The following is a 144,179-nucleotide window of genomic DNA, read 5'->3' on the forward strand; positions in this document are numbered from 1 at the left end:
AGCATTCGAAGGTTCTGAAAGATGTCAGTTCAGTGCAGATGAAGCTGCCTATTCAGAAAAAATTTCAAAAGTGAGGATACATATTGAGCGGGCAATACAGCGAATAAAAACATATCACATTCTTGATGGAGATCAGAAATTATCCATGAAAGATATTGAAGAGCAAGTTTTCACTGTTTGCGCATATCTTGTAAATTTCCAAAATCCAATAGTAAGGTGAGAAGTGAATATTTTTGTCCCTTCTGGTCAACTAGGTAGCTTTTGAGAGTTAAGATTGCCATCAGTCTCAGATGCCATCAGTCTCAGATGAAGAACAGTATTTGTATCGTAAGAATTAGTACTACTGACAAACTATTATGATTTCATGTACAGGCTGTGATATGAAATATACAATCAATGAAAAAAAAACTCATATTAATATAATTCTATTAAACAGCCAGATGCCTTCTGAAGTTGAGTCTGCAGGTGTGAAATTTTTTTCTTTTTTTTGTAGGCTCAAAAATCAGTGTGTGCCCATATTCCAGGCTGTGTGAGTCAAAGTTCTGGTCAAGCTACAGCTCAGATAACCAAATAACATACAGATTGTTGGGATAGATCATATTGTACTTTGCTGTGTATCCTTGAAATACTTCAGTATAAAACCAAAGCTTGTCATATTTCAACTATTTATGGTAGATTCACATGTAACGGACACAATGTCAATCATTATACTTATTTATTTACTTTATATACTAGCTCTGAAGAATATGTACACAACAAGGACAAGTAGTCTATGCACTTTGCATGCATAGACCAATGAACTGTGCCACAATATACAGCAATAATATATATCCAGCTTGCCACAAGCACATTTTGTGGGTTCTTATTTCAAAGTGATGCATGTATTCACAGATGAATGTGACTGGATGATCTATAATAAAATATCTTTGAAGATCTTATAGTTTGTGTTATTGTGAATAAATTGATATATTTCAATCTAGAAATACATCTTGGATGTATGTTGACATGAGTACAGCATTATTCGCACATTTAAGACTCAGTTAATACAGATATAATAATTTCATTTTAAAATACTTGCTAAAAAGAGCAATGATGTGATAGTTGCACAGACTGGCAGAGTGAAGACTCCATTAAAGGGACACAAGCTGTAACTTTTGACTATTCTGTCAGTATTCTGGTTCTGTGTATCAATTACAGTTTCTTGTTTGAATCCCTAAAGCTTGATGAAATCTAAAATACTAACCTCTTTGAGTGCCAAAGTCTATTTTTGTCACCTTTACAAAATATACCCTGGTCAATTTTGTCAAATTTTTGCCTAAATTTTGATAAAATACTGTAGCCAATGAAATGTGATGTACACTTGGTCCAAAATTATCAAACAATTTCCAGAAAAATTAATAAAAATTAGTAAAATGCTGCATTAAAATTTTGGCGGGACAAATTACAGCACTTAAAACGTTAAGCTTTTCAGCACGGTCTATATGTGTACAGTCGGTGTTGTTATCATCAAAAGTTGAATTCAAGTCCGGACTAGAATTCATTTGTCAATAATAACATTGGTCATTACACATATACAGGCTGTGTTGACAATCAGAATACTGGGCATTCTAGCATCCTATAAAGAGTAGATTAAGAAACTGCAGTTGATACAAAGAACCTGAATACTGACAAAATAGTTAAAAGTTACAGTTTATGTCCCTTTAATTTAGATACAATAATTTCATTTTAAAATGCTATACTATGAAAAGAAATATGATGACTGCAAGTGGTTTCACACAAAATTACTGATTTAGTGAAAAAAAAATCAGTGTATCCCCACACAAAATTTGGATTCTGGAAGGAACAGTTGTGGTTTCTTTGAACAGTTACACTGTTCAAAGTACATGTGTATTATTAAACAATGCTTTTCACAATGTTTCCAACTTTCCAGATCAGAATTTAAGAGCCATAGAAAGGAAAAATCGCATCAAAGATTACAGGAATAAAATTGGAAATATACAGAGTCAGTCAATCAAGTCACTATCTTTATCTTTACATATCTTTATGCATTTTTTTTCATATAAATATATTATTTACATGTCTCATATATCATTTCAATATACCCTATAAAGCCATGCTTCTTGGTGACAGAGTTGACATGCTTTGTCTTATTTCATTCACAAACAAAACTGAATTTTGATCATGTTCAGTCCACTGTATCATACTTCTTGTTACATAATTATTCAGAATATACAATTTAATCAAATTAATGTAAATCAAGATTTGCCTTGAATGGGAAACTGAGGGATACATGATGCTAAGCAATGGTATATTTAGCTGCAATTTAACTTCATGTATAACAGTACAGAAGTCTTAGAATTCATATGAAAAAAAAAACAAAACAAGGATATACCTCTCATTGAACAAGTACACTTGTTAAGTCATAGACAATGAAAATTGACACAGCAAAGATTATACTAGTTCAGCTTTGCTTGCATTACTCTCTGGAAAATCTTAGTAGTGATTTTATTTATTCATAGAATCCATCATTTGCATCCAACAATATTTTCTCAGGATGTTGTTCCCTGCACTTTGTACATATATATTTCATTTTAAGACTCTTTGGTAAATGTCTGAAGCCTTCACAAAAAAAATGATACCTAGTATATGGATCACAAACGAGATTAGAATTACAAGCTATAAGCTGATCTCTCACACGGGAAAATCTAGGTGCTCTGTCATTCCTGCAATTATTCTGACAACCAAGTTTCCAATCCTCCCTCTCTCTATCTTTGTTCTCTTCTAATACAGAAAGACTGGTACTAGAATAGTTTTTCTCATGAGATTCACTTTGATTGATATCATTATTACTAATACTACTAGTGTTTTCATGTGTGAATTCCTTGTTATTACCAATGTCAACTTCATTCAGGGAACCATGCTCATGTTTTAATTCTAATGGACAGTCAGAAAAAGGTGTAAACCACGATGAATTCTGCCAGTTAAAATTTCAGATGACACATATTTGGTGTAGAAATCAATAAGAGATGGCAAGACTTTCTGTTCCCAGAATTCTTTCACTAACTTTAGATGAATAGTTATGTGACCAACTTTTGTCCATACAACTAGATCAGCTGTAAATGTTGCACTTAATACCATTTGCATTGTAACTTGTTCATAGTAACCCCGTGAATGATTTTGTTTTAATATCATTTCTCCATCACAGTTTAAAATGAAATCTAATTGTTTTTGTGCCACCCCAGTTGCTGGATGTATGTTTCGACAAGAATATGGGCATTTCACTTCAACAACTCTCTTACCATGACATGAGCAAGATACTAATGCATCTGGGCTTACTCGTAGAAATGGATAATTGTTATGCACAAGAAGTCCAGGCCTATGAATGTCAACATTTAAATGTGTTCTTTTTAGCTCAGTTATATAGCTATCAACTGCTTTCTGTTCATGTTTTCTGCCCCATTGAATAGCAGTGGTGTTCAATTCCTGAAAGTTGTATTGCATAATGTCTTTCACTATATTTTCTGGTTTCGCCTTACCATGTTCATAGAAAGACAGTATTCTATGAATTTTTGTCCCAGTTATGGTAGCCTTTCTTTGATCCATCCATGTATCATTGGAATGACTTGCAGATTGACCTCGAGTTATTCTTTCAATATTTTCAATATCATCTGATGAATAAACAATTGACTGGAGTAACTTTTCTTTAGCTTTCTCAAACCCATTATCATATACTGAGTTAAAGGTAGGATGTGGTATTCTATACACTGGTATTGGATAGGTTGTTGTTGTGATTTCAGTACTTACTGGAATATCAAAATCAAAACATTTATCTGGTAATTCAGATGGTAATGTTAAAGATGGCAATGGTACTGTACGGAATGTTGAAATATCAACTATGTTAACAATGGCTGGCATACAGCTATTTGAATTGGCATTTCGTACATCAGAAAGAAGCTGGAGGATACGTTGATAGTTATCGTCAGGAGAGAGTTCTGGTGCAACTTGAGAAGTATAGTTGTCAATGGTTGGACCTTGTTTGTCTGTACTGCGGACAATTACATCTTCAGCTTTCACAGGATGAACTTGGCACCTGTAATTAATAAAATTACACAGTTGTCTTATTTCAGCACAAACCTAGTCTCATTCAGACTCTGTTACATCCTCTTACTGGCAACACAATGTTTTTCAGTATTGCTGTAGAATTAGCATGAATAATAGATGCAGGTACAGTGAGATACAACATACTGATCTTAAGCGGTAGTTTTCTGAACTTCAAATAGCATTACCTTTTTCAGATTCCTCTCGTATTTATGATATTTTTTAAACTTGCACTCTCAGTGAGGGATGACAGAAAGCCAAACCATCGTATTTAAATATTCACTTTCTCTTACAAAATTCTGAAATTTTGCAAGCCACTTGATCCAGCTAACTTTTCTTGGTACATGTATTTAATGTTTATATGTACTGTACATTCACCTAGATATACAGGTGCATGTACCAGATCAACAACAGTTACAGCAGGTAATAAATTTGAGTAAAGGCCTATCTCATCATTGTGACATTAAAAGAAAAACATATTTTGTTGATCAAACTGAAAAACAACATTGAACTTCGGCTACACTGTCTCTAGTCATGCTTTTGCAACAGTGATTAGTGAAGAGAAAACAAAGTACTGTGATGAATTAAAGTGACTAAATTGAAGTAAACCTATTCTATCATACACAAATTCTGTATTCCTGTGAAAAATCCTGATCAAGCAATATGATTTGAGTCCATTATATTATAAACTTTCAAAGTTTTGAGATTTTACACCAAAATTTCCTTGGTAACATTCATACGAAGTAAAAAATCATGAATCAGAATAGGTTTTATGAAACACATTGTGTGATGATTTTCTTGAATTATAGAAAATGCAAAGTTTGATAAGAGTATTAGAATCATATTCAGGACAGCATGTACTGTATTCATTCCAGTATGAACTCCTACTTTTCCAATGAAAGAGAGAATAAATCATAGGGGAGGGGTTTCATACTTGAATGACGAGTGAATATTTGATAGCAGTAATATGTAATGTTCAATGTATGCAAATTTATCACATTCTTGCATGGCGTAAGTCTAATGCTTGGTTTTCATATTGTTCCACTAACAATAGCAAAAGGAAAGCATTATTGCTTATTGATATGCAACTAATCATATATTGTTTGTCAAAGTAATCATGTCACAACTAAGACGACTAATAAGCTGGGATGTAAGCTTTTTTAAACGCAACAAAAAATTGGGGAGGGGCTTATACTTAAGCATGGCCTTATACTCAAATGAATACAGTAATATTTGAATGTGTTAAAGAGATCTTGAAATTGTGTTTTGACAGATGTTTTCCTTGAGAAATGTTGGATTTAATCCTCCTGTCACTCTAGGAAAAACAATGCTAGTTCTTTTAGTGATACATACAAAATAATTCTTTGTACCTTTGGGTAAACTCCAAGGACACAGAACATCAGTGACTGATTCATCATCAGGAAGATTCTCAGCCCCACTGGCAACAATCTCACACAGGAGGAACAAAAGTGCTCCAACATGGGAGCAAGCTTGTCCTTTGCTAGGGGAAAAAAGAAAACAAGAGCAAATAGCAATATATTATCCTAACAAAACATGCAAGTTACAACTTTAGCAGGTACTTTTCTAACAAATAATACTTCTGTCCAAGGATCACAAACATTATTACCTGAATTGTTTAATGGCACAAATGTACCAGCTGTATGTGTATGATGACACACTTAAATTTCAAGATTTTTGAAAGTGGTACACTATAAAAATGTGTTCTGTTGAATGGTAAACAAATTTCAACAACTGGAACACTTGATCAGTGTACAGTATTCAAAGTCATGTTATGTGTTTTTTCTGCTTTGTTAACAAACTTTAATTTAATGATGAAAATTCAACTTCCCATCATTTCACTGACTCTTTTCAAACCCATATTGTTTTTAAAATGTTTTTGAAACATAAATCACTTCTAAATTTGCAAGACTAAAGAAGTACGGATACAAACTACATGCACAAGGAACAGTCCAGGTTTTTCTTCGACGTCAAGGTATTTTATTTTCACAGTAAATCTTGCAGGTACTTGTCAGAGATCATTGACCTGTATGTTCAGTTTTATTAATTGAGACTTAATTGTAATTGTGGATGCACTGCAGAATACTATATGTGTAGTCAGTAGAAGGATTACCAAGTATTAGTAAGCAAACAGCTGGACAGGTTTGTATGGATTTTTTATTGTATATTATATTGTAAAGATCCTGATGTTCCAACTCTTCTCTGTACTAAATGTTTGATAAATCATGAAGACAGTGTGACAGAGATATCCTAGTGTCTGTCACGTGGTAGAATACAAATCCTTATCACTATTGATACATCACCTTTATGTTAATAATTGTATTAAGGGATGAAATCTTATCAGATGGGAGCTTTACCTTTTCATTTCTCTGCTATATTAATTAAAATTCAAAATGTTTGGCGAGTGATCAGAGAATCCAAGACAAGAGGCAACATATCTTTTTCCTGTCTTCAGATTTCTTTCTGTCATTTGCATTGTGTACAGTATGATAAAAAGACAAAAACCTTGTGAGACACCCAAACTTACTAGACAATTATCTAGAGAGGAATATCTATGACCTGACTATCACAGTTCTATCAGAGTCTGGAGTGTTCAGTATCTACCAGTTTTGTTAGACTGAACCACAATAGAGTAAAATTTACACATTCCCTTACAATTCAACCTGATTGCCTGATTGAGATTATTAGCATTACTTACCCAACTGCACAAACACAGAATGCACCGTAAGGCTCTCCGGTCATCTTGTCAAGGACAACATGTTAGCATTTTACACGAGCACTGTCACCACTCTGGGATGGGTTGCACTGGGCTTTCACAAGACAGAAAGTTTTGCTCTCTGTTAGAGGATTATACATCACACTCAGCTTGTATCTCTTCAGACTGTCCTTTGTGAAATCTGGATCTTGTGACGGAGATGCTAACAAATATTTTTTTCACTGTTCCAACATAAATTTCAGGAATATTTCAAATGTTATTTGTCCAACCTTGTAGTGATTGTACGTAAGTTGGGGTAAAGCGTTCGAACTCTTTCGTTTCGGTTGCATCCAAACAGTGATCTTCCAGTTTTGGTCCAAACACAACATCGTGTCCGCCCGTAGTTGACAAGTGAAGCTTGTGACACAGCAACACTTCGAGGGCATGTCGACTGATACCTTTTGTGATTATATTAGCTGCTCTACAGTGACTGAGTAAATTGCTATATGAAAGGCTGCGCACATCTTTAAATGAGCGTGGGCGCTTTACAGGACGATCTGCTACTTTGAACGAAATCTCCTTATCGATATCACCAGCAGACGACATATTGTACCTTCAGTAGCGACGGTAACCGGAACTACGCCGGTGCGTGTTGCATTATGGGAGACCATGAAAGAGAGCATATGTCAGAGTTTGGCGAGTAAAAATATATGCCACTGGGTATGTCAAGGGCCGAAAGATATTTTTTGTACAACTGCGTTGCGAATTGAAATGGAGGAGTTTCATTCGTAAATCTTGTCAATTTACAGACGTTACGCAAAGACCATAAAATTCATAGGAAACGCTTATTATCATTGTGATTCTGTGACGTGTGCTAGCCAAGAATGCCCGGATGTGGTCACAGGGTTGCGGGATCCAATCAACGCTCTGCGTGCTCTCGATTCAGCATGCAATTATTGGCTATAAGTTTAAGTAAACAAAAAATAATTTAATATCCAAATTCTTGGTCTGGGTTAACTTTATCAAATTTTCTGCAAGGTCATTGTCGCTTTGTACACTATGAAATTCTTGTAATATCTAGCAAGGAAACCATGATTAGTCGACTGAGGAAATCAGTAACCAGAACCTAATTTCTTGTCAGTGAATGAGGAGTCCCTGGGTCGTGGATTTTAAGAAATTGCCGATCCATGAACTTTAGGTCGCAATGGATGTGACCATATGTGTAGAATCTTCAGACAGGATGAAATAGATGAGTAGACCACGATTTTTTACTGAGTCGATTGTTCAATGCTAATCGAAAATGGTACGCATATCATAAATTTGAACGAACGATGCATCTGTGATAGAAATGAATATTTCAAAAAATTTCATTTGTATTGATGTAGATCAACGAAGAGTATGGCGCAATGCGATCGTAGGAATATTAAAACTGATGATCGACCATATTTAATTGTGACGTGACCGGGTAGTGACGATCACTTGGTGGCGTGCCGGGGCCGGCAAAACCGGTATTCCGATGTTGAAGCGGCATAAGAAAGACTGGGGGCAGCGAGTAGTATAAAACTAAAATGCTCCTTTATTCCACTTTATACTATGCTACAGTGCATTGGCTAATGACTAGCTGGAGGTGAGCTAAAGAGACTGACTAGTACAGGTGATGCCCAGACAGACATACATGGCCTCATAAATAGTAATGACAGCTCATGAATAATAAATGACATAGCATTATGTCATTATTATTCATCCGGCGCGGTATGATTGGAACTGAAGGTTCCGAGAACAATTTAAAGACCTAAATATACTTACTTTGCGTCTTTCTTTCAGCACACAAGGAAAAATGTATGACCAATTCAGTTTATTTCATAAAAAACTCGATGAAACGGGATTAAGCCGACAAATAGTCGGTTAATAAGCTTAGTTTGCCCTGCAAAAAGCGTCGACCCAGTTGTTGCGGATTTTGGTTTCTCTCTTTCATTATACTTACGTACAATATTAATATATGTAAAAATTGTATTAATGTTTCGAATATACGGTTGCTGACGTCATGAATAGCGTCACCTGTTGTTACAAGGCAAGAATTATTTACTCTTTATATTCATATTTATGTACTCTTCTGTATCTAATAATTACGGACTCTTATTAGTTATAGTTATAGGTCAATCACCTTGAACCTAAACGGACTTCAGTATGAGCAGAGTTCAAGGAGTATCAATGATTCAACAAACTTTACTCTTACAAGAGATATCTTGCTTTAAATAGAAAGTATATCTTAAGGAACAATCAAGGACTGTTACCAAACCTGCTTTAATTATAAAGTGCGAACCAATCACTCGATGTAATTTTGAGACCTTAACATTGTATGGAAATATATTTCAATCTGTGCCCAATGGACGACCATTTTAGTAAATCAATATGATTAGATTGTAGTTTCGCAAGGGAGAATTTTATGAGAGAGAGCAGAACACGATCCTGCTGGGCACGTTACAGTATGGTGAATTCAAGCCAATAAACCCTTCTCATACCAGTCTAACTCCTTGTGAGTCTCTGCTTTGTTGATCGTCGAATACCTCATCGCGCAAGTCCCCCAAGTAGATACGTCAGTATCACTGTACTGCGCACGACTTCCTGGTAACTGTGGTAACTTGTGTGCGGTCCAGGGAACATGGCGCGACCGTACTCATGTAGTCCCCTCTCTAGACATGCCCCAAGTCTGTTGGGCATACTAACAGTCTGAGAGTACACAAGTAAGTCGAAAGAATAAATTTACGCAGACTGTCGCGTTGGTGGTGAGCTGGAAATGAAGCAACCAACCCTCACAGTCCGTGAAGCAACGTACGGTGGCAGGCTGCTGCGTATGGATCGTTGGATGAACGCGATGGCAAAACAACTCAGCAGCCGAGAAAACCAAGCATTTACGGCCAGTCCACTCCCTCGCCGTTGTCAGTATGAATTCAGTACAACCACGGGAATGCGCTGCTTGTAGATTCATTTCGTAGCACTGGGATTAAACAACACTTTTCTTGTCTGTTTTTATGAAAATAATTCAAAGCTCCACCATCAGTAACTTTTAACGCGTTTTCCAGATTTTCTAATTATAAAATACAGGTTCTTGTTAGGGTATTATACACCTCAAACTTTCCTAAATGAAGCTTTCGACCTTTATTCTCTTGTCAGATCAAAAAAATCAGGGGTCACCGTACAAAATTTGGTACCAGAGAGAGACAGATTACCTGAGATTTTCCGATATTTGAAATTCAAAATGGCCGCCATTCTGTCTTAACGCTATGAGGGAAAAATAAAATTTTCGATTTCCGCAAAACTAAGACGGTGAAATGTTTTCTTACACCTAGAGCTTGAAAATGAGCGCCACAATTAGAAAGTCAGAAAAAAAATAGGAAAAGTTGAAGAGTCTGAATGTCTGTCCCCGCGGCGTGTTCTACCCTTAACTCCCCGGCAAAATGGTGTCGATATACCCAATGTACAACTTTACAACTATCAACACGGCCTGTGTCGGCGCGGTCTAAGGAACAGTGTTACTGTTCACAACTGATTTCTCGATCGGAACTTACATCTATCAACAATGATCTTGCACATTGTGATGTGTTTGCAAGGCCAATTCTTAGTATTTCTACATACATAAAGGGTAAAGAGTAAATGTGCTTAATTTATGGAAATTTATCAAGTGACAGCCCAAGTTCTTCTGGTATTCCTCATAGATACAGTCACCTGTAATCTAAATATGCCCATATATGGTCAAAGGGGCGTTCCTTGGTATCTGTTTTTAAAAAGCGGCCACCCGCAATAAAATCTGTGATTGGTTAGATCACGGTTTTGTGGAGGGACCGTGGTTAGATTTTCTCTTTCCATGGTAACTGTAGCAAAATTGGAACAGGTGACAGTATACCTTTAACAAAGGGCACTGGAGGCCATTTTGAATTTCGAATAATTCTAAAACTCCGCACGGTGATCAATGCTGTATATTATCGGTTATGAAAGAGAATAGTTAAAATTCAATTTGAGCAAAACTTTTATGTTTTGTTTTCTAGCTCTTCATACACAGTGTTCTTGTGCATGTACCCACAATAACAACGTTATCGTAAAAAAAAAACACCAACAACATAAACAACAAGGAGTCGGTATCCTTCATTTTTAGAGATCATAAACAGCATAATTGAACGATTTTCTACATATTGTGATTTCTGTAATTTCCCATATCAGCAGTGGTATAAGAACAAGAGCCAGCTCAAGCATCAAATTGGCAATCAAGTTGTCATAACTTCGTAGACTGCCGACATCCCTTGTGCCTTTTTCTCTCTATTGATGTAGTCTCCCAGCTCGCGCCTTTAGCGCTACGCTTGCGAATGCCATATACATCGACAATAGACAGAACAGAAACGAGGGACTGTCGACAGTCTATAACTTGGCAATGCAGTGTTTAAGCTTTGGATGATAGTAAATGATGCTTCTATGTGAACTTTGTGAAAATTGACTAGAAATAGGAAGCTTCGAAGGATGTTGATATTGCTTTTTGATGTTGTTGTTGTTGTTGTTAATGCAAAATAACGTGAACTAAACCACAATAACATCATTTTAACAGGATGCCACACAGCCTAAGCTTACTATGTCGGCTCCCGTGACTGTACTCGTCGGGAAGAGATACATGTAAAAAGACCAGACTACTTTGACGTCACGTACGTATTACTTGTATGTAAATCATGTAATTAAGAACCAATAGGAACTGTTACAATATTTATCATTTGAATCTCCTCAGTCGATACTAATTGTTTACAAAATGTATATTAAAAATATATTTCAATGATACGAGCAACGCGTGGGACATCAACGTCTGACTGATATGGAGCCTGAGTTCCAAATGGTATCACCGATATTTTTAACATTTTTCCTGACTCGTAATGTGGCTATCCTATCTCTTTAACCTGAACTATCTGCGCTAACTCCAATAAACTTTGAAAAGAAGTGACACAGACATACAGAAGCCGTCGGCAAATTTACTGGGAATTTAAGAGAGAGCAAACAAATTCGAACCGGGGGATGTAATTTCTGGTAAATGTTACCCTCTGTAATCGCTCAATCTAATTTTTTAGTCAAACAAATTAAAGCGCGCCAAGTATCCCAGCATGTGCCTAATCGCGTTATTTATGGCTCTATAATCTGCACATTATCTGCGAAGACTTTAATTTTATGATATCCTGTCAGCAGTTGGAAATCCGCAATTTTGAAATACCTATTACTTCATTTTTTGTGCTTTGCACTCAGTTAATATGCGATCGTGCACCTTCATTGTTGAACTGAGAAAATAAAAATTTTATCGTACGTTTACAACTATATCATACCTCTTTATCGATCAAAATGAAATACTATCACAAAATCTCCAAGCATATTTTCCGTTCAGAACTCTAAATATAATTCACAGGTCTTTGGTAGTGTATAGATGTTGTAGGCTCCTGTTAAACTTGCACAGTGCATTGAATCATTTTACAAAGGAAATGGTACTCATTTTACCGATACATTTATGATGGCTGTTCCTCTAATCTAAACTTTTAGAGTGTAGCCATTGATTTTTCGTTCTTGATGATGAAAGAAAATAAAACCATCTTCCTGTGTTTTGTGTAGTATTTGTGTTTAAGTTGTAAGCCTAATTTTGAAAAAGGATGTCGAGTTAGAACGATGTAAAACGCTGTTAAGAAAGGCAAAATTTGTTTCGGGATACGTTGTACGTGCTTTTCTCGATCTGTATCAATCGATGTCCATAATTTGCTCAAAAGTTTGAGACAGACGGAAAACATTCCAAATCCTACAGTAAATATTGTCCCAAAAGTTTTCAAAATAACAACTGTTGCTCCCAGATGAGAGTCAATATCTGGTTAATTCCCCCTGTTTGCCAGAAACTATTAACCGCTGAATTTGAACAGCCCAGCACCGTGATTCTGCGCTAGCCAAGGTTGCCCGGATGTGGTCACAGGGTTGTGGGATCCAATCAGCGCGCGGCAACCGGCGGCTGTGCTCTCAATTCAGCCTGCAATTCACGCAATTAGTGGCTATAAAGTCTAAGTAAACACAAACAAAACAAAAACAAATTGCATGATAGCTTTTATTTAACGTGGCCCGTAGGAGACAGAACGGCAGATTAATTGGGAATCAGCCACGGTTCTCTCTTTTGGTAGTCCCTTTGGTTGTAAAGTGAACTTCGTTCACCATGGCAAAGTGGCGGATTCCAACTGTGGTCTTCGTTGTGTTACTACAATGCTCCGTAGTGGCCATGCAAGAGCAAGTAAGTTTTGACTTTCTTAACCCTTTAAGCGCTGCAATTTTTCCCACCAAAATTTTAGTGGAACATTTTACCAAATTTTATGAATTTTTCTGCAATTTTTTGGATAAATTTTGACCAAATGTATATTGCATTTCATTGGCTACACTTTTTTATCAAAATTTTAGCAAAAATCTCAAAAAAATTGACAAGGATATATTTTATAAAGGTAATTTTTCTCCCTCCATAGAGTTTACTAAGGGGTGACAGCCACTTTGAATTTCAAATATCGGTAAATGTTGAGTAATTTGTTTCTCTGGTTAGAAAACTTGCACGTCGCGACCGACTTCTCTCAGTTGGTGAAAGTGGAAGTGTCGAGTCGCGTACCATACCCTAAAATGCGAACGGTGCTTTGTATTGTCTCGACGCACAAACATGGAAGACAAAAGTGCTAGAAGTATTTTCTGCTTTCATGTATTCGTGAAACCGCTGTTCCGATGTGAAGTTATTCTCCCACCAAAAAAAACTCCATATCAGAGCAGGAAAAGTTACCAGGAACAAACTGTTCAGGGAAAGAACTCGCGAGGCGTTGACATTGCATTATACTGTCCCACGTCATGTCTGGAAAACGTCGGGAAAAGTGACGCGTATGGGTTTAATTAATCGCACAATTACAAGTGATTTTGATGATGTCTTGGCAACTTGCCCAGTCATCATGATAGCGACGATAAGTATTCGATGAACGTATGGGTTACATACAGATAGAATATTGTCATCAAAAGGAAAAAATATCATCCAAAATACAGCACGGGAACAATTTGTGATAACACCGTGACTAGTTCGGTTTCTGTGTTATCTAATTTTCATATGTGTTTGATTACCGTACACCTTCGTACATACAATTTTGACTGGGCCAAGCTTTTTCTATCGCACCGTTTTCATGAAAATTACTCCTTTCTTAAATTAAAGATGGCAACATAAAATGATACGGTGAGTAGATTTCGAGATACAAATCGCTGCAAATACTTGTAAGGTTTGTAGTCAATTTACACTGCAATGGGACAAATCTACTAATTGGAATTCGCATACTGGTATGGTGTGGAAAGATATTTCCATGGAAAAATAAAACTAAGGGACCTTTTGATAAGACGTACATCGAAACAAAAAGTTTTAAACTTTTCCTAAAACTTTCGAATTTCCTTGAGGAGACTCCAAAACTCTTCTCCTTCATAATCAAGGATATAAATCGGGGCTCATCACACACAGTTTCAGACAAGAGAAGCAAATTGCTCACATTAAAATTTGCCGATTCAGTTTCAACATTAAAATTGCCGCTCTACCCTTTGTTAACTACATTTATTTGGCCGAGCGGTTCTGTCTGTTGCTTCTCCGCTTGGTGACTGGATGCCGTATGTTGTGAAACCCAATTGAAAACATCGTTATTGGGGATTGATTTCTTGCAAAAACAAGACGATAGGAAAGTCTACTTATTCAACAGGTTTCAAAATGAGTTCGAATTAGCAGCACCATAGTGTTGTAATTATCCCCGCGTCTGAAAATCTATTTCCGAGGCGCATTCTGCCTTCAACCTTGAACGTAACCTTCACGATTTTTTCCTCAGCCCACCGATATGTCTCCCGGCGTACGCTGCCTCATGTCTCAAGACAAATCAGAGCCTCAGGGTGAATCGGTTTTCTAATCTCTTTTGTATTTTAAGCTTTTCTACGGGACTTGTTTTCACCATGCGATTTTGCGATATGTCGCGCATTGCGAACACGTATAAAGTTGGTGGCTCATTAAGGTAGTCCGTGTGCTCACGTGATTACATCGTGTACATCGTAATGCGATCAGCCGTTGACGATGCCTTAAACTTTGCTCTACTGATGTTACAAAACTAAAACTGATTCCCTTATTTTCCCTATTTTGTATTAAATTAATATAAAAACTTGGTACGTGTGTTTTTTTTCCTCTAGAACCAAGCTTTGCTAAGTTTGCTAACCATGTCAAAACTTGAAAAATATTAACGAGTCCAAAGAATTAAGTCAGTTAAGAAATTAAAAAATCTATCTTTGTCATTGTGTCAATTGAAAGACCCCCTCCTCAGATTATTTTTTTATTTCAGTTCTTGATGGCGGTACAATCTAGCCATTTTTAAACAAAGAAAGCTATAGTTTCGTTCAGAAGTAACAAAAATAGATCTGGCAGATGGACGATGAAAACAAGGCAAAACTGCGCATGCGTACAAGTTTCGCCCTCAAAACGCGTCAAAAAGGGAAAGAAGCAAACTGCACGTTTACCAGCCTATCCCTAACTCTAACCTAGTTCAGACTGATACCCTTGGGAGTTTGAATTGACACAATTAAATTTATGGCAATTTTTTTACTTGAAGGATGCATAACTGTAACTCACTACGTGTACAAACGGCAAGGCCAAATGAAAATTGTGAGTTTCGGCACAGAGTAACATACACAGAGTGGCAACACTTGCATGCCTTTTGTTCCATGGTCGTCTCGGTAGACTATTGGCTTTTCATATTAAAATGAGCTTCAAAGGTGTTAAACTTTTTGGAGGCTTTGTTTGTAGTTGATAATTACACGAGATTATGCGAAACATACGACGAGATGGCATCGTACTGCCAGTCGCGTAGCAACCATAGTTACTTTGTGAGCTCTCAGGCCAGAAACACTGCTTCACGCCAATCAAAACATAACACGCCAGCAGTTTCATAAACATGTCCTTTCTTGACGCACGTGTAAAAGACGGTATGACTGACCGTAACCATTGAGTAAAACCAGACAGTATCGATAAAAGACTTCAAATTTGGTTCAAACACACTCATTATATATTCATAAAATATGAGAGGAATTTTTAAAACGGTAAAACCCACTTTCCTGAAGCTCAAAACACTCCCGTTTTTGCCAGCACATCAATTCCGATCAGCACCACACGACAACAACAACACAAACTTTGTCGAACATACTTTCGCTTAACAATTGGTGAAATCCGAAAATTACCGAAGGTTGCATGGTCGGCACTCTTCGAAAAGAGAGCCAAGAGCTTCGTGAGGCGAGGCAAACGTGGATTGCTTACGTAACCGCTTCACGCCTTAAACAATAGGTGTTGCCACTCTGTCTATGATACTCTGTGAGTTTCGGGTAACATGCCCCGAAAATTAGATTGGGTAGGTCGCAGGGATTTTTTTTTTTATTTTTGTTGGCTAAGACTTATAAAATATGGTAAAATTTAAAGAATTTAAATTGTTTTAAAACGCGAAAAAGTGTCTCCGGTTGACTGGTTTTATTGGGGTCGATCGGTATATTGGAAATACAGATGTTATTTTTCTTCCATGGCCCAATTACAATATTTACGTTGAGATCTGATCTAGATGTCGAACAAAATAATCTAAGATATCTAAACTTGAGTGAGTATGCTGAACTAAATTTGTATTTTGAAGGCAAAAAGCATTTTCCACACGTTCTTGATCAAGCAAACGGTTGATTTTTACATATTTTAACAAATGTGAACAAATGTGGAAATAAACAAATGCTGAATTAATTGAGGAAACGAAGCAATCATCCTTACGAAAGCAGTGATATTTGGTAAGGGTTACTGCTTTACTGCTGACTTAGCAGATAAATCAACTCAAAGTTCAAAACCGTAACTTTCGGAAATGTGCAAATTAATGATCATTCTGTCACTCGTACGGCTATGCGGTAGAATAAGAATGCGCCACTGGGACAGATGATATTTTAGACTCTCAGTTTTTTACACCTCTGATCTACCACTTGTGGTGGCTCATTTTGAAATTCCTGCGGTAAGAAACATTTTCACCGTCTTATTTTTTGAAAATCGAAAAAAAATATTCCCTATAGATTAACACAAGGATGGCGGTTGAATTTCAATATCGGTATATATGCGGAAATCGGTTTCTTAGTCCTAAACTTTGCGCGGTAACCCCTGACTTTTACTCTTCCTTTGGTAAGAGAAAGTTTCATTGAGGAAAGTTTGAGTAAGGGGCCGTCGATAATAAAAGCTGACGCACGACAAACGTAATTCTTTCTTTTAGGGGGGGGAGGGGGTCAAAGCTCATTTCGTTTTGTGTGCGTCAAAATCGCATAAGGAGTTTTGGCTATTGTTTTCGAAGTGCGACTTTGCAGCGAGAACGCAATACTACCTTCGCGTTCATCAAGAACAGAATGACCACAAAATACGGAAACAGAAAAGACAAAAAAAGACATAAATATAAAATAAAACGTGCATGCTTTTTCAACGTGAAACATTGTAAGTAAAACATTTTCCTACGTGCGACATACATTAAAATGTTCCGTGACTTATAAAGTGATACGCGTAAAGTGGAGGGTTATTAATTAATGTGCACTTCCGGTATTTTTTCATGGGCGTGCGGATAGAAGAGGTGCGAGTGGGTTTGTCAGAAACGGCATCATAATACGAAATTGATTTCGCATAAGAACTTTCGTTTTGAGGGGGGAGGGAGGGGGAATAACGTTTCTTGTGCGTCAGCTTTTATTATCGACGGCCCCTAAAAGTTTAAGTCTTTCATTACCGAGGCGCATACTACCTTAACGGAGTCTGCGCAGTTCACCTCGATATTTTTGCGCACGCGCAGAAAATAATATATATCCCCGTGCGGTTTTCAAATCCGATCAAATTATTAATTTGTGTACATTACCAATGAAAAAATGATCCACTCTAGGAGTGTATATATAGCTGAAACAGATGTGTTCAGTATAATTGTGTAAGTAAACTAAAGCATAAGCTTATTATTATGACAGAATGTAAATAAAAACAGCGCTAAACCCTTTGCAAAGTCTGTGCACACCAGAAAATGGCAACACGACCAGGCGAAAGTGAAAACTTTCATAACCAAGCAAGCTAGAGGTTTAGCAATTACAATGCATCCAGTTTATCGCTCCCACTCCGTACTAGTTCTTCATCATCACTATTACACTCGTGAAACTTCTATTCGACCTCCGTTGTCGTACTGAAAAGTGGTTTTCCCTGTATCTGGCTAAAGCGATGTATTAAAACCAAAGCCTGATGAGTGGACCTTTTTACCAAGTGATGTTCCATCCACCAACAACGCGTTCCACTCTCCTTCTTCTCCTCCATCCAAAAGAATCGTGTGATCCACGTCACATGAAAGAGTTCGGAAGCAACAATAAGAATGCCCACCTCTGATTTGGAGCCCTCTCAGAGACCAGTTAACTTTTTTGTGGACTCAGTCTGCTGGCCTTATTCGTAGGATGATATCCAATGATGACATTCCGTATAGCATAGATAGGCAATTTCGTATCAAGACGATGATTGTGCAAAACATTTCGAAAAAAAGAAAACAAATAAGTCTGTCGAAGAAAGACAATCCCTGTTCACTCAAATATCTTACCAGACGGAGAAACATCTATACATCTATACTACATGTAAAATTGATATTTTCGTTTATGCAGTTAGCATGGACATAGGAACTTGTGTTCATTATTCAAGTTAGGCGCTTCAAATAAAGTTGTTAGTTTGCCGCCCGCGTGTTGGTAGGTTTTCAGAGAAAATTAAGAAAACAAACACAATGTTAACACTATTTCAAATAAAAATATTACTTTTCGTACTTGTGACCAAACAAAAATGAGCTTATGTTAATACATGTGATTCTTTGTCTGTGTTTGTACATTTCCCTGGCGGGCTGGTAGGTTTTTCGAAAATCCAAGGACGGCAAACAAAGAATTTTCTTTAAATGGCGTCACTCATCACCTTCTTGTTCCTCGTGCATATTTTGCGTCCATCTGCCAACCATAAACATCTACTCAACAATTTTATTCATATGCAGATGGTAGGGAAAGCAAGGCTGAAAAATACATACCCCATGACCTTTGCTATTAACAGATTTTTTCAATACTTTTCATTTATGAACCGACAACATCACTTAACATCACTCTCTGTACCATGGTTAGTTAACACAGTACGTATCATACAATTCAAGTCCCTACAGAAATCTATTTTTTACAGCCCCCATTAGCTGTCTTTTGGCTCCATAAGATGGTTTGAAATCAAATGCCACTGATATGAAAATACTCTCCGAAGTGTGACCACAGAACGCTGTTCAAACATCGGCGAGGGAGAACATCATTGCTTAACTTGATAAATTTTGCCATCCTGTTTTACATATAGGTTCTCCTTAGTGGACTCTCGGATCGTTACCGACGCGATGCAGGTAAGGGAATTATGACGAAGTTAAATTACTTTTAAACAGTAAAATAATATAATATGGTATAATATATATATATATATATATATATATATATATATATATATATATATATATATATATATATATATATATATATATATATATATATATACACGTCGATGACGTCGCAAAAACCGCATAGTCACCATTGGACTGAAAGTTAACCGGAACTGGAGTTATTTTCAACTTGACAACTTATGGATGAAACAATGTCGAAATTTCTTGTTTTGCATAGGAAATCCGAATTCTAGGAAAATTTCGCATAAAAAATTGATAAACCGCTTAACAGTAGTTTAAACATATCAATGCGCCATTCGATGATGAAAATCGTTTCAATTTTAACGGTTTTTCGTCTAAGATGGAAATAGAAGATTTGATTATCATTTGTCAATAAACGTAAATATTTTGAATGAAAACTGTGTAAGAGAGGCATGTAATAAAAAATTATAGCCCAAACAAGGGAATATGTACCCTCGGGGCAGAAGATAATTTGCGCTCCTTACGTTGAGCAAATGCTCACCTACTCTCGGGCACATAGTCCCATGTTTTGGATATATATATATATATATATATATATATATATATATATATATATATATATATATATATATATATATATACATACATTGATTGATACATACATACATACATACATACATTGTATATATATACATATCATACATACATACATACATAAACACATTTTAAGCAAGTTGACATGGCAAAAGTATATGTTGTTTTTTTTATTTTCGACATTTCTTCACAAACTGTCTCCTTGACGAAATAGTAGAAGTGTTACAACAAGATTTTGTCCCTTGCTTTTGTTTCTCTGCCTGCCTGTCGAGTTGTCTACATGACTGTTCTGCCTCGGTCTGTCTGCCATTTTCATCTCTTCCCTTTCTTCCCCTTGTCTGTTTACCTGTCTGTCTGTCTGTCTGTCTGTCTGTCTGTCTCTCTCTCTCTCTCTCTCTCTCTCTCTCCTCTCTCTCTCTCTCTCTCTCTCTCTCTCTCTCTCTCTCTCTCTCTCTCTCTCTCTCTCTCTCTCTCTCTCTTCCTACCTCCCTGCGGATATTCAGAATATTGTGATAAATACAAATGCCCAGTTTTCCCAAGTCTTGGTTACCCAGACTGCTCTACGGTGCTCTCATCCAGATGAGAGCCCCGCAAAGAAGTCTGGGTAACCGACACTATTTTTTCCCATTATCGCACCATCCATCCTCCATATAGGGTTTGAATCATCTGTCATTATCGCTCTATTTTCATTGTCCACGAACAAATAGCTTGAAATTGTATTTTATTGCTTCTCTTTGTTCCGGCTTGGTTTTTAAAAAACAGTCCAAACTGCTTTTTAATGGTCCACAGATGTCGATGGTAACAAATTACATGTAAGAAAGCATTACGGAAGCATACTCTGTCAGATGTTTTCGAATATTGACCATACGTCTCCCTCTGTTTTTCATTTCGCAATCAACATAAATGTCTCTGTTCGTGTCTCTACTCTAGTTGTTTTACTTGTATTTTCGCTCATATTACATAGCAGACAACAGTCGCTCTAAACATCCAGCGGCTCCTAATTTTCATCCCACAATGTGACGATGAAGTCGTGATATCAGAGACACGCAAACTCATTACACTTTGTCGAAGGTCATTGTGCGATCTGGTGTGGAAACGACGTATAGTCGCTGGACCCAGCGGCCACCTGCAGAATAAAGACCAACGTTTCAACAAATTTCAGAAGGGGGACGAGAAAAAAATGCATGTGCAGGGTAACCGTCTATTGAAAATGTCAGGAATATGTTTGATGCATTTAGGGATCTAAAACGTGAAGTCCACCAAAAGACTGTTAGGTCCTCCTCATCTCAGCTTGTGCACATCTTTGGTCCTATGTCTCCGCCTTCCGCTATTTTCTCTGTCTCCGTGTCTTTTTGCTCTGCCATTGCAAAGCTTATAAACCATCAAACTATTAATCTTTATATCATTCTCGTGTGGTCCCCTTTGGTAACCGTTGCTCTCTCTCTCTCTCTCTCTCTCTCTCTCTCTCTCTCTCTCTCTCTCTCTCTCTCTCTCTCTCTCTCTCTCTCTCTCTCTCTCTCTCTCTCACACACACACACACACACGCACTAATAACTGTGAAAAGTACATAAACCATCAAATTTGAAAGTTTACCTCATCATTACGTGTTTTTGAAGCTATAAACAGACAGCTGCGCAGAACGAGTCAATCAATCAGACACATCAGATGGATTTGCTATCAAAGCACCTTACAAATGTTTTAAAATGTTCAGCAATTTTCATGTCGTCAGAAGGGGATGAAAATAAACACAATTTTAAGCTCGGTTTGTTCTCGAGTCCATGCACCTATAGTATGCATGTGACTGGGATTGACCATGTGACTGCGAAGTGACCGACACTGCGAATTTGTTCAACATATTATCGCTGGAATGCCGTTGCTCTCAGACACATAATTTTCGCATTTTTTATATCACACTTACAGCCTGGATGTTAGTGCAGCGCACTTCTCATCACAAAATTTTATTGTCCGCAAAATTGACCTTTAAACGACACTTTCACGTGTCCAACTAGTGAATAAAAAGAACGGGGTAGAGAACAATAATTTTCACGAGCAATTTGATTACAACGCGTCCATCTTTCATCAAATATCGGCATTAGTAATAATGGAAGGGTCCCATTTGTAAGCTTAAGATTGATTTCGCGTCGCTTCTTTTACTAGAGCACACAATACATGATTTCTAATAATCTTCGTCATGTCAAACGTTATACATTATTGAATTGTCCCAATACTTTTCTTTTCAATTCTGGATTAATAAATACCCTTGGTGAAAATAATTTTTATAAAAATTCCTATCAACCTAAATAAACCTAATCAAAATTTTCCCTTTTTCCCCTTTCAAAGTGATAGGGAGTTGTGAAAATGCTGGGTTTTTTTCGAAAAAGAAACACAAATTTCGTGAACACATGAATCTGTGCGTAGTTCTATGATTGTATCTCTCTCTCTTCTCTCTCTCTCTCTCTCTCTCTTCCTCTCTCTCTCTCTCTCTCTCTCTCTCTCTCTCTCTCTCTCTCTCTCTCTCTCTCTCTCATATTCATATAAACCTGCAGGACTACGGGTCTTTATGGTTAGTGTAGCCGCAAAATTACAAATATTTGAACTCAATATCGGAAGGCAACGTTTGCTGTCGTTCAAATCGACCGCGTCTTCATATGCTCAGTGCTACCGTAACATGATTATGATGGCGTCTAATGTTGACTGCGGTGCACTCCCAAGAAACATGTATTTGAACGTACAGCACAGCTGTTCTCGTCGTCGGCGCGATGTGTCATTTATCAACCTTCTTTACCAGGTTTTCTTTTCTGCTTTACACAGAAGCGTTGCACGTGGACTTGGAAATCACACACCAAGAGAACTGCACTATACTGGTACAGTTCAGTCGGGTGAACGTGAGCGACCCAAGAGGCCTACTGTTGAACTACTCGATCATGGCGTCTGGCGAGGACCCTGTTGGGGCTCACAACGGTAGCGGAAGCCTTGACCCCGGGATAACGACCATCGGCGCCTTGTTTGTGCCCGACCCTCCTGTCATTGTCGATACTGCCTTCATACTGTTAACGTACGTGGTCAACGATGACAAAGTCCAGATGCAGGTTATAAACGAATCGTTCAGTGAGTAGGATAATAATAATAATCATAAGTTCCATTTCGGCATGCGAAAAAAAAAATGATTTTGTACACATTGACAGCCAAGAGGTGCACCTGTAAAAGTTGAGAGTCGTGTGTCGAAATGAGGTGGGCGAGTCTGAAGAGCAGAATTAGTGAAGTTTTCACCCAGGCTGCTCTGTTAAAAATATTTCTCTGGCCGGAAAGCTTAAAAGTGTCGACTTCTGCAAAGGTAATGTGATGGTTTACCTACGCCGGATAATAATCTAAAGCTTGGAAGGCAAAAACGAAGTCTTACCCTCAAACACAGTACCTCTGCCAAGATCACCCCCAAATAAAATAGTACATCCCAAAAAGAGAACAGTTGGGTATAGTGGGCGAGCACATGGTGTACGTTTGCAGATGACAGTGTAGTATATCGATCTAAATATTGACGTGTGGAAGACAAGGCTGTCAGTAAAAATCTTCCATGTACGAACGTATCTGACTTTAAAAAACTTGTTAAACCTAAACAACAACCAAGTAAAAATGTTAAAAATGGTTAAAAATGACTGTATCGGCGTTCAGATGTTTTTACCCGAAGATCCTCGTCGCCAAACGATATCTTTTTAAGCTTAAACGCGCAAATTTTTACCGCCTTTATGAGAGAACACATTTAAAGAATTACACGAGGAAAGTGAAAGTTATGCTAGCTGCATGTTTACGAGTACCTTGTGTCAAGAATTTGTTCAGATTGACCACAGACAAATATAGAAACAGACTAGCAACGGGTATTGTTCAAGGCGTGAAGCGGTTACGTAACCCATCCATGTTCGCCTCACCTCAGGTTGCTCTCGCCTCTCTTTTCCGAAGAGTGCCGAACATGCAACCTTCGGTAATTTTCGGATTTTCGCCAATTGTTAAGCGAAAGTATGTTCGGCAAAGTTTGTGTTGTTGTTGTCGTGTGGTGCTGAGCGGAATTGGCGTGCTGGCGAAAATGGGAGTGTTTTGAGCTTCAGGAAAGTGAATTTTACCGTTTTAAAAATTCCTCCCATATTTTTATGAATTTATAATGAGTGTGTTTGAACCAAATTTGAAAGTCTTTTATCAATACTGTCTGGTTTTACTCAATGGTTTACGATCAGTCAAACCATCTTTTACATGTTCGTCGAGGAAGGACATGTTTATGAAACTGCTGGCGTGTTATGTTTTAATCGGCGTGAAGCAGTGTTTCTGCCCTGAGAGCTCACAAAGTAACTATGGTTGCTATGCGACTGGCAGCACGATGCCTTCTCGTCGTATTTTTCGCATAATCTCGTGCAATTATCAACAACAAACAAAGTCTCAAAAAAGTTTAACACCTTTTGAAGCTCATTTACGACCATGGAACAAAAGGCATGCCGCGTTGCTAGTCTGTTTCTATATTTGTCTGTGGATTGACAGAAAACCAAATTGTGCTGAAGTTTTTGACTGACTGACGATTGTGAATGGGAACGAGGTCTTCTATTTTTAAAGTATTTAAACTTTGCAAGAGATAAATTCGCAAGAAGACCCGAAAGTCAAGTCCATTAAAATGTTAATTTCAATGAATCGTTTGCTCACAGAGACAACAGATATTCGTTAACATTAAAAGGTAAACAGTCACCTGTAATCTAATTATGCCCATATATGGTCGAAGGGGCGTTCCTTGGTATTCAAAAACTCTGATACGTGATTACGTTTTATGTTACAGCTGTACCACGTTGCTTATCCGCCTCGGCTAAGAGGGACCCGCACTTGACAACCTTCGATGGTCGCCATTTTAGCTACCACGGTCTCTGTTGGCACACCCTGGTGAAGGACTGCCGGAACGTGAACCCGAGATTTGAAGTTATGGGCAAGTTCGAACCGAGGGAAATGGAAGGCCCTGAACTCAGGAGCAGGACCACCCAAGTGAATGTGAACGTGGACGATCATCTTATAAGTCTGACCAGAGACAACCACGTTATGGTAAGTTCAGCTGTGAATTCGAAGAGGGGATACGTTTTCACAGTATTTGTTTGCACACCTGTCTGCACACTGCTTCTTCACGATAAGCGCCACCATCGATGTGTTGTTAAAATTCTATCGCTGGATCTATTCTATTAAATTTCGAGGCGCATACTACCTTGATGAAGACTCTCAGGTGCTATGACCTTGACCTTCCAGACATTAAGAATTTCATCACAGCATCAACATCAAACACCTGTCATTTTAACGCTGTCACAGGTTAATGGTCGTGCAGTTTACACGCCGAAGTTCCGCATTGGTGATGACAATATAAAGGTGTATCGGCAAGATGACCATGTGACATTCAAACTTAGCGAGGCCGAATTGGTACTGCAATGGTATGGCCGAGACCATATTCTGTACGCCACGCTCACCAGCGCCGACTACATTGGTAAAGTGTGTGGTCTCCTCGGCAACGCCGATGGCGACGACCGCAACGACTTCACAAAACGCGATGGCGAGCTCACTTCGGATGTTGTCGAGTTCGGAGAAAGTTGGCGAATTTCAGAGCTAGGGTACTTACTTCTTCGTATTGTTATCAAACTTTGTACCTATAATTTTCGCACGATCCACATTTTCCTCTAATTTTTAAGGGTCTGCAGGAGCATATGAAGGCAGAGCAACGCCACCGTCACACACAAAAAATACAAATACATTGTGTCCAAAAATGATGAGATCATTTATTTGGAGTGCGCTATATATGATTAGCACAAACCATACTGGCAAAAGGTTGCATTAATTTATTCAAGGTGGCACGATTTGGTGCGTTTCCTGAGTTATTAGCTGATAACCATCTGCATGATCTACGGGAAAACACAGGCTAGCCCTTGTCGAGCAAATTTTGTAGCGTTCGAAAGGGAAAATATCTGTCATGCCATTTGTTGAAATCGGTTATTTCTGTTGCTATGCAGTTGTTTTCAGGTCACGAATTTTTTATTTATTCAACTTGTGTTTCAGATGCTAATGATGATGTCGGCATGAAAAACGTCATCGCCAGTACAATCGGATGTGCAGAAGAAAGGACCAAATACTCAAACAATTCTCTCTCTCTCTCTCTCTCTCTCTCTCTCTCTCTCTCTCTCTCTCATATATCACGATATCTCATTTCAAATTTGAATCCAACAGAAGTCTACGTTCCTCGCCAACAGCGTGATAACTATAACCTTTGACCTGGAGTTCCGGTACATGTGCACTGCGCTTAACTTTACGGTTGCTGGGTATTTTTATGAAAATTGAACTAATTATGTCGGGGTCATGAATGGAATTATACCTAGTCAAACCAAGTTGTCAGAAAAGAGACTATCTATGCGGGTTGTTCTCTTGAGCTCTTTTGACTAGTTTCAAATTTTTAACACCAACTTTGATGTCAGTTTTTTCAAGGGCAGATCAGATATGTCTTCCTCATAACGTACTTAAATTCGGACAACTAGCCAAAACGTCCAACGCTTTAACCCTTTGAACCCCGACCCCCTGGTACTCTATGACGTCATCGGATATTTATGTCCCAGCCGGGTTCAAAGGGTTAAACAAGTGAATGACTTTGCAGTAGAAAACATTCTACTCGTTTACGTGTTCATTAAGTCTTATGCATATTCGCAACGTCCAACGACGGACTTTAGTGCTCATATAGGTGTACTGTTCAAGAATATATGATATATGGTTTAGTAGGACACCAAGACTATGCCTTCGTTTTTAGCAATAATGGAATTTAATGAGCAAAAAATTAAAAAATTCAACATCAAATACGTCTTAGAATATGTGGTGTGTATTTCAACAGAGATTGAAGCGCGGCGTGGATAACCTACAGCTAGGGAGTCTGAGTAATAGCCACACTAATGTCTGCTGCAGGCAAATTCAAATATTCCGGACTAGGTTTTCTTCCAGTCCTGCACGTGCCCAGTTAGCTCAGTAAACATTGCGGACTTCTCAGATTTTGAGAGGAGCTGTCCGGCGAGAGATCACACTTTCTGTACACCAGTATAAAAAATTCATAATCTACCATAACTTTGACAATCGCGTCTGCAAGGCTGACAGCCGTAGGGGCGGCCATCTTGAATCGTCGCTTCACATCATATCTAGTAACTTAGAGCAAGATCTATGTTATGCAAGTGTTCACGGATTCGAGGATCGATATTAAAACTGATATCTTTTTTATTTATCATATTTTTGTTCGAAAAATCAAATATAAAAACTACAGAAAAATGTACACTACAGAAAACACTCAACACCCAAACAGTGGGTGTAAAATGTCGCCTTCCGCTGAGATTACTGATTAGTAGGGGCGCGCGGTGAACGACTCAGAGACTCTCTAGCTAGGTTAAAATTATCCATGCAATCTGTCTGGAGATTGCCTTTGAAAGAAACCGATTTCCTCTGTCGTATTGGTCGAGGAGGACGGCGAAGTAGTTCTTTTTCTGGGAAAATATGCCGATTGATGGCGATATCCTTCTCCGGACAAACAGTTCATTCCAAAGTACTGGTATGTTGTCTGATTGTAAAATCGTGCGTGTGCGGGGTCCATGTTCCAAAAGTTAAAGTAGGTGATGATTTCAATAATATTAGCCTACTTCCATGGCTGCCGATCTTGATTGCTTCTCCCAAAGTGCCACAAAATCGGCAACAACATTCCCAAATTAATATATATCTATGGTGTCCAATCCATGCCAAAATTACTACTTTGATTTTACAACACAACATGCCATTCCGAATTCTATTTTACAATTCAACATGCTATTTCACAACACAACATGCCATTCCGAATTCTATTTTACAATTCAACATGCTATTTCACAACACATCATGCCATTCCAAATCCTATTTTACAACTCAACATGCTCTTCCCAATTTCATTTGACAACACATCATGCACTTCCAAATCCTATTTTACAACTCAACATGCTCTTCCCAATTTCATTTGACAACACATCATGCACTTCCAAATCCTATTTTACAACTCAACATGCTCTTCCCAATTTCATTTGACAACACATCATGCACTTCCAAATCCTATTTTACAACTCAACATGCTCTTCCCAATTTCATTTGACAACAATTCATCATGCACTTCCAAATCCTATTTTACAACTCAACATGCTCTTCCCAATTTCATTTGACAACACATCATGCACTTCCAAATCCTATTTCACAATTCAACATCCCATTCTAAAGCTAGCTCTGCGGAGCAGGGCAGTGTTACTGGCTATCGAACAAGATTCAAAATGGCGGACGCGAAATGGTCCCCTCGCACAGAGAGAGAAATGCGAACTTTGCACAAGTCTAAAAACGCAGCTTAGCACATTGTGTATCTAAACAAGATGAGCGTGCTCGAAAACTAGGATCGATCACGATTTTAAATCAAAAATTGGCTGTTTTTGGAAAAGAAACTGCCCGTTAAAATCAGCAGTTTTGTCTATTGTGCACCGTGCGTGGGAGGCTTATCGTGAAAGACCGAGATTTACTATATGGCGCATCTGATACGGATATGGTCCCATCGCATAGAGAGATGAAAGTGGGCTTTGTGTAAGTTCAAAAGCACAGCTTAGCTCATCGTGCATCTAGACAAGTTGAGCGTGCTCAAATAGGAGATCGATCACAATTTTGTGTGAAAAAAACCGATTGTTTTCGGTGGAGTAACCGCGTTGCAACCAGTGGTTTTGCCCACAGGCTCTCGACTCATTGCAGGCGAACCGCACAGACGTCACTGATAGAGTTCTGAGTTTATTGTTGATGCAACGGACTGACATAGATTTGAAATTTCTTTACATGGTCGGGATTGTTACCTTGGTGCGGTTTGCTCCCAGCTGAGACATTTTATAATTTCTGTACTATACATAGCGTGTCAGATATTGCAGATGGCTTCAAACTATTGACTTTTCGTATGTATGGACTGTAGATACAGTTTTGAGTTTATTGTAGATGCAACAGACTGCGATTTGAAATTTGTTTTCATTGTCGGAGTTTTAACCTTGGCGCAGTTTGCTCTGAGCTGAGACATTATTTTATTTTGTACTATACAAAACTTGTCAGATATTGCAGATGGCTGCAAAGTGATTGACTTTTCATATCTGTGGACTTTGATCCCAGAGTCCTAAGTGTATCGGAGAATGCTACGGCCTGAGATAGATCAGTAATTTCTCATCCTTGACGGAGTTTAACGTCAGTGCAGTTTACTCCGAGCTGAGACTAATAATTTTTGTACCTTTGCAGATAGCTGCAAAGTGATTGACTTTTCTTATGTGTGGACTTTCATAGAGTCCTGAGTGTATTGGAGGATGCTGCAGACTGAGACGGATTGGTAATTTTTTTAGCCTAGACGGAGTTTTAACGTTAGTGAAGGTTACTCGGAGCCGAGTCATAGATTGTCGGATATTGCAGATTGTATAGCTGTGATATCGCAGCGGTATGGCGTGTATCGAACGCGCTCGGGTCATTGAGGTCATCGCCACAGTGGCGATGACCTCAATGACGCGAGCGCGTTCGACACACGCCACAAGTACCGCTGCGATATCACAGCTATGCAGATTGCAGCAAAGTGAAACTGAAGACAATAGATAGCCGTGAGCATATTGAAGAATGCTTGGAATTGAGATGATTTCGTCGTTTCTTAACAAAATAGGAGTTTAACGCTATAGTGCAGGTTACTCAGTTCTGAGATAATTAAATAATTTTGTTACACGCATAGCTGGTGGCGGTCAGATAGTACAGATTGCTGCAAACTATTTTCGTGTCACAACTACACGCTACTTTAATCTTTTCAAGGTATTCTTGTGTCAACTTTTTTATCTCATAATTCGACGAGCAGCATCGAAAAGTTGGTATCTATTTGCGTCACAATGTATGTTGTACAATGGAGAGAATGAAATGAAAGCCGTGGAGGAGTTTTCTTTAATCTTCGAACACTTCCTTGACAAGTGTTCACAAAATAACTTTGGAAATTGCGAAAGTGACCTCTATTCGCAAATACTGTTAACTTTTAGAAATCTCGTGATGTTTTCGTTGTAAATATTTGCTTAATTGCCATTGAGATAATTTTGACCCCCTTATCAAAATTCAAAATTAAGCTTGTGAACTTCATAAAGTGTCTGTCTGCCGAGCTTTAATAAAATATTAAAACTTTTTGCAGCGGAAAATTTGTGTTGTGCAACACCTTTTATATGGCTTTCAGCTGGCGTTTCCGGTCCTGTCAAAATGTTAGTCTTTTTCGTTTTATGTAAGCTTTGGAAACCACAAAATAATAATAATAATAATAATAATAATAATAATAATAATAATAATAATGCAGGAAATCAGTACGGAAGAATTTCTCTCTACTTTTTGACCGTAACGTACAACTTTTAAAATTATATCACTGATTAGGTATTTGGTTGTAGGAAAATAAATAAATTCCTTTCAGGGGAAAGTTTTCTATTTGGCGACAGGGTTTTTCCTCAGCTTCCAAGGGTTGGTAAAGTAAAACAGAATTACAGTCAACTCGCACTTTTTCCAACCCGCCCAGAACCAACTCGCCCGATTCAAACTCGCCCGATACCAACTCGCCCGTTGTTTTGAGATAGGGTGTTGTAGATTCCATGTACGCTAACCCGATGGCCCGAGGCCAGCTATTTTCATGTCATGCCAGGCCAGTAACTCGTGAAAGACGGTCCTGCTATTCCTAAAGAAGTGAGCCAGTACGCAGTAACTATCCCTATACGTAAAGAAGCCGAACGAAATTTATTCTTTCAAGAGATTTGCAAAACATGAAATTCGCAAATAAAAAGTTTTCCGTGTTGGCACATATATATTTCAAGCCGCACCTGTGGTTCTCTATGTTAGAAATATTTGTTGTTAGAAATAAAACATTTTATGCTCGCCAGTTGCTGCGAAAACGAGCCCTGCCACTCTTTGATATGTTCTTCCACTCCAATGACCAAGCTACCCGAGTGGCAAAGGCTACCGATTCGCAGCAAGTGTACCAGTAGCTCTGCATGGCAGGGCTGTGTGTTTACCGGCGTTATACGGCCTCCGTATAAACGCCGGTAAACACACAGCCCTGCCATGCAGACCTAGCGTACCAGGTACTCATAAAATTGCAAAATAATATCGGGCGAGTTGGTATCGGGCGAGTTGGAATCGGGCGAGTTGGTATCGGGCGAGTTGGAATCGGGCGAGTTGGTTCTGGGCGGGTTGGAAAAAGTGCGAGTTGACTGGTACCCGTAAAACAAGGTTCTTTTACAATGTAAGGCGAAAAAATCTTGTAGATTATATTGGCAATGTCTACTTAGCATGCGCAATGAACTATGAAAATTGTACGACCTGCTCCGTCACAGAACGGAGATAATGTCTGAGCCCGGAGGGAGGTCAGCGGATACTTATGATTGAGGGTGAATCTTGCCTGGTCTTTCACATGAGCCGCGCACACGATAAGCCTCCCACGCACGGTGCACAATAGACAAAACTGCTGATTTTAACGCGCATTTCTTTTCCAAAAACAGCCAATTTTGATTTAAAATCGTGATCGATCCTAGTTTTCGAGCACGCTCATCTTGTTTAGATACACAATGTGCTAAGCTGCGTTTTTAGACTTGTACAAAGTTCGCATTTCTCTCTCTGTGCGAGGGGACCATTTCGCGTCCGCCATTTTGAATCTTGTTCGATAGCCAGTAACACTGCCCTGCTCCGCAGAGCTAGCTTTAGAATGGGATGTTGAATTGTGAAATAGGATTTGGAAGTGCATGATGTGTTGTCAAATGAAATTGGGAAGAGCATGTTGAGTTGTAAAATAGGATTTGGAAGTGCATGATGTGTTGTCAAATGAAATTGGGAAGAGCATGTTGAGTTGTAAAATAGGATTTGGAAGTGCATGATGTGTTGTCAAATGAAATTGGAAGAGCATGTTGAGTTGTAAAATAGGATTTGGAAGTGCATGATGTGTTGTCAAATGAAATTGGGAAGAGCATGTTGAGTTGTAAAATAGGATTTGGAAGTGCATGATGTGTTGTCAAATGAAATTGGGAAGAGCATGTTGAGTTGTAAAATAGGATTGGAAGTGCATGATGTGTTGTCAAATGAAATTGGGAAGAGCATGTTGAGTTGTAAAATAGGATTTGGAAGTGCATGTTGTTGTGAAATAGCATGTTGAATTGTAAAATAGAATTCGGAATGGCATGTTGTGTTGTGAAATAGCATGTTGAATTGTAAAATAGAATTCGGAATGGCATGTTGTGTTGTGAAATAGCATGTTGAATTGTAAAATAGAATTCGGAATGGCATGTTGTGTTGTGAAATAGCATGTTGAATTGTAAAATAGAATTCGGAATGGCATGTTGGTTGTAAAATCAAAGTAGTAATTTTGGCATGGATTGGACACCATAATATATCCTTGAGTTTATAACAAAAGTAATGCTATTTATTCTTCTTAATTGTCTCCTCATTACATCTAGCTTCGTTTCTATTCTCTAGGGTACATTTCCAGCGATCAGACATGAGGAAGGCCATAGAGTTGTTTGAGAAATGTACCAGTTTAAAATTTTCAGAAAACTATTTATAAATTTGTGTTTGATACAACACTTGGCCCTGCTTTCGTCTTTAATGTGTCTCTCTTATGACCAATCATTCAAGACCTTGACCAGGAGAGAGTGATAAAAACAACCATAGATCCCGACCTGTCTATCTCCAGAAGGCCAGTGATAGTCATGGAAGTTTAACCCGAGTCTGTCCCTTCCTTTTCAAATTCCTATCAAACAGAAATACATGTCGATCACAATCCATGGCTGTGACACTGATTGGAAATATATCGCAGACAAATCAAGAAACGGAGGTGAGAGTGATGAAATGCACAGCAATCGGTTGTATTTTGAGGAGAAAGCTATCGTTGTCTCACATTTGATCATTAACTTATCTCTTGACATCATGTGTTTCTTCGGTAATAAGGTTTGTAGTGAACTGACGAGCAGTGTAATTACTATAGAAGAGTAGCATTTGTCCCAGTGGTATAGTATAGTAGAGTAGAGTAGAGTAGAGTAGAGTAGAGTAGAGTAGAGTAGAGTAGAGTAGAGTATAGTTAGTATAGTATAGTATAGTATAGTATAGTATAGTATAGTATAGTATAGTATAGTATAGTATAGTATAGTATAGTATAGTATAGTATAGTATAGTATAGTATAGCATAGTTAGTATAGTATAGTATACTAGTCTAAAGTATAGTATAGTATAGTATACTTGTCTAAAGTATAGTATAGTAGAGTAGAGTAGAGTAGAGTAGAGTAGAGTTAGTATAGTATAGTATACTAGTCTAAAGTATAGTATAGTATACTGGTCTAAAGTATAGTATAGCATAGTATAGTATAGTATAGTATAGTATAGTATAGTATAGTATAGTATAGAATAGGACAAGTTTGACAGACGTCTGTTTTATCCAATGCTTTACAGTTGTAACTTGTGTTTGGCTGCTTAGAGGAATTCAACTATTTTGTCTTTGCATTTTGGTATGCTTGTGGCAGCCCTGCGATCTCATTTGAAATCAATTCCACGGACCTGATTTAGTTCCCAACTGAAAAAAAAATCATGACACTGACGCCCTGTACTCTGTGAATATCCGAAACTTTCGTCTTCTGATGATCCCCGTCAACAAGCGCGTCGAAACAACGTGTTCGTTGTTTTATTCGTACAACGAGAAGTGTGGCGCTCATCATAAGAGGGCTCACTATTTCCCAATTAATTTTTAGCGTATCTTGATTTGTTCGTGACCTGCGCAAATAATAAACGAGATCCTCTTTGGGAAGCATTCGCCACCAACTTTGTCCTTGTGTCACCTTGTAAACACTCCTGTGGAATTCGTGCTAATCCTCGGCATATAGCTAAAATAAAAATTTGCACCATTAAAGCGCAGTCATGCTGGAACTTTAAGTATCGCGCCCCCATCAGTCGTTTTTTTGTTAAGAAAGTGTGGGAAATCGTCAAGCTCAACAAAGGCTAGATGTGAAGTGACGTACAAAACGGCGTTGCTCCATGAAATTGTCCTTCCTCGATGTCTGTGTTGTCTCTGTGGAGATAACCCGTATGTCTTTTCTGAAACTTTTATTAACAGAAAAATATTTCCTCTCCATATGGACACCTCATTTTCACACCCAAACACACAATACCGAGCTTAATTATAGAATGTACAAACCCCGCCCTCTGTGTTTGGAAAGCAATTTTTTTGTTTTTGAAAGCGGATTTGTTTAAAAGTTATTAAAACTCTATAACAATTTGATAACAACGCGGTGATTTCACATTACCTTACACATAAAAATGCAAGTCACTGAACAAACGAATTCTACCACAAAATCGGGGTTTTTTTTGCATTGTACTTTATTTGTGAGGTGTGTGTTCACTAAATCAGCAATGCTGTAAGTAATGAGAAAAGGCGAATATTTAAATAGTCGCAAAGTACTTGGCAAGATTCAAACAACTTGATGCTAATGTGACCTGATAGTGAATTTACACCAAGACAAACAAAACAATTCGGGTTTAAAGGGGAAGTTCACCAAGGATGATTTTTACATATGTGCTGGCTTTGTGGTCACTTACCCCGGGAAAGCTATTTTCGCCATTTATAACTCGAGAAGGCGTTAAGTGTATTTTGTTCGCGCTATGTAAACTTCAGAGGCTCTAGAAATAGCAGAGTGGCAAAATGTCTCTTATGTTAAAATGCATTGAGAGAAATTGTCATTGTGTTATATCCTCTCGCCAGACCTACACCATACAACATGCGAATCCATATTTATCGGTATCTTCGTTTGTTCGTCTTAAGTGTGACCTACTACATGCACACATCTTCTTAACGCTAGTCGCACCTGGACAAAGTGAAAAAACCAAACAAAACAATTTGAAGTTTTTCAGATCATACCAGTAGAAATTGATTTCGTTGCTTGACAACCTTAATGGTTGAAGTCAAGATTCAACCTTTGACCCGACATGAACAGCTATGCAGCACGTGTTTTTTTCTTGTTTTTTTCAGCTTCTTTTCTGATCACATGTAATTTGTCTAATTGTTTTCAAATGGCAACAATAAATACATAGCTTTTGAATAATTGAGATCTCGTCTTTTCAGTGACATTCCTTTTCTGATACGTTTTGCCGTTTAAGTTGAAACAATACTGAACTAGCTGGATAAATTTGGAAAATGTTTCTGAAGCCTTATCTGTGTAAAAAGGCACTGATGTGGAGCGTATACGAGACCGGTCATGAGAAAGTAATACAACAACAGCGGAGGAACAAACACGTGACATTGAACTCTATAGCTTTACCTTAGCTCATCAATTTTCCAGCTTTTGCCGAATTCGTTAACATCCGTGGTGACGAGCCCATTGCGCATGGTCAGATCATTGGAAGGGTCGCCATTGGCATCGCCAAGCATTCCACACAGCGTTACGTTGTTACCCCCCTTCGACGGCAGTATTAAGCCCATGCTCCGCACCGTTCCACGTGACTGCTATGGTGTCCTTGACACTGACGACAGTGTACCGGTCTTTGGTGTTGTCCACAGCAACATGCATCTTTCCCCCAACCAGTTCGAAAGTTGATTCGGCCGGTCGCCCATTCACCTGAAAGAAGTAGACGGTTTTAGACACAACCCTTTGGAGTATTCGTTTTCTCTTTATGTAAAGCTGTATGGTTGTGGCGAACGAAATAAAGCGGTTAGCACTTCGAATCCAACAACCTGACAACCTGCGTCACGTTGTAGCCTTTTGATGGCACGACGTTGGCCATACTAAATTGGAAAACACTGAAAACACCACTGTCCAGTAATAGGGCTCCGTCATAGACTAAATGTTCATAAACATTTTCAATCAAACATTTTGCACATAGTAATCCACTTTTTTAAGTACTTTTACTGACTTATGCTAAGTCTACAGGTTGTCCCTGTATTGAGTTTGGTAAGCTCCAGTCCTACAAAAAAACCACACACGTGTTACCTACTTTCATACAGCGCACTTATAAATCTTTTTGTCCCCAGCCGGCTTGTTTGACATAAAATGAACGACTTCGAAATTGTTGGCTGTAAAAAATTGCGACTGATTTTGAATTTGTGACATTGGTACCTCACCCGTCGAAATGTTTACACTTCTGCAGTAGTATCCACTATCCTATCGCTATGAGTACAACCTAGAAGTGTCTGTTCACAAGGCTATTTGTGGCCTGTCCCCTCCATACACCCGTGATATGTTAACAGAGTACGATACAAAAAGATCTTTAAGATCTGTCAGTAATAAAGCTCTACAAGCACCATTTGCTAGAAAGTCATTACTCCTAGCCTATACAACGAGTTGCCTAGAGTAATAAGAAGTTGTACAAGTGTTAGAGTTTTTAAGCATGCCCGTTATAAATTTTATCGACAATGAAAGCTGTACCGACACTTTTAATTGATAATCTGTTTGTGTTCTGATGTTGTTATCTCTGTATATTTTGTCTAGTTTGTAAATAAGTTTTCTTTGTGCTCACCCCTTTTGAAAAGAGGCGTAAGCTTATACCTATCAAGAATTTTTAAAAGTTTATATTATTATTATTATTATTGTTGTTGTTGTTATTGTTGTTGCTGTTGTTGTTGTTGTTAGGGATGGACCATTAGACCTTGGGAGGGGGGGTGGTCACAATGAAATTGTGAAAATTTTTTTTTTACTATTGTAAATTTCTGAAATTTTTTTTTTCCAATTGAGATTAGCTGTGCAAATTTTTTTTTTCAGAGTAAATTTTCAGATTTATAATTTTTTTTTAGTTCGTCGCTGTCTGAAGATAAAGAGGGCAAAGATGTGGTGCCAAGCACCACAAGCGGCCACGCAAGCGGTCACGGGGGGGGGAGAGGTCAGGAGAGGGGTGTCCCCCTCCTGCTGTTGGAGCTTTTGAAAAATAGAGATAAAAATGGTGTTATTTGGTGGCACTTTGGGAGCATTTTTTTCGGATTACACATCTTCCTCTGAAACATGGTCTTCTTGCTCCTCAGTAGCTTCCTATGGTTTTGAAAATTGACTATTTTGGTTTCCTGGCTTCCCTTTCTACTGCGTGGTGAAATGCCTACATTCACCCCACCAAACATCATGCATATCTCATGATTTACAATTGATTTTGACAAGCTGAGAAGCTAAAATAAGCTAAATAATATAGTTAAATTTGCATATTTGTGTTTTTTGAGCAATTGTTGCCCTTCTTTGATCAAAACATCTATTTCTCTGTAGCAGCATGTCCAAATTGATTGGATGTGTATAGATGTGTTGAAATTTCAATATTTGTCTTTTTAGGGCAATTTATGCCATTCATGGTCAAAAAATCAGTATTCTCTGAAAGGGCTTGTCCAATTTCTTTGAAATTTGCTACACAAAAACGATTATTCATGCAGATTTATTCAGTATTCGCTATCGAGAAACTTTCAAAGTTCAACCCTTTTGTGTGTTTTTGTGTTGGGATTTGTTGGATAGATGGCATTCTACGTAGTGTATATTGTTGAATGTTAAAACATGTGTTGCTGTTGTTTCTTGAGGCTGTTTTTTGAGAAAAAAGAATTGAAAATGCCTTTTTAAAAGCAAAATAATACATAATGACTTGATATGTTGTTTTATCATTATTGACGTGTTTCTACTTGTTCACCCATTCTTGCATTCATCATTGCAATAAAATGCTGTGAAAAAAATGAAACTGATGTGGCCTGCATCTGTTTACCTTGATCTTAAAAGGCAAATACAACTTTCTGTCTTGACAACCATACCATAGTTTCAATGTTTTACCTAGTGTACCTGCTTGGTTTGTACGCAGAAACAAGTAGAAAACAGGCTCTATAATTTCATAATTTTCAAGTGATCAGAATACAAAAGTCCTGAAAAGATAAGATAATCACAACTTCCAGTATAAGGGATACAGTCACTCTAAATGTATAAATTAAATTAAAATGTGCCGGAGGATATACTAAAATACAGAAAAGTTGCTTTCTGTCGGTAAAATCTAAAAAAAATTCAAAATTCTAAAGACTTTTGCAGATTTTTTTTTACGCCTTTGTCTTCTTATTTATTAGTTCCAGAGACCAGCTCTGGAACTGTTAGTTTTTGCTCACTTTCCTTCTTTCTTTCTTTCTTTCTTTCTTTCTTTCTTTCTTTCTTGCTTTCTTTCTTTCTTTCTTTCTTTCTCTATTTCCGGTATTACTATCATAGAACATGCTATACACAAATTTTACCTTAATTACCCAGAATGCATTGCGACACGCTTATGACGTCATCGCTCAACTCGGACGGGTTTTACGGGCATTTCTTGTGTGTTTATTTATTTATTTTTTATTCTGCATTGCTCGACTATCATATTGCGTTCAGCTATTAATAATTCTAGCTTTTTTTCGCTTTGTTTTTTGTTGCTTTTTGATTTTATTTTTCTCTAAATACTCGCCGTACGTGGCGCTATACTGTTTCGCCCGAATGTAACAATGGCGGCACATAAGATGGCTTCGCTCGCATAGACAGAGAAAATTAAGCTTTCCCTAAATTTACAAGCGCGGCTGGGTACATCGTGTACCTAGGCGAGGTGGGTGTGCTCGAAAACGAAGGTCAATGCAAAATTTGGATTCAAAATCGGCTGTTTTGGCGGAGAAACTGCCCGCCGTATTTCTGAGGAGCCACCAGCGTTTTTTCCCGGTTTTTCCTATGACAGTCTGCGAGGCCGTTAACACACAGCCGTCACCGCACCGGCGCTGGCACCGCGTTGGCTGCACGTTAAAGCAGCTCAACTTTCCAAGATCAAACGGTCAGTATCTCGTGAAAACAGCGACATTGCAATGAAATTGTTTTAGTCTGTGCTTTTAATCAAATGAAAATGCATGTGGCCTCGGTTTTCAATTTCAACGGCCTAGGTCCGATGTTTCCTCTCGTCTGATCATCGTCGTAAACCACGCACCTCTTTACGGCAACAACTCAGCGCTACCCGTCAAGCGATTGATTTTTGCGTAGATCAGCGGAGCGAAAATTATTGCTCTGGCTCGCGAGAATGTCGTCTGATATACATTTCCGTGCGTTGTCGCCCCCGTATGTATCTGTTTCGTTTTTACCGTACATGTAGGCATTTGTAATCTGTGGACTGCCTTGCTTTTAGTTGTATATCATTGTGTTTACTGCTAGCAGCCCTATAGGTACGTGCTTGAATATTAAAATCCAAAGCACTCTTTCATTCTGCACCTATCTTTGTCACACATTCTCTTGTTTCTTCCGCTGCTCTGGTCTCTGGAACTTCGCTTTTGCTTGCAAATGCTTTCTAGTTTTTTTTTTTATTTGCAAACTAGTTTGAAAAATTTTTTTTCCCTAACTTTCTGCTCTGAAATTTTTTTTTTTTCTGTTTTTGACCACCCCCCCTCCCAAGATCTAATGGTCCATCCCTTACCTTAACGTTGTTGTGTGTGTCCATTTCGATAACCTGTCCTCCGACGATTACAGTCACGTCAGTTGTCCTGCTCCTGATCTCTCGATCGAGTGGGTCACGTGGTTCAAACTTTCCCAACACTTCAAAACGAGGCGGTTTGCCCGAGCAATCCTTCACGATTGTATGCCAGCAGAGCCCTTGGTAGGTGTAGCGGCGTCCGTCGAAAGTCAAGATGTGGGGATCATGGGTCACATCAGCGCACCTTGGAATATCTGGGAATTAAAAGTGCACTTCAAGTTTTGTTTCAGGTAGAATGCTCCTCAGGCAAATATATTCAGACTGTCAATTTTTTCACAATTCTTTTCTAAGCTACCACTTGATGTGGGCTCATTAAAACTCTTGAAGTAATAAGTGTTTATTGATATCGAAAATTGAACACCCCCCTTCCCCACAGAATTAACACAGGGGTGTCGATCATTTTGAATATCTCATGTCAGGTAGTTTGTTCTCTTGTACCAAACTTTGCAAAATGACACCTGATTTTTATTCTTGATTTGGTAAGGGAATGGTTGAAAGTTTAAAGAGGAAATTTCAGAAAAGATTTCAATCTTTCACTCACGAAGCGCATACTGCCTTATAGTGCGATTAAATTGTCATTGCATGAAGTGAGCTAGCAACCAAAACAACGCACCAGGGGGGAAATAACCGGAAAAATAGAAAACTTTGACACTCTACAACATTGATTTGACCCCAAATGATAACTCTAGTAATATTTTACCAAATGTGTTGATATGACGACGAAACAACCCAATAAACTATGTCTGACGCTACACGTGAAAGGTAAGAACGGAATATTTTCGCGTATTTGAGGATTGATGGGCAAAATCAGGAATATTTTCCAAATTAAAACAAGTGAATTGGGCTTCAAATGCCGTACAATGCTTTCTTGTTCTTGTTCATTTAATGGTTATAAACATGTTAATGCTGTATGTAACAACGAGTGCAACAACTTTAAATGGAACGCATTCTTCTAGTATTTTAATGGACAGTAGGGCCAGACATGATGGAAATTATCGTTTTAATTAACAGATAGGGATTTTATTAGCCCTGTTATGGAAATCATTTACTCATAGACTTGACAATGTCCAACAAGACCAAAGCAAGAACAAACCTCATAACGATTATCTTACACACCATTTTGTGCAATGCTTACAAACTGTAACTTCAGAATATATCACGTTTTTGCGGAACTGAATGAAAACTTTAAATAAGAGTCGTGTCTTAAATGTAAAATTATAGACAACATTCTTTCTAGAGCTTATCCTTAATTTAAAGATTATGTTAACAAATGTGTAAGATATTTGTGTGATGACGTAAGAAAACAAACAACCAACACATAGTATGAGCTAAAGTTAAGGCTCTTGACTTTTGTTGCGTGGTAAAGAATACAACCAACAAACGTTAAATTTGCTTCACTGCGATTAAATTGCATAAAAACACAAATTAGTTTAGTGTTTGGAAAACGACTTAACTTTACTAGTAGCCAAAGCATAGTACCTAGATCGCAAGCGCTTGACATCACCATCAAAATTGAACCTTGACGTGTTTCTACATCTAGGCATGCTATTAATGTACTTTGAACGAGTAGAAAATAACAGCTTATGTAAATGTTGCGTCTTCCAACTACGAATTGATTATGAAATGTCCTGTTTCTCCACTCTCTCCAACGAAATCTTCCCGTTTCCCCCTTTTTTCCCTTACTGTCCCAACTGTTTGCTCATTAGCATATATATAATTTTTCTTCCCAAGGCGGCAAAGTGACGAAAGTAGGATAATAACACTCCCTGTCCGCCGATTTGATCTTTGGAGTTTGTCAGTATGCATGATAACGAAATTTCTGCGCCCTCTGACGATGAAATATTAAAGGTATACAGTCACCTGTAATCTAAATATGCCCATATATGGTAAGGGAGCGTTCCTTGGTATTCAAAATGCACATGTGAGGGCGCTGTTTTTAAAAAGCGGCCACCCGCTTAAAATCTGTGATTGGTTAGATTTTCTCTTTCCATGGTAACTGTGGCAAAATTGGAACAGGTGACAGTATACTTTTAATACCAGAAAAAATTGCCCGCCAATTCGCCTACCATTAAATCGTCTGCAATTTCTTTTGGGTTATCCCTGACTGTGGTAATAGACAAGATTGAGCATATTTGCTTAAGGTATGAAAGCTTTTAATAAAGGGCGGATTTCTTGTTTTTCAAGTTTCAGATTCATATTTTTAAAACTATATTAAATAGTCACTACTGAGCAAGTTTGCGCCAAAGTAAAACAAACTTACGTCGAAGACATCATCGATGTATCGCTGACTCCAAGAATCCGATCAAGGTCAATTTCGAAGAAATTTGTAAAGCGAATTCTTAATAACAACTTTGGAAAACTTAAAATACAAGAGTGAAATGAACAGCTCACTCATGCAGAGGATTTAAAAAGAAATTTTTCTAGTGAGAGTTTCTTTTTATAGCCGATTACAAAGTTTTGAATTAGAGAAAAACTATATCAAAGCGATGAATACATCGCTTAACTTGGCGAAAGACAGCCCTCGTGACGTGGACAATTTTGTCCATTAGCAGAGCTATCAGTCCAAGGTAGGAAATACAAAAAATGCAGGTGTGCGAACTTCTCACATCTGGCATCAATTTTGTCTCTAGGAATATTTATGCAAGGACTCAAAAAACCTGACTTGTTTCTTTTGAATAAAAGTTGCAAAACGTACCAATCTCTTGGGTTTCTGTTTTTCTTCCGCTCGCCGTTGCCATCACCATATCCACTTTTAGCGTTGTTGGGACTGTTACAGCTGCTTGGTAATCAACTTCTTCGAACGTTACGCTGGGTAACATCAACACCGAGCCTCTGTAGCCAACCCCGTCTCCACTTATTACGAAGTTTATTCTCTGAGTGGTATCGACATTAACACGCCGGTTGAAGGACAGTGTCACCAAACATCCTGTATTAACAAGCTCGACGTCAATTCCTAGATATTTGAGAGAATATTCGTAGAAAAAAGTTCAAAAGTGTGGATTAGTTAAAACTGGCAAGGTGATTTTCCATTGAAAGGTATATCTGTTACTGGTGAGGTCCAAAACTATTGCAGGAGCCAACAGCAAAACGTCACATACAAATCGCAGAACCATCACGTTAAAGAAGAACAGTCGAAACAGAAATTCTGTCATTGAAACTCAATTCGAAACTTAAAAAGTCTTAAAGAACTACAGAATGTCGTATTTTTGTTAAGTTCTATTTAGCAGCGTTTCTAACCATCTCAGTGTTTCAATACGCTGACAGTAATTAACCCTTTGGGTGCTGTAATTTTTCCCACCGAAATCGTGTGCAACATTTTACCAATTTTTATTAATTTTTCTGTAATTTTTGTGATAATTATGGACTAAGTGGACCACATTTCATTGAATACTGTTTTGTATAAAAATTTTGGCAAAAATCTGAAAAAAATTGACTGGCGTATATTTTATAAAAGGGACAAAAATCGACGTTGGCGCTCAGAGGTTAAATTAACACCCACGGCACTCAATCAAGGCTGATTCAGCCAATCACAAATAAGCCGAACAGAAGTCGTCTAGCTTTCGTCATTTAGCCAGGTCCTTCGATTGTACACTGAATTAAATATGGCATCGCCTTCGGCTTCTCTGTCGCCATATCTCGACAGAAAAACTTCGTCATCAATGCTGTCTGACGTAGTGCCAGAAACCACACGGTGAAGGGACAGAGACCTACCTGGCAAAAACGCATTTGTCGTCCCAATCTACAGGAGAAAAGAAATACCAACTATAAAACTTTCCAGAAGTATCAATTTCTATAGGTTACATCGATGTTGATGCAATTGTTGAGCAGTTGAACCCTTTATTTCATTTCCACAACGTGTAACAATATCGTTCTATTGACTGTATGTCACATATCTGTCAGTTTTAAGGTAGTTGCGTTCGCGCCTCGAAATTGAAATATTTAAACTTTTTGCTAAAACTTCCTTCAAGCAAGTTTTCAACCATTCTCTTGCAAAATCAAGAATAAAAATGGGAGTTCAAATTTTGGTGCCAAAGAAACAAACTACCCTCTACTTACCGATATTTGATATTCAAAACGGCCACCATTCGTGTGTTATTTTTGTGGAGGGAAATAAAGTTCCTGATTTTCACTAAAAGCTAAGCTAGTAAAAATTTATTCACTAACAATGAACCCTCGTAAGTGGTCGGCCAAAAGAATACTGTTAGAGTGTCAGAGTCCGAAGATGGCCCCGAGGCACATTCTACCCCAATCGTGTATACTGCGTGTGGTGTTACCGGATGCTGATTGGTGAGATCGGTGCTTTGCAAAACATCTCGTCGATTGACGACTTGCGAAGGCAACATGTAAAGCAGTGAGAAAATCGATTGATTTTTTACACCCTGCCTTTATAACCTTGCTATGAGCACGGAAGACAGATCCATTATGCGTGTACATGAGCAACATTTTCGAGTCGGTAAGTTGGAAAAGAGACGACGCTGAAAGAATCGAGAAAGTTAAAAAAACCAAGAGGTGTTGTGTAGGATTGTAAGCCTTCAAATGAAACATCGACAATAACCCGATAGAATTATCTAGACTAAATATTACTCTGTTTGGGATTTTCTCATTGCTGTGGAAAAGCAAGTGATGGAGATATTTCCATCAAATATTATCAGAAAATTTATGAAACTAAGTAAGATACTCACCATAGAAATCGCAACGGCGAACAGAGACAGGACAAGGATCCTCATCTTCAGGCTTCGTACGTCGATGACAGACTCAGACAAAAGATAGAATATTCACCAACTGGCGATTCTTTTGATTGGCTGCAGACTTATATCTCCTATACCCTAAGGCGTCACGGGACTGCGACAGCTGTAGATGTATGTTTTCCCAAAATGCAAATTCTAGCCGACTTGCGGCGCATGGTGTGTTTATTTTAAAACCACAAAAGAGTGGATAGGATAATTTCGTTGTTTCCGGCATACCTGTCAATCAATTCGAGTTGTTATTGCGTAATGATTGCAAAATAAACGATTTTCTGTATACCTTCATAAACAATATTTTCACATATACTGCACGCTGACAGACGGTCAGGCAGACATATCCGTGGGTGGCTGAAACTCAAACAAGAAGCTTCGCCAAAAGCATGCATGGCCCCTAGGGTAGGATGCGTCTTGGGGACTGGCATTCGGACTTTCAAATTTTTTCCATTACTTTTCTGGTCTACAACTTGTTGTGGCTGATTTTAAAGCTTCTGGACTAAAAAGAATTTTACCGTCTCAGATTTAGAAAATCCCTCAGAGTAAACGCAGGAATGGCAACCATTTTGAATTTCAAATATCGAACGGTAAACGTATAGGTAGTTGCAAGGTGACCCCGGATTTTTATTCCTGATTTGTTGGGAGGATGGCGGAATGTTTCATTGAAGAAGGTTTGAGCAAAAGTTTAAGTCTTTCACTTTCGAAGGCACAAGATCTTACTGGAACTTTTCTGAGAAAGAGCTTTGTCGGTGTTTGTAAATGCAAATGACGTTCTTAAAGTCATTCCCTCGATCAGCCCAAAATTTGTCTTCAAAGCGCCCATCTTTTAATTAAAATAAAACGAAAGAGAATCATTACTTGTCAACTCGCTTTCCGTTGAATCAGGCCTGGCCCTTCCACAGAATGAAATTAAGTCATACAGCTTTATGATAAAATAATTTTCATCTGCTCATAAATATCAAAGGGGAATACAGGGCTCACACGCTGTGTAGGTTAGTTGGACAATTTTAATCTCTGTAAACTAACCCCCTGATAAAACCAACCTAAATAAAATATATTACATCAGCAAAAGTGTAAATGCGATGCGACCCGTCATTCATACTTATCTGCACTGCTGGAAAGGATTTCTCGTAGTTTTCATTGCGTAAATATTTCATAATAAAGTGTTTAATGTGTACGTACATGATTGGATATATATACAGGCTGATGGGGGTCCGGTAGACAGATCCACAGTAGTTAAAAAAGCCAAAAAAATGCACGCGTCGCCTCGTTGACAGGTATTCGGACTTTCAAACTTTTCCATTATATTTCTGGTGTACCGTTTATAGCGTCTCATTGTAAAACTCTTGGACTACGAAAAATTATTACCGTCTTAGTTATTTTGGGAAAACTGGATTCTTTTTATTTGCCCATAGAGTTTAACTAAGGGATGGCGGCCATTGTGACTTTCAAACCTCGGTAAATGTTAGGTAATTTGTTTCTTCAGTTCCTAGGCTTTGCACGCTGATCCCCGATTTTTATTCTTGAGTTTGTAAGAAAATGGTTGAAAGTTTCATTGAGGAAAGTCGCAGCAAAAGTTTAAGTCTTTCAATTTCGAAGGCACAATACATTTTGGAACCACTTGTCAGATAAAAGTTTGTTGTCAGATAAAGGTTTGTTTGTGCTTATGAATTCTATTCGCGTACTGAAATTCACCTCCCTCGATCAACCACAAAAAAGTGCTGTTAAGCATCCGTCTTTTAATTAAAATAGAACCAGTTCATTACCCGTCAAGACACTTTCCCATCCCTAGCCATTCCACAGTAAGAAATGAAGTCGAATTAATTTTTTTTATTATACAAGAGTTTTCACGTGCTCATCAGAGGAGGGATGTATGGCTCACGTGTTGTTGTTATATTTCGCATCTAGTTTAGATTTAGTCGGGCGATTTCAGTCTCTGTAAGCTGAGGTCGAATAAAACCAACCTAAATAAAATATCATATATCAACAAAAGTGTGAATGCGGTGCCATTTTCCCGAATACGAATACGAAAACGAAGAGCCGAGATTATTGTCTTTGTTTCTCTGTTCACTTTAGGCTGTGCCTGCTTGCCTGTTTGCTGGAGTCTGTCTTTGTGAAAGCTGTCGTACGCAAATTTAATAAAAATACGTATGGAATACATACCAAGCGTTCTTAGAGTACTTTCTATCATTCGTATTGCTGAACAGGTGTGCCAAAAATTACAATGAACCTCCTAAATGTAGAGAATGTTTGGCGTGATAGTGCTGGACAACGTGCAGAATTTTCATTGCTCTTTTCATATTGAGTGACAGACTTTGCTCAGTTCTTTGTTAAACAACTTATCTTTTCTACCAAAGATTAAGGAAACTCATATCGGACAACTTTAAATTTTGCTGAAACTTTTCATGCGGGAACTTTCGAAATCAAGAATATAAATCAGGGGTCACTGTGCAAAATCTGGTACTTGAGAAATTAACATGCGTTTCCAAAAATTTACCCATATTTGAAAATCAAAATGGCCTCTATCAATGTGCTAGCCCTGTGGGGAAAAATAAGTTTTTCAATTTTCACAAAATGAGGCGGTGAAAGCTTTTATTACACATGACCTTTAAAATGAGCCCGCACAGTGGTAGACTAAGTTTTTGAGTTGGAATAAATAAATAAATAAGTATTTATAAATACACACACACAAACACACACACACACACACACACACACACACACACCTATACATACATACACACACACACACACACACATATATATATATAAATATATATACATATATATATAAATATATTATATATATATGTATATAGATATATCATGCGAGCATAGCATATATATATATATAATATATATATATATATATATATATATATATATATATATATATATATAATATATATATATATATATATATTATAATATCTCCGCGGAGCATATCATTCTACTTCAAACATGATCAATCGTTTTTGTTAAGCATGTCATGATATTGAGTACATTTCCAGGACTAGTCGAGGTAGGAGACTCCAGACGTCGGGTAAATGGACACCTATACCCATGGGCACATAGCCTTGTTTGGGCCATAATGCATAATACTGTGATTCGTTATTAACGGTTACTTGGTAAGCGTCATTTTGGCGCAGATACAATCCGCGAGCCAGTGACTGGTCAAAATTCCCCAACACTGACAATTGGCTGACCTTCGAATGCGCCCCAGGGACAGATAGACTTTCTAACTGTCACAATACATTTTGGTCAACCACTTGGGGAGGGGGCTCATGTCGAAGCTTGCTGAGTATGTTTAATAAGTTTATGCAAATCGAAAATTGTATTTTTCCCAATGGGAATAACACAGGAATTGTGGTCAATTTGAATTACAAGAGTCGGTAAATATCGGGTAATTTATTTCTCTGGTACCAAATTTTGGTCGTGACCCCTGATTTCATTCTTGATTTCATAAAAGAAATGATTTAAAGATTCCTTAAGGAAAGTTGTGGCAAAAGTTTAGGTATCTTAATTTTGAGCTGCGAACGACCTTAATAGCTCGAATTACTCTTGAAAGCGCCATCTTAACATGCGAGCTGGAACATGGATATGTCGTTGTCGTCTGCGACAGAGGTGAGTGATGGCAGCGGAACATCTCGATGTGTCCATGATAAAATTGGATGAGGTGGGTTCAAAACACATATTAACTCGCAGTGTCCACGTAACATCATATAATGTTGGCTATCCATCGGGCCTGAGAATAGCTCGCCTCAAAAGAGTTTGTTTCCCTCGGTCTATGGCCTCAGCACATGCTGTAAATGACCCTTATGAGCAGTCAATATGAGTGGTTTATTCGTCCGAGCAGCATCGATACTTCTACAGTGAGTTTTCATGCCTGTTTGGCATCACATTATTATGACACCTGTGTTAGACGGCAGTTCCTTCGTTATTGTCCGCATGCAATCTTACTTTCCTGCAGAATAAACGTGTCATTCGTTCGTCCCCAACTCTACGGTAAGATTGCTCTCCAAAACGTTCAGCAGCGATGCCGATGTTTTATCGCACAAATGTGTGTATGTACTCCGGTATTTTCTGCCGTATGAAAATTAGGGCGCTCAAAAAATTGAAATTTACAAATTTACATCCTTGCTGATGCTTATGGTTGCTTCCCATACTTAGTATTTTTACAAGTTTACTGACCTGAATAGTTATCGCCTTCTTCAGTTTAATCAAACGTTTTGAAGTGTGTTTTTGCTAAAAATGGGGCGCGGTTCATAGTTGCTAGGTGTAATTTGCCTTATGTGATTACTATTATACCTAGGTTTAGTGTTATTACATATTGGGTTAAGTGTTATTACACCTAGGTTTAGTGTTATTACATATTGGGTTAAGTGTTATTACATATTGGGTTAGTATTACATATTGAGTCAGCATTGCATATTCGGTTAAGTGATATGAAATTTTACATATTGGGTTAGTATTACATATTGGGTTGATCATTACATATTTGGGTGATAAAAGGTTTAATGTAATGATTTTTATTTGGCTAGCGCGTGTTTCAAATACCTATGGCACCTAAAGGAGTGGGTCCTTGAACTTTTCATACACCAAAATATTTCAACCTTCCTAATCGTGGATGCCAAATCACTGCAATGAGATTGAAAGACACCTTGACATAATCAGCATTTCAAAAAACATATTTTTATTCAACGTGGCAATGGGAGCACAGTGAAACGGGAACTGAATGTTTTTGAATGGATAGTGTATTGTCTGATGCAGACAGCTTGTCTAGACAATGTTCGACAGTGTTTTGGTTATTATGTTGATGGTACACATCTTCGACTAAAATAAAGACATCTAATGGCTTAATATGAGCCTCAAACAAAAACGACACGAGAGAGAGAGAGAGAGAGAGAGAGAGAGAGAGAGAGAGAGAGAGAGAGAGAAGAGAGAGAGAGAGTCAGAATATGGGAAAGAAGGTGGAATGTACATGCCACATTAAATTTGGCAAGACCTTGTATTCAGTTTTAGCAATCACCTGCAGGTAATCAGTCCCAGTATTATCACGTTTGATACTTCCACACCACTAGTCTTAAAATGCAGCATTCATCTTCCTTCGAGGATTATAATTTCAGCAGATTGACAACTCAGGCAGTAGGTGGCTTTAACGTATTTCACTTAACAAGTAAATCGTACACAATAATTCACCGCCTTTAAGGCCCTATCGATGCAAGTGTATATTACAGGATAAGAATTATCTAGACATTTTCAGCAAGTTTAGTTCGTAGACACGAAGAGTACATTTTCAGAATTGTTTGGGTCGTATTTGAACAGCAAGTGTCCGGTGCGACGGAAACAGCTTGTACGGCCAGTTGGCAGACGGCTTCCGAGCATTGGTGTTTTGATTGTATATTCCTCTTTCTCTTTCTCTACTAAAATAAACACGTCTAATGGCTGGATGTTAGTCGATAACAAATACGAGAGAGAGAGAGAGAGAGAGAGAGAGAGAGAGAGAGAGAGAGAGAGAGAGAGAGAGAGAGAGAGAGAGAGAGAGAGAGAGAGAGAGTGTGTGTGTGTGTGAGTGTGAGTGGAGAGACAGATGGGAAAAATCAGAATACTTAAATCACCTCAAATTTTGTTGTTTTGGCAGCTTTTGGCGTATTTGCACTGTATTTGTAGTTCACCTTCAAAAGCTCGATGACCTTTTTGATCGTAGCATATCATCATTAGCTTTTACAGTCCAAGTTATGCCGTATACTCCAGAAAAAGTTTCACTTCCCCGTGGTGAGAATATCGGCACAGAATAATGGGTATTTTATCAAACATTTCAATAGGAATTCTACTGTGTACACGTGACCAAACGTAGGAAAATGATAGGTGTTCCTTGCAGTCATTTCTCTGATCATCGTTTCTTAGTTTGTCTGCATTGACATTCGAATCAGTGTTACGGCCATCTTTTCCGATCACTAAGTGTGTATGTTTGAGGGTGCTTTTATGAAAGCTTGTAATGCTCAGGTTAAATTTCCGCGATTTTCACCGGACCTCTATGGACTATGGAGGATCTATGGTTGATTTTTACCTCTTGATGACCCGAAGGTTTTCCCAGTTACCTTGTATAGCTACTTTATGGACCAAATGTTTCCCAGCTACCTCGCATAGCTATTCAAAACAAGCAAAGCTATCGAAATAAGTAAACAAAATCTCGGTGCGGCTTTCAACACAAGTGTCTTTTTCATCCGTAAGACACCAACAATGTTGTGATGGCGTTACAGCAATCGTATTGTACGACAGAGTGTATGATGTGATGGACACAGCTTGTCTTGACATCTACATGGCACGAGTGTTAATTTGATATATCTGTCATTTTTCTTCGTCTAAACTAAACACGGGTGTGACTGAATGTGAGCATTAAATAATAGTGAGAAGAGACAGAGACAGACAGACAGACAGGCAGACAGACAGACAGACAGACAGACAGAGACAGAAAAAGAGGCAGACAGAGGATAGAGATGGAATGAGGCGAAAGAAATACTTGAAATGTCTTGAAATGTATGTCACTTCAAAGCATTTTTCTAAATTGCACTTTATATTCATTATCTGAGAAAACTAGTGCAAAAATAATTATCGAGTAATAATTATAACTGCATACATATCCTGCATAGGTTCGTGTTGTTTGAAAAGTCACTCATTTAAATATGTAAAATATTCATATTCGCCTGCAAGGCCAGTATTTTGTGAATTTGTACCGACTTTGTACTTTACCTTCAAAAGTTCGATGACGATTTTGTTCCTCCCTAGCTATTCAGTCAAGACTTTGTATACACTGTTGTTTCCCATGACAAAGGTATTGACACAGAATAACGAATATTTTCATCACACACGTCAATAGGAATTACACTACGTCAATTCACCATGGACCTTATTACCGAAGAAACACATGATGTCAAGAGATAACTTTGTGATCAAATGTGAAACGACGATAGGTTTCTCCTCAAATACAACCGATTACTGTGTATTTTATTACTCTCACCTCCGTTTCTTGATTTGTTTTGTGTTATCTTTCCAATCAGTGTCACTCACAGCCATGGATTTTGATCGACATGTATGTCTGTTTGATAGGAATTTGAAAAGGACAGGACAGGCGCCGGTAAATTTCCACGATTATCACCGGCCATGTGGAGATAGACAGTGGTTGCTCTTTATCACTTTCCCCGGTTATTTCATGGTCGTGAATGACTAGTCACAAAAGACTCACATTAATAGACGAAAGCAGGGACCATGTGTAGTATCCAACACAAATTTTTTTTCTACGCAATGAGACTGAAAACCTTGTGTGATGATTCACTAATTGGCAGTGTGTAATCTTTGTTAGCTAGGTAGTGTATGATGTAATGGGCACAGCTGGTCTTGACATCTGCACGAGTGTTTTGTTTGATGTACCTGCCATTTTTCGTCGTGTTAAAACTAAACATAGCTGTGACTAAATGTGGACCTTTCACACACAAAATACATGTTTGGAGAGAGAGAGAGAGAGAGAGAGAGAGAGAGAGAGAGAGAGAGAGAGAGAGAGAGAGAGAGATCTGTTCCTCAGGCAGATATCTGATTATGATATTTTCTTTTCGTATTTTTTCTTAGATTTTCCATATAAGACATACAGCTGCGACGGTAAGTAGTGTTCTTAGAATTTCAAACTGGTGCATTTCATAAACAACTCTGTGGCCCTTCTCAAGGCTGATCACTGAAATGTTGAAATGAAATTAAGCTAGATTTTCATGTTATGACAAAAGTAGACAAAAGAATACCATATCCATATCAAGACGAGGAACTACATGAATTCTGTAGTATTGTTGCTAATTTTGTGGTACTTTAGAAAAGGCAATCAAAATCGGCAGCCAATGGCTGTGAAATAATGGCTTTTGAAATTATCACCTCCGTTTGTCGTTTGGACCGCGCATGCCCATGATTTTACAATACAGCAAACGTACTAGCTAGGGAACGGTGATTCAAATTACATACTTAGCCAGAAAAGAACTACTATGCCATCTTTCTCGACAAACAAAGAGGAAGTCGGATTCTTTCAAAGCCAATCCCCAAACAGAGATGGTAGCGACCCGTGGATAATTCTTACCAAGCTGGAGTCTTTGAGTCGTTCATAGCGCGCCCCTAACAGTCTCTTCTCCAGACGACATTTCACCTTCTTTTTGGGTGTCGTGCGTTTTCTATAATATACATCTTCTTTAGTTTTTAAATTAATATTTCGAACAAAAATTGACAAATAAAAAATATGCCAGTTTCACCATCAATCCTCGAATCCGTGAACACTGGCAAAACATAGCCCTTTCTCTAGGTTACATAGACGTGATGTGACGATTCAAGATGGCCGCCGTATAGCTATCAGCTTTGCAGACTTGACGCGATTATCAAATTTATGACTGCCGCAGATTATGAGTTTTTAGTGATGTATTGAAAATGATATTCCTCGGCGGACAGCTCTTCTTACAATATGAAAAGTACTCCACCATGTTTATTGAGCCGACTGGGCACTTGCAGGACTGAAAGAAGACCCAGACGGAATATTCAAATGTACCTGCAGCAGACTTGTGTGGCTATTGGTCAGACCCTCTATCTAGGTATAATTATTCACGCTGCACTTCAATGTCTGTTATGGTTTGAAAGCTGTAATTTTATGACATCTAATATTCAAATATCATACGGAGGAAATAAACGTTGCTTTCCGCAAATGTATCCATTGCGTATTAATTTATTGGACACGGTGAATGCGTCTACTGTTGAAAATGTTTAAAAGGTACGGAGTTTTTGTCTACATACAACTTTCAAAAGACAACACACCCCGGACTACTGGCAAGAATAGGTAAGGCAAGTGCTGATAGTTGGGAACCAATGGCCGTTCGTATAAACAATTGGAAACTTCAGCGAGCCGTTCAGCTCGGCTTTAATCGACACCCATTTTACGCATGATCAACATCGTGTTAATACAAGGTTGCTTTTCAGCAACTACTTCACACAGTTAATACAAGGTTGCTTTTCAGCAACTACTTCACACAGACTTAAAACATCAACCTTTTTAATACTTCAGCATTCAAAATAATTTGAATGATTAATGTCCCATCCTGTAGCTATTAGTGTAAGATACGGGCAGATTAGTATTAATTTATGAAAAGTATATTAATGAGAATTGTTTCGGTATTAAAATTTTATGCTAATGATTTTTTATCAAAGTGAACATTCATCTGCCCCGCACTGTGCATTAGATATCCTGTAGCCACCGAAGTCTTTACGTTGGTCGTTAATAAAACCGTGGGTTCATGGTCCGTGGCTTACAACGGCCAAGTGAAATTCTTGTTCATTTTGAGACTGCTTGATTCGCTTTTTGCCATTATTTTGAGTGACGAACGAATGTGAAGCAATTCCTGGAGCTTATCTGGAATCTGGAAATTATTATTTGGTGATGATATCGATTTTTGCATATTCGTTTCGTGAAAATCAAATCACGAACAGTAAGTATTTTATTATGCTATCAAAGGTGTGCCCTTTTACTTCAAAGTTAGGGAGCTTAGCTGAAAGCTCTGCTACATTGTTGCAATTGTATGAATGTATTAAGATCAGCAGAAGCATATCAGCCAGCTGTTCTTGGGCTTCTTTCCACATAAAGGTCAATAAATTAATGTCGCGCGCCTTTAATGGCACATCTCGACGTCTCATCGGTGTTAACCCTCCAATTTATTCCCGGTTATATTGAATATTACTGCTGTTGGACACTTTCTTAAATGGCAACATTTTTGTACGGGCGCGATAGCGTTTAACCCAATACACAACAGATCAGAGTAAAGCCAAACCGACGTTCAAGTTGTAGCGCCAGGGGATTTATATGTCACTGCAATTAGATTTCTCACATTCTTCTCTAACATCTCATTGGTTTGAACATTTTATTGTCTCATATCTCATGTGACTTCAATATATATGACCCTAACTTAATAGTATCAGTTCGAATCAACTGCACTTTCAAGGTCATGCTATTTACATTTAGAAATTCAAACTTATGTATATTCGGCCTTGAAATCCCGAGAAAATTCCAAAACTTTATTTAATTAACCCCTCGCGAATGAGAGACGTGCGCGTGAATGTAAATGCAGATAATATGGCTTAATAGAGTGATTTAAATGTAACAAAGAAAACTGGAATATTATACCGTGGAAAAATTGATAATTAAGTTGCAGCTATTGGGATTTTAAGTTGTAATGAAGAAATCTACACCACATATTCTGAGACGTATTTGATGCTGAATTTTTAATGTGTTGCTCATTAAATTCCATAATTGCGAAAAACAAAGGCATAGTCTTGGTGTCCTGTTAAACCATATTTATAAGCATCTATATGAGCGGTGATTGTACTAAAGGCCGTCGTTGGACGTTGCATATGCATAAGACTTACTGTTCCCGTATAAAACGAGTAGGATATTTTCTACTGCAAAGACATTCACTCGTTTAAAAGCTTTGGGCGTTTTATCTAGTTGTCCGAATTTAAATACGTTGTGAGGAAGACCTATCTGATCTGCCCTTGAAAAACTGACATCATCAAAGTTGGTGTTGGAACTTCGAACTAGAAAAAAGAACAACCCGCTATACATAGTCTCTTTTTCTGACAACTTGGTTTGACTAAGATAATTCTTTCGAATTCCCCGACATAATTATTTCATTTGCATAAAAATGCCCAGGGAACATAAATTTAAGCACTGCGCATGTACCGGAACTCCAGGTCAAGGTTATAGTTATCATGCTGTTGGCGAGGAACGTAGACTTCTGTTGGATTCAAATTTGAAATGAGATATCGTGATATGAGAGAGAGAATTGTTTGAGTATTTGGTCCTTTCTTCTGTATATCCGATTGTACTGGCGATGACGGTTTTCATGTCGACATCATTATTAGCATCTGAAACACAAGTGGAATAAATAAATAAAAATCGTGAACTGAAGACAACTGCATAGCAACAGAAATAACCGATTTCAACAAATAACATGACAGATATTTTCCCTTTCGAACGCCAGAAAATTTGCTCGACAAGGGCGAGCCTGTGTTTCTCCGTAGATCATGCAGATGGTTATCAGTTAATAGCTCGGGAAACCACCAAATCGTCCCACCTTGAATAAATCAATGCCACCTCTTGCCAGTCTGATTTGTGCGAATCATATATAGCGCCCTCCCAATAAATGAACTCATCATTTTTGAGTGTTGTTATATTTGTATTTTTAGTATGTAATGGTGACGTTGCTCTGCCTTCATATGCTCCTGCCAAACCTTAAAAATTCGAGGAAAACAGGGTTCCTGTAATGTGGATCGTGCGAAAACTATAGGTACAAAGTTTGATAACAATACGAAGAAGTAAGCACCCTAGCTCTGCAATTCGCCAACTTTCTCCGAACTCGACAACATCCTTGGTGAGCTCGCCATCGCGTTTTGTGAAGTCGTTGCGGTCGTCGCCATCGGCGTTGCCGAGGAGACCACACACTCTACCAATGTAATCGGCGCTGGTGAGCGTGGCGTACAGACTATGGTCTCGGCCATACCATTCCAGTTCCAATTCGGCCTCGCTAAGTTTGAATGTCACGTGGTCATCTTGCCGGTACACAATGATATTGTCATCACCAACACGGAACTTCGGCATGTAAACTGCACGACCGTTAACCTGTGACAGAGTTATAGTGAAAGATTGCTGATATCGACACTGCGATGGAATTCTACATATAAGGAAGGGCAAGGTCACAGCCATCTTGGAGTTCTTCATTAATGTAGTATGCGCCTCGAAAAGACGTAAGCTTTTGCTCAGACTCTCCATACAACAGATATTCAATCATTCTACTTCAAAATCAATAAGAAAAATCGGGGTAACACGCAAAATTTGGTACCACAGAAACAAATTATCCAATATTTGAAATTCAAAATGGCTGCCATCCTTGTGTTATCTCTATGGGGAAAATAAAATTCCCGATTTTCACAAAACCAAGACAGTGAAACTTTATTTACACCATAAGGTTCAAAATGAGCTCCTACAAGTGGTAGGCCAAAAGAATATTGTAAAAGTTTGAGAGTCCGAATGTCTGTATCCGAGGCGTACTCTAACAAGTTAAATTTGTTGTTGGTAGTGTCCATCCGCCAGTTTTTGAAAAATACACATTTCTTGACATAATGTTCGAAATCGACAGGCACGAGTTTAATCTGGCTCGAATGAAGCTGAATGAAAAGGAATTTCTTTTGAATCACAATTGGAAAAAGACGAGCTTTTGAGTGTTCCAACATAAAAAGCTGAGTCAGGCGGTTGTTGACCGTGACCCATTTCTCAGAATGCCTCTAGTCCACAGCAGCAGATGAGCTACCAAGATACCTAGACTTGCCTAAAATCCTATACAAGTGCCAGTTAATTGAGGAAAAATAATATTTTATATATTTTCAAAAAAAATAATAATGTGATTTTCTTCTCTTTCCAAGAACTTTAAAATGAGCCCCCACAAGGGTAGACCAGAAAAGCATCGAAAAATTGAGAGTCCGAATATCTATCCCCGAGGCGCATTCCAACCTTAAACAATGGACCCAGGCCGTCCTTACAAATTTTGAGAGTACAGAGGAGTCATACGCGCCGCCCGCAGCATTCTGTTACCATTTTTTTTACAAATGCAGAGAATTTCAAGATGTGAAACATGCCAATGTGACAAGTAAGGGAGCATTTGGGTTTTTTACGCGGAGGGGGTCGGTAGAACTTAAGCGACAAATGTAATGGAAAAAGCGACCCCCTTGAAATGAAATTTCTGAAATTTGACACCCTCAACTTCATGAATTGTAAAATGTGAGCCCCCCCCCCCCCCCGCCTCCGAAAAAAAATTCATCAGATTGGATTCTTTAACCCCTTGCACCCTATGGCCCTGGAGTGAAATTTTGGACCATCAAAAGTGTTTGCCAATATTATAACTAAGTTTCCCCCTTTTGTATTTTTAGAGACAAATGCAAATCCATGTCATCTTCCAGCAATATAATTTAAACAGATGGTGGCGCTAATATCGTGAAGAAGCAGTGTGCAAACGGATGTGCAAACACATATCAAGAAAACGTACCTGCTCTTTGAACTCATAGCTGAACTTACCAGAACGTGGTTGTCTCTGGTCAGACTTATAAGATGATCGTCCACGCGCACATTCACTTGGGTGGTCCTGCTCCTGTGTTCAGGGTCTTTCATTTCCCTCGGTTCGAACTTGCCCATAACTTCAAATCTCGGGTTCACGTTCCGGCAGTCCTTCACCAGGGTGTGCCAACAGAGACCTTGGTAGCCAAAATGGCGACCATCGAAGGTGGTCAAGTGCGGGTCCCTCTTAGCCGAGGCGGATAAGCAACGTGGTACATCTGTAACATAAAACGTAATCACGTATCAGAGTTTTGCTTCTGTCGTTTATGTGGCCCTTTGGCGAAATATTCAGATTTGCTATGGCCAACTCTTTCAATCATCACTCAACTGTTAATTCATTGAAATTAACATTTTAATGGACTTGAATTTCGGGTCTTCTTGCGAATTTATCTCTTGCAAATGTTAAATAGTTTAAAAATAGAAGACTTCGTCCCCGTTCAGAATCATCGATCAGTCAAAACTTAAGCACCATTGGGTTTTTTTTCTGTCAAGTACTCGCAAACGTGCAACTAGCAAAACTTTAACTTTTTTCGTTTAAATGTTTAAATTTTTCTCTAACAAAGGCACTCAAATTTGTTGTGTTAACAATATACCATTTGGCGACGAGGATCTTCGGGCAAAAGACATCTGAATACCGATACAGCCATTTTTGACCATTTCTAACATTTATAGGTGTTATTGTTTAGGTTTAAAAAGTTTTTTTTTGAATTCTTGCAATAATCTAAAGTCAGATACATCCGTACAATGCAAGATTTTTACTTATATTTCAACCTTGTCTCCTACACGTCAATTTTTCTCAAACGTCATATTTCGGTCGATATAGACACTGTCATCTGTAAACGTACACACAATGTACCCGCCCACTGTACTCAATAGTTCTCTTCTTGGGATGTACTATTTTATTTTGGGGTGTGATCATGGCAGAGGTACTGAGTTTGAGGAGAAGAATTTGTTTTCGCCTTCCAAGCTTTGAATTATTATCTGGCGTACGCGGACCATCACATTACCTTTCCGGCCAAAGAAATATTTTTATGGGGGCGCTGCACCCAACACAGCGTATTTTGGTCAAAATCACTTTTTCGCAAATATTCATTCAAATTTAATTAATTTCTTAATCCAAGATTAAAATATTGGTTGGGTTCACCTTTTAGCTTGTCAAGCAGTCGTAAGTTGCGTGATACAGAAGTATTAAATTAGGCAAATGTATGCAAATTACCCGATTTCCTGGCTTCTTTATCCTCCCAATTTCAAAATTTCCAAAGAATTTAACTCCACTCTGGCCGGGTCAAATTTTCTGAAATTTTCACATTATGTTCTTTAAATGCCATATTACAAAATGAATATTTTGTTTAGCAATATACATCTTACATTGTGATTAAGATGCATTTTAATTATGCTCATCATGATTTCAATCACTTTTTGCCATTTTAGAATGAGGAAAGATAGTGTAAAATAAAATAGTCGTTTTTTCTACATATACTCTTCTTTCAAGTGGAATATTACATTTCAAAAAAATAGCGTCCAGTTTTTTGACTTAAATATATTTTTTTCATTAACACCAAAATTGTTTTGTTTTTTTTTTGCCTCAAATATACACCCGCTTCATCCTTCGAGTAACTACTTCTACTATAATAAACTGTAGAGTCTCGCCTTTTTCCTTGTCATCTTTGATGAGAAATATTGCTTTGAAAAAAACTGTGTCGGCAACATGCAGCTCCGCCTTAAAGGGCCATTATTTGTAACTTTTGACCATTTTTACCTCGGAAAATTCCATGTTGGAGGCTCATATTTGTTGCAAAATGTTGTTTTACGAAGAAACAAACATGATTAGCGATGTTATAGCCACATAAAACTGCTAATTTTTGTTCAAACGTGTTGCCCTTCCGAGCTCATTTGCTGGCATGCTCAGCGTGCTGGGGAGAACGCAGATATGGTGGCGCCGCGATCAAGCCAGGTGTACAAGTTCACGTTTATTGCGGGATCAAAACAACATTGCGTCGAGGATTGCCAGACATCTGGCTACGCAACGTGCTCGGACAATAAACTGCGACGTAAGTGCCGGGCATAAGTAATGAATATTTATATTGAAATTGCTGTAAATGCCTCGCGCAGGTGCAGAAGAATGCCTACGTTGCAATCCGCGTGTCAACAGAGTTTGTATTTCTGTCCGGACAAAAATTTGAAATTTTCGTTGTAAAATCACATGTTATTTAGTTGTAGGGCACGTAATGTTTCCGAATAATATGCGATTCTCTGTTATTTGACAGGCTATACAACATGAGCCAGTGATCATTTCAATCAAAACTAACGGAAAAATCGCAAGAAGATACAGCTAATGGAACTTTAACAAAGCAGCCTGGGTGAAAACTTCACTTATTCAGCTCTTCAATTCAGACTCTCCCCCCTTGTTTCGACACACGACTCTCAACTTTTACAGGTGCGCCTCTGGGCTGTCAATGTGTACAAAATCAGAGTTTTTTCGCATGGAGAAAATGAACTATTGTGATGGCTGTGATGATTATTAATCCTACTCACCGAACGTTTTGTTTATAACCTGGATCGGGACTTTGTCATTGTTGACCACGTACGTTAAGAGTACGAAAGTGGTATTGACAATGAGTACAGGGTCGGGCGTAAACAATGTACCGATGGTCGTTATCCCGGGGTCGAGGCTTCCGGTACCGTTGTGAGCCCCAACAGGGTCCTCACCGATCTGCACGATCGAATAGTTCAACAACAGGGTTCTTGGGTCGGTCACGTTCACCCGAAGAAACTCTACCAGTACACTGCAGTTCTTCTGGTGTGTGATGTTCAAGTCCACATGCAGCGCGTCTGTGTAAAACAGAAAAGAAAACCTAGTGAAGAAGGTTTAAAAATCACACTTATCGCGCCAACGACGAGAACAGCCATGCTTAGGCTAGACCCTATATTCCAAATTTCAAGGTCACATGGTCAATCCCGGTCACATACTATAGGTGCATGGACTCGCTAACGAACCAAACTTCAATTGTGTTTAATTTCATCCCTTTCTGACAGCATGGAAATTGTTGAACACTTAAAAACATTTGTAAGGTGCTTTGATAGTAAGTCCATTTGATGTGTCCAATAGACTGACTCGTTCTGCGCAGCTGTCCGTTTATAGCTTCAAAAACACGTGAGGATGAGGTAAAGTTTCAAATTTGATGGTTAATGTACTTTTTTTACTTTGATGGTTAATGTACTTTTTTAGTGGCGTGTGTGTGTGTGTGTGTGTGTGTGAGAGAGAGAGAGAGAGAGAGAGAGAGAGAGAGAGAGAGAGAGAGAGAGTGAGGGTTAGAGAGAGAGAGCAACCAAAGGAGACCACACAAGAATGATATAAAGATTCATAGCTTGATGGTTTATAAGCTTTGTTATGGCAGAGCAAAAAGACATGGAGACAGGAAAAATTACGAAAGGCGGAGACACAGGACCAAAGATGTGCACAAGCTGAGATGAGGAGGACCTAACACAGTCTTTTGGTGGACTTCATGTTTTAGTCCCTGAACGTATCGAACATATTCTTGACGTTTTAAATAGACGGTTACCCTGCACACGCATTTTTTCTCCTCGTTCCCCCTCCTGAATTTTGTTTGAACGTTGGTCCTCATTCTGCAGGTGGCCACTGGGTCCAGCAGCTCCATGCACGCACTGACCCTTCGACAAAATGTAACGGATTTTGCATGTCTCCGAATTTTACGACTCTAACTATATCGTCACATTGTGGGTGGAAATTAAGAATCGTAAAAGATGGATATTTAGAGCGTCTGTTATCTGCTGTTATGAGCGAAAATACAAAGTAAAACACCTAGAAACACGCCCACAGACATTTATGTTGATTGCGAAATTAAAAAAAAGAGAAGACACATGTTCAATTGAAAATATCTGACTGAGTATGTTTGAGTTGTGCTCTCTTAATTTATTTACCATCGACATCTGTGGACCATCAAAAAGCAGTTCGGCTGTTCTTTAAACACATAGCCGGAACAAAGAGAAGCAATAAAATACAATTTCAAGCTATCTGTCATTGGACAATGAAGATTCAGCGATAATGACAGATGGTTGATTTCCTATATGGAGGTTTGATGGTGCGATGATGGAGAAACATAGGCTCGGTTACCCAGGCTTCTTAGCGGAGCTCTCGTGTGGATGAGAGCACCGTAGAGCAGTTTGGGTAACCAAGACTGGGGAAAACTTGGCATTTGTATTTATCATATTATACTAAATATCTAAATATCCAGGGAGGGAGGGAGCGGAGGGAGAGAGACAGGCAAGTAGGCAGGCAGACAGACAGACGGACAGACGGATAAACAAACATAAGGGAAGAAAGGGAAGAGATAATAATGGCAGACAGACCGAGGCAGAACAATCATGTAGACAACTCGACAGGCAGGCAGAGAAACCAAAGCGGGGGAGACAACATCTTTTTGTCACACTTCTACTATTTCGTTGAGAAGACAGTTTGTGAAGAAATGGCAGAAGAAAGAAAGAGGAGTTACAACTTACTCCTGCCATGTCGACTTACTTAATGTATGTATTATATATATATATATATATATATATATATATATATATATATATATATATATATATATATATATATATATGTATATATATATATATATATATATATATATATATATATATATATATATATATATATATATATATATATATATATATTTACGGTTTAAAAGTAAGTTAACTTCTTGTTAATTTCCTTACCTGTATCGCGTCGATTACGATCTAAGAGACCGCTCAGGAGAACCTAAATGTAAAACAGAATGGCAAAATTTATCAAGAATGTTATTTAAGCAACCATAGTAGGACCATAGTAGATGAAAGTAAACTTTGCCCGACATAATATACGAGGCGAAGGTATGGTGTGCAGAGGTTTGCTCGACTCAATTGTGGGCCGGTGGGGCACATTGTTGCTGTTATTGTATAGTTTTGACAATGCCAGTGAATTTGATGAAATAGAAAAACATCTTGGGTCACAATGTTGGACTACCGAATACTTTATCGGTAATTATCTGGGGCGATGACGAAACAAAATCCACTGGGTATTGATAAAACAATAACATAGCACCTTCTCAAGAGAGCAGGTATTTGTTTTATGTTCAGTACATGTTAATGAATAATAGTCCGGACTTGAACTGGCCTGTCGACAGTGACATTGTTCGTCGTATACGAAAGAATGCGACCTGTGTCCGCTAGCTACAGCTTTCTATGTATAGTATAGTACAGTACAGTACAGTATAGTACAGTACAGTACAGTACAGTACAGTACAGTATAGCATAGCATAGCATAGCATAGCATAGGATAGCATAGCATAGCATGGTATAGTACAGTACAGTACAGTACAGTACAGTACAGTACAGTATAGTATAGTACAGTACAATACAGTGTAGTGTAGTGTAGTGTAGTGTAGTGTAGTTTAGTGTAGTGTAGTGTAGTGTAGTGTATATATATATATATATATATATATATATATATATATATATATATATATATATATATATATATATATATATATATATTACGACAACGGACGTCGAATTGAAGTGTCACGGGTGTAAAAGTTATTATGAAGAACTACTACGGAGTGGGATAGATAAACATGATATATTGTCATTGCTAAAACGCCTGGCTAGCTTGGTTGTGGAACTTTTCGCTTTCGCTTGGGTGTCCTAAAAATTCGTGTTGCCACTATTTCCTAGTGGGCACAGGCCATACTTTGCATTGGATTTAGAGCTGTTTTTATTAACATTCCGTCGTAAGTATGAGCTTATGCTTCAGTTTATTTACAAAATTATATTGAAAACATCTGCTTCAGATATATATACACTCCTAGAGTGGATCATTTTTTTATTGGTAATGTAAACAAATTAATGATTTGATCGGATTTGAAAACCACAACGGTATATATAACAGTTGTGTGGGCAAACTGCGCAGACTCCATTTGAGCTTTGAGGTAGTATGCGTTTCGGCAGTGAAACACTTTAAACTTTCGCTCACACTATCCTCATATGAAACTTTCAACGATTCTCTGAAATATCACGAATAAAAATGGGGTTGCCGTGCAAAGTTTTGTTCAGAAAAAACTTCTTATTACTCTAAGAACTTAAAGTGCCATAAGGGGTGGATCATAAAAACCAAATTTTTTATGTTAATTGAATACAGGAGAGGAAAAATAAAAGAATCAGTTGTAGTTTTGTTTCATCAGTAGAGCAAACATTAAGGCATCGTCAACGGCTGATCGCATCACGATGTACACGATGTAATCACGTGAGCACACGGACTACCTTATATGAGCCACCAACTTTATACGTGTTCGCAATGCGCGACATATCGCAAGCTCGCATGGTGAAAGCAAGTCTCGTAGAAAGTTTAAAACACAAAAAGAGATTAGAAAACCGATTCACCCTGAGGCTCTGATTTGTCTTGAGACACGAGGCAGCGTACGCCGGGAGACATATCGGTTGGCTGAGGAAAAAATCGTGAAGGTTACGTTCAAGGTTAACGGTAGAATGCAACTCGGGAATAGATTTTCCTACGCGGAGATAATTACAACACTATGGTGCTGCTAATTCGAACTCATTTTGAAATCCACTGAATAAGTAGGCTTTCCTATCGTCTTGTTTCTGCGAGAAAGCAATCCCCAATAACGGTGTTTTCAATTGGGTTCGAACTCACAACATACGGCATCCAGTCACCTAGCGGAAAAGCTACAGACTGAACCGCTTGGCCAAATAAATGTAGTTAACAAAGGGTAGAGCGGCAATTTTAATGTTGAAACTGAATCGGCAAATTTTAATGTGAGCAATTTGCTTCTCTTGTCTGAAACTGTGTGATTATCCCCGATTTATATCCTTGATTATGAAGGAGAAGAGTTTTGCAGTCTCCTCAAGGAAATTCGAAAGTTTTAGGAAAAGTTTAAAACTTTATGTTTCGAGGCACGTCTTATCAAAAGGTCCCTTGGTTCACCGTCCCTCCACCAAGGGATGGTGCTTGGTTTTATTTTTCCATTGAAATATCTTTCCACACCATACCAATATGAATTCCATTTAATAGATTTGTCCCATTGCAGTGAAAATTGACTATAAACCTTACAGGTATTAACAGCGATTTGTATCTCGGAATCAACCCACCATATCAGTTTATGGGGCCATCTTTAATTCAAAAAAAGTAATTTTCATAACAATGGTGCGATAGAAAAAGCTTGGCCCAGTCATAATTGTATGTACGAAGGTGTACGGTAATCAGACACACATGAAAATTAGATAACACAGAAACCGAACTAGTGTTATTACAGAAAGATACCGTGCTGTATTTTGAATGCTATTTTTTTATTTTTTGATGATATTATTCTGATTTCTGTATGTAACCCATACTTTCATCGCGTACTGATCGTCGCCATCATGATGACTGGGCAAGTTGCACCGCAATTTGGCGATTCGCCTGGAGTAATAAACCTATACGCGTTGCTGTTCCCGACGTTTTCCGAACATGACGTGGACAGTGTAATCCCATGTCAACGCCTCGAGAGTTCTTTCCTACAAACATTTGGTTCCCGCAAAGTTTTCCTTCCCTCGAATGGAGTATTTTCATGAAGGAAAATAACTTCACATCGGAACAGCGGTTTCGCAAATATATGAAAGCAGAAAGTACTTCTAACAATTTTGTCTCCTGTGTTTGTGCGTCGAGGCAGTAAGTGCATGCAACGTTCGCATTTACGCCAGTCGAAATTCTCACCAAGAAGTATTAGTCAACGTGCAGGTTTTCGAACCAGAGTAACAAATTACCCAACATTTACCAATATTTGAAATTCGAAATGGTTGCCACCACTTTGTGAGCTATATTGGAAAACATTAAATTTTGCACTACAACAAAACTTAAGTGATGAAAATTTTACATTCTCCAAGAGCTTTTAAGTGAGCCTAGAGATGTAGATAAAAGAGATATTGCAAAATTTTGTGGAGAGTCTTTCTGTCACACAGCGCATCCTAATTTACAAACTTTTACAGTAGTGCGGCATGTTGTGACTCTTTAACAAAGTTTAAACTTACTTGCTTTTGGTACATTGCCACTACGGAGCATTGTAGCAACATAAAGAAGACCACAGATGGAATCCGCCACTTTGCCATGGTGAACGAAGTTTACAGTACAGCCAAAGGGGCAGCCAAAAGAGAGAACCGTGGTTAATTCTAGATTCATCTGCTGTTCTATCTCCTATCAGCCGCATTAAATAAAAGCTACCGTGTACATTAATTTTTGTTGACTCAGACTTAATAGTCACTAATTAAATGAATTGAAGGCTGAATTGAGAGCACAGTCGCCAGTTGCCGCTAGCTGATTGGATCCCACAATACTGTTTTATCTCCTACGGGCCACATTAAATAAAAGCCACTATGTACCTTCAATTCTTTTTCGTTTACTTAAAGTTAATAGCCACTAATTGCACGAATTGCAGGCTGAATTGAGAGCACAGTCGCCGGTTGCCGCGCGCTGATTGGATCCCTGGCACAACTCTGTGACAACATCCGGGCATTCTTGGCTAGCACACGTCACGGAATGTGCTGGGCTGTTCGAAAGCAGTTGTTAATCGTTCCCGCATAAAACATGGCAAACACGGGGAATTAACTAGACATCGGCTCTTAGCTGGGAGCAACAGTTGTTATTTTGAACACTATTGGAGAGTATTTACTGTAGAGCTTTGAATGTTGTCTGTCTGTCTCAAACCTTTGAGCAAATTATGGACATCGATTGATACAGATCGAGGGAAGCACATGAGTACAACGTATCCCGAAAACCAAATTTAACTTTTTTATCAGCGTTTTACATCGTTCTAACTCGACATCTTTTTTCAAAATTAAGTTTACGACGTAAACACAAATATTACACAAAACACAGGAGGATGATTTTATTTTCTTTCATTGTCAAGAAAGAAAAATCAATGGCTGCTCTGTAGAGGAACAACCACTCCACATTTATCGGTAAAATGAGTGCCATTTTCTATGTTAATGAATTCCATCCACTGAGCCCACAGCATCTATACACGGCCAGAGACCTGTAAATTTTATTTAAAGCCCCAGTAATGCTAACTTTCAACAATTTTTTTCATATTTTTGTTGAAAATGACATTTCAATATGTGAAAGTACAGCATAATTGATACTGAATCGCATGGCTTTGCATGCCCAGCCCGCCTCACAACCGTCTTCGATTCACAGTAAAAGGAGCGATAAATGACTTCTTGTCCGGACTAGAAATCAGGCTTTGTTGACACACGAAAGGAAACGTACTCACACCACTGCGCATGCTCAACCACGTCTACGCAAGTTTTAGCGTTGCGTCCACGCTGTTCCAAACTGTCTGGTCAAACAATACAAACCTGGCGACCCTGTCAAAAAAAAAGCGGAAAATTCGGCGAAATACCAAAACTACAAATATATATATATAAGTGTTTACAGATTGTTCCGACCGTAAGAAGCTGTAAAAAGTCACGTCCTGAACAGCTAAACTAACAATGTGGAGGCAGTTGATAGCCTTGTATGCTAAACTTGCTCGGACTGCATTAGGGACCGTTCAGTTTTTACGGCCTGGGGGGTGGCAAAATCTTGTCGCCGGTGTTCAAAAAAATATAGACCCCCCTGCATTTTTCGTGAAAAAAGATGACCCCCCTTTGTCAGACGAAAAAAATTGATGACCCCCCCCCCCCCCCCCGCTGAAAAATAACCAAAACCCATATGTCAAATTTACCCGCACGGATTGGATTTGAACTCCGGTATGCGGCGCACTTTATTTGTGTAGCAGAGATGCCAGTGCACAAACTTCTCAGCCACATCCATGCAAACGTCTGTTAATTAGGACGACTGTAAGGCAATTTTTAACTTCATTTCCATAGACAACTTATGTCCATGGACAATGTATAAAGTAAACTTTATTGGAGTGGTTCGCCAAAGGCAGCCCTCCGGTTAAGAGGGTCATGGGCCATTATGTAAAGTCAACTTTATTCTAGTGGGCAACCAAAGGTGGCCCGCTGGTAAAGAGGGCCGATCATGGCCATCGCACAAAGTAAACTTTACTGACAGGGCCGCTGAAGGCGTCCAGCCGTTAAGATGGTCATGGAGTATTACAATAAAGTCAATTTTTTGTAGTGGGCCGCCACAGGCGGCCCGCCGGTTAAGAGGGTCGATCATGGCCATTGCATGAAGTAAACCTAATTGGAGTGGGCCGCCAAAGGCGTCTGCCCGTTAAGAGGGTCATGGTTAATACATAAAGTATATTTATTGTAGTGGGTCGCCAAAGGCGGCCCGCCGGTAACTTGAAAGAGGGTCTATCATGGCCATGGCATAAAGTGAACTTTATTGGAGGTATTATGTTTAGAAAATGTGGTGACCCTCTTTCCTACCAGTGAAAAAGCGATGACCCCCCCCCCTTCGCGGATTCCAAAATTATGATGACCCCCCTGGATTTTGCCGGCCCCCTGGCCGGCAAAACTGAACGGTCCCTAATACGTTGTCACTGGCGGTACAGAGGTAAATTTGCTGAATGAATTGACAAGAGAAGACAAAATAAGAGAGAGAAAAATAAAAATAAATATAAAGAAAAATTCAATACTACACCGTAATCTTTGAACTAGTCATTTGTTCCATAATGTAGCATTATGAAATTTCGTCGAAGTTCAGTAATGTTTCTCGGTTAACGGTGTACGCTTTACGCTGTACAGGATAGGCAACACAGCCCATCAACTTCGCATATCGCTGCCGTAATTGAAAACGTTCAGAAAGGAAGAAATTATATCTTGAATGCAGTGCAAAAATCTTACTCAGTAAATTGAAAGGCATTTCAAAATAATATCGAACGTCACAGGTAACTCAGACTGAAATTTCCGTCGCTCGAGGGCGCTCTCTACTCTCAGGAGGGGAGCGTAGAGAGCGCCCTCGAGCGACGGATCTTTCAGTCTCCGGGTATCGAATCCTCGAGGCCTCACGAGGACTATTCTAGGCATTACCGGCTAGTTGCGTTGGAGCTTCAGGCATGAGACAGGTCGCTTCGCGATCGTTACTGATCCACAGTAAACTTTTCTTTCTCTGTTTAATGTGAATCAGTACCGATCGCGATACACACAGCACGATGTGAGAATCGTCACTGTAAACCTTAATGAAGTGATCAATACATAAACATGACTTGTTCTGGATATTTGTGATGAATGGTTCTGACAAACGGATTTTACACTAAGGCTACTCCGGCACAGCGGGCCAGAATTGGCGTGGGGCCAGCAGCAAGGGAAAGTTGACGGGTAAGCCAAATTCAAGCGCCACGGGCCACGTGCCGCGTGCCAAATTTCACGATTCACGATCTGCAATTTAAGCTTAGAAATAGATGCATTCACTTCTAATTCACTTTATCCATTCACCTACACTGTTAAATCATCATTAGGCGCCCTCTATATGCATGAAGTGGTGACCTGCTATATGTGTGTTCACGAATTCAGCATTTAATGGCCATAAGGGATCAGGCAAAAAATATACGGAGGAAGGGCGGGTGTTTCTCAGAATGACACTACGCGTAAAAAAGTGACCCTTCAAAAATATTTGCAAGAAAAAAGTGACCATCCTCAATTTTTTTGCCCAACAAACATTGACCGTCCCTGTAATGTAATAGTCAACATCAGTAGTATTTTGTTTGACATGTAATTCATGAGGTTCATAATGTGACGCCTCATGCCACCAAATATGAAGGGTGTAGCACTTGTAGTTACTAATTTATGGGTTAAATTGAGTTTAAAGGTCATCCTGGTCACGTGATAATTTTGCAGCAAACTTTCATTCCATGATGACTGTCCGGCAAAAATGGGATCTCTAGCCCCATTGGCTAGCCCAGAGAAAGATATGTGCATAATTAATAAGTTACAGGATGTGGCGCCATTTGTTGCCTCATGTCCATAAATATCAATGAGTAGAACTTGTAGTTACTGATTTAGAGGAATATTCGTTAAATGGAGGTCAAAGGTCATCCTAGCTCTTGACTGTGTAGCAGAAACTTAGCTAATACATGGAGGTAGTCTCCGCTACCTCCATGGCTAATATAATCATCCGCGTCCACCAAACTTCAGACCTCTACCTCTGTTCAGGTTGGGTAGCCGATAATTACGCATGTGCATAATTAATGAGGCGCAGGATTTGAGGGTCAAGGTCAGTGGCCAACGGCCACACTTCAATAGACACCAGTCATCTTTGACTCTAATGTAGGATAAGATATAGCCACAGCTTTGCTACAGAGGTATAGAGCAGGTCAAAGGTCATAGAAATTCTGAAAAATAGTACCTTACAAATCTTAAAATTAACATCGCTTAAGATCTTGGTATTTGAAATGTAGAACTTTACCATATCAGCTACAAAATAATGTACAGAATTTTGATTGATCAATTTTTAATGTCACAATTTTATGCAGTGTGATTTTGGAAAAACACTGGCCCTCCTTCCCCATAATTCCTGCATTTGCCCCTTGATGAAGAATTCGTAAACACGTATTCGCTGGTCACACCAGTTCATGCATTTAGAAGGCGCCATTGAAGCTCGAATGTTGATTTATCCGTGGAAAGGAATCGATAAATCAAATTGGAGTGAAAATGTTTATATTTATTATTATAGCTTAACCTGCAGAAGATGAATCGTGAACATTGGTTCGCGGCACGCAGCATGTGCGTTGCATGTTGCGCTTAGATTACACTTACCCAAAAGTTGACAGCGTCCTTTGCAGAATGCCCGCATTCGCCTTTCAAGTTTGGGAGGAAATTTACCGCTGCATTCCAAATGCCTTTATACTGGTATATAAGCCTAAAAGTGGTTGTGTCAATGGCCAAGGGTTTAAATTTCTTATAAAAAGGTTCAGGTTTATTTCTAAATTTTCGCTGAGATATTATCAGTATGCGTATACTGGCCCAGGTAGTTCCGCTTGGGCCTACACAGCTGTAAAGGGAGCCGTCATTATTTACAGCCAGGGGTAGGCAGTACGTATTTGAACAGACAAGAACAAAATAAATTCATTTGCAGCTCCTTTAGCCAAGGACCACAGAAGATCGCCCTGGCGGCGTGCCATGGCCCAAGAGTTGTTGTAAGTTCAATGATGCCATGCACCACAAACCCGTGTAAACAAACCGCGCGACATTCATCTCGATCGGGCAATATTTAGCATTTGTAAAAGCGTCAAGCGATTGATTTTTGCGTAGATCAGCGGAGCGAAAATTATTGCTCTGGCTCGCGAGAATGTCGTCTGATATACATTTCCGTGCGTTGTCGCCCCCGTATGTATCTGTTTCGTTTTTACCGTACATGTAGGCATTTGTAATCTGTGGACTGCCCTGCTTTTAGTTGTATATCATTGTGTTTACTGCTAGCAGCCCTATAGGTACGTGCTTGAATCATAGACAGTGTCTATGCTTGAATATTAAAATCCAAAGCACTCTTTCATTCTGCACCTATCTTTGTCACACATTCTCTTGTTTCTTCCGCTGCTTTGGTCTCTGGAACTTCGCTTTTGCTTGCAAATGCTTTCTAGTTTGTATTATTTCTTCACTGAAGAACATTTCCCAGTGCATGTAGGGGAATAACATGTAATTTCGAAGATAAAAAGGTTACAAAGTTGCATTACTGGGGCCTCAAGCGTTCGCTTCTGGACGAAAAAATATCCTTGGAAACTGTTTGTGATAGCATTTCTATTTGATCGATAAAGAAGTGGCATGTGATATCGTTGTAAATGTACGATGATTTTTTTCCTTCCTCAGTTCAACATTAAAGATGCATGATGACATATTGATCGAGTGTAAAGTGCAGAAATGGAGCAATGAATATTTCAAAATGGCGGATTTCCAACTGCTGACAGGGTATCGTAAAAGTAATCTTCGCAGATAATTTGCAGATTATAGCGCCACAATTTTGAATACGATTATGCACATGCTGGGGTACCGGTCACGCTTTGTTTGACTTGACAATTAGATTGAGCGATTACAGAGGGTAACATTTACCAGAAATTACATCTCCCGTTTCGTTTTGTTTGCTTTCTCTTAAATGGCTGTAATTCGCGGATACAACGAGCGTAATAAATGTCAATAGTTTGCCTGATAGACTCCCTTGTATTATGATTTGATATTTTTGAGTAAAGCACCATATTAGCCAACATATTGCGCAAAATATGGTGGCCCTCCCGCAAATGCATTAAATATCATGTCACTTGGACAATACTTGCATGACAAATTGCGACCCTCCCTCCCAAAAAGCCAGCCCTCCCTCTGTAAATTCTGTCCCTTACTTACATAACGATTTAACCAATTGATATGCAAATTAGCTGATACTTTTTCTGAAATTCCTAGGGAGATTACTGTATTGGTTGGGGGAGGGTCAAGTTTTAGAATGTCGGATAGGGGAGGGTCACATTTAACTGTTATGCACCGATTTCTCCCGGCCAACCCCTTGTAATTACTGAAGGCTCCCTAAATATTTGATATCGCATATGTACTGAACGACTCAGGCAGGCTGGCGAACCGCAAAGCTTAACATAAAGAGAAAGAGAAATACGCCGGTTTCGACTCTTCTCATCGACCGGCTTAAACAGCTTGAGTATTCTTCATGTGGACAATGCAATTAAGACGTGTTGTATACTTTTTACGGAAGCTTTACAGGATTCGATTGATACATAAACTGACAAACAGCGCATCACGACGTGATTTGATAAGTGCAATGGATGGTTTCTCCACAGTTGTATTGATTTCAAATATTTCATTGCAGTTGATTTTATGGTGAAATGTGTTGGATTTTAAATTATAAACTCTAACGAGTGCATGAAAAGAAATATGTATGCTTTTTGATAATACCTGAGGACGTGTGAACGTTTTATTACAAAACTGTCGGATGACGTCATTTCTTTGTGTTGACAGTACTGTACGTGCTTGTATCGAAGAGAGGGAATGAAGTAGGGTTGTCATCAGGTTAATTATTTATTTAATTTTTGATTGATTTAATTGCACTACATTGGATGTAATGTATAATATAATATAAAATCATCCCTCATTGCGTGCTTGTTTACTTATTTGTTTTTGTTTACTTTTGTGTTTTGTGTATTAGTCCCCTCTTATAGATTGGGTCGTGTCCGTCCGTCTGTCCGTCCGTGCGTGCGTGCGTCCGTCTGTTCACGCAGATATCTCAGACATGCCCTTTCATTTCTTTCAAACTTTGCACAAGGACAGTACCCTACCCCATACAGATGCACGTCGATTTGTTTCACAATGCGATCAATTTGGCCGTCTTAGAGGACTTTTTAGTTTACACCTCCATAGACTCCAATGTATAAGGCAGTTCTCCATAGACTCCCATGTATAAGGCAGTTTTTCATAGACTCCCATGTATAAGGCCAAGAAAAATAAAAATTTAGTGTTTTGTTTCACCTCCGGGCTTTATATACCAACACACACAACATTATTACAGTGTGTGGCTACGCTGCCAGCAAGGTCAACTTTATTCACAGTCATAGACTTGACATATAGTCATACAGTACAATAGAAACTAGTTTAGGAAAAGTTGAGTACCTGAACCTCTTATGCAGGAACCTCGCACTAAAAACCAGAGGTTAAAAACCTTTCAATCATAGAAAGGAAAAAGTGCTCTGGAAAAGCGTTAAATTACCTGCTTCTGAAAAATGTCTGTTATACTAAAATTATGTTGCAGTAAACTTACTAACAGTATACAAAATGGCTGAAAAATATCTACATGGCAGAATATAAAGTGTAAAAGAATATAATGTAAAAAACTTCAGGTGCGTGTCTGACCCTGGCAGAGCGTAGACTGAACATAACCACACTTTTCCTATCAATCAAACACACGTGATATACCATCACAGCGCCCTCACAATACACCAAAACAATAATTTCTCCCTATACGATTTAACTTGAGAAATTATATGTTTTGTTTCATCTCCGGGCTTTATATACCAACACACACAACATTATTACAGTGTGTGGCTACACTGCCAGCCAGGTCAACTTTATTTTAGTCAAAGACAGACAAACAGAAGGGGAGTAAGAGTAAATGCATCTAAGATTATACTCCTAAGCACTTGCTTACAGATAAACACTCAGAAATGGTATCATGTATGTAGCCATCTTTGGCTGTAGCTGAACGCCACCTACCATGCTGCATCAGCTGGCGAGATGAAATTCCTGCCTGAGCAGCTGTAGTAGCACCCCCACTACGAAAGGAGTGAGTTCCAAAAGCTGAAACATCATCAAGTACTAAACCCAACTTTTGTTTAACCATTTCTCTAACTCTAGTGTAGCTAAGATGCTTATTCATATGAATTAAAGAAAATGTGTGTTTTGAAACGAACAATGGTCTAAAGATAAATTGATGTGAATCATTTGGAATGCCGGCCACTGCTAAATAACGCTCAAGGTAAGCTACAGGACATGTGACCTTGCTTGATCTAGAAATGTGTACAACATTCCCGTTTCTATACTGGTCAGTTTTACTTTTCTGAATGAAAATAGAGACATGAGTGTCATAAAATGTAATATGTGATCTCGTAATATTAACAACATCACTAAATCTGAGACAACCAGCATATGCTATTAACATCAACCAAATGTCTCTTACGTCCTTAAGTGAACCAGAGTCCTTAAAATATTCAACAAGTTCAGAAATAACTTCTGTGGTAACTGGCTGTTTTTTGATTACTGGTTTACCAAGTAAACGTTTGGCAGACTCCATCAAATTCTTAACAAAAGGATGTTCGGTAGGCGAAGGTAAACCTGCAATTTGATGAGCCCACTGAATGCTATAAAAAGCTGATTCGACTGTATGTTTGGTATTTCCTGCTGTAACAGACCTCTGAATCAGATGTGTCAGATAAAGAGACATGTGGGAGGGCTCTGCTGGGATAACTGTCAAATTATGATCTGAAGCAAACTGCGACCATTTCCTAAATGCATTTGAATAAGCCAGAGTTGTTGAGTCTGCTCGTGAGGCCTTGGTAGATACTTGGTTAACTGTAGCAGTGTTGGATCTTCAAACTTGTCAAACTCAGCCCAAATACCAGTGTGGAAAATATCAGTGCCTGTGAAAGAGAATTAATGCAAAAGACAAATTGAACTGGAATATCATTACAAGTAGTAATTACCAACTGGTTGTAAAAATTGTCTCTATTGGTGTAGTTATAAACCAGTTTTCAATCGAACTGTATGCCATAATTGGCTTATATAATAGCTACTATGGACAACAACATAAACTTGTTGTCACTAGAGCCTGTATTAAGAAATGCAGCTAGGGCAACTCCCTAGCCTATGATATACAAAATCCATTTCTGTCTGCTCTAGGTGCAGACCCAAAATCAAGCCACAAGGCTAACATCCTGAAATTTAGGATTCTACCTCCAAAAACAGAGTTTCTTGCCTTTCCTGGCAACAAGAGCATAGGGTCATCACATGGTAAGTCTACCCAGTCATGCACAAATTCTGCCAGATGTACCCCATCAGGGCAGATTAGTGGCCAAAAATAGGCAGATCTCCAAACAGGCAGTATTAGAGCACCTTTGCCTGAACAGAGTTGTAGATGTCTAATTGTTCTCCCTATAAGATATGTCGGGGGTAATAACCAGTTCACATCAGAACCCCAATTCTGGGTGAATGCATCCATTGCTGAAGAATTAGGGCACCAAAAACGGGAGTTGAAAACTGTACATTTGGCATTGTAAGATGACGCAAATCTATCTCCAGTGTAAATTCAGGTAATTAAAATACATCGTATTAAGTGACAATCATCAGTGTCTACTATCTTACTGATATAGTCTGCTTTCTCATTAGCTGACCTTGGAATTCATCAGGATCTACTGATATTCCTGACTGCATGCAGATAGCAAATATGCTCAATGCAATGTCTTGCAATTTGGGTTTCCTACTACCCCGGTTAATTATGCTCACCACGTTTTGATTATCTGTAAACCACTTTACTGATTGGCCCTTTATAATTTTTGCAATACTGTACAGTACTCTGTGTACTGCCTCTAATCCATGCCATGTGGAACTCTGGTTTGATTCATAGTGGTCCCAGTTACCATGTACAATATCGTTATCCACCAAAAGCCTTACCTGAGGCATCAGAGTACACTACTTTATTGGCCTTTGAGCTATTCCATATTGGTCTGCCATTCAGCTTACCAATATTGTCTTTCCAAAAAATCAATTCATTCAATGCCTGTTCTGTTAGCACAATGTGGCTATTCCAAGAAATTCTAGTATTTGTAGCATTATATAAGTGTCGAGTCACAAGCATGGACACATTACCTATTCCTGATCTCATCGAGATGATCTGACCGACTATGTGTGCTATTCTACGTACAGAGACTGGCTTGGACTGTGTGTCAGTAGGTGGATTGCCCTTTTTATTACAGTCCAGCAAGTTCTGGATAGAAGCTAGTAAGCGAACCACTCTGTCAGTAGTGACTGATATCTCACCTTTGTTCATATCAATGTCATTGCCGAGCCACGTTAGTCTAGGTACTGGCCTCCATTGACATTTTTCCTCACTGTTACAAATCCAAACTTGGACAGATCAGATTTGACCTCTCTGGAAATTTGAGAGGCCTTGTCCAGTGATCCGCTGGCTCCTATGCCATCGTCAATATAGATTACTATCGGCTTACCTTCCCCTCGCCATTTCGCAACTACTGGTCGGAGCAATTTGGTGAAGATATACGGCCCTGTTGATTGCCCAAATGGTAACACACAAAAATAAAATATCTCCTACCTTCAGGAAATTATTTCCCATGAAAAACCTAGAAATAACCTATGCTGTGGGAAGATTTCCACATGATGATATACTGATTTCAAGTCGAAACTAAAAAGAAAATCTCCAGGTTTGATCAATTCTTTTGCCACCTTCAGATCTTCACACTTGAATTTATTTTTATACAAGTGTAAATTTACCTGCCGCAAGTCGAGTATTAGTCTGCACTTACCTTTTTTATTGATGGAGACAGACAGTGGTTACAGGCATATGGCTTGTCTTTCACTTCTTCAATTGCCCCCGTTTCCAATAAATCTTGTATAGCACCCCTTACAAAAACTTGATTTGTTAATGCTGAAGCATTATTATTCATGAACATTGGAGGCGGCAATGAAATCAGCGGTAGCTTGTAGCCAAATTCGATCAACTCCACTATGGGTTTTGGCGCGTATTCTCTCCAGTAATCGATACAACATAACAAATTTCCCCCAACTCGAACTTGGTTTGAATTTACAGAACTAACGGGATTTGGCGCCATAAATGGTATTGAATCATTAACTAAAAAATCTGAATTCAAAACAGAAAAATTTTCTTCCCCTTCGGACGAAAATTCAACGTCCTCATTAGAGATTTCTAAAACATGGGAAGGTAGTATACTTAACTTTTGTAGTCATGCGTTCCCGCCAACAGTTGGGTTAGCACCCAGACTAGCAGTCGCTGTAAATCTGCACTCAGAGTGGTAGTGGCCAGCTTTTCCGCATGAAAAACAAACTCCGGTCTTGGGCCGCCACCTTTGCGTTGTCCTCCAGTATTTTTGGATACACTATCCTGCTGGGCATTTTCGGCTATGGGCTTTGGGGCTGCCCGAAATTGAATTTTCTTCTTCTTTTCTTTCTGTTTTCTACTGGCTCGCATCTCCGCCTTCCAAATACGTTTCTTGTCGTCGCTATCGTCGGCAAGCTCATGGGCTTGGTATTCTAAAGCCGTGCCCCATCCAAATTCAGAACCGTTCGCCAGAAGAATTAGCTTTTGACGTTGATCAATGGTTTCAATACCTTCGTATAGCTTCTGTTTGGCATCATCGTGTTTCTTCAAATCGATATTGGATTTGGCATCTTCTAGACAGTCTCTTACTTTCATGTTGTGTTTAAATTGGTCTTCGTTAGCTTTTCTTTTGAACCGTGGCACTTCTGAGTATTTAACTCTCTTGATTTCGGTCATCTGTTCCCTGTTTGCAGCCTCCTGAGATTCTTGTATTTCCTGCTTCATCAACTGCATCTTGTCCGTCACTAGTTGATTGATGGAGGTCAGCAAATGGTTGTTGTTTGCCTGGATTATTTGATGGAAATCTAGTGAAGAGTTGTTAGTAGCATCAGCAGGCGGTCTGGTTTCTGATTCAGTCATGTTTAAGTCACAAAATGGGAAATGAGCCAGTGAAGGTAAAAGTTATGTCGTACAAAAAACTTCAGGTGCGTGTCTGACCCTGGCAGAGTGTAGACTGAAAATAACCACTTTCCTATCAATCAAACACACTAGATATACCATCACAGCACCCTCACAATACACCAAAACAATAATTTCTCCCTATACAATGTAACTTGAGAAATTATATTTCTCATCGTATTCATATTGCAAAAAGGATGCAGTGACACAGTTTTTGGTCCCCATGGTGAAGTCCAGGGGGTTTATAGATTGGGTCATTGGGTCATGTCTGTCCGTTCAAACAGATATCGTAGATATTTTGATAAAATGTCATGTGACCTCGGTGACCTTTGACCTCAAATATACATATTCGTCCATAACTCGGTAACCACAAGTGCTACACCCTTTATATATGGTATGATGGGACACCTTATGACGCCACATATTGTACCTCATTAATTATGCACATATCTAATTTTGAGCGAGCCAATAGAGCTAGAGGTCTGATTTTGGTATATAGGGATAACTTAGCAATACCTTTTTTTTTTTGACAAAATGTCATGTGACCTCAATGACCTTTGACCCCAAAGATACATATTTGTCCATAACTCAGTAACCACAAGTGCTACACCCTTCACGTATGGTATGATAGGACACCTTATGACGCCACATATTGTACCTCATTAATTATGCACATATCTAATTCTGAGCAAGCCGATAGAGCTTGATGTCTGATTTTTGGTACATAGGGATAACTATAGGATAGAAATTTTTGATCAAATGTCCTGTGACCTCGGTGACCTTTAACCTTGATTATACATATATTGCCTAACTCAGTAACTATACCCTCCAATTTTGATAGGATATTAGACCTTAAGATGTCACATCTTGTACCTCATTTATTATGCGCATATGTATTTCTTGGCTGGCTAATACAGCCAGAGGTCTGATTTTTTCCTGATTTTTTTTTAAATATACCTTTATGTCAATAAATAAGTAACCACAAGTGCTATATCCTTTATATTTAGTAGTGCTTTACCTCAGTAATATTGCACATATCTAATTCTGGGCAAGCGAACAGAGCTAGAGGTCTGATTTTTGGCATATAGGGATTAATGAGCAATACAATTTTTTTCAAAATGTCACGTGACCTCGATGACCTTTGACCTTGATTATACATATATTTGCCTAACTCAGTAACTATACCCTCCAATTTTGATAGGATATTAGACCTTAAGATGTCACATCTTGTACCTCATTTATTATGCGCATATGTATTTCTTGTCTGGCCAATACAGCCAGAGGTCTGATTTTTTCCCGATTTAGAACCATAACTTAGACATGCCTCATGTGTTTCAAATTGGGAACAACAACATAGACCTATGTGCCCATAGATCTCAACATATACACTCCAGTGATACTTCTTAATGACTACATTTCCCTGCCCCATCAGACTAATACTCCTCTTACAAGTGGGGACTATGTCATTGTCAATGACTTCTTTCTCCTGTTTCCTTTTTTGACTCCTTTTTAGTCACACATTTGATGCGTCAGTCATATATGTGTTTGTTTGTCTCCTTGTTTGTGTTTGTTTACTGTTTGTTTTCCTTTGTTGACCGTTTTTTCTATGTTTTTTTTCCTATTTTCATTTACGTGTTTATAGTTATTCAGTTCAAGTTCCCTTTGGTCTTATTGAGGTTTGCCGTCCAGATGACCAACCCTGTCACAAATTAGTTTATGACACTAGTAAGATACTTATTAGTGACGGTTTTGTGTACACCATGGAGCGCTTATGAATCCAGATCAATTATCAAGTTTGAGGTGCACAAGTGCCTTGCTAATGAGCATGGAGCTAAATAAGGAAGGACCTTCCTTTTCCTTTTTTATCTCCATGGTAATTAGAGATCAGATTCTTAATATCATACATGAACTAGCAAGGTATTTAGCGAGTTTACTGTCTGCATAGCTCGCAAAACCACAGTAACAACTTGTACGGACAGAGTTTGTCATTCAGTGTAACAAGTGTAAATGAAAATTGCACCCATAGAAAGAAGGAGGGACTTTGACTCTAAAGAAGTCAATTGTTCTCCTCTGTACCCTCATTTTCAGATTCATGTACTAAAAGTTGACAAGGAATTCATGAGATCTCGTCAGTATTTCATATTATTTATTTCTACTGAATTTGTGTACGACCACTTTAACACAGGTAGACTAAGGCAGACTGGCGAACGCGCAAAGCGTAACAAAAACAGAAAGAGAAATACGCCGTTTTCGGCTCTTCTCATCGACCGGCTTAAACAGCTTGAGTATTCTTCATGTGGACAATGCAATTAAGACGTGTTTTTGTAACCTATTTGCGGAAGCTTTACAGGATCCGAATGATACATAAACTGACAACTAGCGTAATACGACGTTATTTGATAAGCGCAATTAATGGTTTCTCCACAGTTTTATTGGTTTAAAATATTTCATTCCGGTTGATTTTAGGGCGAAATGTGTTGGATTTAAAATTATAAACTCTTACGAGGGCAGCATGAAAAAAAGATGTATAGCATTAGATATTACCTGAGGACGTGTGAACTTTTTATTACAAAACTGTCGGATGACGTCATTTCTTTGTGTTGACAGTTATGTACGTGCTTGTATCGGAGAGAGGGCATGAATGTAGGGTTGTCATCAGGTTTATTATTTATTTAATTTTTGATTGACTGAATTAGTAGATGGCCAGATTTAACTGCACCATATTCGATGCAATGCGTGGTATCGGGAGACATTCAGGAGAAATTAGTTCCTAATTTCAAAGCTAAATTTCATTTAAACGTAACTATCAAACGCCAAACACTTTTAGTTTCACTACCTTTGGTAAACAGTCCATGAAATTAAATCGTCAGTAGTAAAAAAGCCAAAAAAACAGGGAGAACAAAATGAAACAAACTCATCCATACATTACATCGAATCTAGTGCAGTACACATGAATTGACATATTTCCGTGACAACATACTGGGTCCTTTGTCACGCACTCCTACAGTGTGGAGGACAATAAGATCACTTGGCCTCCTGTCAAAAAGTCCTACCCATAGAGGGACAAGAGCCGGGAAAAATAAACTGAAGAAAGCTTGCAAAATACATGACAACATCGATAACAATGCTCACTCTATAAATGATGCACAGAGATGAACAGAAATTTCAACATTTGTCACTGAACATGCCATTCAATTTATGTTTCACACTGCAACATGCCTAAAGCCTGTTGGATATAATGCCAAGTGTTCTGATGTTACATCTCCGGGATACTGTATAAAATCTTTTACTCGCCCCCTAGGGGCGGTGGACTTGCCATCATCTACAATGAAGTATACACTTCTCGTATTTCCTGCAAGGATACTTTTTCCTTTAAACATACATCGTATAAAGTCGCACAGATCTCGATAACTCTACCTCAACAAGTCATCCACTTCTTTTGCATTTATCGACCTCCACGAGTCGGAGAATAATACGACAGACTTATTGTTTTTAATAAAATTTCCAGATCTGCTAGAGCATTGTAATACACTCTCTGGTTCTTTCGTCATTCTTGGTGATTTCAACATTCATTATGATAGTCCACAAAACCCGACTACTTCAAAACTGATGAATCTTCTTTCTATATTTAGCCTAAATCAAACTGTCTCTGAACCCACCCATGACAAAGGTCATATTCTCGATTGGTTGATACACAGATCAGACAATAACATAGTTCTGTCCCACTGATGTTTCAGCGCTATTGCAACTGACCATCTGTCTCCATCAACAGTCATCCGAATGTTGCAATACAAGGCCCATCAGATGTATTCGTGACAGCACGTAACATTCGTGAAATAAACCTTACCGCTTTGAAGAAAGATCTTCACCACAGCCTTGCTAGCATTAAAGAACCTACAGCGCAAACTCTTCACTTCTGTCTCCAATCTGCCTTGGACAAACAACAAGATGTAAAGTTTCTAGACAAAGGAATGCTTGCTGGTTTATGTTGTTAGTGACAAATTCAAGGCAGCCAAAAAAGAGCGTCGCCGAGCAGAGAGACAGTGGCTGAAAACTGGACTTACAATCCACAAACAAATATATAACCATACGAAGAGAGCTGTCACAAAACTTGTTCACTCAGAAAAAAACCGCAACTGTTCGGCATCACACATAAATTACTTGGATACAAAAAGCCTCCCTTACACCAACTATTTTCCCTGCTGTACAACTTAAGAGCCAGTCTTGATTTTCAAAATATCTCCCAGCCTTTAAGCTCAGAAAGTTGCTTTCGAGGTATGCCTCTGAGTAACTTTAATCCTGTAAATGATGATATTGTCAAGAATGCCATTTTAAGTTCCACTGCAAAGACATGCGACCTAGACCCAATGCCGACCCATATGTTGATAGAATGCTTAGACACCGTGTTACCATACATCACACGGGTTATCAATCTTTCCTTGCATCGGGCACATTCCCTACTAGTTTCTAAACTGCTCTTGTTAAACCACTGCTGAAAACACAATTTCTCGACCCAAATCAACTAAAAAACTACCGACCGGTCTCAAACCTTTCTGTTTTGTCTAAAATACTTGAAAGAATTATTGTATCACAATTAAGTGTTCATCTTACTTCCCACAAACTTTTGAACCCTCTTCAGTCTGCATAAAAACCACACCACAGTACTGAAAATGCTCTATTGAAAATAGTCAATGACATTCTGACCTCCTCGGACTCTGGCAAAATTACCATTCTCACTCTTTTAGATCTATCTGCTGCATTCGATACGGTCGATCATGGCATCCTCCTCCACCGTCTTGAACATACCTTTGACATCTCCGGAACTTCTCTATCCTGGTTTCAATCTTACCTCTCAGGCAGAACTCAGACTGTAACTATCGATGGCATACGATCAACAACATCATCTATATCTTTTGGTGTCCCACAAGGCTCAGTTCTTGGCCCCGTACTATTTGTTTTATACACTGACCCTCTTTTCAACCTCGTCAGAAAATACTCATTAAATCCTCACGCCTTTGCCGATGACAATCAATTATAATATAAGGAAACTACAATCGATCAAATCAAATCAACTGTTCTGTTGAATCTGTGCAAAGTTGTATCACTGCCATCAAGCAGTGGATGACATCTAATAAACTCCAGTTGAATGACAGTAAAATAGAGGCAATACTTGTATCTTCACCCAGACAAGCTGCCAAATCATCTCTCCCCTCATTCATAATACTGGGCGATTTTGATATAATTTTCGCCCCAGTGTCACACACTGAGGAGTCACACTCGACTCTAACATAATATGTGTGAACATGTGCAGAATATGTGCAAAGCTGCATACATTCAAATTAGACAAATTAGTTCTATTCGTCACTTTCTCTCCTTACAGGCTACTCAAACGTTGGTCTCTGCACTTGTTCTGTCTCGTTTAGATTATTGCAATTGTCTCCTTTCTGGTTGCCCTAAACAGCTTATAGACAAGTTGCAAAGAGTGCAAAATGCTGCCGCTCGTCTCGTCTGTAATGCTAAAAAGTACGATCATGTCCAACCCCTTTTGCAAAAATTACACTGGCTGCCTATTAGTTCTTGTATCCACTACAAAGTTGTATCTACTTGCTTCAATTCAGTTACTGGTACAGGACCAGAGCTTCTACATCAATACACTCCAAAAAGACAACTCCGCTCTTCCTCAGATTCTCGACTTCTCAGTATTCATAAGTTTTCACAAGACTTTTGGCGAGAGATCTTTCTCTTACATTGGCCCTGTATTATGAAACAAACTTCCTTCTGACCTTCGCTACCCACCTCTACCTTTCTTTCCGCCGTTTTCTCAAGACTTTTCCCTTTAAACAGTACTTTAACGTACCTTTTACGTTCGCCTAATTTCCAGTTCCAGTGATTCAACATTTCCTCTGATACATTGTATTTTGTCATTATTGCGCCTCGAGCTCTGTTCAGAGATTAGGCGCATTACAAATGTACTTTATTATTATTATTATTATTATTATTATTATTATTATTATTATTATTATTATTATTATTCATTGCCTGCTTGTTTACTTGTTTATTTTTGTTTATTCTGTCTGCTTTCTTTTTTGACCGTTTTAAGTTACACATTTGATGCGTCAGTCCTTTGTTTGTCTCTTGTTTGTGTTTGTTATTTGTTTGCTTTTTTTGACCGTTTTTGTATTTTTATTTCTATTTTTCATTTACGTGTTTACTGTTATTCAGTCCTTGTTCCTTTGGTTTTATTGAGGAATTCCGTCCAGATGACAACCCTGTCACAAATTAGTTTATGGCACTAGTAAGATACTTATTAGTGACGGTTTTGTGTACCCCATGGAGCACTCATGCAGCCAGATCAAGTATCAAGTTTGAGGTGCACAAGTGCCTTGCTAATTACCATGGAGCTAAAAAAGGAAGGACCTTCATTTTCCTTTTCCTTGTTAGCTCCATGGTAATTACAGATCAGAGTCTTAATATCATATATGAACTAGCTAGGTATTTAGCGAGTTTACTGTCTGTATAACTCGTAAACCACAGTAACAACTTGTACGGACAGAGTTTGTCATTCAGTGTAACAAGTGTAAATGAAAATTGCACCCATAGAAAGAAGGAGGGACTTTGACTCTAAAGAAGTCAATTGTTCTCCTCTGTACCCTCATTTTCAGATCCATGTACTAAATGTTGACAAGGAATTCATGAGATCTCGGCTGTATTTCATATAATTTATTTCTACTGAATTTGTGTACGACCACTTTAACACTGGTAGACTCAGGCAGATGGCGAACGCAAGAAGCTTAACACAAACAGAAAAGGAAAGACGCCGTTTTCGGCTCTTCTCATCGACCGGCTTAAACGGCTTGTATATTCTTAATGCGGACGAAGCAATTAAGACGTATTTATGTAACCTATTTGGGGAAGCTCTATAGGAACCGATGATACATAAACTGACAACTAGCGTATCACGACATGATTTGATGAGCGCAATTGATGGTTTCTAAACAGTTTTGTTGATTTTAAATATTTCATTCCGGTTGATTTTAGGGCGAAATGTGTTGGATTTAAAATTATAAACTCTTACGAGGGCAGCATGAAAAAAAGATGTATAGCATTAGATAATACCTGAGGACGTGTGGATTTTTTATTACAAAACTGTCGGATGACGTCATTTCCTTGTGTTGGCAGTGCTATACATGCATAGATCCTAGAGATGGAATGAATGTAGGGTTGTCATCAGGTTTATTAGTTATTTAATTTTTGATTGACTGAATTAGGAGATCGCTAGATTTAACTGCACCATATTCGATGTAATGCATGGTACTGGGAGACATTCGGGGGAAATTAGTTCCTAATTTCAAAGCTACGTACTAAATGTATTTTTTATGTAAACATAACTTTTAAACGCCAAACACTCTTAGTTTAACTACCTTTGGAAAAAAGTCCATGACATTAAATCGTCAGTAGGAAAATTAAAAAAAAACAGAAAGGACAAAATGAAACAAAATCATCCCTCATTGCTTGCCTGTTTACTTGTTTGTTTTGTTTACTTGTTTATTTTTGTTTATTTTGCCTGTTTCTTTTTTGACCATTTTTAGTCACACATTTGATGCATGTCCTTTGCTTGTTTGTTTTTTGTCTACTTTTGTTTCTTAACTGTTTTGCTTTTTTCCATTTGACCGGTTTATTTTGGGTTTTTTTCTATTTTTCATTCATGCGTTTACTGTTATTCAGTCCGAGTTCCCTGTGGTTTAATTGAGGAATGCCGTCCAGATGACCACCCCTGTCACAAATTAGTTTATGACACTAGTTAGATGCTCATTAACAACGGTTGTGTACTCACTGTGTACCCTATGAAGTGCTCCTGCAGCCAGATCAACAATCAAGTTTGAGGTGCACAAGTTCCTTGCTAATTCGCATTGACTTGAAAAAGGACCTTCCTTTTCATTTTTTAGCTCCATAGTAATTACAGATCAGAGCCTTAATATTATCAGTGAACTAACTAGTAAAACCCACAGTAACAACTTGTACGGACAGAGTTTGTCCACTTTACGACCACTTTAACGCTGGTAGACTCAGGCAGACTGGCGAACGGGCAAAGCTTAACACAAACAAAAAGAGAAATACGCCGTTTTCGGCTCTTCTCATCGACCGGCTTGTATATTCTTTATGTGGACAATGCAATTAAAACGTGTCTATGCATAGAGCCTCTACCTATGGTTTATGTAACCTATTTGCTGAAGCTTTACCTAATCCAAATGATACATAAACTGACAACTAGAGTAACACGATGTGATTGGACAAGCGCAATTGATGTTTCCCCACAGTTTTGTTGATTTGAAATATTTCGTTCCGATTGATTTTAGGGCAAAATGTGTTGGATTTAAAATTATAAACTCTAACGAGGGCATGAAAAACAAGATGTGTAGCATTAGATAATACCTGATGACGTGTGAATATTTTATTACAAAACTGTCAGATGTCGTCATTTGTTTGTGTGTTGGCAGTTTTCGGCGCGCTTGTATCGGACAGAGGGAATGAATGTAGGGTTGTCATCAGGTTTATTATTTATTTAATTTTTGATTGACTGAATTAGGAGATGGCCAGATTTAACTGCACTAGGTTCGATGTAAAGTATGGTATTGGGAGACATTCAGGAGAAATTAGTTCCTACTTTCAAACCTAAAAGCGCCTACTAAATGTATTTTTCTTTTAAAACGTAACTATCAAACGCCAAACACTCTAAGTTTCACTACCTTTGGAAAAAAGTCCATGGCATTAAATTGTCTGTAGCAAAAATAAAAAAGGGGAGAACTAAAAAGACAAAATCATCCCTCATTTCGCTACATTGGAATCACTTTACCGTATGTTTGAAAATTGAATTTTTACACTTTTAAAGAAGGCTAACGAGTTTGTTTAATCTTTCTTTTCTTTTAATTCACTCTATGAAAAGAAATGAAGAGATTAATTCTGTTTTCTATTCCATGAAAAGCACCTCAATTTTAGAGTTGTTCTGGTGATTTGTTCTTGAATCGTCGCTTGAATTTTTAAACACCGAAACATTACCAACTTCAGAATTTTTTATCTACGTTACATCGCACATTTATGGCATGCTTTTTTCCGTTTAGGTAGAACGCTCCTCTCGGGAACAGATCTTCGGACTCTAAAATTTTATCGATGTTTTTCTGATATTTTCTTGATGTGAGAAAAATCTTTACAATCTTAGGTTTCCAAAATTAAAAATTTTATTTCCTCAAACTGCCAACCGTTCTATATGTGAAAAGACATTCAATATGCGAGTGAATTGTTAATAAATTATTGATATTTACATATATAAACTTTGCAATTTGATTGAAAGGTATACCGGAAACAACGAAGCCTAATCCACCGTGACTCCAGCTGTTACAGTCATGTGACTCTTCGGGATAGTGAATATAAGTCTGAAGCAAACCAAGGAATCACTCATTGGTGAATACCTTCGAATCTGATTCTGTCATCGCCGTACAATCACAAAGATGAGAGTTCTCGTCCTGTCCCTTTTCGTCGCAGCGTTTGCTATAGTAAGTATCTCACTTGATTTCATCTATTTCTTGATACTGTTGCAGTCTAGAGCCGTAGCCCTTCTCCAGTCGTGTAGCTGTATAACGCAAAGAAGCCTATTAATGTTTCTTCGCTATACGGGGGGTTACAATACCCACACAACACTACCGCAAGACGAGTTTCTCGTTTTAGGCCTTGCAAAATTGATAGCGCACGAGCAGAAGTCCATAAATCCCTGTCATCGCTTGAAAGAGATAGTAGTATGTATGTATGTATGTATGTATGTATGTATGTATGTATGTATGTATGTATGTATGTATGTATGTATAATCTCCCAGTCTTTCGAACGAGTGTGACGTCATCGAAGACGAGCTGAGGTTTCTCAAACGTAGTGGCAGGATTCAGCTATGTTGGGGGAACACGAGGCATATCCAACGAAATTTCGAGTCGCTAAAACTATAGCTCTTCCCAAGAATCGAGTTGGGATACCGTCGATCGTTTGATTTTAATGGCTCAGTAAAGTCGCGGCTAGGCCCCAGTCGAGTCGTAGACAAGGTTCAATATATGTCGTACCTGGCGATCCCGGTTGGCGATGAACCTGAAATCTACACCTCAACGTAAGTTCAACTGAATAAATGAGTATACAGTATAATCTTCGGGAAAGCGACATAGGAGGGAATAGCATAAAGTCATTCCACTAACAACGATAAATGTCCTTCATCACACAAAAAGTTCCGTAAATTCTCGCTCGGAATCAAACCTGCAGCGTAACGCTGTATAGCGAAGACAGCTGTAGTCTTAACTCTGCAGTGCAGCGCTGTGGAATCCGATGTATTTCGAAAGTTGACTCTGACAACACTCACAACAGAATAGAGTTTCCGTCAAGTAACAACATTAGGATGCATCTACGGGCAAGATATGTGTCACTGAAAGCATCAAAGTCCGTCAGACGAAAACATTGACGACAGAGATCGGGATCCGAGTTGACACCGGCGGAGACCGGTGACGGCAGCGTTGTGGCCACAGACAAACATGCAATGTGGCCTACTATGCTATGTATGTCATCGAACTGAATCTTTCGCGCTCGCCAAGGTCGAAAACTTGTGTGACATTTTCAAAAGTCACGGCATCTCTGAGAATGAGAATTACTGTTTCCATCGAGTCGTTGCATTTTACTTCATAATTCGTAAATATTCTAAATAATATGGATATCCGTCGCTAGCGCGGTGAAAGCTATGTCCGCCGATGGCCGACGTCATCAAAAAACGTCATCGTTTCCCCCTACCTAGCTGTATCCCTCCTCGCCTACCGGCTCGGAGGGATACTGCCGCGACGTTGGGGAAACCCTCGTCTTCGATGACGTCACACTCGTTCGGAATACTGGGAGATTATATATATATATATATATATATATATATATATATATATATATATTTATATGATATATATATGATAACACAAAATTACTTATATATATATATGTGTGTTATATATGTGTGTGTGTGTGTGTGTGTGTGTGTGTGTGTGTGTGTGTGTGTGTGTGTGTGTGTTTGTGTGTGTGTGTATAATAATATAATTGAAGTACGATCGACTAAGGAGTCACTGTATTTTAAGCCCAGTTTAAAGTCAAATTTATATGAATTTTATTTAATTTAGTACAGCAACAGTGTAAAGAAACAAATCTTTAGTTACTTTACATCTGCATCCATTCTTCCATGCAATTATGCCGGCCTTTATGTTGGTTTCACAAAGCAGCATTTCAATTTTGCAGGTTGGGAAGACACAAGGAAGCAATCGAGGCGAGTGTCTTTTCCTTTTTTACAATATTAATTATCGTTTCATGTGATAGTATTAAAATGATAGTTCTTGATCAAAGTCGGTGTATCAACATGGATGAAGAAGTTTCTCGCTTGCAATGAATATTGAATGATGGCGATTCCTTTCGATTTTCCTTCGACGTCTCCGAAGGAAGACGCCGTACTTGGCTATTTTGTACCAGGAACACCAAAGTAAGGTGACAAGCCGGAATTAGACTGCAATATTTAAATATCTATCAATTTCTTCTTTGTGCATAATCATCCGTATTTTTAATCACATCGGTTGTTAACACTTTATCGAAAGAACTTCATCGCTTTGATTAGGTGCCATAATTGTGAATTTCACGTAGAATGCACATCGGGGACAATTATTCGGCCCTTGAAATTCATCTAAAACTTCACTGATCGATCGCTTTCAGAGGTTTTGGAATTAGTAGAGTTTTTACTGTTTCGGTTTTGTAGAAAATTTAATTTACCCCGTCGAGTTTAAACCGGTGTTGTGGCCATTTTGAATTCCAGATATCGGTAAATATCGAGCAATTTGTTTCTCCAGCACTAAACTTAGCATGGTGACTCGTGACTGTTATTCGTGATTTGGTGAAAAAATTGATGAAAGTTTATTTCGGTTTTGGGGCGCACGCTACTTGAATTCGTCAAAATGTTTAATTTGATTTGATATTGAGGAGACCCTTGAACATTTTTGAGTTCCTACTCATTGAGTAGTACTTGACAGGTACTTTTGGGCGCAGTCCTCTTTCACCGACTGTCATATTTCAATTACCTTACAAGTAGCCTAACACTTGTGTTTTTTTTATGATTAATATGTCCTATTTGTCTTCTGATCTATTGTTTTGGTGTTTGTTGCGCATATCCAGTGTGGATATCAAGATTGCAACTAATGGATGTGCAATAATAATGGCATTCAGCCGGTCTGATGTTACAAGCCGTGTGGACATACACTACTCTATAATCGGAACCAACGTTAACGAGACAAGCGTGATGACGATGGAAGTAGGGAAGGGTTCAAAACTGCCGTTTATATACATTCCGAGCCAACCACGACGAAGGTTAATGTAACGTTCACAATATACACTGATAAGGGTCCTATAAGCGAATCACATGAAGTCAGTACGTAATACAGCTTTTACTTTTTTAACCGTACACTAGCTTTCAAAGGGCAAGAAGCTGTAACCTCTGATGGTTTTGTCATTATGTTAATATATTATGTCATCTACAGTTTCTTGAGCAAAACCTGAAAGGAAGTTAAGGACACAGAAGGACGGCGAAGGACAGAGAAGGCCAAATAGACAACCTGGTGAAATATTGTATTTTATGAACGTAATGAAGTGGAGGACAACATTCTCAGCACAGGATGAGATGCAGAGCAGTATTATCACCCTAATATTGTCCTCCATCATATTGTGCACTAATAACATCGTCCTTCACTCTATTTTGCAGTGGGAATATTGTTCTATTCATGATTTTCTTCACTGATGGCATCGTTCTTCACCCAATTATAATGCGAAAATACTATCCTTCATCTAATTCTGCAACGAAAATACTGCTCTTCACCCTATTCTGAACTATAACATTGTCCTTCGATCTATTTTGCATTTGAAATACTACCCTTCACACTATTCTGTATTGAAATGCTCCTTCAACCCACAATGTGACTAAATTATAGTGTCCTGCAGTAATAACACTGTCCTTCGCCGTATTTTCTGGTGAAAATAAAGTCCTTCATCATATGCTTTCCTAATACCATTGTCCTTCGCCCATTAGCAGTGAAAATACGTCCTTCCATCTATCGTGTAGTGAAAATACGTACGGATTACACAGTCCATCACCTTACACTTGAGAAGTTACAACGTCCCTCACTTCATTCTGGACTGAAAATACTCTTCTCGTCCTTTCACACTGTCAACAGTCCCTTGTGTCTTTACCCGTCTATTATGGTATAGTCTCTCGCACATACTGGACGGTGGGGTTCGCAAGCGTTGCGACGAAGGCGTGAGTCGGGATGACGATGGCATCATGACCGCAAGTGCTAAAGGCTAGAGGCAGACATAGTTCCTTGACTCAGCCGTGCCCAGTGCTACCGCAGCGAAGAAAATTGCCCAAACGACTGTCGACAGTCTATCGTCCTTTCTTTATTCAGAAATACAGTTCTTCGTTGTCCTTCACTTTCATTTACTGTTCTTCGCTTTAGTCTCACCCGTTTCTTGTTCTACTCCTAAAGGCATGATGAGATATTCGCAGTGCTGAGCTTGTCATTTCAGGACTGTCTCTCAGTGTAGACTGCATCGTTATTGTTAACAAAGGAATTCTGGTCCAGGCTAGGATTCAGATGTGAGCAATAGTAGTGCAGTTTCGTAAAAAATCTAATGCTTTTGCAGAGCAAAACTTGCAAGTGACATACCATCAAACGTAACATGTACTGGCCCTTAAATACTGTCCAATTTCTATTTGGTATTACAGCTATCGTTATAGTTATCATACAGGATAAAATGGGTGTTTATGGATTTCGAAGGGTTTTGTTTGTTATCTTCGTATGCAGCTTTCATTGTTAGCTCAACTTTCGTCATCATGTTTGATCATAACTCAGACCGCAATGCATATTGTTGTAAATTCTACCATTTCTAGCCTTTCCCAAGCACTGTGGTGATCTTCGCCGTGATCCGCACATCACGACTTTCGACGGGCGCCGCTATACATACAACGGACTATGCTGGCACACCCTCGTTGTTGACTGTACTGACGAAGCGCCTCGCTTTGAAGTTTTGGGAAAATTCGAACCGCGTGACCCGATCGATCGAGAGGTCAGGACCAGGACCACTGACGTGACTGTCATCATTGGTGGACAGGTCATCGAAATGGATGCAAGCAACAACGTTAAGGTAACGACAACATTCTCTTAAAATAGGTCCAGTTCGCGCGTTTCCCTCGCTCTCGATATGCTGATAAGTAGTACTCTTACGGACTACACAATAAATTACAACAAATCTGTTTGATTTGTACCCATGAAGTTTACTTTTCTTGTGAGCTTTTTATGTTTTGCCTATAAACGTCAATGAAAAGCAGATATATAGTTGTCTAGTAATATTGACTAAAAGTGCGTTTAGATATTTCAGTAAAAAATTCAGTAAAAATAATCATTAAGGTACTACAAATGCAACTTTTGGGAGACAAGTCATGACAAACTGAAGGTGATATTCTCCGAGAAACGTTAGCGGGCGGATTTCTTTGTCATTCCCGTTTCCGGGAGAAGTAAGTTGTGCTTAGAAGTATGTTTTCAGAACTTTTTAAAATATTTTTTAAAACTAGGCCATGAATTCTTTAACTCATTTGGGACAAGCTTTACTTAATTGAGGAATCTCCGATGCTACAAATCATAATTAATCATGGGACGTCAATTGTACGTGTACTGTGATAGTTTCTTCGGCCTTTCTGTACGTTTATGTGGGTAGGTAGGCGGGTAGATAGGTAGGTTGATCTGTAGGTAGGTAGGTAGGTAGGTAGGTAGGTAGGTAGGTAGGTAGGTAGGTAGGTAGGTAGGTAGGTAGGTAGGTAGGTAGGTAGGTAGTAGATGGGTATGTATGTATGTAGGTAGGTAGGTAGGTAGGTAGGTGGGTAGGTAGGTAGGTAGGTAGGTTGATTGGTAGGTAGGTAGGTAGGTAGGTAGGTAGGTAGGTAGGTAGGTAGGTAGGTAGGTAGGTAGGTAGGTAGGAAGGTTGGTAGGTGGGTTGGTAGGACCCTCCCCGACCCATGCAGTTTTGCGCTTAATTACCTAATATCTCAGCGTTATTTCGTTCACCATAACTCACGCGCACGATGGCAATCGAAGGTTCTCAATTACTACTCATTCGCATAAGAAACCGTACTCAATCACTTTTGTCAGGTGAACGGACGAACAGCGCCACCAACTGTCGAACTGGTCGAGGAAGATATGACAGTAGCCGTGGACACCACCAGAGGGGGTTACACTTTTATCAACATCAATGACATCATTACCTTTACATGGAACGGTGGGGAACATGCCTTTAATGCTGCCTTCGATGGAGATAACCAAGTGCGGTTGTGTGGTCTGCTTGGCAATGCCGATGGTGACGCAACCAACGATCTGATCATGCGCAATGGGCGCATAACGAAGGACGTCGTCGAATTCGGCAATAGCTGGAGAGTTGACAAACTAAGGTAAATACAATGAAGTGACATGTATCCTATTCCTCAATATTTTTGCCATCTTTCACACAATCTGTGTCTTTTAATGTGTGTGTGTGTGTGTGTCTGTGTCTAGGTGCGAAAGTATTGCCTGCCATCGCATAAAATAGCTTATAGTTCAGTGAAAGTGGGGTGTAACACGTGAGTTTTCCTATGTACTAATCTACAGTTTACTACAGTGCATGCTCGCCAATACTCGCTTGCATGCATCTGTTAACCTCTATGGAGAAAAATACAATTCCGATTTTTTTAAAAATAAGACGGTAAAAGTTTTCTTACTCCAAGAACTTCATAATGAGCCCCCGCATGTGGTAGATCAAAAAAGCATTGGAAGGTTTTAGATTGTAAATATCTGACCCTGCCGCATACTACCTTCAGGAAAATCTGCACCATGTCAGAGTATGCAGCATATACTTGGTTTCCAGGCGAAACCTTGGCATCGATATCTTTAGGCAAATTTGCGTGAGATAATGAAAGCAGAGTGAAAAGACCATCATTGTTCAAATTCGTGTGTGAATAAGCCACAGACCCTTGATTGTACAGGGATACATAAATGTCGATTTGATATTCACATCGTAAACTGCTGAAAATGTACAACTTATATTTATATTTGTAATTTGTTTCTCAGATGCGATTAGAAGAAGTATGGCATCTGCCTAGTAGCACCTGACTTTTACGATGACTTACATCACGGTTCCAGTGAAACATTGAAAAAGGCGAGTAGAATGGGTTTGGAATAGAAGTACTGGATTCTACTGAATTCTTGACATTCTAAAAATGTATACATTAGAAATACATAGAATAAAGTAAAGATAAAATATTGCATTTTATTGGGATTGCGTCGTAATATTTGTGCTGGAACGCTTTTTGTTTGTGGAGGTCAAGAGTATGATTTAATGTAGTCGCAAGAAAATATAGTGTCCCTGAAGGCTCTTGGTAGATGATTATGGCTACTAACAGAAACACTTTCTCGAAAAACACAAAATGTGATCTTCAACCTGACGCGTTTGAGTCTGCGTCCCTGACGACGTAAATCTTAAAGGTATACCGTCACCTGTTAATCTAAATATGCCCATATTTGGTCAAAGGGGCGTTCCTTGGTATTCAAAATGCCCATGTGAGGGCGCTGTTTTTTAAAAAGCGGCCACCCACTTAAAATCTGTGATTGGTTAAATTTTCGCTTTCCATGGTAACTGTGGCAAAATTGGAACATGTGACAGTATACCTTTGATAAAGGACACGTTCATGTCATCAAATCAATGTAAAAGACTGTAACACAAAGTTTGATTATACATATCTTGCTTTTGTCATTCGGCTTCTTTCTTTTTCTCTGGTTCACAGTGTTATTCATGACACTCAAAGTCGGATTGAGGGTATATGATAAACTCTGTGGTAATGCATGCTGATATATTCTTGCAAGTAAATTTTTATTAAAGCGAAACAATCTGAAAGAGCAGCAAACTTGAAATAAAACACGAATGAATTCGTTAGTTTCCCGTAAGAAAGATCTTAAACAAAAAACTATAGGTAAACGCAATCTAACATTTACCGCACACTTGCTATTGGACTGTTGATGTTGTCACTCAAGAAACAACAAAGACTCAAACGTGGTGCACAGTGTATCCTTTGAAGAAGTAGGAAATTAGTGTCAGGTGCCCTCACGAGGTAGAAATGTGGTATCGTCCTCTTTTCCTATGTGGCTGACAAGAACTGATTTGTAAACGCTGTCTCACTGAACCAAACAAGAAAAACACCGAACTCTTAGCTATATTGGTTAGCTTAGAATTATATGTCCGTCATAAATAAGCATTTATCTGCTGACGTTACTGAGATACGTAAAAATAGGTCAAAGGTAATTCAAAGTAATCCGAAATTTTGGAAAAGATTTTTGTCCAATACTCCCCATAAGCAAGCAAAACAATTCTAGGCCACTGGTTAGCCTAAAATAAGATATATTCATGATGAGGTAGGTGGAATAATAGAATCTAACACCCCCAAGGACCTGGGATCAGATTTCTCACTCGAGTTGGGGATATTTTGTCTCACACTCGCCTGCGGCTCGTGTGAGACAAAATATCCACAACGAGTGTGAAAAATCTGATCCCAGGTTCTTGGTGTGTGAGACTCTTTTTCTCACATGACCACAAAATGCGTTAAATTCACATGGGGCACGTACAACATTATCTAAAATCGTGACAACTCTGTCGTCTGCCACTGTACTTTGACCTGCTTACTTTGTAGTTCCGGCCCGTGTGTTACTCGTCATGCCATTGGATAACATTTTGCGCGCGGAACGAAACAGGCTGTTTATCATCCAATCAGAGCTCGTGTAATATTTACTGCAGAGTGTGGGACGATTTCTGAGAGTGTGGGATCGATTTTTCCCACACCGTCGATCCCGCACTCCCAGCGGAGTGCGGGATCACAAGCTACGTTGCGATTTGAAAAATATGCTCCCACAAAAATGTGTGCCCCTTCTCCTTACCTTCCACATAAAAAACTGTCTGGTGACCCTCTTCTGATAATGAGGGCTCCCCACAGCCCTCGAAAAGCTTTCCTTTTCCACTAACAAACCGTGCAAACAACTAAAGTCTACTACCTACGTGATTGCTTGTTAATTTTTTCACATTTTTCATGACGAGAAAAAACCTGTCCAAGTTCATTGACGATGAAATTCATCTGTCCGCCTGTTCTTCCGCTACCCGTTGATGCAAGGGGCATGTTAAAGCACGTATCAACCTCCTCCTCCTATTATAAAAAGCTCGTGAATATTCTTTACCAAACAGCGTTTTGAGACTGCCTTGCATTTAGCTGTACAGTTTACAAAGTGGAGAGATTGGTCATTTCGCTGGAGAACTGGAAATTTTATTTATCGATAACCATTTATTGTTCGGAAAAATCATGGAATGGGATTTTGATCAAAATGACATGACTGGCGTCTTCACAATTTCAGGTATCTTTTCAAACATCCAAGCCGTCTGAAATACGAATTAATTGAACATAGGTCATTAGTGTCGAGAAAATGACCTACATAACACACTCCCTCTTAATTTTTTTTTCAAATAAAAATCTTTTCATATGATATTAAAAGTGTGAACAACAATAAACTCTAAATACGAGAGAGACAGTCCGCAATCAAATTGTATCTTCCCTTGACATGTCTAATTTCAAGGTTTAACTCTTGTAACATTAAACTCCATCTTAACAATCTCTGATTTTTGCCTTTTAATTTTTGCAGGAAACTAAGAGGGTTGTGATGTTTGAAAACCATTATTGGCTGATTTGAAGAAGTAACATAAACTTCAAAATGCTGTAAATCTAATATCAAAGTTAAACACTCTTTTTTAATTGTAGACTAGGATTTGTTACTAGGAATTGTTAAATTTGGGTGAAAAGTAGCACACAAGTGGATTAGTAATGACCTTGTCCCCAGCAAGGTCGTTTCCAAAAAGCAAAATAATCGCAATCATACCAATCCATAATCCAATGACAGTAGGTCAGCATTCGCAAGACAATAGTTGTAAACATAGACACAAAACAGCACAGAACAGATAGTTAATAGACGGTACACAAACAAAGTCATATTCATGAAAGAAAGATATATGGACCTCTGGCCATATAAAGGCCTAATACCTAAAGTCACAGGTTCAGAAACAAAGTCCGAAGACAAATATAGACATTATGGAGGAACAAGAATGTAGTCATTACAATCTACTCCCTTAATAAGAACTTTAAAACATGAAAATGACTTTTCGGAAAACGGTAAGGGTATCTGCCAACAAAAGAGACAGGGGTAGCGGAAGACAAATCACTAGACCAGATATGAACTGAATATGCTCACGTGTTTTACAACAGGTTCATTAATAGTTGTACTCTTCACAGAACAATGAGATATATGTTATCACTGTATGTAGCAGGTTTTTCAACTTCGCACAAGTACTCTCAGAGTTTAATCACTAATTACAAAACTTTATTTAATATGCAATTAACTTGACACTGCTCAATGCTTTATGGAACAATTGGATATCCACCAGATCAACATTTGTAGCACGTTTTATGTAATTTAATGCTGTAATTGTAGAGTAATGTCACTAATTACAAAGTTCATTAAATATGCAAATAAACCCTAAATTTACTTGACACTGTTCAATGATTCATAGCACAATTAAATATTTATCGAATCAACATCTGTAGCAAGTTTCATCAAATTTAACGCTGTAATTTTGAAGTTATATACCTAATTACAAAGTTTATTAAATATGCAAATGAACCCTTAATTAACTTTACAGTACTAAATGCTTTACAACACAGTTAGATATCTGTCGTATCAGTATGTGCAGCAGTTTTCATCACATTTGATGCAGTTATTTCGGAGTTATATGACTAATTATAAGACTTCATGAAATATGCAAATGAGCTAATTATTAACTTGACACTGCTCAATGCTTCTCAGTACAATTGGATATTTATCAGATCAACATCTGTAGCAAGTTTCATCAAATTTAACGCTGTAATTTTGGAGTTATATCACTAATTACAAAGTTTATTAAATATGCAAATGAACCCTTAATTAACTTAACGCAACTAAATGCTCTACACCACAATTAGATATCTGTCTGATCAGTATCTGCAGCAGATTTCATCACATTTGGTGCAGTTACTTTGGAGTTATCTCACTAATTACAAAACTTCATAAAATATGCAAATGACCTATTTGTTAACTTGACACTGCCAAATGCTTCTCAGTACAATTAGATATTTATCAAAACAATATATGTACTCAATTTCACTGACCTGGGTGCTGTAATTTACGAGTTATATACCTAATTACAAAGTTCATTAAATATGCAAATGAACCCTTAATTAATTTCACACTACTAAATGCTTTACACTACAGTTAGATAAAAATCGGATCAGTATCTGTAGCAGATTTCATCACATTTGGTAAAGTTATATCAGAGTTATATGACTAATTACAAACCTTCATAAAATATGCTAATGAGCTATTTATTAACTTGACACTGCTTAATGCTTCTAAGTATAATTAGATATATATCAGATCAATATTTGTTGCAAGTATCATCAAGTTTGGTGCAGGAATTTCAGAGTTATCTCACTAATAACAAAAGTTCATTAAATATGCAAATGAGAAGATAATTGACATGACACTCACAGTATCATCATAATGTTCTTAGATTGTCATCTGTGAAAAGTTTCATGAAATTTGGTGCAGTATTTCTTGATATATGTCTACACTGTCATTACCGTCTCCATAGGGAAACCATTGTACGGAAAAAAACAATATTGCATAACTTCATTATATGCAAGCCACACTAACCAAAATCTAATCAGTTCTTGCAAGTAGCATATGGTACCTGTGTACCAAATCTGACTTGAATCCGTTCAGGCGTTTTTGAGTTATCGTGTAAACAGACAGACAGACAGACACACACACACACACACTAACACACACACACACACACACACACACGGACAGACAGACAGACATCGCTATGACAATAGCCCACGTGTTTTACACACGTGAGCTAAAAATGATAGTAACCATTATGAATAAATGGTTCGAAAATACCCATAATGCTATCCTGAGAAGGATTGGCCTTAACCCCATGAATAGAGGGATAAGAGGGGTTTAACCTCAGAAAATGTGTTACAGACATTATTAGACTCAAATTGAGATGACGAAGAAATAAAGCCGGTGTGCTTAGATCCACTTTGACCACTTTGACTTTCACCTTTTCTTTTCAATTTGAGACAATCTGCCTTAAGGTAATATGCACCTCGAAAGTGAAAGACTTAAACTTTTGCTCAAACTTTCCTCAGTGAAACTTTCAACCATTCTCTTACCAAATCAAGAATAAAAATCAGGGGTCACCGTACAAACTTTTGTACTAGAGAGACATATAACTTGCGATTTCTCGATATTTGAAATCCAAAATGGCCGCCATTCCTGTGTTAATTCTAAGAGAAAAAATAAAATTTTCGATTTTCGAAAAACTAAGACGGTGAAAACCTTTCTTTCGCTAAGAGCTTCAAAATGAGCCCCAACAAGTGGTAGGTCAGAAGAAAATTGATAAAATTTGAAGGCCTGAATTTCTGTCCCCGAGGTGCGTTCTACCTTAAATGGCCGTCTTTCTTACAATAATTACAAGAAAGTGTACCAAAGTGTTTGCCAGAAAGAGATTGAGACTTGGGATCTGATGACGTGCGAGTGTTACTTGAATTCTGTGAACCGTTGTCGTTTGATTTGTACTCTCCTTTGAGAAATTCTTGGATGAAAAGGAGGAGTTACATTTCCCTGCATTGTTTTGGTATGGAAAGGACTGGGATGGTTTGCTGACAAATGAAGTTTTATGAGTCAATGAATAATCATCGGCCAAACGTGCAGCAGCCTCTAATGTATCTGCCTTTTGTTCATTGATAAATGTCTTGATGTCGCTTCGAACACACCTTTTAAATTCCTCAATCAAAATAAGTTGGCGTAATTTTTCATGATCCTGACAATTTTTTCAGAAGAACACCAACGGTCAAACAGTTGTTCCTTTGTTCGAGCAAATTCAACATAAGTTTGATCTTTCACTTTTTCACAGTCCCTAAATTTCTGACGGTAAGCTTCAGGCACCAACTCATAACCCTTGAGGATTAATTCCTTCACAGAATCATAATCTGAAGCCTGCTCTACTGACAACTGAATGTAAATTTCTCTGGCTTTTCCAACCAAAGCACTTTGCAAAGAGAGACTTCCTGGGTCAATTCAGATTCTGAACATTTTTTTCAAAATGGAGAAAATATTTGTCAACACCCTATTCTTGGAAGGGATGAACTAACCTGAAATGTTTAGTGATTTCAAAATTGTCTGAAGTGGAGAATTTTCCTGACTGTCCATGCTCTAAACGTTTCATTTCTACCTGTAGTCGATGTTCTTCATTGTCTTTCCCTTTCTTTTTCCTCTCTCTTTTCTCTCTGTCTTTCTTCCATTTCAAATTCTCTCTCTTTCTGTTTTTCTTCCGTTTTGTAATTTTTCCTGTCTTTCCCTTTCTTTCATTTGCAATTCCGTTTCTTTCATTTGTGATTCAAGTTTCTTAGTACGTTCCAAATTTGCCTGCATTTCTAATTCTAATTTCTTGAGCTCTATGGTGGACTCAGGCACATAATCCTGCAAGATGGATTCCTCAAATTTGCCTACATTGACTAAATATTTTCTGAGGGAATCAATGGATCCTGATCAAGGTCCTCCATAAATTTGGCCATGATGAAAATTCACTGAGTTCAAATATACATTAGTTTGGTAATGGCTGGCGAAAATGTTGTCAAACGGCTCAAAATGTTTGGAATCCCGGACAAGCCTCCAATTTTGTTACGTGAGAAAAAACGAAACAAAACGGTGAACTCAGCAATTTCCTTTAAAACGGAATTTATTGCAAAAATTAAAATTAATCGCTAAGTCAAGGGATAGAATACAAACTGTAAAAGTGTACAGGCTACTTAGCTGGGACGGCAAAGCTCCAAAGTTGAGTCAGACACTGAGACAGAGTAAGCAGTCCTTTGGCTTGCTTGCAGGCTTGAGGTTGCACAAAGTCCACAGAATAAATCCAGCGTTGCTGTGAAGGTCTTGAAAAGTCTTGAAATTAATACTGCTGGAGTATCCAAAGTCTTGAAGTAACGCGTCAGAGACACGCTCCCAAATGTCTTGCTGCAGGCATTGGTGTCCCAGTATTTATCCTGAAATGGTTACGTAAGAGAATATAAGAACAAGCGAGACCTTCTTTTGATGTGCTAATTACTGCTCTAAAATATCTCCACTTACACAACACTTACATAACAATGAAACTCGGGAAATATAAATTTTAAAATTTACAGGCGATCACAGTGCGTGTTAGGTTACCGGAAAATAAACGCTTATTTAAAAATCTAAGTGGAGGATGCCAGTGCATTCTTGTCTTGCTGCCAATGAAACAACGCCATATTCGAGTATTTTGAGTATATATCAAATCTCACTGCAATAAAACGATTGAACAACTGGGCGTAAAATCTAGCTACTGTAAATCACCAGATCTGGTTCATGAAGGTTCATGTAAAACGTCCCCTTCTTGAAGCGACTTCTTCTATCTCCGAAGATCAAACAGTCAATGTGCTAAGCAATTACTATTTTCACTTCTTTCGCCTGTCATCTGATTAACTGTCAGGCGAAGCATACGCAGCAGCTCTCTCTCTCTCTCTCTCTCTCTCTCGGGAAAAAGGGATCGTCATCGCCATCGTCAGTAACAGATATTACTTGAAGATTACACCCATTGATCTCAGTCGACTCACGAGTACGCTCGAGTTGACCCGCAGAGCGCGAGAATGCAGGACAACGGGTTCATTTATGGGGGACATTGTCGCAAAGGCGCGTTCTGGCTGCAACTCTGCTTGAGTGCAAACAATGCGATCATGATGGCAAAAAATCTACTCCCATAATGAGCGATAGTTATATTCGCAGTGATGATATAACGATGGACTATTGTAGCTGTTATATTCATTCTCTCTCTCTCTCTCTCTCTCTCTCTCTCTCTCTCTCTCTCTCTCTCTCTCTCTCTCTCTCGCTCTACTAGCTCAGGCCGAGCCAACTGACGTGTTTATTTTAGGGTAAGCAAGAACAACAAAACCATAAAATATGACACACCAGCTGACTTGGCAAGCTGTGTCCGTCACATCTTGTATTTCTATTTACGTCAATCATGCAATATATCGACATATCGACAAACTGTACAACGTAAGGACTAGCTCAGAATTCCCACAACCTTAATATTGCAATGCTGTTCAGAACTGAACGTAGCAAGTTTCTGATTTTTTTTCATATCGTGGATGGCATTATTAATTTCTTCAGCCATGGGTTGGATAGATTTCGACCTTTTCCCTGTTATCCCACAATGCATCGCTGTGACTGTATCAAACATTGTGCACTCACTGAAAACGACAACAGCATACTGATTCTGTGGTGTAAAACGGTTTGTTATACAAGAAGGACATAAATGTGCAATGCCAAAAAATGCCCCTGCGTACATTTTTCATCCATCGGTAACGAAAATGTAGGTAAAGTTGTAGCCTGCCATAGTGTTCTATGAGTAACATATCTTGCTTTTACCCCAGGGCTAGAGGTTCTATCGGTAACGTGCGCTTTGTATACCCTAGCGCGCACTGCATCATGTAGCCGGTAAACGAACAGTAACTATAGAAGTAATGCTAATGGTTCTGTCGGCACACCAATTGGCAAAATCTTGTTGACCCCTTCCAACTAGCTAATATGTTACACTCAAATGAGGCTGATTCGATCAAACTCCATACAAAGGGGGTCAAAAACTTAGGGAGACATTTTAACAGCACCTATAGACATAATGGCCTGTTGAACTTGGCTTTGAACTGAACTTTTAATCATTTTCATCCTGATCAGTTAGAGATCTTGAAACGGCAGGGAGTAGGAACTCTGCTTCATATCTGGGTAAGTTGCTCAAGACTGATACGTATGGACTACAGACTTACTTCTCGCAGTAATATAAGAGGGGTGGCTTTCATGCTGAGTCTAAATTATCCTTACCATTCAGAAAATATCCCCGCAGCGCCAGCTGATGGCGTGCAAATATGTAGGCCTTGTTTTTCTTTGTGAGCTTTCAAATGACAGAGTGGAAGATTTCATAATAAGATACAATGCATCAGCATCCGAATGACAGAGATGTGCCGAAAGTAGATTGATAAGATCTTTCAAAACGTGCTATGTTTAACAGATATCGATAAATTGTGAAAAAGTATGACTATTCTGTCACTCATCATTTGAGTAACACTATTCCGAACTATGACTTACATCAAGTGACATCACTCACGAATTCATCAACTTAGGACCTACCCTGAGGGATGTAAACATGCCACGCAGGATACGCTTACCAGTTCTTGACACCAAGTACCACCAACTACATTGCGATTTGAAAAATATGCTCCCACAAAAATGTGTTCCCCTTCTCCTTACCTTCCACATAAAAACTGTCTGGTGACCCTCTTCTGATGATGAGGGCTCCCCACAACCCTCGAAAAGCTTTCCTTCTTCACTAAAAAACCGTGCAAACAACTAAAGTCTACTACCTACGTGATTGCTTGTTAATATTTTGTTTCACATTTTCCATGATAAAAAAAACTGTCCAAGTTCATTGACGATGAAATCTGCCCGCCTGTTCTTCCGCTACCCGTTGATGCAAGGAGCAATTTAGAGTACCTGCCAACCTCCTCCAAAAAATCTCGTGAATATTCTTTTCCAAGCCGCGTTTATAGGCTGCCGTGTTTTTAGCTGTACGGTTGACAAAATGGGGAGATTGGTAATTCACTGGAGAACTGGAAATTTTTATTCCTCGGTAACCATTTATTGTTCAGAAAAATCATGGCATGCGATTTTGATCAAAATGACATAACGGATGTGTTCACAATTTCTGGTATCTTTTCAAACATCCAAGCCGTCTGAAATGCAAATAAGAAAATTCATGTGCAGAATACCTATGCGCGTGCACATGTATACATACCCTCGAGAAAAACGTTTTTCTCGAGCATAAACATTGCTTCTTTGTAGCGTTGACAGCATTACAAATCCAATAGTCCAAATATACAAGGTAACGAGTAAAATGTCTAGGTCCTATTGCCAAAAATACTTACAATGTAGGGAAGGGCCATTTTGAACAACAAATTAAATCAATGAGTGATGGTACCAGCTGTCCGGAGCGGGTCAGTCTGCAAAACAACTTCGGTGATTGACAGCAGCACAAAAATACTAAACTGAGTTAATCCACTGCAAGCTTGTGTAAATACATAAGTGAGCGTGGTAGTTTTGTTTACATTGGCATTCCGAAAAACCTGTTACAGGCTTGTCCGCTACAAAGCAATAAGAAGCCCGCATCCCTATGTGTTATGATATTGTCATCGGTTGAACCAGCCCTGAAGATGAAGGTTTTTGGCCTGTCCCTGTTGGTAATCGCGTTTGTTGCGGTGCGTAATGTTGCGTTTGGGTTTTCTCGATAACGATACTTCGCGGCGATGATATCGATTATCGTTACTTTGAAATGCCGAGGGTAGAATTGATTTATAGAAGTCAAAAACCTGTTCAACTAATGTTGGGAAATACACAACGGGTAAAGCTGTGAGCGCATGTATGCTGTATTACTTAAAGCCCCCACTCAATTATCAGATTTATCTAACAAAAATATTATTTACTTGATAAAAATTTCAATGGAAAACAAAAGAGTGACAAACTCTTAATGGGCACTTCACACATTTACTAATGCGAGAACCAGGGATTGAGAAGGGCGCCTTTAATACCTTTGCGTTTTGTAAATTTAAACGTGTTCATGTGTAACAGCAGTTGCGTGAATGAGTCACTTGAGAACAGAATTGATATTGAATTCAAAGAAGTTTATGGCTGACTTGTTTTTCATTTCTTCGCAGGTTGAAAAGGCTCACGCAGGTACTGTAATGATAAGTAATAACGGCGAGATTTTCCACTTTGTAATTTTGACTTTCGGATCACAATGTACTGTGAAAACGGTCACTTTTGATCGGATTCGGTGTTACCGGCCAATGATTTCAGATTATTTCTCTTGATTGAACCACAGAAACACAAATATTATTCAGGACAGTTAAGCACAGACTCAAAAGCAGTTTAATATTCGTTCACTCAAGAAATTTCATTTTTGAGTATGAATCCTAAGATTTGGAAATGTTTGTTACTCGACGTGCATATCAAATATGTCACATTTTGTTAAGGTGGAAATATACTCCACAAGCGTGAACTTAAGGAAAAACCCGCCTCCGTGACAGACATTCGGACTCTCAAACTTTTACAATTCTCTTCTGATATACCACTTGCGGGGTTCATTTTAAAGCTCTCGGTGTAAGAAAAATTTTCACCGGCTTAGTTTTTCGAAATTCGAAATTTTATTTTTCTCCGTAGAGTTAACACAGGGATGGTGGCCATTTTGAATTTTAAATATTGGTAAATTCTGGGTTATTTGTTTCTCTAGTACCAAAATTAGCACAGTGACCCCCGACTTTATTCTTGATTTGGAAAGAGAAAGATTCACTAAGGAAATTTTGAGCAAAAAGTTTAAGTCTTTCACTTTCGAGGCGACAATATGACGATATTTTTTTTGAATGCGGTTATTGCAACAGGAAACAAAACATGAAAACTTTGTGAAACCGTATACTCTCTTTTCCTACTCGTAGATGCCTACTGGGGATATTGGGCTTCATTCTGGTTTACCATATATTTCCAAAACATTGCGGACTTGCTTTTTATTTATTTTTTTCTGCTTGGCCAATTCTTCTTATTTTGACCATTTTCAGCAACTCAATCGCCGAACTTCTAACAGTAGAAATAAGAGGTATAATTCTCCACACGAAAACTCGGTAAATGCTAATAGTTTGCACGATGATTTCTTCTCATTTCTAGTCATCAACATTAGTATCACCAACAAAAAGTGTCTATTGGTCTTGATATTCTCCCGGAGTCATGATATTGATACTACAAGAAACATACACTACCATGTCACCGGGCCGAAAATCGCCAACAAAGGCACCGCGGTGATGTCACCCCTTGTAAAAGAAGAAGAAGTGGAAATCGATTTTTCAACGTCGCACGTGGATTACGTAATATTAACAGTGACTGTGACAGTGAAAAATGAAACTGGGCAAACATTGCAAACCATGGAAAAAGAGATCAGTAAGTAATAAACACTTTCTTCTGAAACAGATACGCTAGCTGTTACCATAGACCCTCGAGCATTCTGTTACTAAGATCTAACGCGATTTTTCGTGTGACATATTTTACGCTACATTTTATTACTTAAATGATACTATTTCCGCAGGTTGTGCTTATGAGCACTGTGAGTCGCTATCAATGCAGAATAATAATTAGCCAAAAATCCTTCTCTATCTATCATAGAGGGGCATTGCAAACTGAAACACTTGCACGGCAAACGGAATTCACTGCGTTAAGAAGCAGCTGGTTTAGTTTAATTGTTATTTGACATGCGAGCATATGACGGTATTACATGTGGTAAAGATTTCTATCAACTCAAGCCAATGATTACATTTCTTTCACACAGATTAGGTTCAGTGAGCGTTAAAACTCTAATCCATTTTCTTTTCCTGTAATTCATTCATTCATAATACCTCCATCAACTAGGGATTTTTTCTTTCTTTATGACGTGTATCCATGTTACATGAGAGCAAGCGATATGCAGAATTCGCCTCATTACACGGAGATCGTTGAACACAAGAGTTTTATTTTTGTTATGAAATAGGCATAAAGACTTAAGTATTGAAATAGACCAGTCATTTTACCTTGAGGCACAATATCTAAAACAACTCTGCATAGATTGAAATTCAACCAGCTTTTCCCAATATTTTCATTTCGGACCCGTTCGTGTCATATTTTGTTGGCACACATGTCAACACTTCAGCGTTCAAACCATGATTTCGGCCGTGTATTTTTCACACTATCGAGCTTTCATTTAGGAGAAGGGCGGAAGAGGTTAAAGGTCAAGCACAGTTAGTTTCGTTTGCTTTTAGTGTGCTTTTGATTCTCATCTGTCCCTGGCAAGTTGCTATCGTTATATATATATATATATATATATATATATATATATATATATATATATATATATATATATATATATGAAAATCAAAATAGCAGTGCGCGCATGGATATTTTACATCTAGTGTCGAAGGGCTTCACTGGTCGGGTAACCATGAAACCGGTCAGTATATCGTTCACGGCCCGTTAACTCCCCGGATGTTCTATTCAAATAAATGCACTGATTTGCACTCACATCGAGGCATATAATAAATATACATATATATAATTTGCTGGGATATATATCCTGTGTTCTATTGACTCCCTCTGATACGGCGGCAACCTAGCAAAAAATGTTTTAATTTTCATCAGTCGCCAACGTACAATAGATACAGTGTTTACATCGGTCGTAGGGGTCCTGGCAACCTTGGAGCAGAGTTCTGACGACTGCCTCCCTTAATATGCGAATGAACTCACTTATGCAAACATAATGTAATGTTGTAGACATAAGCCTAGGAAAGTTCCTCCCGTAACATGTTTACTGGTCGAGTTCGAAGATCATAAGTTTGTTTGCCGACAGTTCAAAAATAAATCTGTATAATGACTTAGAGAAATGGCATTGAATCAGTGAAATGTCGCTTTAGCTATCAACAGATAAAATCGATTTTTTTTTCTTCGTTATAAGTCATTACATGTCAGCATACTGAAACAACAAATACGTCAATTTCCAGCCATGCCAAAGTGTGGTAATTTAACCCATGATCCACACATCACGACTTTCGACGGACGCCGCTACACCTACCAAGGGCTCTGCTGGCATACCCTTGTAAAGGACTGCTCGGGCAACACACCTCGTTTTGAAGTTTTGGGAAAGTTTGAACCACGTGACCCACTCGATCGAGAGGTCAGGAGCAGGACCACTGACTTGACTGTCATCATTGGTGGACAGGTCATCGAAATGGACAGGAACAATGATGTGAAGGTAAGGATATTGGCTTTATAGCGGGTCGTTATTAATGCTGCAGAGTGGCGACCTACGTGCCTTCTCATTACCATGGTGATCAACACGTACTTTCCTACTGTTCTACATTAACACGATCCAGCCAGACAGCCAAGGGTTCATTTTGTAATTATACACGGTTGTGTTTCATATGTGACGAACGTTACTGCGCAGTCACTCTGATGACAGTGTGAATAGGCCGAAAACATGGTCACTTTCATCCCATCATTTCGGAAGGTTTTTCGGATTGTACATTGCTGATTGTTTTACGAGTCGAGGGTTAGTATACTTTAAAGGTATATTAAAGTGTTTTTCTGTGAAAATCTGTTAGGATTTTTCTGTCGTTTGCTAAAATAAGGAGGATATTATTTTCGATCTCGCTCGACCTCCTCAACTTTAGTTTTTAAACTTTAGTTTTTTTGAAGTCCGCTCGATGATCACAGAATATTTTGTGATTTATTTGAAAAACACGTATTTTTGGCGCTGAATAGTATGACCGGCTGTAGCACTGCGTGGCAGGGCTGTGTGACCGGATATATGCTCCGGTAACACACAGCCCTGTCACGCAGAGCTAGGCCGGCTGCCGAGTTCAGTGTTTCCGTACAGCAGAAACGCGGGAAATTCCAATGCTTTGGTATCGCCACATGCATCTTTTTGTGGCAAGCCTTCCGTTAGCAGCCAGCGGTAGAAATGGGTCGGGACCTAAACTGCAAAGTCCGCTACCATTTTTGTCCGTTTTTGTAAAAAATCCACATAAATGGCGAAAATGACTTATCTGGAATAAGTGACCCCAAAGCTAGCATATAATAAAAATCATCCTTCAAGTTGGTGAACTATAGACCCTGAGTCTATGGGTGAACTTCCCCTTTAAAAACAGTGATCATAGTGGGGTGACTTCAGAAATGTCCATGTTATATCAACTGCGTGTAAAACACTAGCCCTCCCCGTTGTTGATTATATCAAACTTCAAGTATTAAATAGCAGCAATAAGCATGCTGTTGAAAATGTCCACTGATTTCAAAAAGTCCCTCTATAGGGTAGGTCTTATCAGATTTGAGTTTAAGGTAGTATGCGCCTCGAAAGTGAAAGACTTATACTTTTGCTCAAACTTTCCTGAATGAAACTTCCAACCATTCTCTTACTAAATAGACAATAAAAATCGGGGTCACCGTGCAATGTTTGGAACTAGCGAAACAAGTTACCCAACATTTTGCGATATTTCAAATTCAAAATGGCAGCCATCCTCGTGTTAACTCTATGGGGTAAAAATTTAATTTTGGACTTTCGAAAAACCAAGCCTGTGAAAGTATCTCTTTCTCCTATAGCATTAAAATGAGTCCCCACAAAAGGTATGTCAGAAAATAATTGTAGAAATTTGAGAGTCCGACTGTCTGTCCTCGAGGTGCGTTCTATTATTCTTACTACACTTTTAGCACTGGGACATGCCTATGGTCAGGGACATATTTGAGATCTTAACATATGTGCCCGAGAATTTCAACATTTATCACTTTTTGCATAACAGCCCACAATAATATGTATGGGAGTTTATTCATTTGTCATTTTCAATGTTTGTGTCAGGTAAATGGACGAAAAATGCCACCAGAATTTGAACTTTTAGAAGGGGATCTGCATATTGCTGTGGACAACACCAAAGAGCACTACACCGCCCTCAACATCAAGGACACCTTTGAATTCTCGTGGAATGGAGCGGAACACGCCTTCGATGCTGCCATTGAAAGAGACAATCAGGTACGGCTTTGTGGTCTCCTTGGAGATGCCGATGGTGACCCAACCAACGACCTGATCATGAGAAGTGGGGCCATTACCAAGGATGTCGATGAATTCGGCGAAAGCTGGAAAGTGGATAACTTAAGGTAAAAGTTAAGGAGTTACGCTTCATTTCCCAGAACGTTTTGTTATCTATCTATCTATCTATCTATCTATCTATCTATCTATCTATCTATCTATCTATCTATCTATCTATCTATCTATCTATCTATCTATCTATCTATCTATCTATCTATCTATCTGTCTGTCTGTCTGTCTGTCTGTCTATCTATCTATTTATCTATCTATCTATCTGTCTGTCTGTCTGTCTGTCTGTCTGTCTGTCTGTCTATCTATCTATTTATCTATCTATCTATCTATCTATCTATCTATCTATCTATCTATTTGTCTGTCTGTCTATCTGTCTGTCTGTCTATCTATCTATCTATCTATCTATCTATCTATCTATCTATCTATCTATCTATCTATCTATCTATCTATCTATCTATCTATCTATCTATCTATCTTTCTATCTATCTATCTAAGTATCTATCTAAGTATCTATCTATCTAATATCTATCTATCTGTCTGTCTGTCTATCTATCTAGCTGTCTATCTATCTATCTATCTATTTATCTATCTATCTATCTATCTAGATCTATCTATCTGTCTGTCTGTCTATTTATCTATCTATCTATCTATCTATCTATCTATCTATCGAGAGAGAGAGAGAGAGAGAGAGAGAGAGAGAGAGAGATTGGTAGCTGTATGTTTAGTTGTACATTTAAGGTAGAGTGCGCCTCGGTGACAGATATTCTGGTCAACCGTTTGAGTAGGCTCAATTCAAAGCTGGTGAATTAATGAAAGTGTTCATTGTCTTATATTTTGAAAATCAAAACGACATTTTGATACTCCTTAGTAATTTGTTTCTTGTATCAGATCTTGCAGGGCTATCCCTAAACACTTATTCTTTAATTAGAAAGGGGATGGGCGTGAATGAAGTTCCCAGGGAAAAATCAGCAAAAGATTAAGTCGTTCAATTACAAGACGAGCACTACCTTGAATTACACATGATTGTATGTGATACGTATTTCTAAATCCAGTTTCAGGTTCATTCATTCTCTCTCTCTCTCTCTCTCTCTCTCTCTCTCTCTCTCTCTCTCTCTCTCTCTCTCTCTCTCTCTCTCGTCGTTTTCTGTCATTCTGCCGTGTGTGTCAAAGAAATATTATAAATTCAAGTATACTTAATGCTTCTGGATTGCTGTTAACATTGATCTTATGTCTAGGGCTGGGAATGCGATTCTGGCGGACCAGTCATCAGACGAAAACGCAGAAGTGTCGATACGGTTCAATGGAAATGACTTCGTTGAAATGAATCTTATACGAACATACACGTGTAAAACGTGGAATTTGGGAGTTGCTGTCAGGGTCGGAAAATACGTATTCTGGCTTATTAGCAATTTACATATTTTCTGATTTGGTTATCTGCTTTGATTCGTAGGAACGCAGTAAAACTTTGTCAAATAATCATTGTCTCAGATGCAAATATATTGGCACACTGGTATTTAAAAATCTTTTCAGCTGCAGTGTCACTCACTGCAGCGAAGGTCGACATTCTTCTGTGACATACAAGAGAGTGTAGATCTAAAATTATCAACAAACCCGAGCATTCAAATCTGATCACCATCGAAGAAACGCAAGTTGCTTCTGTCCATGGTTATTTACACACAACATTTCATTCCATTACTCAGGAACCGTGAATAATAAAAACAGCCGCAAAGTAAACAAAAGTCATCGCTTTTAACCTCTTCTGCTTAACGAAAGTTTAGCTGTACGATTCCGAAGACAGACACACAATCGCAACTTCCGTCAATCACGATGACTAAAATAGATTGTTGGCAGTTAATATGTTTCCAGGTTTTCGAACAACATACTTTCCTTGAAGAATTTGCGCACAATGATTAAATGGAGCAAAACAGAATTTCGTCTGTCAGGCGCGATCATCTATGGCTCATAAAGAGTACATTTTTGTCCGACATTCAATGCTTGAACTGTTAAAAACATTTACAACTTATTTCATTTTTTCAGGTGCGATTAAGACTAGAATGGTATCTACAACGAGCGATTGGCTTTTCCCAATGACGAAATCACAGTATTCGCCGATAAAACCATGAAGAGGACGAGTAGGTTGGGCATGTTTGTAGAAATGCCTGATTGCATGCATATTTGGGGTCTTTGATTAGTGGGATAACAGTTTAAGTAAAGAAGCAACATTTGTTAAGGGTTCGTTGACTGTTTTACAAATACGACTACATGTAAAACTGGGTATACAAATCTTTCTTGTTTTTCATGAGTTTTCATGGCCGATATCAAACTTTTCACCTCACGGCCTTTAAATTGATATTTTGCTCATCTCTTATCAGGTATTTAACTCAGAACACTTATTTGTTTTCATCGGTTAATTGTTGTCAAATTTTGATCGGCAGTCCATATATTTAACCTTTCTGCATTCTGTTATCAGCATCTGCATTACGACAAACTCTTCTTGGTAGTGTTTGGAATTCTAAGAAAATGTATGTGACAAATTAATGGAATAAAGTAAACTAATTCAGAATCTGAAAATGATCACGTTGTGACATTTGTGTTGTCATGGGTTTGTTGAAAAATAGACAATATAGTTGTTATCTGTGGTCATTCATATTGTCGTACAGTTTGCACAAAATGCGCAGTTAGTGGCGGGCATCGATGACAACTGCCGCTTCAGCCTATCTCCAGTCGTCATGTAGATAGCAATTTGCTGGTAGTAGAAAAATGTTTTTGAAAACGGATGCAAATTGCTATAAAGTGCAAATTGGCTTAATACATATCGAACACAATTGCTGCGGTCAATTATCCGGGACACAGGACACTTTTCTTGGTCCAAGAGGAGCATACTATAAGGAGAATTGTGATGAAGGAAAAGTTTAACCACAGACAAATAGAAAGACAGACTAGCAACGTGGCATGCCTTTTGTTCCATGGTCGTCTCGGTAGACTATGGCCTTTTCATATTAAGATGAGCCTTACAGGTGTTAAATTTTTTGGAGACTTTGTTCGTGAGTAGTAAGGATAACTTTATATCCGAGATACTTACCTAAAAAAAAGCTACAAAATTCCCTCACACCTCCCAGAACACTACTCGTTGCTCCAATATGCGGTAACCGTGGAGCCGGAACGGGCTTTGTTATTGATATGGCTAACAGATGGTTATCTAAAAATAATCCAGCGGAGTATGTATAGACATGAAAAGCTGCTGGTAGGTCACCCTACATGAAGTGAGGGTGACCTCTGGCGCTGACGTCACCACATATTACTCAGCCTACAGGAAACTGACGTCAGTGTTTTTCCTGGTATTTCAACATCTGTACAGAAAGAAATAGCCACATTTCAATAATGGACGGAGACTCTTCAACACAGACTGGCACTTTCAAGCTCTACAGACGGAGTCCAGCAGCTCTGAATGAGCGAATTAGGCGTGTGTGATATAGTTATTGGAACCAACACTGAAAGAACCGGGAGAATTTGAATGGTTGTTATATTTGATGACCAGTGGGCCCATCCTCTACAATGTACAGCTACTTACCCTACCGGAACCCTAGGGACGTTGCGCAAACCTTTTCCAGTATGACTTTCGCAATACCGTTCCAGTTGCTTAGCAATTTGTGATGTCATGATTCAGATGAAACATTCTACAGTTTTCAGAAACATTTTCTACAGAATTTTTTCTGAATCTAACTTTCATATCCATTCAATCCATAATGTCTTAGGTATCTTTCCAGAGGTGGACTAAATCCTTCTTGTTTTTGAATTTCTAGTGCCTGCTTGAAAATGTTCTGAATAAGTTCTGAGGCCGGGACCTCTGTTGCACCTTTTTCTTGTATTTGTGTAAGCAGCTGTTTATATTGAACGTAATAATGTTTATACTTCTCTCTTCTTTTTGATACTCCCGTTTTCCCTTGTACCACATCAATAATAACACCTGGTATAGGAGTTAGAGCTAAAAGAACTGGAACTGTCGGAATTGCCGCTATTACAGCTGAACTTACAAGAATTCCCTTAGTCACATTAAGAGCCATATCAATTCGACCCATTAATTTATAACTTCGTCGATATGCAGCGCTGGTTCTTTCGATATAGTCGGCCAATTGTTCAACGCTTTCAACAACTGAGATGTGCATTTTTTACTGTATATGTAAGGGATGATAAAAAATAATTGTAGTAATATAGAAATACAATATGGCAGAAGGAGGAGAAGATATACCACTCCAGGATTTCGATGATGCAAATTTAAATGATGATGATGCTACTGCTGAAATAACTTTTTTCGATGATGATACCTTTGCAGAAGCCGATCCTTCCCAGGCTGGCTCAAGCGATAGTCCCCCAGGTGATTCGTTAATTAACCAGAGATTAAGAATTACAAATTCAATGGCTAAACAATTCTTAGATGAAAATAATATTACTGATGAAGCAGCACGAAATGAATTAATTTTGAATGCAAAGATTAGGGATGGAAAGCTGTATTATAAAGACCTCAGGCTATCAAAAACTACAGGACGTGGATTTAGATCGCTCGAGACAGTAAAAAGAGAAGCGGAGGATATGAATTTGTAAGTAAAGTATACAGTTTGAGAGGAGTCGAATATCGCTCTAGCGCAGAGCCCGAATATGTGAGTTCAACATTGTATTCTGAAGATGTGAAAAACGATAAAATACCGGCTGAGAAGATGACGCCAGAAGACATGGGTGTATACAAAGATGAACTGACATTCTTACGGCAAGATGCTTCTGGTAATGCAGATAAAATACAAGCTTTTGAAAATAAAATCGAAAATGGAACAATCTAAACCCTGAATATAGAGCTATTAATGATGAATTAAGGATTGCGAATATGCGTCTTGGCGAGCTTAACAATGAAAAAGTTAAAATAAGGCTAGAGAAAAGAGAAGTTGAAAAACAGTTAGAGGAAATTCCTGTAGAACACACCCAAGCAAAAGAAAAAGCTGAAAAACAACTAGCTGAACTTATAACAAGAGAAGCTAAAATTGACAATCGAATTGAATACGAAAATGGTAAGATTAGCGGGGCACGTGAAAGTCTCGCTACGACTAGGTCTCTTCGTGATGTAATTTCTGATCCAGAATTATCACTGAGACTGAAGCTGACAGAATTATTTAAACGAAATGGTATTACAATCGCTGCATTACTGACTGCCCTTGGAATGACAATATCAACGATTGCCCTAGCTGTAACTAAAGGAGGAGGAGGAACTGGAGCAAACACAGGTGGTTCAGGTCCGCCCAAAGGCTCAAGCGATAGCTACACAAAAGCGAAAGAAATTGTAAAGCAATTTGGTGAATGGTTAAAAACATTGGCCGCAAAAAGTGCTGCTGCAATACCAGGTTTAATCGGTTCACTTGTCAGTTTTCTATTAAAAACAGCGGGATCGGTGGTCGGATTTGTTGGAGAACAGCTATGGATATTTTTAACTGGATTAACATTAGTCATTATAAATAAAATTATGTATTAATATATCACCCCCTACGGCATCGACATGTTTGGTGAAAAGAATATTGCAAAGTTTCTTTCTAAAAATAAAGACCTGTTTGGTTTCTCTGTCGAATTGGAATGGTGTAAACTCCGACGGGTAAATCGACATATCCTTCGAGCAAATCCAGGTGTCCGACTCAAAGATGATAATCTGTATCATAACATTTTAGCTTTCATTAAGGAATGTCAAAAGACTAACTTCTTTAAGCGACTAGAATTCATAGCTGTATTCCAGGATACTGAGGATGACCAAGAGGCTCATCATCTCCAAGAATATTGGGTTCTTCGATTGATTCGCGACACAGGCAATCGATTTATCTTTCAGTCAGACGGAAATATTTATGTAAAGATGTGATTTGAATTTTTTCTTCTAAGTCATTATATACACGAAGTGAAACTTAAGATGTGATTAATTTTCTTTTTTTCTTCTACTATATACATTACACGAAAATGGGGTACGATAGAACATTATCACCGACTTTCACCAACCGAATACCGAATGGAACAAAGTCAGAAAGAACTCATCATGTGATTGCTCATAATCCAAGTGAGGCAGATCCAGGCCAGACACTTATCATACGATGTCCGAAGTTAGAAAGCGGAGTAGTACTAGTTCCAGATACTTTCGACCTGGTTTTTGATCTCGAAGTAACGGGACATGAAGATAACCGAGTAGTACAAAATGTTGCAAAAAATTTGGTGGAGCGTATGGTTCTCACATTTGAGGGTCAGGCACTTTTCAATTTGAATAAATATAACCTTATTGAATGTTATCGCGATCTCTTCAAACATAAAAAGGAGAGAACGAACATGACACTGTACGGAATTCAGAACGAAAATCTAAGAAAATTGAGAAGTGGCGCAGCCAATGCAGATGACAACAGGCTTACAAAATGGGACGATCATTTACTTTTTGAAACATATAAAACAAAATATGCTATTCGTCTGAATCACCCCCTCATAACAGGCCATGGAGTTGCATATCCAAAAGAGTTAGGGAGTCATATCGAATGGGAAATTACGTTGGCACCCGCCTCCCAATTACTTGTTAGTAATAATGTTGTTACACCCAATTATAAATTAAAAAACATTCAAATGGAATACGAAACAATTTCTGATTCCGTACTCGCGAGAGATACTGCTGGTTATTACAACAGTGGGAAAAGTTTTCTCTACGAGCATATACATTATTTTAGAACAATCCCATTCAAAGAATCAACCACGGTTATCAATGAAAATATAAATGTACCACGACGTAGCATTAGAGGTATCGCTATACTCTTCACTAAAAATCAGAATCAGACAGAACTGAACAGTGAACTTTTCTTTAACCCATCCATTGAATCTGTGTCTGTATCAATCGAAGGCATTGCAAATAAAGTGTACGCTCAGAAGATGATACCAAGACAATTTTGGCGAGAGGTGCGACGGTATTTTGCTGAAGATAAAGATTGGTGTGAAATTGATATAGATGAGGTCGATTATTTGAAGAATAAATTCTGTCTGTTTATCGATCTGCGTAGTTTTAAAGATATTGAGTTTCATGGAAATGGTCTTAGAGTAATGAACACAAAGGATGGAATTCAACTTGAGATAATAAAAATGGACACTTCAGTAAAAGTTGGCGACGACGCTCGCGATGATAATATATTTGCCCACGTTTATGTTATCAGTGATGCCCAGGTCAACGTTAAGAATAGTAAATTAGATTCTTTACAATTTTAACCGTAACCGTAGGTCAGTCCTATCGGCCATGTTTCTGCCAGCCATTCGCCCGTGTCCAGATTATATAACTGCACACGTTTGATATCATTTGGCGCCATCATGTCTTTACTACGCTTTTCACTACGGATTTCTCCAGCCTTTTTCCGTACAAACTGTACAAACTGTGCCCGCTCGGGCTTCTTCCCAGTTTCAAACAGATCTTTATAATCTTCAAAGTTCAAATGTTTTCTAACACAAACATCTTTTATCCCTTTATTTTTTTTCGTCTCCGAAGTTGGAGTCCGAAAAGCATACACTTTCGAGCGTATGCCGACAAAATCAAGAATAGGTACACCATTCAACTCATCTTTAAATTTACCTATCACTTTTTTATTAATCTTCGGAAAGTTGGGGCCGCTCATACCACTAGTATCATATATCGACTCCTTACCATTCTTTTCCACATCTTCCTTAACTATATCATTGAAAGTTACGTCCGGGGAAGGAAGAGGTACACTGTAAATAAAACTGTCAGTATCCATGTAGGCTAATCGTATTCCAGGGAACTGCTTTCGAAAGTAATTGTAGTGCATATCATACATTAGCAGCTTAGAAAGTTCAAGCACCGCCGCACCAATGAAAACTGGCTTTTTATATTCATATCGATCCCTTTTCAGTTCCAGTAGGACACTGTCGCAGGAATCTCCATCCTTTTCACTAGTTATGAAAGTTATATGTTTCGTCTTTGGATTATACTTCTGAATCTTTTTACGGCCACTATCCGTACCGTTCCGGTCCGAAACAAATTTAAAGTCTCTGTACTTTCGAACATCTTCTATTGTCTTACCGAACATTGCATTATTCATCAGCTTATAGAAATTCTTTTCAAAATCTGTCTTTCCCTTTGTCCTCATTTTAGTGTTAAAGTCCATATATTTCGCGAGACACGGAGCCTCATCGAAAGCAAGCGCCCGATACACCTTTTTCAGTCGCATTCCCATCCGAAGATAGAATTCAAGCAACTTGTAGTGTAAGACGTACCTCTCTCTGTCCAACACACTTGTGCAGTCCAGTACCCTGCCTCTCAGGAAATTCGTAGTGATGCGGCGCGAGAGGTAAATCGGAATGTTCTACATGTAATTCGATCGGATATTCTAAGTCTACTTCTAGAAAACTTGGCGGAAAGGTGGAACCGGGTCCCCACCTCCCTCCGGAACCTGCTCCGCCATTCTTAGCATACCATTCCTCCCACTCTTCCATCGTCATCCAATGAAGTCCGCCCGTTGGCATTGGTTGACTCATTGCCCATCCGTAAAGATTATTAGCATCGAGATATTTTATTTCGGACAATGGTTTCTTTGGGTCGTAACTCCCACCAGCTTCACCGGCCCCTTCGGCGGCATAAGCCAGATGATTTGTCTGTAAGTAATGAATATTACACTGGCTGATACCGCCTCGAATCCCCCTCTGAATGAAATTCATCTGCTCAGCATCTTGAATGAGTTTAAATTTATTACCTGTGTAAAGTAACATAGCATCCCATGTCAAGCCGGGCGCTGACATATAGTGGGCTGGATCTAACTTATATGCTTCTAAACATGTGTCACGGAAATTTTCGAATATATTCGCAAGAAGTAGAACGTCAGTCTGGCAATAGAATTCCATATAATCACGAATCGTCTTACATCCAACTTCGTCCCATACTCGCAAAGCATGTTCGTAATCGGACTCCGAAATTCCCTCTTCCGTCAATTCGCTATAAAATTTGCCCCTCTCCGGGAGCTCCTCCTCTTCTAGTCTGTCAACCGAGTCTAAATATTCGTAGGGGAAGAAACCTTTCGCCCTTTGAATGTCCGGGTACGAAAGTGGTACTGCCGTCCATCCGTGGTCCGGCACAGTCTTTGCCAACTTCGCGAGCGACCCCGACATCAACTGAGCACTGTCCATAAACTTTATAGAAAAGAAACGTTTCTTTGTCTCCCTCTTCTTATTCGGCCACTCTCCACCAACAACAATTGAGGCACTAAAAATAAATGTTTTCGAGAGACCCATAATTCCACCATTGCCCGTCTTAGCTATGATATTTGGCTCTGGTTCCCCTCCGGTCCCCCCGATTTCATGTAACTTTTGCAAAATAAAAGAACCATCGTATCCCTTGAGGTTGTGAAAGTAGATAGGAATGATTCTCGACGGCCGACACCCTTCACAATAAAAAGTCGTAGGATCCTTCACTACTCGGTATCCGGCGGGCGCCGCACACGCAACACAGTCTGGATCGTTGTAATTAGAAGGATCTTTCATCGGTTTTATTTTCCAATAATATGATTTCGAATAATTCTCAGCCGTTTTCTTCATATCCTTTAGAAATTCTGTAACACAGGAGAGGCCCGTGAATGTTCTTTTACCATAAACTTTCGGCTTACTGTCCAGTCCCCATCGTTCCACCATAACATACGAAAGACAAATTGGAATGTGTCGGCCAGTGCCTCGCTCAATAATTGCTTCAGTATCTGCGTAGACGACGTAGGGAGAAGGAACCTTCTTCTTATGTCCTTCAAATTGACATACTTCCTTAGGAAAACTGGCTGGGCAGTGTCTGTTCCACAATACATCTCATGTTCTTCCAACTCTCCTGTTGACGCAAAACCTCGCTTACAAACCGAGCACATACACTTCCGTCTGTGCACATTCTTGCGATTACTATTAGAATTAAGAAGGCAATTTAATTTAGTAATTGGTACATAGTGACTCCCATCGGCGCCGACTATCAGTAAGATATTGGCTATTTGATCCGCTCCCCCTGTCGGAACGGGTCTACCGCTGTACAAGACAGTTATGCCAGACAGGTCGGGATCATTTTCGTAGATCTGAAATACTTGAAGTTTCGTGCCTGGGTTTTGCTGCTCGAAGCAGCTTAAACACGGTCAGATCGGCGGGCGTAGGAAATGGAATACCATCCCAGCAGTATCGGCGATGAACTGGAAGTACGTATTCCAGTGCTTCCTTACCTGACCACATTTCTTCTTACAAAACTCGGTCGTCACTAACTTTATACTTGCCACGACTGCGTATTGAAAACAGTTCTCGCTGCCCAATGGTAGCACCAGATCGCTCACACATTTCTTATTTTTTAACCATTCAGGCAGTTGAATCCGTTCCGGGCCAGCCCCAGTAAACTTCTACTAGTAATTACTTCAAAATTAAGTATCTCGTCTAGAACGAGACCAGAACCCTCAACAGCTTCAATTGTATCAAGCATATGGTCGTAGCGTTTTACTAATTCTCGTTTCACGTTCGATTCGCCCCTCCCAACTCTTTTGTGAATGTATCTTTTAATTTAACAGGCAATGTACGAATTTGTGTATTACCGTTTTTCGGATCCAAAAATTTGACTTCCATTTCTGCATAAACAGAGTATATCTTTCTTTCTTTGGCCATACCTTCAATATCAATCGTTTCAATATCCACGACTCGCTTGACTTCGGGAAATTCTTTTAGTAAAACTACCCCGTCGAATGCTTTTCGTAAGCGGCGCCTAACATCCATAATAATCTTTATGATATATACTATGATAAAATTTTTCTTAAAAGAAAATATTTATTCTAAATTATCAAAATCCACTATAATATTTTTGGCAGCATTTATTTGTTTATATATCTCGCCTAATCTTTCCAAGTCGACTAGTTCTTCCGCATCTTGAATTTCTGGTTTATTAGGCGCAGCACAAAATAACCTCTCTACAGTGAAAGAAAGGGTACGCTTATTTAAGCGCGGTTTAAATGCTAAGAATTCTATCGTACTACCTTTTCGGATATTACGAGGTACAATAGAAGGATTTTCTCTGGCTGGCAATGGGCTCACTGCTTTAAAACCGCAGTCAATTTCTTGAACCATATCAATACATGTAGCGAAATCGTGAGCCCCTCTTTTAAACCGAAATTTAAAATACGCCACGCCCTGTGCCTCGCTCCCTCGCTTCTGATACACTTTAGATGGATTGTAAAATCCGGTAGTATCTTGGAGTGAGCGGCCAGGCTTGCAGCATAACTTTTAGCAGTGCTTGCATCGAAACTTTCACCTAAGGTACGGAATACTATTAAATCGGTAAACTTTTGAAGACTTTGTTGCCAACGGACACACATTTCATCACATGTAGCAGGATCTTTAGAACCGTACTTAGGTCCGATGTTGAAAACTACTTCTAGCTCACTGTCTACGTATATGAAAGGATCTACCAAAGATTCACCAAATATGAGTTTGCCGTCACTGATTCGAATTTCTCCGGTTTCAAGTATTTTTATTGCATCTGAAATAGAAAGGATTGTCATTGTATTATCGTATATATCTTTATGAAAGATAATTTAAAAAAATTTCTATTATATATAGCACAAAAATGTCATACATATTCATAAACGGACCAACTGGAAGTGGTAAGAGTTACGATGCAGTAAATTTGGCGGAGGGGCCGGAGGTGACTCACGTACCAGAATTTGACACTAGTTTTTCCAGCAACATTGCCGATTTTCAGAATCAGTTTATAGAACATACTCTTAGTTTACAATGTCAGGCTGGGAGGGCCTCCCCTTCAGAACGCTACATTATTTGTGTCTCTTCCATAATTCAACATCTAACTTTTTCTCGAATCCGAGGCGTTCCGTGGCAGCGGAAGAAAAAAAGATTGTTTCTAGAGCATTTGACCATTTACATAGTTTCATTATCATATTCAAAGATATGCCTTGGGATTATTGCAGGCAGAATGTGTTGACTCGAGCCAGACAATATGAAATAACCGCCTTAGAAGAACTAGAAGAGATTCACAACAAGTTCAAACAGACTTTCTTAGAAATTTGTAATGACTACAGACTTCCATGTTTGGTAATTCATCAATCTCTTACGCCTGCCCTTCTCAAGAATATACTTAATCCAACAATTGATACCGAGACAGTCGGACCAGTAGATTTTCCACGAGCTTTTGACTTTGGAATTGCATGGAGCGCCCTCGGCACGCGATAGTGGTGGCCAGGGTTTTTAATAGACGGTTTCAGCAGGGAGGAACTTGAAAAGCGTACTATCCACCTGGTCAAGAACAACTAGAACAACCTCGAGTCACACTCAAGAACCTACACAAACTTCTTAATGCTTGTGAAACAGTGTGTGCTTATAATGCTCCGTTTGACTTACAGGCACTTGATATGATGCCGAAGGAACCTTACGGTTCTGTAAGGGGTTTTGAAGTTACTTGTCTATGGCTCATGTCAGTTGTGTACATTATACTTCAACCAGAACTTATAGATAAAGCTGAACAAGGGGGACTCGAAAGAACGGACTATGGCAACATGAGAAGTCGCTTTGAAGATCTTGCAAACTTAATATGTGCCTCCGGATCCTCCCCCTCCCCTGTACCACCTCATCCACATACGGCCAAAAAAGATGCAATAAGTGAACATTACTTACGACAGTACATGATAAATACTTGGCCAGGTGGTTGGAAGCGGGGTGGTAAACTGACACTTTCGGCTTTCAAGAAATTAAGACTTCTTCCATGGTACTTACTGAATAACTTTCGTAAATACTTACGTTAGTACTTACGTTAGTACTTATGTTAGTACTTACGTTAGTACTTGACAAGTACCAGCACAGGAACTTACGAAGTTCTAATAACATTTTCCTCTGGCTCCCAACTATTGAAACTTTCTGGATAACCTTTCCATTTTATCAGATAATATTTCTTTCCTCTAATTTTTTTCGTCTTCAAAATTCGTTCTACTCTGTACAGCTCGTCGAGGCGTTCCGAAAGGGCACTCTGCAGTTCATCAGAATAGAAAGTGCCAAGTATTTCCTCTCCATTCAGATCTTTTATTTTGTAAACTGGTGGCGTTCCCAGTCCAGCTGCATACACCACTTTTGAAACCACGAAAATCTCCTCTGTCCAATTTGGTAAATATCCTTTCTTAAAAGTGGTCTTGTTTTTTGTAATTCGAACCCTTTCTCCCGGCTTGAATTCAGGGTTAACTCCCCCGGCTGCCAACTCAGGGTAAAGTGTATAAAATGCCTGCCAATCGTTGTCCTCTGTTACGTCGACAGGTTTCATTTTGATACTTCCGTGTACGGTGTTGTTGTAATTCTCAAGAAGTTCTGGTAGAATGGGGAGCCAGGAACGTGTCTGTTTATATGTAAAGTATTTCCACATCATCGTCTTAAGAGTCCGATTAAAACGTTCAACGACGCTAGCTTTTTTATCACTGTAGGTGTGAAACCAGTGAATTCCCACCTCCTCCAACCACCCCTGCATTTTTCGGTTCGTAAATTCCCGCCCCTCATCTGTCTGAAGTTTGTCGGGCCTTCTCCCGGATTTCTTAATCACGTCTTGTAGTGCCTGTAACGTATCATCTGCCGTTTTTGACTGTATCAGCCTGGCCAATGCATATTTGCTTGGCACATCAATTACTGTTAGCATGTATCGAATGTTACGGTTCTCTTTTGCGAACGATGAAGGGAATTCCACGAGATCAGCCTGCCAAAACTCGTCCACCGATGTTACGAAAACGCGCCTCCCCCTCCGGAAGGCGCCACGAGTACGAGGTACCGGTTTATGTAGATTATAAGTTAGCTGAGTTTTTAACCACTCCTGCACCTCTTTCTTAGTGACGTGGAGTCCGCTGGCGCGTGCTGCGTCATATAATTTTTGTACACCTCCAAAACCAGTTTTCGGGTTGTAATATAATTCTCTAAGAGTGCCTTCGGTGTTGTCGCCTTCGGGGGTCCTATCGGTGAAACCTTCCATGATTAGCTATATTATACGAAAAATTGTATGTCGTACGGATGCCGTAAATGAAATACTAGTTTACTGAATGGTGTATTTTTTAATTGCCTGATTAGGTCCGTGACCTCCCGTTCTGACACCTCCATTCCATATTCTTTTATAATAGTTTTGTTGTCTGTCTTGCTCGGCGTGTAAAATAGTACTAACATCTGTATGTTTTCCCTAAATGGTTTACTAATACTAGTATATTGTTGAGTCAGAACCCAGACAGATAGTCCGTCGTGTCTTGCGCTGAACCAAGTTTGACTAAAACGTCACTGCGCTTCTTCATATCTTTGGACGAGGCGCAGTCGGTGAGGATTATTAAAGTGTTCGTGCCGGCCCATTCTTTTGCACGAAGGCTAGTGTATCATCATCCGACCGGAAACACAAACACATTGTCATCGGTGAAAATGAATCTTTTATTGTACATTTTATTGTTCATGAATGTCGGACAAATGAAAACTATATATTCGAATTTTCCTAGGTACGAACCGGTGAGGAGATCCATTACATATTCTGTTTTGCCAGAATTTGTCGGTCCAGTTACAATCATGTTGAATGGTACAGTTGCATACATCGGATCTATATACCGTACATAAATGAACTGATTATGAATCTCTCTTCTAGTTCTTTTAAGGTACTGGCTCGAGTTAGAATATTCCACCTACAATAGTAATGAATATTGCTAAAGATAACAAACCAATTTTGCCGTATTCGTGAATAGGGTCTGCGCCGGTCGCAGATGCTGCCCGTTCCGATAGGGGAGGCCCCCGACATATCATTGTTAGTCGGCCCGAGGGCTCGTCCTGCCACTTCACGGGATCCCCCTCCCCCCCTTCCATCTCATGTATAGCACTTTCTCGAACTTCCGTGTTTATATCACCGTTCACCCCGAAGACCATAGATTCAGTTGCGTATTGCAATTCATTATTATAACCCGAGATTGCCGGGCCCGAAAGAATGACCATCTCAGACGGCAAGAGAAGTAAATTGGGTGAGACTGCCATATCAAGTTTGACACCAGTATTCATTATTGTGTCTTGATATCGCCTATAGCTGATTACTTTGTCGGTATTACGAATTTCATCTTCGAGGAGAACGCCGAATTCTTTTCTTACTTGCTCTGCACTGCCAGTATCGCCCACTATGGTACTGCGAATATTTGCTTGTGCGCCGAGTATGCAATATACATAGGCTTCAAGGCTTTCATTGAGGCGAGCGAGACCGGCCTTTGTTAGTCCCGAGTCTCCCTTCAGAGGAATGAAACTATTATATTGCCCCTCCGATCCATCATTTCGGAAGAAATAGTAGTGTGGTCGGTCTTTGTCGGACAGTACATGTTTTTTCTTTCCAAAAATTGTATGTGTATAGAAAACGCCTCCGTCGTCAGAGAGGAAAAAGTCGTGTCCATTGTATATTGCTTTTGGCTGTCGAACAGGCCCACGATTAGTGTAATATTCATAACCATAACCAAGACCTGAGTTTTGACCTTTTCGATAACGAAAGTCGGACTTCGTTGGACTTCCAAATTCTGTACATAGAAGTTCATATTGGACGAGATTGTATGGATTGTCGCCGGCTTTGAAGGTGGGGGTATCGTCTGGAAGTGCAACGCCCATTTCATGAAGGATCCGACGTATTGTAAAATATACATGGAAACGGCAGAATGATCGTATTCGCGGAGGAAATTTCCTTCGGAACCGAAGAGATGGGCGAATGATATACCACAACCAGTAGTGCTGCACCATACGGCGAAATTTAATTGCTGGTCCCAGTATTTCATGTTTGGCCCGCCCAGCCAGACATTACTTTCTTTAGCTGTTCGATGAGTGATTACGTTATCTTTAAATATATCCCGAGGATGAAAAGTAAATTTATCTGTCGGCGTTACATATATTTCTAAGTCCATGAGAATAGGTTTTACTCCCCCGTCCGGTTTGGAAGGAATATCAGCATGCTGTACTGTCGGTACGCTCGTCTTATTCAATTGAAAAGCAACTGGGAATGCGTCTGTACTCATAATTCGTGTTTCTATATACAGATACATTTTAATGGAGGAGAATTTTCCCGGAATCCCTGTCGGAATCATACTAACATTCCAGACCATGTTAATACTATATTTCGGATTCAGGTTTAAACGAATTTTTTATTTTTTACTAAGAATAGATAACATACTGCAAACAATGGAGAATTTAATAAAGTCATCGGCAGCGGCAAATACGCGTTCCGAAGGGGCTTCGGCGCCTTCGGACGCTCGATCCATAATAGAGACTAAACGTGAAAAAATACTCTGTGTCATCGCAAGTGGCCAAAGTAAGTTATTTTTTGATAAGGAGATTTCAGTTGCTGGCATAGAAAAATGGGAAGATGAAACGGTGAATAAAGCATTTAAAGTCTATGAAGCGAAATACAGTTCTCTTATAAGTGATACCATCACTCAAAGTTTCATAGATCTAGGAGCCCGTGCAATCAGTCAGGTAGTTCCAATCGATGATCGAGATAACTATGCCACTGATCTTAAAAAGGATTTTATTCTAAACAGTGAAATAAAACGATTATCAGGACGGCTAGCCTACACATGGGGACCCCTGATTGCTCTAGTTATCACCGGTTTATTACGGGTAAACATTTAAATTTTAAAAAAATCGGGCTTAATATAATACCCGAAATAAATGGATTCAACTTCGCAAGCACCGACTCAGCAAACGACTCCGTCAGGGCTTCCGCCAGGGACTCCATCAGGGCTCTGTCAGAGACGACCCTACCACCACAAGCCCCTCCGACGACTACGCCACAGCGCAACATAGAGAAAATTACGTTACCGACGAAGCATCCAGGGAGGGTTGCTGCGGGCAGGCGATTAGCGGAATGGAACAGGCAAAACAAGGAGAAGAAATGGGAAGCAATGATTAATGCGTTCCGAGGGGATAGCGATGCGGTAGCGAGCCCCTTTTGGGACCCCTCTCGGCACAGTTCCGATAGGGTAGGGAACCACAACAGTGTGATAGCTGGTATAATAAATGTTATCTTGTTTTAGGAATTGTGGGAGTTTCATTGACTGCATTAGGGCTATATTGGGGGCGTGCTCGGCATAATTGTCCTATTCGGAAAGATCCTCCCCAGAAAGCGAAAAAACAGAGCCCGTAGCGGCTCCATCCGGAACCGTTCCGTCAGGGGTTCCGAGGGAGGGGAGGGGGGGGGTTGCCAGCTCCTCTACATTGCATGAGATGGATTAACTCCCCCATATTTTTTATTTTTATTTTTCTATTTTATATACTAGTCAGCAATCATGGATACTAAAACAGTTGTAAACACAATGTACGATGGTATTGTAATCGCAGGACTTGCGATGGGATATCTTATGATCTCCAGCAAATTTCTGAAAATGGATATGGGCGATCCAAGTCGACCAAATTTAATTCGATTGGCAAAATTAGGCGGTGCGACTGCTGCCGCGGTTGCGACCAAAGATCTCCTTGAACAGAAAAATATTATTCCTGCTGAACCTTATACTTTGTAATGGGCACCTTCGGAATAATAATAATAATAATATTCATCGAACACTTATACTTAGTAATATATACATACAACGTACACCGATGATCATTTGGATCAACAGCAAAACAGGCAAACCGGTTACTGTTAATTTTGACCCTTGCATTGACATGACACAGTTTACAAAGATAAGACTTTTACAGTGTTCACTCTTTAATTCATGGTATAACATAACGAGGACAAATACTATAATAAAATATCAAGAAAATGGGCAACCGAAGAAGACTAAATCAATACGTCCAGGTAACTACAATATTGATACACTCAATAAAGAAATTGGGTTGCAGCCGAAAATCAAATTTGAAAAACATCTGCCGACAAACCGCGTTCTTCTAACTTTGGCTAAAGATGTTAAAGTATTTTTAATGCTACAGGTAACTTCGCTAACCTCGTCAGCTTTTCAGATAAAAATGAGGACAACCCTGTGGAAAAAAGTACTATGAGTCCGAAGACAGCAGATTTCTTAACAGTCACTAAATATATAGTTCATTCAGATGTCGTCGACGTTACTGGAAATTATGTTTCATTTGGTTCAGGTGAATACATACAGGGGAAAGTATCGGACTGTTTACAAATACTTCCCATCCAGGATACAAAAGAAATAAGTGAAAAGGTCACCTATGATTTTAAAAACGGGGGCGCAATTTCCATGCCATTGAGAAAAGGTTCAGACCATATGAGTTCAATGCGTATTTGGATAACAGATCAGGATGGAAACATGATCAATTTCAATAACTGGCCAACTAGCTTTTGTATTGAATTATTGTAGCTAACGGTGTAACATAAACCATCCCACGACCAATCCTCCAGCAATATAAATCATCTCATATTTCTTTTGCTCAGGACTGGGCTGATAATAATCTGAGAATTGAACTGGCCTTGACGTAGAGTTGCTTTGCACCGCTTCTGCTTCTTCCAGGATTTCTGCATCTGTATCTCTTAACTCTGCCGCAGCATGCGCGTCCTTTGCCCGATTTTTTCTTTCCCAGTCAGCCTGAAGTAATCTTTTTTCTGACCAGACGTTGCGGTCATGTTCAAATTTTTCTAATGCTTTATCATGTCGGACTTTCTCTTCAATAAGAGCGTCGCCATTCCCAGAAAGCTTTTGTCCGATAATATTTCCTCCTGTGAATGCCGTTGCATTTAATACAGCACCGAGAACTGTCATTCCTATAGCTGAAGCCATGGTTGTATATTATTACAAGGTATTATTTTAATTTTCACTGTATATAGGTCCCTACGGAGTAAATCATGTCTGGTCCAAGTAACTTCGGTCTAGGTGCAATTCACGTACAAAATCTCGAGCTCGAAGATCTGAGTGATGTTAAAGTTAACAATAATACTAAGATAGCAGGTAATCATAATAAGGATTACGTCCTTCGTTATAAGGACCGCGAGAAACAATTCGTGTTATCGCCAGCGACAGCACAGAAACATGAACATGCTGTAGAATTTTCCGAACTTAAAGACATTGATGAGTCCATAATAGACGCTACAAAGGCTTCAAATGATCCTACTCCTTTTGCTCTGACGTGGGATGGGGATAGTCAGAAATTCATGCCTTATAATGTACCGCGTAACATCTTAGATATATTGGATAGTGAAATTGTAGGTGGGGTTGATGAACCACCAGGAACTCCGAATGTGATTTATTTTGATAGCAATGTAAACAAATATAAATTGTCCGATTTTCGCCTTTATCTTAAGCCTAATAACCCATACATTACACTACTCGGTATACCGGTTCACCTTAAAATTAGTCCTCTTAATACGATAATGAAGGCAGATAATACACTGCGAAGGTGGATAAACGAGGGGGAGAATTATTGTTCATATACAGCTAGCAGGGTTCCAGTAAGATTATTTTGGGACACCACTTTAAAGAAACTGGGTCTGAAAAGTGTGGGGGAGGAGACAGCTGAATTAACTTTACAGACAGCCAATCAACAGATGACTGATAATATGAAAATAATTGAGCATGGTACAGTTGTTATCAAATGTATAAAATTAGGTACAGGAGACGAGTTTGATGATTTAGTTGGAAATATTGCTATAAAAACAGATTCAAGAACGCCTTGCACTATTTTCATAACTATTGATAAAGATCGAAAAGATTTAGATATTTTTACTCATACTCAGGAAGAAAGTAGTTCCAACAACATTTCATTTGTTAAAAAAGATACAACTAATTACACTTTAGATATCAGTACCATTTATCTAAAACGTCTCATATTGTTTGAAGTAATGGTCTTCCGACATATTTTAAGTTCAGAGGAAAATTCTAAAATTTTATCCATCGTGTGAACAAGTTCGTACCGATAAGTAGCCAAGCCCGTTCCGGCTCCATGGTTACCGCATATTGGAGCAACGAGTAGTGTTCTGGGGAGGTGTGAGGGAATTTTGTAGCTTTTTTTTTAGGTAAGTATCTCGGATATAAAGTTATCCTTACTACTTTCGTGGTTGATAATTGCACGAGATAATGCGAAAAGTACGACGAGATGGCATCTTGCTACCAGTCGCGTAGCAACCATACTTACTTTGTGAGCTCTCAGGGCAGAAACACTGCTTCACGCAAATCAAACAAAACACGCCAGCAGTTTCATAAACACGTCCTTCCATGACCAACTTTTAAAATACGATATGACTGACCGTAAACCATTGAGTAAAACCAGACAGTATCGATAAAAGACTTTCAAATTTGGTTCAAACACATACATTATATATTCATAAAAAGGTGAGAGGAATTTTTAAAATGGTAAAATTCACTTTCCCAAAGCTAAAAACTTTCCGTTTTCGCCAGCACACCAATTCCGCTCGGCACCACACGACAACAACAACACAAACTTTGCCGAACATACTTTCGCTTAAAAATTAGCGCAAATCCGGAAATTACAGAAGGATGCATGGTCGGCACTCTTCGGAATAGAGAGGCGAGAGCAACCTGAGGCGAGGCGAACATGGAGGGCTTACGTAAGCACTTCGCATCTTAAACAATACCCGTTGCTAGTCTGTCTTTCTATTTGTCTGTGGTTTAACACAAAAGTACTTTCTATGACCCTTAAGATACACATGGTAATCATACTGAAATAAACACGTGTTACGGAAGCTGTCTGCAGCCGATGAAAAAACGTTGGTACGGTGACAAAATTTTTGGTCATCTTCCATGCCGACATTTTTTAGCCCTCCTCGCCCGATATTAACCTTTCTTTCATCACGGGTTGCGGTGTCATATTTTTACAGTACATCAGTATTTAAAGTTCGAAGCGATTTGTGACTGTGAACGACAATTCGAAGAATAACACAAATATTACTTGACTTATTTTGTACGACAGACAAAAATCACCGGATCAAGAGTCTTTGATAGCCATCTTACAAATACTGCTGATATATTCTTGCGCCAAAGTTATTATGGCATTTGGGGAGGGATAAATTTGAATTGTCCAAAAGATTCACAGATTGAAATTAAACATGCTATAAATAATGATCTAATTTCAGGCAATAGTCACACGTGATTGAAATCCAGGAATTTTACACCATCGGTTATGAAGCATTAATGATGGTCTCACTTGAGACACAACAGAAATCCAATATGACGTACAGTTAAGGTTCCAAGACAAAAAAATGACCTTTTTAAGCTGACAAGTCTTTAGTGCTTAATAAGCTCAGAATCCCCGTAAATTATATATTTTCGGAAAGCCTAAATATAGGGGAACATTTTGATAACCATAGTGTCGCCATTGTTTGCATAACTATCATGTGACTGGTAATTTGCATAACCTTTCAAAATCGTTTTTCCGTATGTGTGGCTGAAATTTGTGTTAGTAACAGCTGTTCGTAGGATCTTCCAAAGTGTGTCTCATAATTTTTTTAAACTTTCTAAAACATTTTTTATGCCAGAAAAACTTCCAGAGCGGTGATTTTTACCCTAGTTGATTTCTTTAATATTGTGCTCCAAAAAAACTAAGCAAGATATAAAAAATCTGAGACACACTTTGAAAGAGCGTTGTGACAGCTTGAATTCCAGAAAGTTTGAGTCAGATATTTTGAATTATTGAGACAAAACATAGGCAAAAAACCGATTTTTGAAAGGTTATGCAAATTACCTGTCACGTGATAGTTATGTAAACAATTGTGACACTGTGTTTACCAAAATGTTTCCTTATATCTAGGCTTTCAGAAAGTGTATAATTTACGGGGATTCTGAGCTTATTAACCACCAGAGAATTGTTAGATTAAAAAGGTCAATTTCTTGTCTTGGATCCTTAAAGGTATACTGAAGGATTCAAAGCGCGCGTTGGTTGCTATCCCTTGCAACTTTCCAACGCGCACTTTTGCACGTGCAAAATCCTACCATTCCGTTGTTTTCTATGGATTTTCGACTCCTGATATTTTGAAAATGCTCAAAATCTTTCAACTCTCTCAATTGTAAATCAATTTAGCTAACTTTTGGTAGGATTATTGAAGTCATACATGAGAATATAGATAAGCATGCGTTTCTAAAAATTCCGGACAGTTTATGAGATATCGCCATAAAATCCTTTCAAAATTTCACATAACGACACAGTAGATATTTCCTGTTCAAAAATCGTTTGTACCTAAACAGATAACCTAATCCATGCTAGGGCTCTAAACAGGTATCTCATGTGTTACACTCTGAAATTTCGGAAAATTTGGTGCAAATTTGTAGGAGCTGAAACGTTTTAAAGTAGAGCTATGAAAATTTGTATATGTGTGACGTCACTGACCAATCGCCCGACAAACCTGCGTCTTTTGGAATCGTATGGTTCTGTAAATCGTTATTATGCAAAGAAAACCATGAAATCTTTGCATTTTGATTGATTTTGAAAAATTACCCTTAGCAACTGTTGCTTAGCAAATGTAATCCTTCGGTATCGCCTTTGGCGATAGAAAATAACGCCAACTGCATCCATTGTAAGCGCTCTCCTTTGCAACAATTGAACCAAATACGACGTCCACTGTTTCTCAGTGAAGGAAATATCAATCGTTGTACCGCTCCGTAAACATTGTACCGCGAAAAAACCTATCGTTAACGTTCTGTGCAGTTCATCGACGAAATTTATCGAACGAGAATGTTGTACTGGATGCAGGGTGGCGTCATTTTCAATAGCCAGAAACGTTTTTCTTATCATCCTAGCGCGTTGTAATTCCAAGATATTTTGAAATTCACCATTGGACTGGAATTGCACACGCCGTTTTAGGCAAATATTTTTGTATTTTGTAAAAACCGTTTTCTGTTTCAGGACTAGTCACATTGCTTTCAAACTTCCTGTGATGGCTTCCGGGATATCAAACTTCGATGGATAAATCTTTGTATGTGATTTTAGTAGAATCGTCATTCCCATATTGGCAAAAGGGGTTTTTCTCCATTTATTAAGCATTTGAGATGTAGGTAGCCAAGGAACACCTTCTCTTTTAACTGAATAGAGGTAAAAGTTTAGTGTTTCAATTTCGGTGCCATTCTTCCCATATTTGCTGAAAGCGGTTTTTGGATTTTTGATTTCAGTTCCGTTAATGACTAATCATATTGTTGGAAAATTGGCTCAATTACGGTACAATTTATATTTGTAATTTTTTGAGATCATAGCATTGGTCCTTGATTAAGTATAAATAGCCACCAGTGTAGTTTCGTAATACTAGTAGAGTTTTCTCTTGTTTCCGGTTCATAATGAAGAATTGCGTCAGAGAGAGAGAGAGAGAGAGAGAGAGAGAGAGAGAGAGAGAGAGAGAGAGAAGAGAGAGAGAGAGAGAGAGAGAGAGAGAGAGAGAGAGAGAGAGAGAGAGAGAGAGAGAGAGAGACAGACAGACAGACAGACAGACAGACAGACAGACAGACAGACAGACAGACGGAGACTAAGATTTATCCATTTGTCCTCATCAGCGGATTAATTGATTAAAGGCCTGTGTTGGCACCAGATTGCCTCATCAGAAAATTTACCCATCAGATTACAATTTCAATGGAAAACAAAAGGCTATCACACCTCCATAATCCTCTTACAGACTAGAACAGAAGCGATCCCAGGGATCGCGACCAATACCACAGCCGTCACACACTTAGTTATTTGACTACTTGAGTGACAGCTGCGGTTTTGACTTAATCAATTAATCCGCTGATACGGACAGCTGATTAGCAAGTTGACAATTACAGTGGTGTATACACATGTTTGAAAGGAGATATGGACTTGTAAAAATAAAGAAAGCAGTCGGACGATTTGGAGTCGAAATCTTTATTTGAAATACCACATCGAACTTTTTCAAAATTTGCATCGTTTGTTAATATCTGGGCCACCGTATCTCTTCCAGTGATGTGTGGAGAGAGAGAGAGAGAGAGAGAGAGAGAGAGAGAGAGAGAGAAGAGAGAGAGACTGACTCTGTCGGTCCACCGCTTTTTACATCGAGCTGCAGACAGCTTCAGTAACAGTATGATTATACCATGTGTATCGTTAGGATCATAGAAGTACAGTTCGTGTTCAACTTTCCTTTATCACAATTCTCCTTATAGTACGCACCTCTTGGACCAAACTGTCCTGTGTCGCGGATAATTGACTACAGCAATTATGTTGGATATGTATTAAGGTAGCAAGCGCCTCGAAAGTGAAAACTAATACCTTTGCTCAAATTTAACTTTCCTAAATGAAACTTTCAAAATTCTATTACCAAATCAACAATAACAATCGGGAGGTCACCCTGCAAAGTTTTGAACCGGCGAAACAAATAACCCAACATTTTGAAGTAGTTGAAATTCAAAACGGCTGCCATCCCTGCGTTAACTCTATTGGGAAAGTAAAATTATGGGTTTTCGAAAAAATAAGACAGTAAAAGATTTTTTTTCTCCAAGAGCTTAAAAATGAGCCACCACAAGTGGTAGACCAGAAATAGAATTGCAGAAATTTGAGAGTCCGAATTTCTGTCCCCGTTTCTTGTTCTACCTTAAGCCAACTTGCATTTACAGCAATTTGTATCCGTTTTCAAGAATGTGTTTCTATTACGGGCCACTTACTGACTACATTAAGACGGGAGATAGGCTGAAGCGGCAGTTGTCATCAAAGTCCGCCATGAACTGCACATTGTGTGCTTAACTGTACGAAAATATGAATGACTACAGATTACTCCTATGGGGTCTATTTCTCCACAACGCCATGACAACACAAATGTCACAACGCGATCATTTTCAGATTTTGAATTAGTTTACTTTATTCCATTAATTTGTCAGATACATTTTCCTAGAATTCCAAATGCTACCAGACGAGTTTGCCATAATGCAGATGCTGATAACAGAATGCAGAAAGGTTAAATATATAGACTGACGATCAAAATTTTACAACAACCAACAGATGAAAACAAATAAGTGTTCTGAGTTAAATCGCTGACCAGTGATGAGGAAAATATCAATTTAAGGCTGTGAGGTGAATTTGATATCGGCCATGAAAACTCATGAAATACAAGAATGATTTGCATGAGCAGTTTAAATACCATGGTCGTATTGGTAAAACAGCCAACGAACCTTTATCAGATGTTGTTTCTTTATTAAACTGTTATCCCACTAATCAAATATCCCAAATATGCATGCAATCAGGCATTTCTACAAACATGCCCAATTTACTCGCCCACTTTACGGTCTTATCGGCGAATGCTGTGATTTCTTCATTGGGAAAAGCCAATCGCTCGTGGTAGATGCCGTCCTATCCTTAGTCGCACCTGAAAAAAGTAAAATAAGTCATAAATGTTTTTGGCAGTTCAAGCATTGAATGTCGGACATAAATTTACTCTTTATGAGCCATAGATGATCGCGCCTGACAGACGAAATTCTATTTTGCTCCATTTTTATCATCGCGCGCACATTCTGTAGGAAAAGTATGTTGTTCGAAAACCTGGAAACACATTAAAGGTATACAGTCACCTGTAATCTAAATATGCCCATATATGGTCAAAGGGGCGTTCCTTGGTATTCAAAATGCCCATGTGAGGGCGCTGTTTTTAAAAAGCGGCCACCCGCTTAAAATCTGTGATTGGTTAGATTTTCTCCTTCCATGGTAACCGTGGCAAATTGGAACAGGTGACAGTATACCTTTAACTGCCAACAATCTATTTTAGTCATCGTGATTGACGGAAGTTGCGATTGTGTGTCTGTCTTCGGAATCGTACAGCTAAACTTTCGTTAAGCAGAAGAGGTTAAAAGCGATGACTTTTGTTTACTTTGCGGCTGTTTTTATTATTCACGGTTCCTGAGTAATGGAATGAAATGTTGTGTGTAAATAACCATGGACAGAAGCAACTTGCGTTTCTTCGATGGTGATCAGATTTGAATGCTCGGGTTTGTTGATAATTTTAGATCTACACTGTCTATGCCACAGAAGGTTTACGACACTTTACTGCACATAGCGCTGAGCGTTTGTCGACCGTCGCTGCGGTGAGTGACACTGCAGCTGAAAAGATTTTTAAATACCAGTGCGTCAATATACTTGCATCTCAGACCATGATTATTTGATAAAGTTTTACAGCAATCCTACGAATCAAGTAAGATAAACAAATCAGAAATGTAAATTGCTAATAAGCCAGAACACGTATTTTCCGACCCCGACAGCAACTCAAAAATTCGACGTTTACACTTGTATGTTCGTATAAAATTCATTTCAACGAAGCCATTTCCACGGAACCGTATCGACACTTCTGCGTTTTCGTCTGTTGACTGGCCCGCCAGAATCGCATTCCCATTTCCAGACATAAGATCAACAGCAATCCAGAAGTATAAGGCACACTTGAATTCATATTATTTCTCTTATGCACACCGCAGAATGACAGAAAACGACTATTGAGAGAGAGAGAGAGAGAGAGAGAGAGAGAGAGAGAGAGAGAGAGAGAGAGAGAGAGAGAGAACAAAACGTTCTGGGAAATGAAGCGTAACTCCTTAACTTTTACCTTAAGTTATCAACTTTCCAGCTTTCGCCGAATTCATCGACATTCTTGGTAATGGCCCCACTTCTCATGATCAGGTCGTTGGTTGGGTCACCATCGGCATCACCAAGGAGACCACAAAGCCGTACCTGATTGTCTCTTTCAATGGCAGCATCGAAGGCGTGTTCCGCTCCATTCCACGAGAATTCAAAGGTGTCCTTGATGTTGAGGGCGGTGTAGTGCTCTTTGGTGTTGTCCACAGCAATATGCAGATCCCCTTCTAAAAGTTCAAATTCTGGTGGCATTTTTCGTCCACTTACCTGACACAAACATTGAAAATGACAAATGAATAAACTCCCATACATATTATTGTGGGCTGTTATGCAAAAGGTGCAATATGTTGAAACTATCAGGCACATATGTTAAGATCTCAAACATGTCCCCGACCATTGGCATGCCCCAGTGCTAAAAGTGTAGTAAGATAGGGTGTTAAGGTAGAACCTGCCTCGAGGACAGACAGTCGGACTCTCACATTTCTACAATTCTTTTCTGACATACCTTTTGTGGAGCTCATTTCAAAGCTCTGGGAGAAAGAAATACTTTCACCGGAAATCTAAAGTCCAAAATTAAATTTTTACCCCATAGAGTTAACACGAGGATGGCTGCCATTTTGAATTTGAAATATCGCAAAATGTTGGGTAACTTGTTTCGCTAGTTCCAAACATTGCACGGTGACCCCGATTTTTATTGTCTATTTAGTAAGAGAATGGTTGGAAGTTTCATTCAGGAAAGTTTGAGCAAAAGTATAAGTCTTTCACTTTCGAGGCGCATACTACCTTAAACTCAAATCTGATAAGACCTACCCTATAGAGGGACTTTTTGAAATCAGTGGACATTTTCAACAGCATGCTTATTGCTGCTATTTAATACTTGAAGTTTGATATAATCAACAACGTAGAAGTCGAGGAGAGGGCTAGTGTTGATATAAAATATACTTAGGAACGCAGTTGATGTAACATGGACATTTTTGAAGTCATCCCACCATGATCACTTTTTTCAAAGGGGAAGTTCACCCATAGACTCAGGGCCCTTCGGTTCACCAAAGATGATTTTTATCATGTGCCAGCTTTGGGGTCGCTTATGGCAGAAAAGCAATTTTCGCCATTTATAACTCGTGCGATATTTTACAAAAGCGGATAAAATAATGGCGGAATTTGCAGTTTAGGGCTTTATCAACTTAATTAATCTGGTTCCCTGACCCATTTTTACCGCTGGCTGGCAACGGAAGGCTTGCCACAAAAGCATGCATGTAGCGATATCCAAGCATTGGAATTTCCCGCGTCTCTGCTGTACGTAAACACCGTACTCGGCAGGCGGCCTAGCTCTGCGTGAAAGAGCTGTATGTTACCGGAGGCCTATAGCCGTGTAACACAGCCCTGCCACGCAGAGCAACACTGGTCATACTAGTCAGCGCCAAAAATACATGTTTTTCAAAACATCACAAAATATTCTGTGATCGTCGAGCTGACTACAAACTTTCGGCACATACTCATCGAAGAATCCTCTTTCGTAGTATGTCAAACTTTTAGAGTATAATCTTTGCACAATGCTCACTTAAAAATTAAAGTGATGCGGTGAAAATGACCATGTTTTCGGCCCAATTCACACTTTTAGAATGACCGCGCGGTAACGTTCGTCACATATGAAACAGAAACCTGTATAATTACAAAATGAACCCGTGGCTGTCTGGCTGGATTGTGTTAATGTAAAACAGTAGGAAAGTATGTGTTGATCACCATGGTAATGAGAAGGCACGTAGGTCGCCACTCTGCAGCTTTAATAACGCCCGCTATAAAGCCAATATCCTTACCTTCACATCATTGTTCCTGTCCATTTCGATGACCTGTCCACCAATGATGACAGTCAAGTCGGTTGTCCTGCTCCTGACCTCTCGATCGATTGGGTCACGTGGTTCAAACTTTCCCAAAACTTCAAAACGAGGTGTGTTGCCCGAGCAGTCCTTCACAAGGGTATGCCAGCAGAGCCCTTGGTAGGTGTAGCGGCGTCCGTCGAAAGTCGTGATGTGTGGATCATGGGTTAAATTACCGCACTTTGGCAAGGCTGGAATTTAACGTGTTTCTGGTTTCAGTATGTTGACATGAAATGACTTAACGAAGGAAAAAATCGAGTTTATCTGTTGATAGCTAAAGCAAAATTTCACTGATTCAATCCCATTTCTCTAAGTCATTATACAGATTTATTTTTAAACTGTCGGTAAACAAACTTATGATCTTCGAACTCGACCAGCAAGCTTAAACATGTTATGGGAGGATCTTTCCTAGGCTTATGTCTACAACATTATACTTATGTTTTGCATAAGTGAATGCATTCGTATATTAAAGGGATGCAGTCGTCGGAACTCTGCTCCAAGGTTGCCAGGGACTCCTACGACCGATGTAAACACTGTATCTACTGTACTATGGCGACTGATGAAAGTTAAAACATGTTTGCTAGGTTTGCCGCCGTATCAGAGCAAGTCATAGAACACATGATGTGTCTCAGCAAATTATATATATATATATATATATATATATATATATATATATATATATATATATATATATATATATATATATATATACATCTTCTCAGAGGGGTATATTGCTCGATGTAGGATTGCACAGTAATATTACAATAAAAATGAGAACACATCAAGTATGTTTGGTACCCATTACTAGAGTTTCATGCATTCACGCAATCGTCAGATATGTGGATTTAATGCTGGCGGTAACGATAGAAACTTGCCATGGACAGATGAGAATCAAAGCACACTAAAACCAAACGAAACTAACTGTGCTTGACCTTAAACCTTTTCAACTCTTCTCCTAAATGAAAGCTTGAAAGTGTGAAAAATGCTGGGCCGAAATCATGATTTGAACGCTAAAGTGTTGACATGTGTTCGAAGTTGAGCTAACAATAAAAGCTGCATACGAAGATAACAAACAACAGATATGAACTGAAAATGCTCACGTGTTTCATAATATTGCATTTATGTGCAAGTTTGAACCTTTGCTACACTGCTTTGCTACATTTAAGTGTTATGATCAACACAATGAATTTCACCACAGATCAATTCTAAAGGTCATTAAGTATTCAAATATGTAATTAGCTGAAATAAAAATAATTAATTTCTTTGAGTACTGTCATTGTATCACAATATAGCATGTGTAATTACCTTTGGTCAAGTCCTTCAAGCTCTATATGCCAAACCGTGAAAGCTTGTTAGCTATTTATGCAAATTATGAATTAGCTGACATGAAAATGCAAAATGACTTTCAATACTGTTATAACCTGGTATAATGATCAATGTACACAGCATGTTTCGCCAAATTTTATCAAGTAAATGCCAGTATATATCCCTAATTTGGAAGGTTCATTAAATATGCATATTGGGAATTGGCTGAAAAAAATGTCAAATGACTTTCAATAATCTTGTATCATAGTATCTTTAATGTACATAGCAAGTTTTGCCAACTTTGGTCAAGTCAAAACAGATAAATATCGCTAATAAATGCGGGATATCGGACCGCAGGCGGGCGAAGATTGCATTATAAGCGCGCCAACCCAAACTCACTGCATGGACATCACATTTACGAAATCGAAGTCCAAAGTCAACTACGTCATTGTTAGAATAAGAGAGGTTTTCCATCACACGGGAGCATACCACCACAAATTTTGCACAGATGGCGTTGCACTGGCATTGAAAAAGGGTGCATGGGAGCATGGGAACGCGGGCAGTTTCCCTCGCTATGGGTAGGAAATGCATTGAGCAAGACACACTTCCGGGTTCGCAAAAAAAACGAGGATCCCATTTACGGGGCGCTCAAATATAACTATTTGCTGTGATACATAGCAGAGGCGTATATGTTTGTGATGCTGAGAATAACATCAGTAAATAATGACGGGTTTTAAAAGTTGACGTTTTTTGCGATAAACAGACTTCTGAAGGTAGCTCGCTTGGGGAACACGTCATCCCGGCCGCTGTCCGCTTTGACCCCAGTAATTCACACTGGTTTTGGTCGGCCCCAGGTACCAAGTCACTTCGACCCCGTCACACTTTTGCCTACATATCCACGGAGACGATTCAACATGTTCCACAACAAAGCCGAGACAAAAATTGAAAATATCAATAAAATGGCTTCACAAAGGCTGAAATACACGATACTCGATGAAGTATGAAGTTTATGAAATGAAATCAAAATTGACAACACAAGTGTTTGTCTCGGGTAATACCACTTGAAGTTGAACTATTCTTGACCGCGGAGTGACGTCACTTTCACCTCACGCACGCGAGTGAGGTGAAATGGGATTTGACTTCACAGGACAATGAACAATGCAGAAATTATGTGACAAAGTACAGAACTTAGTGTTTATCATTGACATGATGTTGAAACTTTGAATACTGCTGTAAATGTTGAAAAATCCACACTTCAATATTTTGTTCTCTCGGCAGTGTGACGCAAAAATGACGTAAAAATCCGCCAGTTCCCGGATGTCCGCGGTCAAGAATTCTACAGACTGTTTTTTCCATACAGTGCAGTATTTGTCAGTGACAAATTAATCTTTGCAATACATTTTTTTGCGATGAGCTGGAAATTTGATTAATATCGAGTTAATGTACATAAATATTCCGTTATTTACTGGGACACGTTTATTTTCTCGATCCGCTATCTGCGGACTACGTGCTGAAGTACATTGACTGTTCATGTCAACGATCGTTTCTCCCTCTGCAGAGTTTCTGTATCCCGTTCAACAACGCTGTACCTCGATCACACGATAGTGACGCTATGTAGCTGTGCAGTATTGAAACTTATCATAAAATGGCCACCTCGTCTAACAGTAACACGTATTGTCGGGATTATCGTACGGAAAAAAGACTGCAAAAGTAAGACTTATGAATCTTCATCAGAATTGAACACATCATGATTGTACACACAGTCGCTCGAGAGCTATTCAGCTCTGGGACTATTCGCCCCATAGACGAGTATACAGAAGCGAGAAATACCCCAAGTCAGGAAATGAAATGGCTATTTCGTATAGGGATTGTGCCACCATGTCATCTTCGACGTTCGATTTTACCGTGAAAAGTAGCAAGTTCATCTATCATGTAACCGTCGACCGTTCCCTATCATTCTCAAAATTCATACCTGGTACTTGATTTGCTTCACAAACGCTCGTTTCGTGTGATTTTCGGCCGAATTCGACGGACACGTCGCTAAAACATAAGCGTGAGCAACATTCCGGTCACCTTACAGTGGACGTTGGGCACCTCCACTTTACTGACGTTAGCGCCGCGTACCCATGAGGGGTGACTGGAAGGTTGTTCATGCCTTATGTTTTGGCGACGTGTCTTCTGAACTGGGCCGAAAATCACACGAAAATTCATACCTGATACTTCATCTGCTTACAAAATGCTCATTTCCTGTGATTTTCGGCCGAGTTCGAGAGACACCTGGCCAAAATATAAGCGTGAGCAACATTCCAGTCATCCCTCATGGGTAGGCGGCGCCAACGTCAGTAAAGTGGAGGTACCCAAGAGGTGACCGGAATGTTGCTCACCCCCAGGTTTTGGCGAGGTGTCCGTCGAATTCGGCCGAAAATCACACGAAACAAGCGTTTTTGAATCAGATAAAGTATCAGGTATGAACTTTTAGAATGATAGGGAACGATCGACGGTTGCATGATAGATGAACTTGCTAATTTTCACAGTGAAATCGGACACGGAATGTTACATGGCGCGGTTTTTATAGCCATTCTGTTTCCTGACTTGGGGTATTTCTCGCTTCTGTATACTCGTCTATGGGGCGAATAGTCCAGAGCTGAATAACTCTCGAGCGACTGTGATTGTACACGAGTATCAACCGTGAATGCACGTTGAGCTCGGCAGTTACACAAGCATGGTACGCTACATGCATAGCCCTACGAGTATGGCGACAGTGTCCGGCTTTGGCTACGCCGGGGCTACGCCGCCTCAGTACCGGAGGTGGGAGGCGGCGTAGCCAAAGCCGGACACTCTCGCCATACTCGTAGGGCTAGCTACATGCACTGCCGCGATGCCGATCGTATGCATTCCAAGGCCTATCCCGGAATTTGTTTCACAAACAACCTCAAAGGAGAGCAAACATACTTCTATGGACAATGACGAATACGTTTCTTGGCGAAGCAAAATCAAAACAGTGCAGAAGTACATGAGTAGGTCATGGCCTTGGACTCTGCGCACGAACCTGATTGGACACTTCAATACCTTTGACCCAAAGTTATTATTCATCAGCACTTCCATGCAATGAGGCTAGGTAGAGAACGTATTAGCCCTGCGTACGATGCTGTGTGTTCCGCTGCAGCTAATAGCCCCGCTCACCACAGCCCTGCAAAGACCCGTACGTAGAGTTGGTGACTTCAAATCCATTTTTGACTTGACGTAAAAAGCCAAATTACTGCCGAAATTCAGCGTTCTTGGGCCCAAGTCGTATCCCTGCCTACCTCAGCTACTCGATCGCTTCCAAAATGCCAGTCTTTTATTCTTTTTTCGTAAATACCGTCGATGTCGGCAACTCTCTCGCTAGCCCTGCGTACGTACGCAGTGTACGCTGTGTGTTAGGAACGCACACAGGAATGCACAGCGTACACTGCGTACGTACGCAGGGCTAGCGAGAGAGTTGCCGACATCGACGGTTATTTACGAAAAAAGAATAAAAGACTGGCATTTTTGGAAGCGATCGAGTAGCTGAGGTAGGCAGGGATACGACTTGGGCCCAAGAACGCTGAATTTCGGCAGTAATTTGGCTTTTTACGTCAAGTCCAAAAACGGATTTGAAGTCACCAACTCTACGTACGGGTCTTTGCAGGGCTGTGGTGAGCGGGGCTATTAGCTGTAGCGGAACACACAGCATCGTACGCAGGGCTAAGAACGTATGTACTCATTTCTGGCGATCGAGCAGCGAGGGAAACAATCAATTACCAAGGATAAAGCTAATTTGCTAAACGATATTTTATCTTGAATAGTGAGTTGAATGAGTAATAAATATCATATTTTTAATGTTCAATACGAGGTTGAAACACGGAGGGACCGTGGTTGAAACCAGTGCTATCCAGCTGTAGCCAACCTGGACAAGCACATTTCACAGCGCCCTCAAACAGTCGATTGTTTTCACTTGTCATACGCGGCGTAACAGAAAAATTAAAACTTTCATAACTTCATTAATATCCAAGCCACGCCCACCAAAACCTTTTCAGTTCTAGCCATTTGAATTCTGAAGATGTCTACCAAATTTGACTGAAATACGTTCAGCCGTTTTTGAGAAAATGGACCAACAGACAGACAGACAGACAGACAGACAGACAGACAACGACAGACAGACACACAGACAACAGACAGACAGACATCGCTGCGACATATGCTCACGTGTTCACACGTGAGCAAAAAAACCCTTCGAAATCCATAAACACCCATTTTATCCTGCATGATAACTATAACGATAGCTGTAATACCAAATAGAAATTGGACAGTATTTAAGGCCCAGTACATGTTACGTTTGATGGTATGTCACTTGCAAGTTTTGCTCTGCAAAAACATTAGCTTTTCACGACGTCTCTTTACGTGTAAAATGCACTGCTATTGCTCACATCTGAATTTAGTCTGGACCAGAATTCTTTTGTGAACAATAACGATGCAGTCTACTCAGAGAGGCTCAAAAGACAAGCTTAGCACTGCGTATATCTCATCATACCATTAGGAGTAGAACAGGAAACGGGTGAGACTAAAACGAAAAACAGTGAAGGACAACGAAGGACAGTATTTCTGAATACAGACGATAGACTGTCGACAGTCGTTTGCGCCATTTTCTTCGCTCCGGTAGCACTGGACACGGCCGAGTCAAGGAACTATGTCTGCCTCTAGCCTTTAGCACTTGTGGCCATGATGCCTTCGGCATCCCGACTTCACGCCTTCCTCGCAACTCTTGCGACCCCCACCGTCCCGTATGTGCGAGCGACTCTACCATAATAGA

The 144,179-nt window shown here is 39.0% G+C and overlaps 5 protein-coding genes and 1 long non-coding RNA gene across 8 annotated transcripts in view; 4 read left to right on the forward strand and 2 right to left on the reverse strand.

Annotated features, from left to right (window-relative positions):
- Positions 1-12,954: 12,954 nt before the first annotated feature.
- On the forward strand, positions 12,955-26,763 carry LOC139142425 (BMP-binding endothelial regulator protein-like). The gene is made up of 6 exons (XM_070712353.1): positions 12,955-13,103; positions 19,260-19,302; positions 22,723-23,019; positions 24,725-24,981; positions 25,240-25,535; positions 25,978-26,763. The coding sequence occupies exons 1-6, from the start codon at positions 13,029-13,031 to the stop codon at positions 25,982-25,984; spliced, it is 975 nt and encodes a 324-aa protein (XP_070568454.1). The 5' UTR covers positions 12,955-13,028; the 3' UTR covers positions 25,985-26,763.
- Positions 26,764-34,331: 7,568 nt separating this feature from the next.
- Positions 34,332-44,244, reverse strand: LOC139142426 (uncharacterized). The gene is made up of 6 exons (XM_070712354.1): positions 44,130-44,244; positions 43,159-43,186; positions 42,143-42,400; positions 39,391-39,641; positions 35,286-35,582; positions 34,332-34,832 (listed from the first exon to the last, which is right to left on the reverse strand). The coding sequence occupies exons 1-5, from the start codon at positions 44,172-44,174 to the stop codon at positions 35,415-35,417; spliced, it is 750 nt and encodes a 249-aa protein (XP_070568455.1). The 5' UTR covers positions 44,175-44,244; the 3' UTR covers positions 34,332-34,832; positions 35,286-35,414.
- A 24,351-nt stretch (positions 44,245-68,595) lies between these two features.
- Positions 68,596-88,940, forward strand: LOC139141464 (uncharacterized). Its single transcript, XR_011554185.1, has 3 exons — positions 68,596-68,688; positions 86,955-87,156; positions 88,908-88,940. It is a non-coding gene; the product is annotated as an uncharacterized lncRNA (long non-coding RNA).
- Positions 88,941-89,832: 892 nt separating this feature from the next.
- LOC139141463 (mucin-5B-like) lies at positions 89,833-93,999 on the forward strand. The gene is made up of 4 exons (XM_070711073.1): positions 89,833-90,081; positions 91,597-91,850; positions 92,852-93,147; positions 93,803-93,999. The coding sequence occupies exons 2-4, from the start codon at positions 91,827-91,829 to the stop codon at positions 93,810-93,812; spliced, it is 330 nt and encodes a 109-aa protein (XP_070567174.1). The 5' UTR covers positions 89,833-90,081; positions 91,597-91,826; the 3' UTR covers positions 93,813-93,999.
- A 10,092-nt stretch (positions 94,000-104,091) lies between these two features.
- On the forward strand, positions 104,092-112,165 carry LOC139141465 (BMP-binding endothelial regulator protein-like). The gene is made up of 6 exons (XM_070711074.1): positions 104,092-104,196; positions 104,653-104,671; positions 105,656-105,925; positions 107,512-107,762; positions 109,359-109,654; positions 111,636-112,165. The coding sequence occupies exons 1-6, from the start codon at positions 104,119-104,121 to the stop codon at positions 111,643-111,645; spliced, it is 924 nt and encodes a 307-aa protein (XP_070567175.1). The 5' UTR covers positions 104,092-104,118; the 3' UTR covers positions 111,646-112,165.
- Positions 112,166-134,428: 22,263 nt separating this feature from the next.
- The window catches only part of LOC139142439 (BMP-binding endothelial regulator protein-like), a 279,806-nt gene continuing 270,055 nt past the window's right edge, over positions 134,429-144,179 (reverse strand). The window contains exons 4-6 of one of the 3 annotated variants that reach the window (XM_070712376.1): positions 137,984-138,234; positions 136,138-136,433; positions 134,446-134,916 (exon numbers count right to left, since the gene is read on the reverse strand). In XM_070712376.1, the coding sequence (XP_070568477.1) occupies positions 134,907-134,916; positions 136,138-136,433; positions 137,984-138,234 (557 nt within the window). In that variant the 3' untranslated portion in view covers positions 134,446-134,906. Of the gene's footprint in view, positions 134,917-136,137; positions 136,434-137,983; positions 138,235-144,179 lie in introns of all 3 variants that reach the window. The other 2 variants (XM_070712375.1, XM_070712379.1) reach the window with 2 other exon arrangements.

The sequence above is a fragment of the Ptychodera flava genome, chromosome 10 (assembly GCF_041260155.1).
Source record: "Ptychodera flava strain L36383 chromosome 10, AS_Pfla_20210202, whole genome shotgun sequence".
Lineage (NCBI taxonomy): Eukaryota > Metazoa > Hemichordata > Enteropneusta > Ptychoderidae > Ptychodera > Ptychodera flava.

Coding starts and splice junctions, on each gene's coding strand:
- LOC139142425 (XM_070712353.1), top strand. CDS start 13,029: ATGGCAAAGTGGCGGATTCCAACTGTGGTCTTCGTTGTGTTACTACAA. Junction 13,104..19,259: donor TAGTGGCCATGCAAGAGCAA/GTAAGTTTTGAC, acceptor TTTTACATATAG/GTTCTCCTTAGTGGACTCTC. Junction 23,020..24,724: donor GGTTATAAACGAATCGTTCA/GTGAGTAGGATA, acceptor TTTATGTTACAG/CTGTACCACGTTGCTTATCC.
- LOC139142426 (XM_070712354.1), bottom strand. CDS start 44,174: ATGAGGATCCTTGTCCTGTCTCTGTTCGCCGTTGCGATTTCTATG. Junction 39,642..42,142: donor AACAGAAACCCAAGAGATTG/GTACGTTTTGCA, acceptor TTTAATTCCCAG/ATATTCCAAGGTGCGCTGAT. Junction 35,583..39,390: donor ACACACACAACAACGTTAAG/GTAAGGGATGGA, acceptor TACTTCTTTCAG/GTGAATGGGCGACCGGCCGA.
- LOC139141463 (XM_070711073.1), top strand. CDS start 91,827: ATGGATGCAAGCAACAACGTTAAG. Junction 91,851..92,851: donor ATGCAAGCAACAACGTTAAG/GTAACGACAACA, acceptor CACTTTTGTCAG/GTGAACGGACGAACAGCGCC.
- LOC139141465 (XM_070711074.1), top strand. CDS start 104,119: ATGATATTGTCATCGGTTGAACCAGCCCTGAAGATGAAGGTTTTTGGC. Junction 105,926..107,511: donor AACCATGGAAAAAGAGATCA/GTAAGTAATAAA, acceptor GTCAATTTCCAG/CCATGCCAAAGTGTGGTAAT. Junction 107,763..109,358: donor ACAGGAACAATGATGTGAAG/GTAAGGATATTG, acceptor TGTTTGTGTCAG/GTAAATGGACGAAAAATGCC.